Genomic DNA, 144179 nt, shown 5'->3' with positions numbered 1-144179 from the left:
GCAGCAAACAGAAAACTCCTGAGTGAAAGATTAATCAGTCTGCCTGCTACTGAGATACTCTTTTAGCATTGCAAATTGTAAATTAATGATGGTGTACTTATTTTGGACACATTTTTTATGTAGCAGTCAAATAAATATAGCAGTGAAGTTCGATACGACCTTATCATAAGCCTTATACGTCCCCTTTAGGCGCTACGTCAACAAAGGACATTCAAAATTAAAGGTAGTGTGCCACCTTTGAAAGATTTCCCGTTTTATTTTTCCTAGGATAAGAAGCTTCTGTTTTTACCTAATATCGCAAAAAAATCAAAAATGGGCCTGGAATAGTGCCTTTTTCGCCTAAAAGTTTATCGGTTTTTAGATATGTATAACAACTGTAGTGGGCTCACCTGCAAACAGGCGTCGGGCAACAATCGCGAATGCGGCGCACTTGTGACAATAAGCAAAGGTCATTGTAGTGTTACGACCATACGACGTACATGAGTTATCAGCTGTCTAATCGTAGACAACACAATGTCGAGCCTTAAACTGTAAGCCTGTATTGGTATTGTTTCTTAAATTTGGCTGTCGAACATTAATTTGTGGTTTGAAATAAGATTTTATGTAAAATAATTGATATGAAACAGCCGTCTCTTAAGTTATGACCCCATTACACCACACGCAAGTGGCAGAAATGACAATGATCAGCTGACGCATTTTTCTTGGCCGAAGTCAGAGCGCGCGGCCCGACGCACCACGCGTATTTGGAAATTCCGACCTCGACGAGCATCAGAAGCCACCTAACAGGCGTGTTCGAAACCGCAGGAGATGATGATGAACGGGTTTATCGAAACTTGATTGGATGAGCCTATCGGTAATAGCGATTTTAGTGTGTGCATTTATTGTTCATAGTGGTGCGAAATGTGGTTGGGGTACGACCGACAACCCGTCGGGGCGAATTTCGCACTGGGGTACTCAAAATTTGAAGAATTTAAGACGTTTCCATAAGTTTTGAAGGTATGGATAAGTTCTAAAAATCCGGTTCTCCTTATCCGGGTCATTAACTCCATATGGTCCAAGAAAGCTGGCACACTACCTTTAAACGTCCAACGTCGGCGTGCTAAGTGGGATGGCGCTGAAATAACACGACCTGATGGTAGGCGACGACCATATGTGTTTATTTATTTCCTGGCATCGCATGCTACATTCCAACTCATTGTGTGGCGTAACGCTTATAAGTTAATTACTTTCAGCGAATTACATTATTTGCAAAAAGGACGAATAGAGGGTATCCACCGAAAAGTCCAATTAACCCTCGCCCTGGCAGGGGGGGGGGGGGTCGATGCGACCCCCCCTAAGGTTTTTCGAAGATAGCGTAAAAACGGCGGTGCGCAGCGCCGCCAAATTTGGCACAGCCTATGGGGCAACCTTTTTACATATGACCTGAAAATTTCAGGTCCGGGTGACCTTGGGTCAGGTCACCAGGTCAGAAAAACCGGTACAAGGTCATGGTCAAATTTCAATTTTCTTTTTGCACCTGTCCAACTCACAGTTTTGGACTGATTTCCTTCAAACTTTCAGGATGTGCTAAGTTCACCGAGTTGTATAACATATAGTTCGGGTTTTTTAAGGTCACTGACCTGAGGTCAGTTAGAGGTCATTACGTCGTAATGTTAAGCCTATGGGAAAATACTAAATTCGGAAAATACTGGAGATATCCGCTTCGTTCTATCACTTTTGTGCTTTGAAACCACAGTACTTAACAGCAGGTCACTTAGTGCTTCCCTGTTTGGTGTGCTTATCCATGGGTCAGGTCAAGTGAGGTCAACTGAGGTCAAATGACGTTTTTGCCAATAACTTGGCACATAATGACGCTAGAGCTTAAAAAATGGTATCATTGTGTTCCTGGTGATCATCCGAATCGAATGATATGCAATATGATGCAATTTGGTAAATTTGAACTTAATTTATTTATTTAAGTTTACTTAAAATTTAAGAAAAACTTTAAGTACACTTAATCAAGCTAAAAAGTATATCATTCGACGCGCCTTGACGAGCTGAGTTCACTGGTGCTTTTCTTTTTGCTCTATCTTAATTAGATCAAAAGTTATAAGCGAAAAACTTTTGACCTGTTTTTAGCGATTTTTTTTTATTCAGGCCTCCCTCCAACGGGCACCTATGTCCCATTTACAGGAGGGCTCCTGCTCCTCCCGGCCCTTGTTCCCCCACCCCCCAGGCTACGGCTGAAGTGGGAGCCTACCCCACACCTGGTGACACAGCCGGGGACGACGCCCGCGGAACGGGCGGAACCGGGAATCGAACCCGAAACCCGGCACCGCCCGCACCGCGGGTCGACGCCTTAACCGACTGCGCCACCAGGACCGCCTTTTACATTTATACCCCCCAAAACCCCCCTAAATATTGACCTAGAGCAACCAAATTTGCACAGCGGCGAGAACTCCAGGGGGCCCACCTACCTACCAAATTTGGTGTTTCTAGGTGCCATAGGAGCCAATCGCGAGGGGGGGGGTCGCATCGACCCCCCCTCCCTGCCAGGCCGTGTTATAAAAAATGCCCTGCCAGGGCGAGGGTTAAATCGCATATTTAATTAAATAATGAGGCCTTGTTATGACTCGTGGGTTTATATATTAGTACCCGACATGGTAAACTACAATATAATAGGTACATGAATTAGGCAATAAATGAGTAGGTATGAACGTATCTTTCAGTGCTAGCTGGAATTCCAGCTAACTTTGCTCTGCCATTTATACAGTTTTTAAGTACAGTTGTGTAGGCCTTTGTATGATATAATACAGTATAATTACTTATACACATGCCTTCATAAAATGTTAAGTCTTCAGTAAACTGCAAGTCTAGAAACTGTCGATTTGATAAGGAGAGGAGCTACAGTATATCTTCGTATATTGTGCTGGATAAATGCATCAATGCGTGTGAGAAATTTCCTTTAAACTTCTGAATAGCAACAACAATTAAGAAGAAAAGGCTTTCTTTAATAAAGTTCAGGCTTGGTAGTTTCTTGGAAGGTTCTTTATTAAAGTGCACATCTGCCTATAAGTTTAACTGTATGATGAGTCATGTCAATCATGCAGTCATTAATTGACGACTTTTGGCTTTCAGTACCTATCCCAGAAATGTGTCAATATAGGGCGCGTTTTAAGTGCGTCCACCGATAGTGCGTCCACCGATAGTGCCTCCCACCGATAGTGCGTCTCACCGATAGTCTACCCATGCCGCTGTCTGTTCCAATATCTGCTCTAGTGATGTCAATTGCGGAAAATCGGAATACCGATACCAAACCAAATACCAACCAAAAGCCGTGGGAAAATACCGAAACCAAACCAACTTGGGAACATGAGGGAAATACCAACCTTTGACCGATTTCTTAGCCCCTTATACATTAGTGGGGCTCAAGATACAAAAAATGCAAAAAAAAAAAAACATTAGGATTGAAATACCAAATACCAGGTTGGTATCGGTTTGGTATTGGTGTACCAAACTGTTGGTATTCGATTGACATCTCTAGTCTGCTCCCACCTGTTCATTCCCACGAACAGGTGACTGTGCGCCCGCCCCGCGGATCGAGTCCGATTGGACACACTCGCAATAAATACCGGTGTCGTTCCCTTTGACGGCGCGTCGACCAGTGACGGTTTAGGAGCTCCACACGATGGCCAGCCTTGTAAAAACAGCCACTTAAAGGTGACATTGACGGCAAGGACACCGTGACGTATAGGCGGTAAAACCCGCAGTGGCTATCTCCTATTCGTTAGCCAGTCGGGCGGCTCTGGTGAGCAGATCTGCGCTGACGCGCTATAGGACGTTAGCTCAGAAGTACTTTGTGCCAACTTGGCGACGGGACGACCGAGATGCGAGATGGTCCACGTCTGGATAAGTTTGTGGGACGACCTTCGGCGCAGTTAAGAGCGCCGTCGGCCCCAGGTTTCAGCCACGATCGCTAGGTCATTGGCCTCTAGGAGAACTTTGGCCGGTGAAGAGTACGAACGAGATGCAACGGGGGATAAAGATGTTTGCTTGAACCAGAGTGATTAGGATACATCATCTTAATGTTGTTCAAATGACATAAAATCACGTGATATCAAGTTGTATGAGAAAAAAAAAATTAAATGGCCTCTTTACCAAAAAAATACCACATGACTAGAAAATGAACTATATTATTACAACAAGTAATCATGTGATATCATATTCACATGGCATAACGAGTTTGACATAATGAGTGACGGAACGGCATAAGGCCTACATTAAGTGACGTTCATTCGGATAAAGGTTTCTTTTATTTGTCCCTAGCATTTATGGACAAGCAAAACTTCACCTCGATTACTTCTTCCAAACGCCGTTAATACTCTCATGCGCCGCAAAAGTATTATCGTCTCGTCAGTCACATAGACAGTGAACGAGGCCGTTATCACTTCTACAGAATACTGAGCGACTCGTCCCGAGTCTTCATCAATCCAACACCCATCGTCCGAATGACACATCACGTTCGCACGATCCCATGTGACCGACATCAGCACTCCAGCGCCCGGTCATTCCGCTCGAGCCGTGTTCACACCACGTTATGATCAGTCGTGCGTGCAGAAGTCCCGACCAACGCGCGAGCCCTCCCGCCAAAAAAGCGCGCCACCGCGGCGGCCAGGTCACGACCCCCTAGACTGACCCCAAGTGACCAGTCATGCCGCGCTGATGTCTTCATCGTCGGTCTCGATACGCGTGACCGGCACCTGTGAGAAGCGCCGCGCTCGCCGCTGCCGCGTCATCGTCGCCGCGGGAGCGGGATGTCGTCCCTCCGAGCCCTTCCCCCCCCCCCTACTCCAGCAGGGAGATCATTGTTACAGGTCGGCAGGAGCACGGTGATTGGCCAAACTTGTAGACAATTTTTGTGGACGGTTGTCGAGGACTCGTGACTGGTCAAGTAGTGTGAATTGCTCGCGCTCCCTTCAGTGTGAAGAAGAACTAGCTGCTCACTCTTCTTAATACGCTTTACTTGGAGGACTCAATGCTGACAAAGATTAACAAAGAAGTTGTGAGAGGTCATGTCGTCATTTGAAGTCTAGTCTAAGTGTGCCATCTTCTAGGCTCATCGCATCCATTCGTTGTTATGTGCTTATCCCTGATTCCGCTTTCAACGACATTTGCATTATGCATTATGCACTCGATGTCTTTAGAGTGGCACCAAACCTTCCACGTCGCAGAAGCACGTGTTTCTAGCGCCTCAAACGTTCCTGCATGCCCACCCATTGCTAAAAAGTAGTTGTCTGCCAGATATTATGAACACTGAACAATTGCAGAGATGAGGACTGAGCAGTGCCCCGTTTACGTGACTGGACGTTTCGTGGCAGTTCATGCTCCGGGCTGGGCCTCACGATCATAATCCAACAATCCCGCGGCTTACGGAAAACTGATCAGACAACGAGGAGTTGAGATTTAACTCCGGATGTCATAAAAGAACCGTTGGCCAGAGACTGTGCCGGCTGGTCATTTGTAGCTCGTCGGTCAGTTGCGATAGCGAAAGAATGTCGCGATTTCACGCCGCTCTCAATGTGGGCGGAAGGTGTGAGGTTCCTGACGCTACTCCAACTTGGATGGGAATGTTGAATGCAGTGTAGATCATCAGAAGGTCATGTGTCATTGTCGTTCCGTGAAATGAAACTCATGTATGACCTTCAGGCACCGTGAGAACTTGGTGAGAGCAGAGCAATGCATGTGGGTCTTACGATGCATCGATGGTACGTTTACCATGCTGTACCTTTTGTCACAATGCTGCATGTATACATACATAAAAACTACTGTTGATCAACAATATGTTAAAATCCAATCATAGACCTCTATATACGAAGTTTGTAGCGGTATGTAGAGGTCTATGATCCAGTTTTTCCTTTGTCGTCATTGTGTGCAGGATTATATGGTGTAGAAGGCTGCGAAGGTTCAACTTCCCTTCTGTTTTGTATATTTTTTTTTTTTGTTTTATTTTTGTATGTTAACTAATCATGTTTTTGAAAAGTTTTTATGGTCATATGCCTCAATAGCTATCATATACAAATGTAATTTTTTGAAGTCGGAGAATCTAGCGAGCTGATCTTTGAAATAATAAAACGGATATCAACTTTGGTTTAATAAGTTCATTACTGTGGACTGTGGTACACTTAACCCTCGCCGGCCGAGGGGGGGGGGGCGGGTGCCGCCCCCCATAGGGTTTTTTCGCGATAGCTCCGAACACGCTGGCGATAGAGAGCTGAAACTTGGCATACCTGACCTTTGATCCAAGCCGGATCTTTTGACACCAACCGCATTTTCGGGTCAGGTCAGGGCACTCACCTATGACGTCATAAGTGAACCTCTGCACGGTCTTCAGATGTCGCAACTTCGCAACGCCCTCACTGCCAGAGGAGATGTCACAGGGAAATGAAACTTGCAGAATCTAGTATCCATTATGAGTCCCACAACTTGTATATCTCGGATTTTTCCTAAAGGTCATATGAGGTCAGGTCATTTTCGTGACCTCACCATTATAAGTCAATGGGGAAAAATTCAAACTGCTATTCTGGCGCCGGGAACGATCTCCAACTATCACAAGCACACAGAATCGTGATTTGATGCACTCCTTGCAAGGTAAGATGCGTCACTTTTGCAATGTTGACCTTGCGTGACGTCATTTATGACGTCATCAAGGTCATATTAGTTTTTCGTCAATAACTCTTGATCAAATTGAGCTAGCGAGTCGGGAAAGCCACCAATGGACTCAGGAAGACCTGCCGAATCGAATGATATGCGACATGACCTCTTTCGACCAACTTCGTGACCTGGGGTTGCTGACCTGACCTTGACCTGAGGTCAACACCCCAAGTTGACCTGACCCGGACAAAAAGTATATCATTCGACGCGCCTGAGCGAGACGAACACGATGCTGCCAAAATCGGCGCTCTGCGGCCGTTGTTTGCGAAGTTATTCACCAAAAACTGAACCGTACCTTGGGGCACTTGACCTGACCTCAGAGGTCACCGGTTGACCTAGGACCTTAAAATCGGGTACCAATCTCTGCGTCTCGTAACGGCGCACACGCTCGTTTTTTCCGCGACGCGCTAGCTCCACCAGGGGCGAAACGGCGAGGGGGGGGTCGTACCCGCCCCCCCCCCCCTCGGCCGGCGCGTATGTAGAAAACCAATAGGTCCGGCGAGGGTTAAAACGGGATGCAGAGGTAGTCGATGCTCCAATCAATGCATATACTTACATACTCGTCACAATCCCACAATCCACATGTACATACGACAAGATCATGTAAAATGCAGCACCTCAGATTTCTACGCCACATTGCTGCACTTCACGGTTGTGGTTCTCATCCTCATGCAGTGATCAGCCGTGTTTGGCCGAGTCAGTCGCTGACATCCCAACTTTACACCTCATTAGAGGTGGCAGGCGGCTTATCTATGGTAATTCAGCGCGCGTTGAGTCCGGCAGAGACCTGTGTGCAGATGGCAATGAACATCACTGGTGGTCCACTCTTCCTCACACCGAATACACTTCGACGCCGTGTAACGCAACAGTCGGCCGCGGAAATGAGCTCCGATGGCAATTTCACGCAGCCATTGCGCGTCGGACCCATCCGAAAACTTGCCGACGTTATGGCCCAGTTGCGCTCGGCATCGTGACCGCTTCAGCATCTCGTGGCTTGGTAAATGGTCTAGATTTTCGTGCATTACTTAGTCTCAACTGATTACTGATCATTCAACACCTTCAGGCATCTTTTTCAATATTCGAGAACTTGCATCACAACTATTTTTCTTACTTAACTTTCCACACTTGGTTTTATCCCTTGAAGGTGACAAGTTGTAGGTTGGATTTGGAACATTTTTCTTTTGTGAGAATCCTTTCGCAATGGCCACGATATCCCAAGTACTTTAGATACGTCCACAAGTATAGTTAATTGGCTGAAAAAATGTCTGTCAATTGTCACACGCTTTTGCCACTAAATAACGCACTAAGCAAACTATGTCAACAGGCCATTTACACCTTGGGTGCAATTGGCCCGTTACACTCTCATTTTATACAAGTCTTTATATCCGTGTTTGTATACGCTTATATACATATCGTGTTGTTAGCTTATATATGTTTCTTTATACGCACGAGGTCGTTTTGATGCAATTGATTCTGAAACTTTCATAATCAGTTGCATACAAAACACGCTTTCGTGCGTACCTATATATGAGTCAAAAAACATGATATGCAAATTGCAATGGTTATTTACGCCATCATCCAGCACACTTCTTGACGTTGCGCTCGATAGCAACAATTGGAATTGAATTCCCATGTGGAATTGAATGTCCATGTGAATTTGGGCACACAGCCGATGCCAGTCGGTGGCAGTCACTGCACAGTCACCTTAGACCTGTAGAGTCAGACGGGTATGCTATTCTCAGCCTGGTCATGCTCGTGTTCATCACTGCCAGACAGTTGGACGTCTTCCAGGGAGCACTCGCAGGCTCCGGTCCGTCACGGAACCGCCGACAAGTCCCAACGTCCTAATGAAACCAATCTGCCTAATTATATTAGCCCGCTAACTTCACTGTGGCAACTTGGGTAACCTCAGTCGAGTGCATTCATTGGCTAGCCCGGATGTGCATGCTAACGTGATAAATAACCCAGTGCTACTTTTACTGGATGAAATTAGCGAGGCGTTTCAAATTAGTTTGAAATTTATTGGATTAAAACTTGGCTCACGTCGCAGTCCATGTTCTAACTCGGCAATATTCCATCAGCTATGCTTGGTGGCCCGATAAAGGTACTGGGTGGATAAGGGAAACTGTGATAATCCTCCTGGCAATCGAATGCTTTTCTAGATGTCTTGGGACAATGAGTTGTAAGTGAAAAACAAACACAGCTGTTAACATCCGCTAAAGCAGTTCATCCGTGGTGAGGATGTGCAATTGTGCAAGGCATCTGAGTTCATTGTCGTGCTGTGAAGGGTCGGAGCGAGGCAGATGTCCAGAGCGCGGTGACAACCACGGCGGTATATTTGATTCAGCGGCGCGTACACGATCCGGGCGGAGCCGGGAGTAGGGGAGAGTGGGGAAAGATGCCCAGGGTTTTACTATGTCATATATTATTCGAAAATGACGATGGGAAAGCAAAAACTTGGAGTTTCAACAGAAGCCGACATCATTTTTCTCCAAAAATATCACACTTTCGTGCCTGAAATATTATAACTTTTTTTGCTATTAAGCATTTTCCTGAAGAAGTGAAAGGGGGCATCTTACCCCACAGGGTGGGAAAGACGCCCCCTGACGTTGGGAAAGATGCCCCCCGCACTATAAGTGACATAAATGGGCACGTGAATCGCCTGAACGAATCAGTAGTCCCTTCGAGCCTGCAGTAGACACCAAACGTCATCATAAGGGCCCTCAAAAGTAGTCGTGAGGGGCTTCAGAGGTCATCGTTAGGGCCATCATAGTCCAGCACGGCCAAACAAGCCTCCGTGGTGGCGTTCGGAGACCACTGTGGGGCTCTTATAGGTCTTCATGATGCTTGAGGGCCCTCGAGCCCATCGTGGGGACCTCCGATGCCAGCGCGGCCCGTGGGGCCAACGTGGGAGCCCTCAACGGATGTCGTGAGGGGCCCTGGAGCCAATAATGGGGCCCACAGAGGCCGTCGTGAGCGCTCTCAGAGTCAGATGCCGCCCAAAAAGTCGCTATGTGGGCCGAGAGACCGGCATGGGGAGCACCCGACCGTACTGGACTCTCAATAGTCCCAGATCGGCTTTTGTCTACATCACAAGTATGTAATAAATGATTTGACGGGCTGTTTGAAGGACAGCCTACGGATTTAGGGGGGCGCCTTTCCCCATCAGGACAGGGGGCATCTTACCCCAAGGTACCGAAGTAACATTAAATCAGTACAATTTGTTAGCCATAAAACTACACCCTGAAACAAACAGTTTGGGACACAGTACACGCATGCTAATGTATCACGACTATGGCAAGGGACGCAACAATTATTTACCTTCTTTGATATTTACAATGTTCTGACACCAAAATATTTTTTGAAAGCAGCAAATAAAAAACATGCAATCATCAGCCAGCCGTTGCCCAACTGAGCTTCGCAATTTTTTGTGCAGTTAACAAGGCAGGCTTCCGCTTTACGCTAAGAACATTAATTTCCAGGTCCGATTCTTTGTTTCGCCGCTAGAGGGGGTGGGGCGACTTTCCCACCCTGGGCATCTTACCCCACTCTCCCCTACACTGACTACGCGGTCAGGAGTAAAGCCCCGCGAGGCACATGACAGAGCGCTAACAGCTGTACGCCGGCTAACACTACACATTACCGATAATATCACAAACATTATGCTTGAAGCCCTCAAACAAGCTTATAACCCCTGCAATAACTGCATGGCTGCAAAGCTTTCGCATTGCATCCAACTTGTGGGCGGTGTTCCCCAAAGGGCGGTGTTCCCCATCCTCCCCTATCTACATACATACTGGGGGGATATATCAGCGGCAATACTCGTGCATTTCCCATAGCCATTGCACCAATTTCATTTGCATTGTATTTATCTCTCTGCGCAAGCACCTGACCCCTTAAAACGCTAGCCCTACTGCACCTCCACCTGGGTCAAAACAAAGCCAGTGAGGCGGCCGCTGCACTGGCCGGCAGCGCGGTCTTGCTGTAATTTATGTGGCCCAGGGCGGCCGTGACGGGCGCGTCCGGCGGTCAGCTCTGCCCCAGGGCATCAAACTCGGGCGTGCCGAGCGCCCCCGAGGGGTTGTCGCGGCTCACAGTCACAACTAGACCGAGCGCTCCACCGCCGGGGGCGGCGGACAATTACGGAAGGATAGCGCGATCACAGGTCTGCAACAGCCTACCGGGGAACTCGTTTCGCTTCAGAGAGATTAGCAGAAACGTGCATGGGCTCATCTGCGGCGGTCAGAGTTATTGAGTATATGATCATCGATATTGTTATAGTTCTTTTATTTACACTTCTGTAGGCATAGACGACTTGTCAGGAATTATTACTGGACTATTATAATTAATGCATCGCACGGGGTTTTACATGACGTTACATCATCGGTGCTCAAATTTTATTTGGAAAATATTATTAAACTTGTTCGGCTCGTTAATTAGTTAAAAAACAAGATAACTCGGCTTTATCGGACAGTTTCATGGTACCTATTTATTGCCACTGCTTCAGCAAATTGCATAGTCATATTTGCCACATTTTCACAATATTTCAAAATTGGCGATAGGAAGTACACATACGCCATAAAAATGACGCATGTGTACTTCCAATCGCCTATTTCAAAAAAGGGAGGCACCTTTATGCCCCCCCCCCCGCGGCTTGTTGGTTAAATTCCAAATTTTGTTTAAGCACTTCCAAAATAAGTATCCTTCTTGATCTTTATATACCAACATTCTGCATCTGGCTACTAAACTGGACGACTGAAGTCCCCCCTGACGTGAAGTCGATGTCCAAGTCATCTCAGTGGCGCTATTCTTGCCACGTCAAGCAACTTTCCGTAAGAGCTCTCCAGCCTTACCCAAAAATACTCTGACTGACGGAGCTTCACTGTCCGTGAGGCAGCTGCGACTCGGCTAAAACACGCCACATGGCCCGAACTGCATCCATCGGCTGTTGACGGGCCGTGCCGAGTCGCGAGCACCGTTCAAATTACAGCCATCATGCGTGCGTCTGTCGGATATGAAACACTGCCGGCCGGTGGTCGACGATCAGTCGTTCGGTGGGAGGGAACGTATATGCCACTGCTGGCTGTAGCGTGACACTGCCGGAGCGACAGCATTGGCAGAAATGGACGAATGACCCGGCTGGCTTCAAAGGTCACCAATCGCACCCCATGTGGTGTGAGTGGCACCTCACCCGGCACGTGGCCCGTGTCTCGTCAGATGATGAATTCGACATACGCTACCGGAAGCACACCTATTTCTCGTGTCAGTCGTGAAACTAGACAGTAATGTGACATGTGTGTAATATCCATCTACCTCATGCATGCCAAACGGACTAGCGGTGTTATAACTTCAGACACCCTCATCAAGGATGTTCATCAGACGTTCATCAGACCGGGGAAGATATTGATCATGCGGTTATCTGACGTTCGTTGTGAGAAAATAGGAAAATAGGGCGAGACGGTAGGTTGATGGGTGAGGGAGGGGGGGGGGGGGGCTAGTGACCATCCTACCACCACAAACGGGCCAAACTTGTGCCAGTTTAGCTCTGCACATCTCCATAACCACGGCGGCGACGGCGGCGGCCGACGGTCTTCTAGCCAGCAGTCTTTGTGCTGCCGCCATCAACCTAAACCCGGCTCAGCGCCCAGCGGCATATGTGGCGCACTGTCGACACAAGTGGCGCCCCAAAAGTGCCGCCGGTGCCATGAAGACCGCACCCGGGAGCGACGAATCTCGCTCCGTCCGGAGCGCGATGATGACATGAACTCTGAGTTGGGCTGAGTGAAGAGCCGTTCAGGAGGTGCGACCTAAGCGACGGCTATGTAAAGGAGGAAGGCCGGAGCTGTAGGTGAGGGATGGGATGAGCCAGAAACTGAACGAATCCAGGGTTGCCAGAAGTCTTGTCAAATATTGCGGACTTTCATATAAAGAGCACCCAGTGTGTGGTGACTGAATTCTCTCAACGACACAACATTGATTTCCTACGTCCGTTTGAACCAGACATGACGTAGTTGCTTCATATCCGCCTGCTAATATCAAACACGACAGTAACTCGACCACAGCCATGCCGATACTGCTCGGATTCTGAAATCGTTTCAGCCATCCTAACACGAAAGCTCGTCGCACCAGGGAGACGTATGGAATTTCAGTCGAGCTGACTGAGCTGGCAAAGTCAGTCGTCGCATGTGTCGTTCGATTCGCTTTGTAAAGGCTGTCCCTGATTGAATCAGTGTCGCTGGGCGCACACGGCACCGGCCAAGCCGGTCGCCGGCTCATTATATCGACGTTTTGGCAGAAATCAGCCCAGCCAATTCCGACCCAGCGATCGTGGCCATTGTTATCCAGCCTACAGCCGTCTGACAGGGCTTAGACGGCTTCATTCCTTACCATGCATGACTCCACATTAAACGTTCTGAATACCCCACAACTGCATTTGGTGCCCAGCGACCAAGCCCAGGCCCTGTCTGCTGAAATTCCCCGTAGCCGGCAGACGGGAGTCGTCACTGCAGGTCACTGAGCAGCCCCGTATCGAGGTCATGGTGGCTCGGTCACGCTCGAGCGCCCCGGGTGGCAGAAGCCTGTTGACACAGGGCGTAATTTCCGTCTCGTCTTTGATTGGATTGCCATCAGGCCTCTCCCCCGCTGTCGGCTGCCTCTGTCCTCCTTGACGGCGTTATAGAAGCGCCGTCTGCCGCGTCTCTCCGCTTGATCTCCGTGACAATGAGATGCAGATCTGCTGCCAGCCGGAGATGGAAAACGGCATGGAGTGTGGCCTTCTGATGCCGTGCAATGTAATGTTGAGCATTCTGACAAAAAAAAAAAAAAATAACAAAAGCCAATGCGCTTGCCCTGTGAGCAGTCTCCAATGTAAACACCTAAAACATTTCTCGGCATCGATAGTCATTTTTGGCATCGATAGGCCTCATCAAGCTACTGGTTAAAGCTGTCACTTGTTAGCTGGAAAAACAAAGCTTTTGAGCGTGAAGCATGAAAGGTGGAAGTATTTTTTTTTTAAATATAACCACTCACCAGCTATTACATCTCTGATTAAATTAACAGCGCTTATATGTTCTCCATCTATGTATATTGTTACATTTTATATCACCATTCACCCATGACCCTTCACAATGCTGCATTTTTTTCTAACCGTGCATGCATGTGTATTGTGGGCAGGTGTGTGACTGGGTGTTGTTTTTTTCGGCCACCAGTTGCTGGAGGCGATGTGGGCCACCAAATCTGATTACACTGATTGCTCTGCTGATGTCCGTGGCCGACCGAATCAGCAATACAGGCCTGCGGCCGGAGGCGTGGCCAGTGTTGTAAGTGTAATGGGGCGTGAGCGGCATAAAAACGGAGGGATGTGGGGTTCGTCTTGACTTTCTGGGAAAAAAGAAAAACTTGGGAATGGAAACTACCGCATGCATGAAAGATACAGATGCTTTCATCTATTTTGCATTTCGAAGAAAATGTGAACCAGTTGTTTCATATACACAACCCCTGCTCTTCTAGTCTCAGGGGAGCAGTTAATCTTCATCTATTCAAGTTTACTGGCCACCTTTTACAACAGTCAAACCTTTGGAAACAATCACCCTCAAATCATTTCACTGCCGGTGACCTTTCCGTTCGCCGGTTCTTCTGGGCCGGTGGTCGACATCTCCCATTCATTTCGACCCTCCGTCCGAAATACCCTCACGGCGCTGAGCACCACCTCCTTTGTAAAGCGACACTGGGCCGCTCTAATCATTGGCCTTTCGGAGGACAGCTCGCCCCGCGCCGCCGGCCTGCGGGCCATCAGTAGGGTCGTTAGCGGTCGGCTGATTCCGGTCCAGTTTACGAGGCCGGTCTCATTTGGACTGTCTGCTCAGCCTGTTGTGGAGGGGGGAGGTGAGGGTCTGCTGGCCATTGTGAGCCGGCCAGATTTGTACCGTTGAACTCTGTGGTCGGTGACAGGGGTGGAGGACGACACCTTGCTAGCGCTGGACTACAATTGGTTATGATCTGTTGGTAGGGCGGCCAGCTGTGCTGAAAGGACAGAGAGTGAGCGAGGTACTTTTTATACGTATCTGAAAATTCTCCGTCTGATAGACAGCAATTTTATGAAACAATTGTGATGTTCATTCATGATTTTGTGGCAGTTTCCTTGGTTCCGAATTTATTTGACTATAGATTTACCTTGAAATAACTATGTATATACCTGAGATATGATATGATTGCAGCCAACTTCCGTAAAGCATGTTCATATCAATTTAAGCAGGACGAGAAGACTTTCGATTTTTCATAGCGAAACATGTGACAGTTCTATCATTTGAAATTGTGTGGGAAACGAGACGATTGTGTACCATGTCTTGTCAACGAGTATCACTCACTCGCTGATTCTTGGGTGTTATGCAAGATGACGCTCCTGACAGCTTCATTCTCCAAAAATTATTGCAAGAGATGTCTGTGAATATAACCATCCAGCAGAATGGTATAGAACATGCGGTCTTTACGCGAGGTGTACAGCACTCTGCTTTTGGTGCTTTTTAGCGAGACGCATAGAAATTAGATCAGTAAAAGTGAAACCATTAACACGCGGGACTTTTACAGTATAAACGCTTTGAGTTTAGCCGCAAACAGGTATATTACGATTATATGGGTCAAACAAAGACTTTAAACTAAATCTGTGAATGTGACACAAATGATATCACTGACCCAGCAAGCAATCACAAACGACGTCTGATTCCCGTACCTTCCGGAAAGTGGAGACATTCAAGCGAAGCCCACTGAAATACGTGTCAAAGCTGAAAGGAGCAGATAAGCAGGACCGCTCTTTAATCTACTTAATTAAGAGCCGCGGATGGTGTAAACACACAATCAGCGATCATTGGGAGGCGCGCGGCCTGAAATTGGGTTCTCTGTCCTCCAGGCACTGATGATGCTAGGTCAGACGCTTGGTAGGCGGAAGGTGAAAGTCTTGATAGGCGACAAACGGACGAACAGTGGCCGGGGAAAGTTGCATGGTTTCCATTGGCTAACTATTCGATGATGCAAGAGCTCCAATCTCAGACCTAAAAACTTGTTGAAAGCAGTAATACATCATTGAGCTTTCGATAATCGTAATTAGGTATCGTTGTTAGAGCTATGTAGGTGCTAAAGGGCTGGTCAAAACATTGCACCCGTTAGGCAAGACACATGAGAAGCTTAGGTACCTATACCTAAGCCCTGACACGATATGTATGCTAGCGTACCTAATTACACAATTAGACGATTGATCACAACCAAAAGAAGCGACGTACGAGCAACTCGTAAAGGAATGTTTTTTTTTTCTAATTTCATCTTAATCTGTTGGATGGCGGATCGATTAAATGTTCGATTGTGCTCGTCTTTTCTCAGCAAAAGTCCACAACACCAATGTTTCTGATCTATTTTCCACACCATACGATGGTCAGATAGGACAATGTTGGCGCTCTGTCAGAGCAGTCGATAAATGTGATGAATTGGACTCCAGAGACTGATGCTGTTGTGCAGAGACAGTGTGTTCAGGAGAGAACGATGGAAGACTGGGATTAGGGAGGTAAAGGAAAGCATGATTAGTTTAATGGTATGAATATTAGTTCCCGCAAGTCTAAAAAACACTCATATGTATGAAATAGTTAATTGGTGGACAAAAAAAAAATGTTGATCAAGTTACGGTAAAGTAGGCAATAGGCATAAGGTGAAAGTACGACAAACTTTAATATATTTCGACGGATTAAACTTTTTTTTTAACTCAAGCCATGCAACACCACATGCATTTAATTTTGAGTTCCATTCGCGTGTAACGCGATGCAGCCACACCTTGTAGCTCCGAGAGCCTGGACCGGGGTGCCATTATGTGGGCGTGCAATCTCCGGCATGTTCGTCTGGCCGAGTAGAGCTGCCAGATTAACACCATCGGTCAGGCACGGGTCATTGGGCGCTGCCGGTCGGCTGCAGAAATGTACCGACAGCTCTGGTGGTCCGGATCTGTGCGGGCTGCTGTCCGGCTGTCGAGGGTTGCAGAGGGCACAGAACGCTGCTGTGATTGGCTGATAAGCACGGCAGTGGGATCGCGCACTGAAGCGTTATATGAGCTTTATTTAGGAGAAAAAATACATGCTTTTGTGTTATATCTATTGATAAATAAATTATGCTATGTACATTTATTTATAGTATGCAAGCACGCATTCAAAAAGAAAATGTGTAAAAAAAAAGTAATAGAACGCTTTGATGCTGCTGCATGTTGTCTTGCCGCTACATGACTTAACAATAATGAGCCAATTGCAGTGACACCAACGCAAAGGCATCCCGGAAGAACAGAAGCACAACCCTATTTTCATTTGCATAGGCAGCAAATGGTTGACAGTGACACAAATGACGCCTGCAATAGAACTCGGTTTACGATGGCACCGGATCAATGGGCGAATACTAGCGTACGGAATGGATCCTGCGCAGCGTATGACGGTCGCTACAGGGACGGTTATAGCTGCTGCTTCCAGACGTGACTGGCTTGGCCAGATAGTAAATTCACATCCGGACCACTATGTAATCCACTACACATTCCGATCGGAAAGTAACTCTGTTCGCAAATGCAGGCAGCTGGATGCATGCGCTTTGGAATACCTAATGGCGGTCGGAGGATATTTGTAAGCCGATGTCGGTTTATGGTTAGGTACGCTCAACATTTTGAAGTTAACTTCCATGAAAAACTTAAAAAAAAAAAACGCTGAACTTGGCAGTTTTACTGATCATGGTTATTACAGCTAGGTATGCGCCGAAAGTTATCTTGAGTCTCAAAATAGATCGTGAACTATTTTACCGAGCAAGGGAAGTAACTAGTGTGACGTGGTACACTATAGGCAACCTGTAGGGGAAGTTGGGGGAACGCCGAATACTTTTTTTCTGACGTCCGTAGTACGCAAGGTAGACAACATAAGCTATTCTTGTTGGCGTCATTCGAGAGGCCAGTCTTTTGTCTTTCAAACATACCAGGCGCATTTGATGAATTCGCATACCGTTAAGCGCAAAAACTAAAAATATCAAAGAACTGACTTTTTCGGCGTTGCCACGGACTGCGGGGAAAGCCGAAAATGGGATAAATGATCTACGAGGAATGCCGACATTGATGTTTTGCCAATTTATCTCAAACTTTATCCAAAATTCATCAAAGCTGACACGCGTTTTAAGAGCTTGAGGACACTTGGTGCACACTGGAAGTTATAATTGTGTGATATAATAACAAAATGCCAGGTAAATCATTCCATATAGGTAACAGGCCGTTGTGCCGGCTGAAAGTGTGATTTGTTTGACTAAAAATACGTGTTGCTATTCTACAGCAGTAAAGTCCACGTAGCGTGCTTTAACGTGCGTAATTGCACGTTTTCGGCATTACCCCAGCCAGCCATACTTTCATTTGCAGGCCCATAACTTTTAAACGTGCTGTATAAATTTCAAATAGGCAGCACACTTATGCAAAGACATGCTGAAGATTACTTGACCGAATTGGCCAGACAAACGGTAGCATAATGAGTAAGAAATGCAGCTTCAAAGGCGCATGTAGTACAAGGGAAACGTACCTTGAAAACGCTTTTGGCGCCCTCACAGCCGAAGTATTCCAAATGACGACTCGTAACAAACATGCGACAATTGTAGCCACTTAAGCTTCAGAGCATCACTGAGACGTGGCATCCATGTCGTACGGTTTTAGAAATATCTCGAATTTCGGCTTTGCCCCAACTCCGGCATTGCCCCAACTTCCCCTACTATAACAACCTGTACTATACTATACTAAACCAATCGAATTAGCAAGCCAAAATGAAACTTCATTTCGCGAGTCATCTTTTTCATCCAGCACAGCACATAATTACACTTATTACATTACTAACCACTCTCTCGCCCTCTCTGCCACCTCACGACAGCTCTCTCCATCCCCCTCCACTCTTCCATGACCCGACCCTGTGCGGTCTGAAAGCTCTCCTGCGCTGCGGACAGTGCTGCTGTCCGGGGGACACGCTCCGCGCCGACCGGACACGGGTGTCACTCGGGAGACCAGCCAGAGGTCGTTATCCGCGACAGAGACCGGACCCGACCGCGGCCAGTCGCCCGAGGCCAATTAATTGACAGTTCAGGTCGCGGTGGGGGCCGGCGGGCCACTGATCGTCGTGGTCTGAGATTGGCCACTGTCTGCGACTTATCTTACACCGCGGGCTCGGTGTAAGATAAGTCTGAATAAAACGTAAAGAGGAAGTGATTTGATGTAGAGAAGCCAGTGGTTTAGAGTTGGAGGCGTGGGGACCTTTAAAAGGTGGGATTGTGCTTTTGCGAAAAATATTGTATTCGAAGTTGAGAAATTCGAGAAATTCGTGCATCCGGCTCTTATATTCCAAATCCTTACATGATTCTCATCTTAGACGCACCGTGACGTGATTTCATTACACAAAACACAAAAAAAAAAAACGCTGGGCACCTACATGAGAAACAGTCAGATGTCTGACTTTGTGACATATTTGCAGGGTCGATATCTCTCGTATTTCCCTGATTTCGAACAGACAGGACCACACACAGCCTCAAACATTTGGGAATTATGAAATAAGAAACTAATGTAACAGTTGCAAACAACACACGACCACCGCCGCCGCCGTACGATATATCTTCCCAAGCGCGTGCGACCGCCTCTGTCACATCTCTTCCATCACCATGAGCGTGGACAGATGACCGTGGACGATATTGTGGCCAGCTGCGCAGACAATTACCACCCTCCAACGGCCGATGACCGTACGACCCGTGTCCCCCGACGCCGCCAACGACCCGGCGCAGCAGCGAGGGTCACCGCCGCGACAAATCAAAACGGTAGAGAAAATAAGTGTTTAGGCTGTGGCGTTGGACTGCGTACGATATTTTATTTATATGCGTACTAGGTTTAGCATATCAGGAGCATGTTTCTGTTTATTATTGCAGCAGTATCACTCAATTATTCGTGAAAGATTGAAAAATGCACCGCATTTCGTGTCGCTGACAAACAGCAATACAAAACAAGACAGGGCGGCGGAAACAGCTACCACCTACATGAACCCAAAACATGCACAAATTTCTCAACTTAAACCACCTCCATGGCGAAGGGTCACATCCGGCAGCGCGAGCAACTTCTCAACTAATCACCTGCCTCTAAAATAACTCCCCCTTCTCCCACACAACACAGCCACCAACATAAAGTCGTGCTGCTCCAAACTCCCAACCGCCCACGTATATATCGAAACGGGGTGACCGGTGACGCCCGAAAACTTTCCCAGATAAACGCTCACTGAGTGCGGCCGTTCCCAATCTTTAGCGTTTCGAGCCACTCGACCCCCATAGATTTCCCGATGCAAATGCGGCTCGGTTTGGGTGCTTGGAATTACGTGCAAACCGGCCATATTTCCGTGTGGACGCGAGCGCGCGCTCTGGCGCGGCCATTACAGAGATTAAGCCGGCCAGTGGGACTGGTATGGGAACCGAGTGGCCATTTAATTCGAATGGAATCGGTGTTGAGAAGTTTGGCGGCGGCCGTGATACGGCCCGATCGGAAACGGTGGGTCACGTGACTTAATGGGCGAACGACGTCTGCTCCGTGACCTTTAGGGGAGCAAGTGCGACCTCAGTTATAATCGGTAGCAGTAGACGGTAATTAATGTCAAGGAGAGGCCATCATTTTCAATCACTTTTTAATACCTAGACAGCTATACTACTTGTGTCTTTTTTGATTATGTGGCTTGGATAGCTGAAAATCACTTGAAAGAGAAAAATTCTGCTACATGTCTTTCTTTCACTCTGTTTCCATACCTTCCATCGCTTTCCACCAACCGGATACCCCCTCCCACCAGCTACACCCATCCCATCGCTCCCCCGAATCCCCCTCTGGGACTGACCGTCCGTCAGGGGGGGGAAGAGGGCGGTGTAACGGCCGCAAATCTCCCGTCGGCGCGGCATCAATGGCCGTCTGTTCGACGACAGCTGCGACTGATCTCGTCAAAAAGCGTCGACGGCCACCATCACCGCCGTCCGGCCGCCGTCGAATGGCTCTGTCGCCACGTCGACCGATGCTGCGAGCGGCCATCGTCGCCGTCGCTGTCGTCGCCGTCGTCGTCGTGCCGTCGCCCTGCCACCGACCGTCCTAAGGTCCTAAGGCCGACCGTCCCAAGGCGCGAGGTGCGCGGCACGTGAGCGCCGTTTTCTGGGGAGGAGATGTAGTTAGGGTATCTGGCGCATTTGAAGTGGAAAAGGGAAGAAGTGAGAGGGAGGAGGCTTTGTTACGGTGGTCTTATGAGAGTGGAAACACGGTGAAAAGTAAGTGCATGGGAACGAGCAAGGTAGAGCGCAAGCATGACTCACTCATCCTCTAGGTCTGTGTGGCTCACCGCCAGGTGGCAGTGAAACCAGCTGCTCAGCCGCTAGGTCGCAGCACTGAGGCCCGCATCTCGGGATTCTCCCGTGCCGCGTACAGACACAAATCACAACCCGATTGGATGCACCAATCCCTGAGCGCCTGACGCGGTGACCCCCACACCATTCTGATTCGTTCCGGTTCGTTCCTTTTGGGTTCGTCTCTGCCCCACCTCTTACCTGACCGACACTGCGTGGTGTCCGCTCGGGTCGACATTAACTTTTGCATAATTCCTCCGGTCCCCTTCCTCTCTGTTCGGGCCGGCCCTCAGAGGGTCATGTCCTTCTCTCGTTCACTATCCGCAACGAATCAATTGAAATAAATGCATCAACAAAGATAAACGAACTAGCCTATCAGAAATGAGCTATCTGAGCAGCAATTATGCGTGCACAAAACAATTACAATGCCAAAAGTTTGCAACAACATTGCAGCAGCACAGCATCATTGCATCACGTCCCCAGTGATCCCAAAGTCCAAACCGTCTGAGGCGAACGCACCTCTGCAGATGCGGTCGGAAATGGTGAAATAATGATGTCATTGCCGGTCCCGTAGCTCAGTTGGTTAGAGCGTTGGACTCCGCGTGGTGAGAGCACGCGTTCCCGGTTACGACAGTCCGGGTTCGAAGCGCGACGGGCGCTTGACATTTATGGGCCTCCTGACAGGTATGGTTGCGGTTGGTGGCAGGCCGTAGCCAGGCGAAGTCAGCGAGGGGACCGGCCGTGCGCGGCTTTGTGCGCACGTTAAACTTTGGACTCTAAATTCTGCCATAGAATCGGAATTGCGCGATCGGAGGGTAGAGGGCAGGGTCATCGCAACAAGCTTCGCTTAGCGGTGGCTCTGTCCTTGTGAATCCTTCCCATCAAAAGGTTCGGACTAAATTTATAAAAAAAATTGCTGCTCACATGGGCGTAAAACATCGATTTCCTTATGTGAAAGCCATTATTCTGTATGATGGAGTTTTGTGCGTTCGAAGGTGCAAAGGATCTTATGGAGTAGTATACCTAATGAACGGAAGCTCCAATAGCATTAGGGCCAATACCGCGATTACCGTAGGTATAGAATAAAGTAAGTAGATCAAACCAATGCCTGAAATATCACGAGAATGGTTAAACCGGTCTCACACATTCCAATCCAAAAAGTATGCAATGAGCCATTTTCGCCATGACCGTGTTCAATTCAAATCGTACCACTCTCGCAAAGCCACTCCCTTAGAGAGCCAGAGCCGGGAAGAGGGCAGTCAGTGCCAGTGGCGTCAGAAATTAATGTCCGACATCTCCACTGAAGCGGTAATCTGGAAACAAGTGCCGACCGCCGCCGGAGCGATTGTCACAAATTGACTTCCCATGTCGGCCGCGCCCTGGGCTGCAGAGTGATGGTCCCAAGGGAAATGGGTACTGGGCAGCGCACGGGGAGAAAGTATCGGGGGGCACCGGTGCATGCAAGGTGCAGATGAGTTGTGCAATGTGCATCATTGACAACTGGTCTTGAATAACTAGCGGTCCTGATCAACTATAAAGCTGGTATGTAGAGAAAAAAAGGAATGCGGACTGCTGATGGTGCACAAAATCCCGCTCATTGCCAAAAAAGTGCATTGGTAGAATGCTGTGAGATGTTTCAGGAAGGTTATATTAACCCGCGCGGGGCTGGGGGGAGGGGGTAAATTTTGACCCCCCTCGCGATTTTTTGCAATATCTCAAAAACGGCGGCGCACAGCGCAGCCAAACTTTCAGTACCTTTTTTTACATCAATTTGACACGTTCCCTGAAAATTTGAGTGAAATCCGTCGGAAATTTTTTGAGAAATTGACGTTTTAGTGACGTTATGTTCGCCATTTTCGCCTTAAAAACGGCAAAATTTCAAACGCCGCTAACATCTTCATTTTTAATGGAATCAAGACGTAATAAAAAGGTTATACGTAATTCTGCTTTGTCTATCAAATAGCTATCTCGGTTTTGTGAAAATATTGGATTTTGACCCAAATATTAAAAAAACTAACCTTTTTGAAAAATAATTATAAAATCCAAAATTTTGAGTGTATCGAAAAAAAACAGAATATATATATATATATATATATATATATATATATATATATATATATATATATATATATATATATATATATATATATATAAGAGAAGTGGTCTATGTGCACCTACATGCCAATTTTTAGAAGAATCGGTTAAAAAATGTGGGAGTTATTAAAAAATTTATGACGTCGCGACACACAAAAATTTTGAAAAATGATTTTTTGGAAGTTCTAGACCTCGTACGGAAACAGAAATAGCACCATTCGATTTGCCGTGAAAAACTGCATCAGATAGACACCTTTTTAAGCCTTAACAACCAACTTCAAAATTTGACCTCACTTGACCTGACCTTGACCTGACCTCGACCTGAAATTCATCCAGAGGTGGTCCATATCACTTATTGAGTGTGCCTATTGAATTCTATGAGTAAAATGACCCATAAAACATGTGTCGCACATGCCCTTTTCTATATTTTGTTTTTGGTGACCTGATCTGACCTGACCTGACCTTGACCTTGACCTCTGAATGATATTGTATGCAACGAATATTGTCTTGGTAGCCTAAGAACACGTTTTGGGCAATCAGTCTCAGTCCATGACTCCATTCTTCGGCAACTACGGTGCAAGGCCGATACTGTAGAAACTTGCAATTTGTACCCTTGACCTGACCTTGACCTTGACCTCAAACTTTAATAAGTACATGTTTTTAAAGTTATAAAGTACATGTTTTTAGTTGTTCGCGATGAGATCTTTCGATTGGCGTTTGAATTTTCCAAATCGGACCATTAGTTCGGGAGATAACAGGGGGGGGGGGGGTAAAATTTACCCCATCAGCCCCGCGCGTTCGGCTGGAGACCCCAGCCCCGCGCGGGTTAAAAAATCACATGAGACAAACACATACCCATACCCCTTGATCCTATCAATAGCAGTAAGCATTATTCAATTCCAAATTCTAGTCTCCAATGCTATTTTTGTGCCATTCTCAAGCCATTCTAGTTTCAACTCACGAAACGTCGTGCCAACAGGAATAAAGCCACCCCCGCAATGGTTAAACATATCTTTTGAAAAGGTTCCAAGCAAACGGAGCACAATGCATAGGGTGAAAGCACACAATGACGTACGGTGATCAAACAAAGATGACGTAGCGAGGTCAAGTATAGGTGATTCTGTGTGACACTTCGTGAACTGCATGGCTTTGTTGACATGAATTATTTTTACTCCATCTATCACATAAACAGATAGTTCATACTTTCCATTGACTTTTGCGTTTTCGGCTCGCGTTCTTTATTTCGCAAAATAAGGATTATTACAAAAACAGTTAAATGCAGAATAAAGGTTATCATGAGTCATGAGATGGTATAATATATGCTGCAATTCCTTGCTAGCCAGCATGCACATTGCACATATGCCTACGCTTGCAAACACCTACAAACAATACACAGACCCACGAGCCCGCACATCCTATCGCTATTACGCACCAATAGCAGGCACCAACGCCGCACGCGTATAATGCGCTGTTCCTAACTACCCGTTATGAATGACACATGAATAGCGATCCAACACACACCACTAACCCTTACATCCCTCCCCACACCCACCTACATACACCCTGTCCCGGCCAGTAACCTCCCAGTCTCGCAGCCCGAGCCCCCACCCAGGCGTCGTGTTCGATAACAGCTCTTCCTCGGCGGACAAATTGCCGCTCATGAGGCGACTATGTAATAACCGACGCCGGCAGCGGGGCTACACTATATGCAGCCGCTGCTCGGTGGGACAAGCGCCCGGCCGGCTGGCGCGATGGATCGGCGACATTTGTTACACGTGTGCTTCATTGACTTAGGAGCAATGGCGATGAACTGGTGAGGCTTGGTGCTGCAGTGCGTGCAGTGGAATTATGCGGCTCGCTTTACTGAGAATGGGCAGTGGAGACGGAATCGGAACTTTTCGTGAGTGCCAGAAATATGAGCGGTTTTAAACAACGCCGCTTGATGGCCATTATTGGAGCTGGAATTTCCGCTAGGATACTGGTGTTGGTTTTACTTTCAGCACAATTTTGCTTTGCAATTCATCAGTCATTTGGTAGCGGTAGATATTCCAAAGCACACCACGTCATATACATATATTGAAAAATGAGCACCACGTTTATTTAGGTATAACAGTGCCGTTCACCGATAAGATAAATGTTTTTACGGCGGTTTAAAGCTAGCACATCCATGCACATATGTACCTACCAGTATAGCGCCAGTATATAGGGCCTTGATAGCGCCTTTTGGGGCGACTAACGGAGCGAGCGAGAGGGTGAGCCTTGCACGTGCGAAATTTCGAGGGGGTACCTCCAACTGACTTGTGCACGGCACCCTACTAACCGGTCTCTAGCGATGTGCCAAATTTGAGCACAATCGGCCCAGCCGTTCTCGAGATCTGGAAGCGGCACCCTGCACGTGCGCACGTGCAGAATGGGTCCCAACTGACTTGTGCACGGCAGTGGCACCCTACTAACTGGTCCCTAACCGTGTACTAAATTTGAGCGCCATCGGTCCAGCCGTCCTCGAGATCTGGAAACGACCCCTGCACGTGCGCACGTGCAGCAGCACCCCAACTCTGGCACATGGATATGCAGTACCTAGTGGGTGCCTACCTACATGCCAAATTGCAGCGCAATCGGCCAAGTAGTTACCGAGATATTGCAACAATTACAAAACTGACACCTCTTCGTTTTGCGCGTGGCACGTGCATAAGGGGTCACCCACATGCATCGGGAATAGTCCAATACTTTTTAGAAGGAATGAAGCTACCCTACAAAAATTACCCCGTGTAAATCGGTCAAGTGGTTGCTGAGATATAAGCCTCGCAAAAGCGTCCGCACGGCCGGCTGGCCGCTCATACTCAGAAATTTCCGTTAATCTAAGGAAAGACTACGCTCGCTTCGCTCGCTCCGTAAACCAGTATAACGCCTTTTGGGGCGACTAACGGAGCGAGCGAGAGGGTGGGCCTTGCACGTGCGAAATTGCGAGGGGGTACCTCCAACTGACTTGTGCACGGCACCCTACTAACTGGTCTCTAGCGATGTGCCAAATTTGGGCACAATCGGCCCAGCCGTTCTCGAGATCTGGAAGCGGCACCCTGCACGTGCGCACGTGCAAAATGGGTCCCAACTGACTTGTGCACGGCACCCTACTAACCGGTCCCTAACCGTGTACCAAATTTGAGCGCCATCGGTCCAGCCGTTCCCGAGATCTGGAAACGACCCCTGCACGTGCGCACGTGCAGCAGCACCCCAACTCTGGCACATGTATATGCAGTGCCTAGTGGGTGCCTATACCTACATGCCAACTTTCAGCGCAATCGGCCAAGTAGTTACCGAGATATTGCAACAATTACAAAACTGACACCTCTTCGTTTTGCACGTGGCACGTGCATAAGGGGTCACCCACATGCATCGGGAATAGTCCAATACTTGGTAGAAGGAATGAAGCTACCCTACAAAAATTACCGCGTGTAAATCGGTCAAGTGGTTGCTGAGATATAAGCCTCGCAAAAGCGTGACCACGGCCGGCCGGCCGGCCGCTCATACTCAGAAATTTCCGTTAACTAAGGAAAGACTACGCTCGCTTCGCTCGCTCTGTAACAAACATCTCTATTGCTCTTTGATCTCTCTTTCTCTCTCTCTCTCTCTCTCTCTCTCTCTCTCTCTCTCTCTCTCTCTCTCTCTCTCTCTCTCTTTCTCTCTCTCTCTCTCCCTCTCTCTCTCTCTCTCTCTCTATCTCTATCTTTCTCTATTACTCTTTCTCTCTCTCTGATCTCTCGCTTTTTTCTCTCTCTCATACTCTCTATCTCTAGCTCTCTGTGTCTCTCTGTGCTCTCTCTTCCCTCCCCTCCCTCCCTCCCCCCCCCCCCTCTCTCTCTCTCTCTCTCTCTCTCTCTCTCTCTCTCTCTCTCTCTCTCTCTCTCTCTGCGAGGGGCTGGTCGCGGGACAGTCTCCTACACACACAGTACAGACTCGCTATAGATAACGAACATTTGGAGAGTCCGGCTGTCCTGTGGCTCAGCTCGAGCGAGAGTGAGCTATGGTAGCGCCAGTGGCGCGGGAACTTCTTCCAGACTGGGGGGGCTGAACCATCATAGAGATCAAGCTAGGGTACTCCCAAATCTAGTTTTCTCATCGGTTTTAGGCCACTTATTTTTCAGACCTTGGCCTTTTCAACGAAAAAAAAAGAAGAAAATATTTGCAAAAAAAGTGAGGTATTCCGTCTCAGCTGAGTGAAGAAACTACCGTTTTGGCAACCTGGAATAAAGGTTTTAAGCTGTCAAATGAGTTGCCGAGTCAGTAAAATAGGTAGATTTTTCACTCACATGCTTTCTTCCTTTGTGACTCACAACCCCTAATTTGGGGAGGACAAGCTGCCCCAACGGTTCCTGGCCTCATGAAAAGTTGTGAGGCACCGCCCCCACGGCCCCAGAGTTGTGAGGGCAAGCTTCCCTCACTGCCCTCTCCCCCGGTTCCCGCGCCTATGTATGAATCTATGAAATTGTGTTGGTAGATTTCCGATTTCGATTCTTCCAGCTGGGGGGGCTCAAATACATTACGAGCCCCCCCAGCCGAAAAGTTGGAGGGGCTCAGTCCCCCCTAGCCCCCCCGGTTCCCGCGCCACTGGGTAGCGCTCCTGCATGCGGTGAGTCATGTGACGTCACATAATGAGCTAACTGGGTGAGTGAACACACCGGGAGTGAGCGTCTCACAGTGAGACGAGCTCCAGCTGAGCCAAATGGCTGCCACAGCAGACAGTGGGCGAATGCCAGAGACAAGGAGACACAAATGCACTCTGACTCTGACCAAAAATGAATTTCATGCCGTGCGAGCTCTTGAGCTTTACAGCTGGCGCTCTTCCGGCACACTTTATTTATAATATTGTGATTTTTACCCCACTCTAAGGAGCAGTGTCGCCTTACTTTAACCGAAATGAAGGAAAGGTTGGTTGAGTGCCCGACGTTGCTGCTTCACTGCTGAAGCTCACAGGTCAGTTGGAGCCCGACTGCGCCTACCCCTATACCCCTCCCCCATTCCGGTCATTCCAGTGAGCTGTCGGCCAGGAGTGGGTCGCAGGAATGCTGAGCCGACCCGTAACCGATCCAGCCGTGTACCGTGTCGGCGCCACATTTTACTGGCACAGAACGACACAGAATACTGGTGTGTTCGTGTCAGAATCAGATACTTGGCCAAGAGCAACATCAGGCCCGGAGGATTTTGAAACATGCAAGTGTCGACGTTATTAATGGAAGGTGACTGGACTGTAGCTGAGTTACGGGCGCTGCAATAGTCATGCAAGATTTGAGAGCCAGGAACTTTGTACGGAATTAAAGCGTCACAAATGCAGCGCAATACCTTATGAAAGACACCCAAATGTGTAGGAAAAGTCGTTTTGGTGATCGTTGAAATTGTTTAATGTATTTTCTGGATGTATGTTAACTGTTATAACGTGAGCTCTTTATTCACAACCAAAGCCGCATTGCGTTAAACTCCCTAGAGCGCCAAACACCGATCGCTACTACCACAACCGCGCTCCGCGCGGGCCGGCGGCCGACTGCTCACGAACCCCGCGTCTGCGCGCCGGCGCCGCCAATGGCGTCGCCAGGCCCCCGGGCAGGGGGGAGCAACTGGCGTCGCCAGGCCCCGGGGCAGGGGGGGAGCAGCTCGCGACACCACACCCTGCCGCCCTTAAAACGGAACACATTCACTTTAACCTGCCGCCCTTAAAACGGAACACATTTTAAACCGGAACGTGGAAACAAACACATTACGCGTCGGAACGTGGAAACAAACACATTACGCGTCGGAACGTGGAAACAAACACATTACGCGTCGGAACGTGGAAACAAACACATTACGCGTCGGAACGTGGAAACAAACACATTACGCGTCGGAACGTGGAAACAAACACATTTTAAACCTCGGCGATCAGTCGCCTCGGGCACCTCCGGCGTCAAACACATTTTAAACCTCGGCGATCAGTCGCCTCGGGCACCTCCGGCGCCGAGCGGAACGGCGTTGCGAGGGGCCCTCAGTGTCCCCGCCGCCCCTGCCGCCGCCGTCACCGCCACCGCCGGTGTGACTGTAGCCGCTGAGGTCACCGGTATCACCGCCGCCGCCGAGGTCACCGGCACTACCGCCGCTGCTGACGGCATCACCGCCGCCGCTGAGGTCACCGGCACTACCGCCGCCGCCGGGGTCACCAGCACGGCCGTAGCCACCGGGGTCACCGGCATCCCCGCCGCCGCCGAGATCACCGGCACGGCCGAGGCCGACTGCTCCCCGGTCACAGGCCTGACCGGCGACGCCGGCGCGGCTGCCGTCACCGAGGCCATTGGCGCGATCGTCTCCGACAGGGCGCCCGGCGCTGCCGCCGGCGCCACCAGCCCGGTCACCGCCGGTCGTCGCTCTGACGTCACCGCCGGTCGTCGCTCTGACGTCACCGCCGGTCGTCGCTCTGACGTCACCGCCGGTCGTCGCTCTGACGTCACCGCCGGTCGTCGCTCTGACGTCACCACTGGTCGCCGCTCGGACACTACCGCCGGTGGCCGCTCTGACGTCACCGCCGGCGCTGTTCCCTGGGTCCGCCGCCGCCGCCAACAGCTGGTCAACGTGGCGCGACCAGATCACGTGTCCCACGTCCACTTCATACGACACGGGACCGGGGCGGGCGACCACCGTGCCGCGGACCCACTTCTGACGACCGTCATACGAGCGGGCCCACACTGTAGCTCCCACGGCGAATTCCCTGCTCCGTCCGCCGGCCGTCTCACGCTGCCGGTCCCGAGCCGCCTGAAGAGCTGTCTCGGCGCTCGGAACCATGAGGTTCATACGAGTGCGGAGGTTCCGCCCGAACAGCATCTCAGCGGGAGTCCGTGCGGTCGCGGCGTGGGGCGTCACTCTGTACGCCATCAGAACTCGGGCGAGCGCCAGTTCCATGCCTCCGCTGTCGTCTGCTGCCAGAGTCGCCTTCAGTGAGTTTTTTAGCGAGCCGACCGCTCGCTCCGCCATCCCATTAGACGATGGGTGATGGGGCGCCACTCTGACATGTCGGATCCCGTTAGAGCTGGCGAACTGGGCGAATTCCTGGCTCGTGAACTGTGGGCCATTGTCCGTTACCAGCACCAGTGGTAGTCCGAGACGAGCAAAAACCGTCCTCATCACCGCTACGGTCCGCTCGGACGTGGTCGTCTTCATTGGGATCATTTCAGCCCACTTGGAGAAACTATCCACCATCACCAGGAACCAGGTGCCCTTCAGAGGTCCGGCAAAATCGGCATGCACCCGCTGCCACGGGCCGTCCGTCGGCTCCCACGGGTGCCGTGTCGCCTGCGGCGGCTCAGCTCGCTTTGAGACGCACGCCTGACACCCGCGAGCCAGCGCCTCCAGCTCAGCATCGAGTCCCGGCCACCACACAAAGCGCCTCGCCAGCTGCTTCATGCGAGTGCAGCCGAAGTGACCCTCATGCAGCTCCCGCTTGACGGTGTCGCGCAGGCTGCTCGGGATGACGACTCGGCCGCCCCAGAGCAGACAGTCGGCCTCAGTCGTCAGCTCCTCTCGGCGATTCTTGAAGGGAGCCAGGTCCGGGTCCACCACCGCCGGCCAGCCCGATCGCACCGCCGCCAGAGCGCGGGCGAGCGCCGGGTCTCGGCGCGTGGCCACTGCTATCTGCTGCGCGGTCAGACACGGCCCCTGCTCGGCGATGAACATTACGGCGCCTCCGCCGTACGCCGCCTCCTCTTCTGCCGACAGCCGGTTCTCCGCCTCGTCCGGCACCGACAGACGGGACATCGTGTCCGCCAGCCTCATGTCCTCCGTCCGGCGCAGCTCGATCTTGTACTGATACGCCGCGAGCTGCAGCGCATACCTTTGCATGCGAGCCGCCGCCAGAGATGGCAGCTCACGGTCCGGGTTTAGGATCCTGGAGAGCGTCCTGTTGTCGACCACCAGGGTGAACGGCCGACCAAACAGGAACTGGTGGAACCGCCGCACTCCGAACGAGACGGCTGCGGCTTCCCTCTCCACTTGGGCGTACTTCCTCTCCGTCGGAGTGAGCGTTCGGGAGGCGTACTGTACCGGCCTCTCGAGCCCCTCGGGCGTCACTTGCATCAGAGCCGCTCCGACTCCTGTCGCACTGGCGTCCGTGACGAGCCGCAGCGGCAGCACGGGGTCGTACCGCATCAGGACCGGCGCCGTGGACAGCATGTCCTTCACACGGCGCACTGCCGCGGCGCACTCCGCCGTCCATGCCCATTTGACGCCCGTCTTCAGTAGCGCGTAGAGCGGCGCTAGCACGGTAGACAGGTTGGGCAGCAGCCGCTGATAATAGCTGACTGACCCGATCAGAGATCGCAGCTCCTGCACGTTCCGAGGGTCAGGTGCTGCTGTGACGGCCGCCGTCTTCTCTTGCACCGGGCGCAGACCCGCCTCAGACAGTCGCCAACCGAGATACACCACTTCTCGGACTCCGAACTGGCACTTCTCTTTCTTGAGGCGGACGCCGTTGTCCTTCAGCCGCTCCAGCACCCGGTCCAGCCTGTCCATCAGCTCACGGTCACTGTCGGCGCCGATCAGCACGTCGTCCAGGTAACAGACGACTCCTGGAAGACCATCCAGCACCTGGTCCATGATCGCCTGGAACTGCGCTCCACAGGTGCTGATCCCGTACGGGAGACGGTTCATCCGCATCGCACCACGGTGTGTGGTCACGGTGGTCATCTCTCGGCTCTCTTCGTCCAGCTCACACTGGAGATAGGCGTTCCTGCAGTCCAGCTTGCAGAACTTTTTCCCTCGTATGCTGGCGAATAGCTCCTCCGGCGTGCGCATCGGATACTTCAGAGGCTGCAGCTGCGGGTTCACCGTGATCCGATAGTCCGCGCACAGCCGCACGCCGTCCTTCTTGGGGATGGGTACGAGCGGCGTACCCCATCCGGAGAAGTGTCCAGGAGGCACCTTCTCGGCGATCCCTTGATCCAGCCACTTGTCGAGCTCCCGCTCGATATCTTGCTGTAGCGCAAACGGCACCGGTCTGGCGCGTCGATAGACCGGTTTGGCGCCTTCCTTCAGTCTGAGCGCCACCTTCACCGGGATTCTGCCCAGTTCTTCTTTGAACACCTCACGGTGTTTGTCCATCACCTCCTTCAGCGTCGGCTGAGTCGCCACCGGGCACACGTTCAGCGTCTCCAGACCCGACGCCGTCCTCAGCGCCTTGATCCACTCTCGTCCCATGAGAGGTCGGTGAGAGCCCATGTCGGACACGACGAGTCGCAGCCGTGTCGCTCGGCCGTCCGTCTCCACGTTGACGTCGGCCTCGCCTCGCAGACGGATTTGCTGGCCGGTGAATGACGTGAGGTGCAGCTCACTCGGCCGCAGCGTCAGACCGGGGATGTGAGTCTCCGCGCTGATTATAGTCACCGGTGAGCCAGTGTCGATCAGCATGGTGAACTCCTGGCCGTTCACCCTGACCGTCGCCCACTCAGCTGCGGCTGGCTGCACGGCGCTGACTTGCCAGTCAGCCTGGTCGCCGTCCTGAACCAGCTTCACGCCAGTTCGCTGTTTGCCGCAGTCACGCTGCAGATGCCCACGCTCTCCGCACCGATAGCAGCGCGGCGCGCCGGCCCGCCATGGCCGCGCGCCGGCCTGCCGCGGCTGCCCGCTGTCCTGCCGTGGCTGCCCGCTGTCCTGCCGCGGCTGCGCACCGTCCTGCCGCGGCTGCGCACCGTCCTGCCGGGGCCGCGCGCCGGCCTGCCGCGACTGCGCGCTGGGACAGTGGCGCCGCCAGTGGCGTCGCCAGGCCCCCGGCAGGGGGGGGAGCAGCTCGCGACACCACATTAACAAACATGACATTATTGAGCTCTTGGTCCATGACAGAATAATGCCAATATAAAAGTAGCTTTATGTAACTAACCATGCTTGATTATTTATTTATAATTTGTCTTCTAAATAGCGCGATATTTCGGAACACTGAGCAACACTTCCCCAATAACTCATTTGGTGAAATCCTCCGAACTCTCGCCATGTGACGTGACAGCGACTTCGTTCCTTATCGTTGAATAATGAAAGAGTGACACTTGTTGCTCTTGAGCCGTGCATTATCCCATGGGCTGCTGCTATATAGCATGAGCCCTGCAGCCATAAGAGCATATCAGGGATATACCATAAAAAGGCCACTTAAAAACGCCAGTAAACCATTTCACCGCAAGGGAAGTGAACAATGAACATGGTCAATAGTCAGCGACCGCCGACCACTGACTACTGACCAGTGAGCAGTGACCAGTGACTACTGACTACACCGACCACTTTCGGAACCATGGCCTGGTGGGCGAGCCTTGCCGCGGCGCGGTGGCCGGCAGCCGCCCGCTCGACTTGTTACCGGATCTACTACACGGCTCCCTGTGGCACTGTTAGCTGAGCTTTATTGGCGGCCAGCAGTCTCTTCCGGGCCAATTTTCGCAATAACACGTCAGCGCATCATCCGCCGGGTAGTTCCGTGAACGTAATGGTGAACCGGGGAGATAGTTTTCGTCCTGAGACGATCGCTCGTGCCGGTACAACGAACAAACGATACATGGCCAATGGGGAGGTTTATGTAACTATTGTTTCTTACTTTTATGCTTTCCAATCACCCAATAATCTAATTATCTAACCTTAAAAATTGTTTGCGAACATAGTGACGTCATCGATGAAAGTTCAGTGAACAAACGCCGAGCAGTTAAGCCGCATTTTCTTGCCGTTTTTGGGCGCTGCGGGGGGCATTTGCCCTAAATGCCCCCTGGATCCGTCAGTGATTGCACCCCCCAAATCTGTCTCTCTTCCACTGACCATTTGTCGATCAGCGATATCGTGGGATGAACGTTTATGGTAACGGCAACTCTCCCCGACAGAAGCGCCTTCCGTTCCAAGCACATTATTCTCGCGCTTGTCCAGATTGTTTTGTCACCACGTGAACACACAGTCTCACCGCCCAGCCAATCAGTGACTGGACGGGTGGTTGTCGTCCCGTTTTCCCAGCACGGATTGAGACGCCAGGCGTCACCTCTGACCCAGCGGCGACGGCTTCTCAACTCTCCCGCGTCGGGGAACATCTGGCCCTCGAGCGCGAGGGGGCGGGAGGGGAGGGGAGGGGTAGGGGCGGCCAGAGGGGCCGGGGGCTTCAGTTACATGTGATCACTGGGGGAGTGCGGTTGGTACGCGGAGTTGGCAGTGCTGCGAGGGAGGATTGTGTTCCAGTCGCGCTGGCCTCGTGTGGTGCCGACCTGGGTGCCGACTGCGTTCCCAGTGACCGTCGACCTGGCCTGGACTCGGCGGCTGGAGAACGCTACGCTGCAGTCTGCTGAACTGGTGTTGGCGAGGAAAGCCCCTAATCTGGGACCAACAGTGCCTGGTGTCATGCTAGTTGTTCGATGGGGTAGCCGTGCTAAAAGATAAAATCGCACATCGATAGATCATCGGACATCCAAAGCCGGCCATCGTCAACAGGTAAGCATGGCGACCGCTTTTCGGTCGCCAGCTGTCTTCTACCCGCTTACCACCCCCTCCCTAGTCCTCACGCCCTATGCTTTTGTCTTCGGTCGTTTTTGCCTTTTTTTGTATAGTGCATGCCCATTACCTACCTACCCATTACCCTGTACCAGTACCCAAGTCTCTATATCGTTTACCTATCCCCGGCAGCTTAGAGTAGTGCGCAAATCCGCTATTTCCCTCAAAGACGGCGTCATCAAATTAAAAATCACCCCATCTTAGGTTAATTTTGTGTGCGAAGTTATGCGGCGCCGTTGAACATTGCACCCATATCCGTAGAAACATGCTGATGACGATTACACACATCACTTGTCTAGTCAGGCGCGCAAGGCACCTATTATAGGTGCTACGCGGTCACTAGTTTTCAACATTAGACATTTTTGGCCATCAGTCTCTCGCTTTGAGCGCCACGATATTTTCCTAGATAGATATTCCGTGCGTCATTTGTCGAGCAAGGTTCCCCTTTCACTGACGCGCTCTGCATAATGCATACAGCAATATTGTTGGCAGGCGGGCCTGTTTTATAATGCAGTGCCCTCGTAGGAAGGGCGCCTCCTGTCTAGTTAATGCACACGTGCTGTCAGGGGAGCTAGGCCACTTGGGGCGGCGGGGACGCAAGCGTCGCCGATTAGCGACCGTTTTGTGTTATCGGGCCTCGTTTGGAATTGAGACAGACGGTGGCGCAATCTCAGATAACCGCACGATCCCGCTGCGTACTTATCTCGCCAAAAGACACCCCTGGGTGCCGTATACAGATACGCCGAGTTCTATTTTGTTTCTGTTTCCAAGATTATTAGCCGGAGCTCGTGGCCTGAGCCGTGTGAGAACGGTGGTGCGGTGACGTCCGTGGCCACTAATTAGCTGCTGATTGGATTCATTAGGCGGGTCGACGTGCGTCATAGACCTCTGTAGGTAGGTTGGCCTCAAACCGCGGTGTCGTGCAAGTCATATATTTGTTCCAGAAACAGGTTTCCGGTTTTTCTTGTTTTTGAATCAATCTTTGAACAAAACTTGACAGCTTGCGGCCTTGGTAGTTACCGGAATTGATCAAAGTGTGTTCATATCATTTTTGGTATCAAAACTTACTCAAACATTTTTTTTTCTGACTCAATGTTTAATTCCTTACAAATTTCTCATCGATATCAGTCACTCTATTTTTCCCGATTTTCGGAGACAGTTTCCAACTGATGACCTTCATTTTCAGTCGTAGAAAGCCCCACAGTGCAGCCTTCAGTGTGTTTCTCTGTGGTTAAACCCTACGTCAACGGCGGGTGTCCGCGGCCCGCAGTTGACTTCTCCCGCCCCTGTCCCTCGGTGACCGGTGCGTTAGAAGCCCCTCAAGCCCTCCGCCCGGACGTTTGCCGCAGAAGTCTGCGTCGGCTTTTGATGGGCTTCCGATAGGCCCGGCTTTTGGAGCGGCGTCGGCGGTGATACCTCGCTCCCCTCTCTGTCCCCCTCCCTCCCCTCCTCTCCCCGGTGCGCCCCGTCCCTCTCTCGGCCGCCATATGGTCGGCAGAGGGGAGTGGTCGCTTCTCGCCTTACTGACGCGTTCACGTGAGTCGTGAATGCTCTAGTCCCGCGGTCGTCTCGTCGGTGGTCTTCACGCAACTGGCCTAATTGATTCCTCCAACATTATCGGTTTTTGTTTGCTGTTTAAAACACACAAAAATAGGTTTGTTGATTTTTTGTATATGGGCATGATTTTGTTTTTAAACAATCGCGTACCTAGTCATATTTTTTTATTTCAGTTTTCTTTCCATATGCATATTCTTTCTCCGATGCTGCAGCATCCTCAGTCTTATATATGAGCAAACCATCGGTGAGTTTACTTTTCGTTCTTTTCCACCAACCCCAGGCTTCGAGGAGGGTCGATTCCCTTCCCTGGGTGCCTGCCGGCTCCCCTCCCGTTCACTCCTGGCTGTCAGCATCATATGCTGTCAGGGCTGGGGTGGGGTGATCCAGGGTGCTGGGAGGGATCCGCCGCCCCTGGCGAGACACCCTACAGACCTCCCCACAACCGGAAGTGCGCGAACCAGAGTACATGATCCCGCTTCAGAGTGACACGGGATGTTTTCGTTGGGGATGAGGCGGTCTCTGATCGACTTGTGATGGGTTAATGAACGTGAGAAGCTGAAATGCAAATGAATAATGATGTTCCTGCGGGTGTGGGGTTGGACTCGATTTCGGGCACGGATTGACTGGTGTGTTGACTGTTGAGGGTTGATCTTTAGCGTTCCAAAGGGATTGTCTATCTGGGGATCGACATGCATGCTTGTTGCATTGTATTACATCCCTTATAATCCCCCGTTACAAAAGCCTGCCGGGTGTAATTTGATCAATATTTACCCGGCTGATTATGCATGAAGAGCTGCGTCAATTTTAATTGCTAGATTTGGAGGCCGCTTTTATTCCTCCTGCTTTAGGTATGTGTTTTTGTTTCACTGCATAAGGTCATCTTTGAATAATGATCCTTCAAGACTTTATAATACATGGGAATCTATGCGGGTAACTTTTCTGTTGTCGAGTGAACAGCGCTTAGAGATACGAATTCAGCATGGTAACCAACCCTTATACCTGATCCCCTTGAATGGCTGACCTTTACCTTTAAATAGCCGGCGGCTATGCGGGTCGTTGCTATGCCCTAAAGAGTAATTAAACTGCTTATAACCATCTTATGTCCCGCCCACTATCCATCTGCTGATAACGGTGTAACCGAGCCCTAGCCGAGTCCACTATAAAGAGCCGTGTACTAGCCGGCATGAACGCCAGCGACATCCCTTTGCCTCGGACGGCGCCTCTGCCTCCGTTCATGTGCCTCTGTTCTTCCTCCATGTCCATTCCCCTGCCTCCGCCTCCCCATCCCTCCACAATCGCCTTCGTGCTCCCTGCTCCTTCTCCTTTACCATCCGCCTCCGCCTCCGCCTCCGTTTCCTTCGAGCGCATTTTTATACATTTTTTTTTTTGCACTTGCAAACTTTTCTAGGGTATTGAAATATTTCTACCCAAAACTCGTAGCATGTATGTCCAGAACCATTTTGTCTGCCACGCGAGCGAATTAAGCGAGGGGTGCGTGTGTATGGATTACCGCGGTGCAGTGTGGGCCTGCCGTATTTCTTCGCCACACCATTACTGTTGATGTTTATAGTTCATTAGCGGTCTTTATTAGCGTGTTCAGTGTTTGCCTTTTAACTGAAGCTGTGTTTAGTCTCATTGCTCTCCCCGCTCGTCAGGCTGTCTGTTGGACGCTGTTCCCCTCGGTCCCCTGCTGAGGGAAGGGTTCTGGGACCGGCTGCGGCTGCCCTGCGCCGTTCCCCTGCGGTGGTCCTGCGCCCTGTCCAGCTCCGCCCCTCTCGGCGCACCGCAGCCCGTCTCAGCCCCCCTCCCGACACCCCAATGTGTTCTCCATGCGTCGTCGCTTCGTCAGCTGAAGCCCACAATATTTTGCCCGCCTGCCGACCGCACGCGTGCGAAGACGCGTGTAAATATTTACCCCCCAAGAAGGGTTTATTTCGGTCCGTGCGCGGCCGCGCGCGGCGGTGACAATCCAAACCACACTGCGAGTAGTGCCCATGACTTCCGAGTTGGGTTTCCGCGACCCGCGCCTGTGCTTTCACCGGTAATCACTGTGAAGGCGATGCCCCGTGTTCTGAGCGGTTCCAACGTCTGGCTGCGCTGTGTCGGCGCTAAGAGCCGACGCGGCATGTTTTACGAAACACCGCGTTTTTGCTGCCCGTCTCGGTGTTACACCGGCGTTGTTCGTTTAGTTTTTTGCCGTCTGTCGCTAGTTCCACTCGTCGGCCGGGCGACACGTGGTCCACAACACAATTAGAACACCGGAGTTGGGCTGAGGTGAGCAGAGGTGTGCACCGGAGTGACTCATGACAAGGCAGTGGGCGCTCATGGCTTGTATAGGATTTTGCTGAAACAGTGATGAAAGCAGGGTGGTCGGAACTGGCGGAAACGATTTCAATTTTTCCGGCGTTTGTGCTCAGGGTCTGAAATACACCACCCCGGCTCACGATTTGACTCACGGCCCACCTCAGGGCATGGCTCACGATCTTAACTCAGGACGGGTCACGACCCCCGCCGGGGCCGATGCCTCTGCCGCCCCCTGCTGTCGACACCGGCATTATTTCTGTTCGCCGAGATTGACGATCGCCGTCGACCGATAGTCAAGTCGCAGGATTACAGCAGAGTATTAGAGCGCGGCAAAATTGGCCCAAGTTCGACCAACTTCCATTAAAGTTTCGTTGCATATTACCATTGGCGGTGGTAATGAACGCAGTAAAACAGCGTTTCGGCGGCGGGCAGCGGGCGGCGCTTGGACGTGCTGACCTGACCAGGACAGGCCGAGCCGACTTCTTCAGCCAGGTGGAAGATTGACCAAAGTTCCCGGGTGTCCCAGTTCATTGGAGCGGGTGACGTGTGAAAGACCGGCGTGGCCAGGTCAATGAGGTCAGGGTCATGGAGGACAGGTCATTGGCACCTGGCAGAGGCTTAGACGGAAGTTTTTTATGAAGGTGGATTGAGAGGAGATTGTTTGGGTGGAGGGATCACCAGACGCTCAACTGCAGAGGAGATAGGATTTTCACAGGAAAGAATGTGGCTCCGGAGAGGAACTGTGTGGAATGCGATGCCCAGATTGAGACTACACAATCTGTTTTTAGGTGATGCGATGTTATGAATGTGAATGTTTTTCCTAGGAGTGTTATCACAGACACGTTAGCAGAGGAAATGCTACTGCAAATCGGTTGCAACGTGAAGATCAATAGAGATTTGCTGTTCGAATATGCATTTGTTTCCCACTCTGTAGATCTATTGATTGTGTTTTATGCATCCCGTCTGGTAACTTAGCTGGCTTCTCTGCCCCCTCCCCCTGTAAGTGATGAAAGGCTTCACAATAATACGCATGATTATTTGAGAGTATGACTAATGCCATGGTGCGTATTCAATTTTACGGAGTAACTCAAGTGGAAGGGAAGCTATCGTATATAGAAAAATACAGCCGGCACGTCTTCAGACTTCCTGGAGAGTTAAGGATACCATGTCTCGCAAGATTCCTTCAGTACTCAGGTTGGTTCACTAGGGAAATAAAGGCGCCATGGTGACGTCACCAGAGGAAATCCTTCACGTTTCAATGAAGGGGTCATTTAAATTGCTTATTTTGGCTCGATATAGTCCTATTTTTTAGTTCCAGCCCCATTTATCGTAATGAGGCGAACTCATTGTAACATTGGTACAACTTTTGATGACACATAATCCTTGGTTTTTTTCTCCAGCTCGCTCGAAAGATGATGAAATTTACATGCATGCCTAATGCCTATGGTTGAAGGGAGATTCTACTGCCGTGGTGACGTCACGGTAAAGGGATTCTGGAGCTCGTGAACGGGGGCTGACTGTCTCGTATGATATTGGCTGACGGTTTGAAGGACGATGAATGGCTGGTTCTAGCTGAATCTTTCTGATGATAGGGTACGCGTAGCAAATCCGGTGTCTGGTTGTTACCTGTAAGTGATACATTGCGCGCCGACAGAGGCATTACCTGATGTGTAATACCCCCCCCCCCCCCAACAAAAAAAAAACTGTCAGATATTGCAATGTTTCCCACAAATTTGATAAATTGATTCATGGGATATGGTTTTAGTTTACTCTTTGCCTGCAATGCACAATGCACAACATTTAGTAGTATAAACCAGAGCAGTTTGCTCTGTTCTCTATGCATGTGGTGAAAATAAAATTTGAGATGCCAATTAGTTACGACATTATTTACAGCAAAGTATGTGCACCGGTATATTTCATGGTTTTGCCAGAGGGCATGGACTACTGCTTGTAGCCTACGCTGCTTGGCCGCACCCTGTTCCGTCCCCCATTATCCCAGGCCACCATTATCACGCCGGGTTGCTGCTTATCTTGCTCGTCAGTCCATCTGCTGGCCAGCTAATTATTCCCCCGGGGTACGGCGCCATCATTGCCTTTATTTACCTTCAATTACTGACCGGCTCTTCCACGGACAGGGTGATTTAGGTACGGTCAGAGATAGGAGCTGGTCACCGAGACTGATCACGTTCCGCGATAGGTTAGGTCACATGTATAGGGGCAGGTCGCTGTGGCTGATCACGTGCCTCGATAGGATCATAGGTCACATGTAGGAGATGGTGGCGGCGACTGATAATGAGTCTAGTCTGCTTGTGCGCTTTCCAATTCGGACGCCGTTTTTTATCGATATTGCTGAAAGTCTGATCTTGTTGATAGGACTGATATCACTGAAATATTCAAATACAATTGATGCAGTGATGACTTGACAAATCCCATATATGGAAAATCTGACGTTAAAGTTCATAAAACACTTTGCTCCTATAAATGTACGCGAGTAGGTATACAGGGTGTCTAAAAAAAAGTGTCTTGGTTTTGAACATCTCCCATTTCCTAATTACATCACCTACATCGTTCAAATTTTCAAGATTTACTGGCAATATTATGACATTTTGTGTGGCAGAATTTCAAGTTCCTAAGCAAAATGGTTTTCGCACCAGAACAAAAAATAAAAAACTCAATTTTGGGCGCTATAGGAGATGGTAAACGTCACAGTCTGCCGACGATTTCGGTAAGACTCCGGCTTTGCCTTGTTGCATCCAGCAATTTGCTCGTCAGTAATTATCTACAGGGTGTTTCACTAAAAGTGTCAAAAAGTAAATACCTATTAAAGTTATATAGAATATGCAAATCACGTGGTTGCGCACGTGGCTTTGTTGCAAATTTTTGGACATTTATGCTTTGTCCATTTAAGATATATTTTACACTCATACGGAGCGAGGGCAGGAGGTCAAAGTTACTAGTCGTTTTTTTTCCTACACTGAAAACTTTTTTACCATTTCCTGAAGGGTAAATCCGCCATAGCATGGTAGCTTGACACACAGACGTTTTTTACCACCTTCCAGATGGTAAATTTTACTCTTTCATGAAGAGTAAACTCGCCAGGGAGGGGTAACATGACACACAGACGTTTTTTACCATCTTCTGAATGGTAAACTCTTTTGATTTACTCTTGTCTAGAGTGTAACATTTTTTGGGTTACACTCTTTGAAAGGGTAAATCTTAAACGGAACCCTTTTCTAGGGAGTAACGCATCATCTACTCTGTGCTTTACCCTCCTACAGAGAGCATATTCTTCTGGCCTACCCTTTGTCACATGGTAATGTTTACTCTTTCCTTTAGTGTAAACCCCCCAGAGGATGGTAACAGACTCACAGACGCTTGCTTCAGAAGCTTCACGAAGCTTCTGTTAACCGGAGCTCACCAACTAAAAAAACATGCTTTAAGAGCAACAATGTATATTTGGCTTCCGTACAAACAATACGAGGGGCACACCAGCCATGAACATTGTGAGACTCTTCACTTATGCATACGAATTTATACGAAGCGTTCAGCAATGCACAAGCGGTAAATAAACACCACGATACAACTTGAATGCACTTTGAATGTGAATACAAGACATTCAGCGCCCTCATATTGGATAAGGCACAGCGCACAATATTTGAAGAGAGCGACGGCGTTCCTGGGTGGTAGCCCGTCTGCGTGAGATAATGAGACTGGATCACTACAGTGCAAGGCTTTTTCAAAGTCACCAACAAAATGCATAAACTTGTAGCATCACAACAAAATTAATGTACGTACTCACAACCTAGGCCACGTGGCCGTGCACGGGGTCCTGTTAACCAGGTCAAATTAGCACCACTCAACGGCATGCCATGCTCTAGCACATCGGTACTTACAATAAAATGTCCACAGAGGCTCTATAGGCGATGAACAACACGCAAGCACAATCACCAACGGCCACGCCGCGCGGCACCGACACTGCTCACATCCGCTCTCGGAGACCAACGGCCGAAAACTGACAGATGCGCGCGGCCTTCAAACCGCAAACGGCCGATCTCGTTTCTGATTGGCTGAGTGATTCCATTTCAAATATCATCTTCACGAGGGTAAACAAGATCCACGCATGAAACGACTATCTGTACACGAGTCACGATACCCAGAAGGAAAGAGTTTTCGTGATGTTCTGGATCGCGAGAGTAATATTGATATTTGCATGGTAATAATACTCTTCGTTGGCGAATAAGTTCATATTAACCACGTACCGTTACCATGCACATAATGGTAGCAAAGAGTTACCCTTTCAATATACTCTTATCTTGCTGGTTTGATGAAAATGAACCCTCCAGGAGATAGTAAAAAAGTTTTGAGTGTAATGCAGAACAAGAACAGGTTATTTACACCGCAACAGGAGGGGTGAATTACACTTACCTTTGGTGCCATCAGAAACATTGAAACCCTATGCCGACTTTTCAGGAAACGTTTTATTCTCTCACCTCGCTACGTTTCAGATTATAAAAGGTTCAAAGGGCTTCTTGAGAGGTTTAAAAGGGTTCCTTCGATGCCGGTCCCAGTCCAAAAAAGACGGGGTCCCCCACCTCTCGGCGGAAACCGTTGAAAAGGTCAGGGTCTTTTTGAGGGTCTTTGAAGATAACAAGAAGCTAATTTCAACATCAGAAATAGCAAAGGCCTTACAAGTTATCAAAAACAGCCACTATAATGGCTGTAACCACCAGGAACTGGCTGGATTAGAAGTTCCCGGGCCAAATAATCAGCTGCCTCGCCGCCCGCCTCTGGCCAGCGCAAAGCCCCGATCTGTTTCATGTTTGTCACCGCTTTACTTCTGGTTTTGGTCAGTAGCTCTCGCAGAGCTGAGGAAGACTCAAGTCGCTTCACTTCGGGAGCTGAAGAGCACCATTCAAGGCTTTGCCGACAGTCTGGACGCTGAAGATGAAAACGGGCTGTGAGGCACCTCCGGACACGTGCCGAAACGGTGCATCAAAAGAAGGGGCGGATATGTGGAATAGGTTTGAGTGACGGTGCTATCGTTTTTATATATTCAAATGTCCAACAATTGCGGATGAAATGGTATGCAAATTTCCGTAGAAAACATTGTTATTATGTGCATTATGACCTTTTACTTTTTGACACTTTTAGTGAAACACCCTGTACAACTATTAGAGACCAAAAACGTCACGCAAAACAGACAATGGAATTGCAATCACCCATTAGTCTCAGAACAGCGCCGTTGCCATGCCTGACTCTTCCGTCAAAAGCTGCAGTCGCTGACACCGTGCAAAGGACTTGTGACACACTGCCACATTGCGCACATCCAGAAGCTGTGCACGTTTGAGTAGGAATTTCAAAACTGTCCATCAGCTATCGTTTCTTCTCTTTATGTGTTTCGGAACAAAACCGAGTAGTGGATTTTGCCATCAAAGATGAAGCCGTCGACTGTCGAGGCATGGAAACTCGCGTCGTCTGAAAATCAATCAGTGTTGATCATTGCCCATGTTTGTAGCTGTGTTTCAGCTTGCTGCTGTGCTCCAGACGGCAGTTGTACACGGTGTCCTTACTTATATGTAAAGGTTTCAAAAATGTATTGATGAGTTTGTTTCTGGATTTATGATCAGACGAAAGGGGCCCAGACTCTTCAGGATCGACGGCAGGCTGTGACGTATCATCTCCTACAGCACGAAAATTGTTTTTTTTAATTTTCTTGTTCTAGTGTAAAAACTATTCTGCCTAGGAACTTGTAATTTTACCACATAAAATGTCAAAACGTTGCCACTAAATCTAGAAAATTTGAATGATGTAGGCCCTATGGTTACGAAACGGGAGATGTTCAAAACCGTGACACTTTTTTTGAGACACCCTGTACATTTACAATGTGCACATTTTCGGCAATATACCAACAGCTGTCGTTTTTGTTAGTGGTTATCAATATCGGGAATGATGCATGCATGAGGCCTGGGAATTCGCTGGATGTTATCGAGCGCTGATTTCACCATGCACGAGGGGGTCTTCGTATGATTAATGGCTCCTTCAAAATATTGCCCCAAAATTGTCAGTCCATCTATTCAGAGCGCATCAGGTACCGCTGGAAAAACATACAGCTGTCGGTTTGTGCATCCAGCTTCCAGCGAAGTTTCGCAAACTGACCGTGCCATTAATCATTCTGATTCCCCGGAGACACTCAAGTTCAGATCCGTGCGGCTCGCCCTAGTTGTTTCCTGAGACCCCAGTTTCAGACTGTTCCGTCGTGGCTGGACAAAATATAGCCGGCTCACCACCGTCCTTCGTTACCCCCTCCCCGTCAGCTCCGCCCCTCCCCGCCCCTCGGCGTCAGCCATTGATCGGGGGGGGGGGGGGACAGGGCGTCTCGTGATCGGGTCACACGCCCCCCACGGCGCCATAATGATCGGCTATTAGCACCCCGTGGGAAACGCGCCGTGGTCCGCTCATCAAAGCTGTATGCGTCCTTAGCCGGCGCGCGGCCACTGCCCAGCGCATGTCCTTACTCAATGTCTACAGCGCGAGTCATGGCAATGGCCAGTCCGGGGAATGAGCATTGTCAGGGACGGGGCAGTTCTAGCCGGCTCGATAAGCTATAATTCAGCATATTCTGTCTAATTTACTTGCAATTCAGTTCCGCAAAATGCACTTTTTTGCCCTCTAATGCCTAAAAAACTACCAATAGTCTGCCTTTTGCTTCACTCCACTCCATATATCTCCAGAGTCCATACATTAACATATGTAATAAGAGCAGTCATGTGGCGCGATAGAACAGTACAATCCGAATTCCAACGCAGTGAACTATAGATCGCTCCTTTCTCCTATTATCACCAACGCTGCCTTCCTCAGTGGAGTGTCCGGTTTTCTTTCGTTTCTGCGCTGCAAATGCCGACATATCCGGCGTGTTTTTCGCACCATCTGGCCCATCTCTGTCTCCTCTGGGGGGTGCGAGGGGGGGGGGCGATCTCCGTTCCTCCCCAGTGATACATCCATCACCCGCGGACAACAGACCGACGCTATTTATACCCTGTTTACAGGCCGCAATAACTTGCCGGAAATAAGCTTTCCGATCCGTTTAGATAGACCGGCGGTGACATAGCTCGGGGCCGGCCGGTCGGTAGTCGCTGGACAAGGAACGAATAGGGTTGGTGGGGTGGAGGTCTGGGGTGATCAGGGCTGGGTGGCCACACACCGTGTCGAATTGGAAGCGCCCGAGGCGCTGGCCGCGGTCGTTGATCGCTGGACGGAAGGGCAGGGATTAGATGAACGCGGGGCGTCGACGCCGACTGTCATCGATGCCGACGATCTGGCCGAGAGAGGTGACTGGCCGAGGGGTGGGGTGGGGTTAATCAGACCAGGTGACTGGCCGCGTGGTGGGGTAAGTTTGAATATTCGACGATACCGGTGGATGCCCTGCTAATTAAACACAGCGGTGCAGCGAAACACGGGTGCGTCTGAGATTCTATCTAAATTTACCCGTTGAAGTGAAATGATAAAATGAAGCTACAGCCGGTCAGTCGTCCTTTGAACGTCGTACCTTTTTCCTTTCTCACCCTGTCGCCGAGGAATTTTTTGTTCAAACCCCATTTTTTCGCAAGCACTTGATTTAAGTCGTATTTCCTAAATGATGAACACAAAGCACTGCTTGAAACTTAACTCAGAGAACATATAGGTACGTAACAACTAATGAAAGCAAATATAGGTGCAGTTTTTTTTTCAAAACCTAGGTCTTGCGTTCGGAATGGAAGAGATTCAGGTGTCTGAGGGTCAGTCGACATCCCAGCGAGCCTGTTGGCCCTGGACCTGCAGCGTTCTCTGTTCGTGCCGCGTGTGGCCGCGGCCGGTGGCCTGATGTTTTAACAAACACATCAGCTTGACACGGCGGCCCCACGCAGCCGACACGCTCGGCCACAGGAGGCGGCGTGGCGTGCGCGGTCGGGCACGCGGCGCCTCGGCCTCGGCGCCACCCGGGCTGGCTCGCACCCTTCCCCTCTGCCCTGCAGCTCAGCTCCAGCCCCCCACAGCCCCCTCCCAGCCCACGGCCAGTGTTTGGGCCCTCTCTCAGCGCCGGTAAACGGTGACGGAGGACGGGAACCAGCCCGAGCAGCGGCTGAACTCTGCAACTCACGGCGCCCACGGCTGCCCCATTTCGGCGGCTGCACGGCGTCCGTCCAACAACTGAACTGGGGAGGAGAGGGGAGGGGAGTTCAGGGCTGGACGCAACGGAGGCATGTGGGCCATTCACGTTGATGATCCTTGTTGACGACCGGCCTCCTGGCCTTGAAAGGTCAGACGCCAGACTCCTCGCTACCACGCCGGCCGCATTCGTGACCGCGAGGCGTGCAGTGAGTGCACCGCTTCTGATTCCGTGTCTGCTGCAATTGCATGTGCAATCTAGACCATTAGCACAGCACGGTCCTGACAAAGTGCATAACTCCCCGCTCACCGCTAACACTGGTCTGGTCGCGCTCGCGTCGCTGGCACGCCGCGGACAGCTAGCACTACTGTGGTGCTTTCGGACCGTGGGGAGAATGACCTCCGACAGTTGCAGCCCGCCTAGGCCATGGTTTCGGCTCTCCTGAGTTTCTACGTTTTCAGTTCACGTGGTGAGTGGTCCCGTCCCTGTCGAGTCAAACTCCCGCTCGCTCTCAGCTAGCTCCCCTGGGCCAGCCTCGAGCGGCGACGGTGAACGAGGCGCACTTTCGGCGAGGCAGAACTGCATTAATCGCACCGACTAACGAGCGCTAGTAGCGACGGATAATTTATGTCCGCGTTACAACCGCTGCGGCTTCGGCTAACATGGAGACGGTGGTGGCAAGGACTGGCTTCCGCTGTTTAGACACGAAATTACACATGAACACAATAGTTAGAAGCCAAATGCTTTTTGAAGGTGACAGTTCTGTGCAATTTTGCTGGAGGTATTAACCCTCGCATGTGTAGGGGGGGGGGGGGGTCGGATGGACCCCCCCATGGTTTTTCGCGAATAACTCGCGTAAAAAGCGGCCGATCGCGACGAAACTTTCAGTACCCTCACATTGATCAATTTTACACCTACCCTGAAAATTTCATGACCCTGACCCAAATGACCTTTGACCTGTGACCTCTTTTCCGAGACCATGTTTGGCCGGAATCGCGATTCTGCGTATATCGGCTCGCATTAGCCGCGCGTTTGCAAGCTTTTCGTGGTTTCAAACGTTCAAACATGTGATTTGATGTTGCTTCCATGCATTAGGGTGGGTGTCAACGTCACCTGAAGGTCAGGTCAGGTCATTGACCTTTGGTGACCTCGGGTGACCTCGGTTCACTTTTTCGAGCTGTACATGTTTCTAGGCTAGTTTTTGGAGCTGAATTCGAATTTAGCAACCATTTGAACATTTACGAAGTAGTTTTGGTGCCTTCGTAACATGTTACGAAGCTGTCGGAGGCGGTTGACACGTACTACGAATACCCGTCACGACGCCTACTGGTTGACCTGACATGACCTGACCTGACCTGGTCTAAATGCTTAAAGACATCACCTGTGATCAAAACTAACACGATATTCGTGATCAGCACCCCGAAAAACCCCTTAGCAGCCACCCTTTACGACTTTCTAACAGGTCCCGATTTTCCCGACTTTGGGTCATTGACCTGACCTGGAAGGTCAACCAATGACCTAGGACCTTAAAATTGGGTATTATCGGCTTCCTCTCGTCACGGGCAACACGCTCGTTTTTTCCGCGAAGCTCTAGCTCGATCAGGGGCCAAACGGCAAGGGGGGGTCCAACCGACCCCCCCCCCCCTACACATTAGAAGCTGGCAAACGCCGCACACATGCGAGGGTTAAAATAACAGTTTTAACTGTCATCGTATTGATCGTTTCAACACAACAATTTATTGGCCAGCGCTTCTAACTAGTGATGTCAATTACAGAAAATCTGAATACCGATACCAAACCAAATACCAACATAAACCGTGAAGAAATACCGATACCGAACCAACTTCATAACATGAGGGAAATACCGACTTTTAACCAATTTCTCAGCCTCTTATACATAAGTGAGGGTTCATAATACCAACAAAATACCAACCACACAAGGATTGAAATACCAAATACCCAGTTGGTATCGATTTGATATCGATATACCAAAAAGTTGGTATCCGATTGACATGTCTACTTCTAACTCACGGGTGAACCAAAGAGCCACTGAAGTCCAACCACAATAAATCAGCATGAGCGAGCTGTAAATAATCGGCGCGTTACAAACGGCGTGCGAATAGGGGGCGGTTCCAGGGACCTAACCACTGGGTGGAGAGCTCTCCGTCATGTGTCAGGTAGCACCGCCCTCCCATTTTACCGGCAAAACTGGCTGGAGTTCAGTCACAAACTAAAACGGGACTAACCCGGCGAGGACGGCAAGAGCAATTATGAGATTCGATCGAGCGTGATTGGCTGCTGTAAGTAAGAGCCATCCTTCATTGGGAGGAATGAGGAATGAGGTGACGGCATGGGACACCCTGCCAACCCGTTTGGCATGGGCGTGTTGGAATGTGGGGGATGTTGGTTCAATCCTCCTCGGCAAGGGAGCGGTGCAGTCACAGCTGAAATGCTTGGAAGTCTGGTCTGCTCTGGTCTCAATGAAGTCTGGTCTTACAGGCTCACGCGACCCGGAATCGAGTGGAGAAGGATCGACATCGAACTTCGAAAGCTGCGCGAGGCACAGACGCCCAGCCGGCTACCCGGAAGGAAGGGATGAAGACAGACGTCGGTGACGGGGTAATACCGAGTACCCCCGGCGCCGGCGACACGCCCCGCCGCGCCGTTGCCGACGCGTCTGCGGTCCGCGGCGGCGCGTCGACACCGACGATGGATCGGCGGCGGCATCGTCGGCCGAATGCCACCCGGGGGACGAGGCGCGCCGGAACAGCTGTCACCCCCCCCCCCTCCCCCCGATCGGGTGGTCAGCTGATGGCCTGGGGGTGACCGGGAGAGTGGTCACAGACACGGGACACGAATAGTGACACTTGAGAGGGGGCGGACGGACGCGGCCGGACCGCGAACAGCTGACCGGGATGGGGCGGTCTGTCAGCTGGGGTGACTGTCGCAGCTGTTTGTCGCCTCCGCGGTGGTCGGCAGCTGGATTCAGAACCGGTCCTACCCGGCTGTGGTTCGACATGGGATGTAGGAGGCGTTGGACACCGATGGAAATGACTTCGTGCCGGTGCAAATATCTTGCAATTCGAAGTTCCTAGTTTTGATAAAAGATGGGTCAGGTTTGGATCGATCTGAGAGCTGCAATGAGCAATTATAAAATTTATTTGTACATATGACATTTGTTGCATGATGAAGCTTCATAGCGAAACAGCGTCGTAGTTGATGGGTAACTTCCTTCATCTTTCCATTGCCAACCAAGTTCAACATCACTTCATTGCACCAATATTGTGCATGCTTCTGCATTCATACGAGCGCAGACAAGAAATTTTCTTCCACCGATCTTGGTATAAGGCTTGTATTATCATACCCGCACCAATGCACCATGTGAGCAGCCTTTAGCGTCTTCCATTAGGAACAGTCTGGTCTTCAACAGGCTTTACACCTCCATACGCAGCAGTTTAGAGGCAGTTCGTTAGCGTTGGTTTCTTAATTAACTACATATAGGGGATGATGTCCGGTCATTTGGGCTTTCGTCGGTTCCTCTTTGACAAATAAATTTTACTTTATTTAGTTTTCTAATAACAATGTTTTACTTTTCGAATAATAATCTGACGGTAAATGAAATGAAGTGTTTTAAACTTCCACTTTGTTCTTGTCGTGTGTTTTAAATGTTCGAGCTATTTTTGGAACTCGACCTTTTATAATGCTCTGGGAACGATATGGAACTTCATTATTCTCTGACTTCTATTTCTTTTATTATTGGCTTTACATGATTTTAGTATGTCATATTTATCATTTGTTTGTTGATAAAATAGTTAATTTCTATCTATTGAGCTAGCTATTGATTTTAGAGGATTAACTATTACCGATAGCTATTCGATCTGTGTTGCAGGGGTTGGGGAGGGGTATAATCGGAGCATGTCGGAGCTGATCGTTGCTGTAAAAGTCGTCTAACGAAAGGAGCGAGAGACACATATCGCTATCTTTATAGTAGGAACGTGCCACTGCAGACATTGGGGCAACGCCCTACATGAACCCAAATTTCGTTTTTTTATATGCCTGCTTTGGTTACTTAGTCTGGTGCGCTTATGTATACGTTAAAAAAATATTTCAATATCACAAGACACAAGTTTTAATAAAACGCGGCATAATCGTAACGACTTTTATTATAATTTTCTTCTTTACCCTGAAATGTTCGAATCTCGTTTACATCCGTTTGCTGCTGGGGAAAAGTGGTCGGGGGTCATATGTGACCATTACATACACCAATACCGGCGGAAGCGTGCGACACTTGGGCAGTGTATGAAGGTCACTGTATCTCATTTTTGTGTGATATATGCTAAAAGCGACGAATTGGTCAAATTTCACAGCTGTCGTTATCTCCAAAATCAACCTATGGATTTTTGTGTGCTGTTTATTTTCAGGTTTCTCTTTTATTTGAGTTTGACGAGCTTCATGATGGTATATTTGGTGCTTTCCGCCGTCATGCTTATCGAAAAATTCATGTCATGTTTTCCTTTATTCCACATTACGGGGCAGAACGGTGACTAGGCGGGCCAGTGTCGTGGCTGAGCAGTGACGTTTGGACCCGGCACGGCGTCTGCCGTCTGCGGTCACGCGCCAGCCGCGGCACGCGTTTCCGACAGCGGCGGTGTCGGTCGGCTGGCGGTCAGTCGCCGCCCGAGGCATGCATCACCCCCACCCACCCTTAACCCCGCCGTCGGACGACCCACGCCCCCTCCCACCCCCTGTCTAGCCAGTCTTTGACGGGAAGGTTGGTCTCCGGGCGCCGCGGGTTGGTCTCTCCGCCACGCCGCCGCGTCCCGGACCGGCGCAGTGGCGGCGGCGGGGCTATTTCGGGTCGTCAGTCGAGCCATGTGCCGGCGCCGTCGTCGTCGGCGGCAGCGCGCCGGCGCCGACGCGCTCTCAGTCGGTTCTGCCGGGCCACGTGACCGGTCGCGCCGCGCGTGCTGCCGTGACCCGTGCGCGAGTGGGCGGCCCGAGAGAGCACGTGGAGCCACGTGGAGCCGTCGACTGAGGTGAGCGGTGCGAACTCTGATCGCACGTGGCACGGGGTGATGTGGGGCTGTGTAAGCTGTTTACAATTAGGGTGACCATTATGGCGAGAGTGCTTCATTATGTGGCGAGTTGCGGCTCGAGTTGCATCTCATCATGTTGCACGACAAGCTGCAGCGAAATATGATGACACCGCTTTCTGCTTATGGAAACAAACCCTTGTTTTAAAACAACTTTTTAGGCATATTGAACAGTGAACACAATCTAAAGCTGAATATTTGAAGAAGATGATGCAATTCCGCATGGACCTATGGACTTATCCCTTTGTGTGATAACGACAGCCACATGAACTGTTGCATACATGATGTCACCTCTATTGTGTACACTCCATATCTATAAATAATCTCATCTCGGCAAGGAGAAGTTGACCTTCATCAGGGACAATGGCTGTCGCCAGTGATGCAACCTGCCTTATCTCGCTAATGTATGTACCCCAGCTCAGTAGCGCGAATCTGAAGGGTGCGGGGTCTGCTCCCTGTCCCTCGACGTGTTCGTTTTGGACAACAGGCAGCGCTTGCATCTTCAGTCAATTGGCAGCGCTTCTTTGGGCTGTTGAAAAGGTTATTGGCCAGTAATTCTTGGTCAATTGTTATCGCGTTGGCACTGGCTGCCCCTCTGGACTCTGGTCCTATTTGCGTTGATAGGTGGCGGTTAGTCATAGTTCATGGCCTATGGTTACATGCATTCTTGGTTAGTTGAAGCTCAGACCAGCTCTGTTCATTGTTCATGATTGGTTGAACCTGTGCAGTGTTCAATTTTAGTGTTCAGCGACTGACAACCACGAGACTCTGAAATCCACGTCTACAATCACTTTATATGCTCACTGGCCTTCCTTGTAATCGCTGTCCAGTTTGCCAATCTGTCCATGGTTCAATCACAGCCAGTTGCGTAGTTGTCTCTATTGACTGGCCACAGCTACCCAGCGCGCCAGGGTGACCACTGGTCAGGACTATACAGTATACAGTCACCGAGGTGACGCTTGCCGACCACTGACACGTCAAACCAGTGGGCGGGGGAGTTGGGGGCGTTAACATGACGCCAGCAGCGCCGAAAGGAGACACCGGCACGCGAGCGACGGCCGGTCAGCCGCGACCGCCTCCGCTCGTGGGCGCTGCCAACCCAGGACCACCTCACTGACCAGGGGACACGGCGCTTCATACCAGACAAGCTCGTCGAAATCGGGAACGACGGAAGGAAGGTGCGGGTTGCCCTGCCGGTGCTTTGCGCGGGGAGCGTAGCCGTAGTACGGGGAAGCGTCGCGACGGAGTTTGGATGGAGTGTTTCCGGTCCTGGTAGGTCAACAGGATGCAGTGGGCGTGACGACATGGATTCTCCTGTTCGGTTGTGGAAACATATGTCGCTCGTGGAGGCAATAGCCGGGAAGATGTAGATCTGGGTCATAGCTCACCAGAACTATGAAAAAAGCAGGATTATGAAGGATAAGACAAAATGGAATGGAGCTGAGCCCAATGTCTGTGTAGTGGCGGGATACACCTGGGTGCTTGCCAAGTATCGGGCATGCTTTTTGTGTGCACTCTAATGTTTCTTTTTATTCCGTTCACATAGGTACTCATAATCTTTAAACTTCACATCAATCTCATTATCTAATGAAGAGCTTCCTGAAACTCAATAACCATCAAAAACGTTACCTGAAACTTTGACACTGTTCGGTGTTGTTATCATTATCCCATTTCCTTTGCTATTAGGCGACTGGCATCCCGTTTACTGCCGAAGTGGCGACAGCACAGGATCGCTGAGCTCTGACACTCTACAGTCTACATCTCAAAAGTCCGGTGGTGGTGTGTTGGAACAAGCTGTTGGTGACACGGTTGTAAGAAAATATGAAATTATGCCAAGGAGGAGGAAAGTCAAAGACACCAAGACCAAATTTGTACTGATATTCTTACCTCGTTTTTCTTTTGATATTAAAAGTGATATGCTAGACTTCTCTATGGCTAGACCTCAGACTTCTCTATATATTTAGAGAAGTCTATGGCTAGACCGATAATTTTAAGTTTGCACATATTTTTGAGCCCTTAATTTCTTGATAATATGAAAATCGAAAGAATATTGGTCTACAAATTATTTTTTTATTCACAGTCTTGTTTCTTTGTGTGTCTAATATTTTATTTTTATCGATTTTCACTTGTTCACTGTTCAGCCGCACTGCCAATAATTAATTGATTCAAGTGTTATTTATTTCCTCAAGCCTGCAAGCGGTATCGAGTTGGCCGCTTTCCCAAAGCGATCGTGCACATACCACCCGCCTGCTTTATGGGTAGGTGCACTTTGAACGGGTGGTAAGGTATGATTTATGGTCAACTGTGAGGCTATGATCGGGTCGGCTATGGTCAATTCATCGGTCGGATGTGACCCGCCTTTACTTCAGACGGTGCCAGTGTGCCGTTTCGTGGGCGGTACCAGTCATACTGGGGCGATTTTAATTATGACCTTTTCACGGGCAGCGCAAGTGCCCGATAGTTGCATTAGTGAAACTGAAATATGCCCCATGGCCCTACTCTGGGGCTGCACTTTCGACAACATAATGTGTTTCGCTGTGTCTTTACTCACCGTGAATTTAAGAAATTGCATTTTCAGCCTAATGAATTGAAATTGATACCGTTCGGATGACACATATGCCACGCATGAATTATAGCCAGTCATACCTTGCCGCCTCGTGCACGCATGACACACGCCATCTAATTCAACTAGCTCATGAAGCCCATTAGGAAGCCTCGCCGGCACCACCATTACGTGATAATCTATGGATGATGCGGTCGGCTGAAACGGCTGAAGCCACTCCCTCCATACGCTGCCCTTCCTGTAACCCCATGTGGATCAAGCGGCTGGATAATAATTTGATGCCCCAGTTCCCTTTTCCAACCAGTTGCACGCAGTCTTTCCCCACCAGCTGCCGGACCGAACGGCTGCAGTCTGCTTAGGCGTGCAGTTGCGCTACGTCTGATAAGTTTCGTGACCTCACTGCAGCCTCACACTGCACTGTCGTCATGATCGGGTGATGGCAGCGGGACCAAATGCCGTCGATTGAGCCTCGTTTAGCCGTCAGTTAGGTGAACTCTGGCTGCATTCGGCACGGCTGCAGCTTCCAAGATCGCGCCCCCGACTTGCCACCCCTCCCCCGTCGGTGGCGCGGTGGAATCTAGGATAGAGTGGAATGCGGTTGCTGGGTGGATACTGGATACAGTCTTGTTTAGTGAAGGGTGCTAGGTGCGCTGCTTCCTCTGCTTGCACCTGCCGCTGTCTCCACAGTCGGCTTCGTTCCGTGGAGAACAGGAATTCGTTATGTTGAACAAAATGCTAGCGTGAAAATAGATCAAGTCTGGGGTCGATTGGGTAGCAATGATCTAGTAAAATAGTTTTTGCAATAGCGCTATCACTGAGAACTCTAAAAATAGCTTTAGAATGAGCACTGACATCATATGCTTTTATTTTTATGTTTGCCTTGGCTGGAGGTGTATTGTATCACATAGTATCTGCTATCTAAATCAATATATGGGAAATTTCTGCGACTTCATATTGTATCAGCCGGATCGGGCAGCTCGAGGCTTTCATCGCTGCAGGATTTATTAGTGTTTGGGGTGTTAATGTCTTGACGCAGGCAGGGTTACGTGTTGGAGTTGGCGTTTCTCCCTGGCAGCGACCCTGGCGTCTCCTAGGTATCACAGACGCTGTCTCACGTCGGGCTGCATGGTGCGACAGCGCGGTACCTTGTTGCAGTCCGACCGCTAGCATTCGCTTTGTGCACAAGGGTGTGGTGTGATGGTCTGCCGGACTGTAGCTTAGACGCTTGGAGGAAGGAACTTGCGATATTTGATGTTCGATCTTATGACAACTCGCAATGCGTTGGCTCATATTCTTTGCTATGCCACTTGGTGAAAGGGCAAATCGTCTGTGTCGGCAGTCAGTTGAAATGCGAGCAAATGCTCCTGACAAGGGACTACAGCACATTTGCAGTTTTATGAGTAGTTTCTTACTACATACAATTCGTCCAATGGTGACCTTTCCCACCTAAAATACAATGTCGCCTCCCGAGTTTCGACTCCGACTGGTGCAGTCAGCTGGCCGTTCGGCCGGCTCTCTTCGTTTGGATTAACCCGTCCGTTTGGATCAACCCTTTTAGATGGAATGCTGCCCTGGTTGGGGCCAACACAAACCTGCCCACGGTCCGCAGGGGGTCCGCCAGAGACCCTGGCCGGGCGCCCGGCGAATCAGCTGATAGGAGCGGTGACTTCACCTGGGGTAGAGGTGACCTCATCTGACCCGCCCGCCACAGGTCACTGGGTAGCCGCGAGGGCAGAGACTCGAGCGCGGCACACCGCCTGCGCGACAGCCAATAAACGTCCCAGGTAAATGGGGCCGTGTTTCTTTGTCGCGCTGAGAGAGGGAGATTGAATTTCTGTGTTCATGGCAGCGCCTGGCAACGTGGCCGCGCGAGAGTGGTGTCCTTGTTCTCGGAGTGAACAGGGGTATAGGTTAATTGGATCTGCTAGTTCATGGTGCTGGTAGTAACCGGAGATTGTGTTCAGCATGCGATGGCCCGAGTAAGCACGTGCTTACGAGCGGTGGGTAATTAAAATTTGCTAGTGGCTCTGGTAATTGGATAGGCCGTGCATGACGTTATATTACAAGGAGCGCGTTAGTTCGCACATAGTTGCTCAGGGATCCTTCTGTTGTCATCTTCTTGTTAAGACAAAAATATTGCCATTTCATAGGTCTCTCCTAGTTGAGTTTTATGTATGTTTCTATTTGGGAAGCTGACAGCTCAGTCAGCTGGATGGTTCCAACTCTTGGGCCATGTAGTTTCTGCACCCTGAGTTTCAACTGCTCGGGCCAGCTAGCTGGCGTCACTGCTGTCACTTGGCAATAAACCACTGTCTGTCATCGGTGCGCCCTGACACACCTGACATAGGCGCTGGCGATTCCCTCACAGCAGTGACTCAAACCTATTTCAGTAAGTCGCCTGTATCGGCTTTGTTAACAAATTAATGTAAACACACACTAACAGTTTACCTGGCGCGCATCAATTTATCATCTGCATCGCCTGCAACAATTGCCTTGAGCGGGCGTTTTGTCGCGATTCAGAAAACGCCTTTGTGTGCGCCACTCGGCGTGTCCCAAACGTTTAGCACAGCGCTGCAATTCGGTGTTTGATCCATACATCACCTCGAGTGCAGGCATGAATGAGTCACTTCCGGTAGAGTCTGTGAATTCCGTGGCCGGACTCGGCGAGTATTTGTATAACAGTGCCATTCCGGACCGGGCGCCGCAAACCCTTGCTGCTGGGCAAGTTACGTGACATGTCTGACCAGCATTTACGTGACTGCCATGTTCGCGTAAAAATAGCGAGGCGCAACTTGCAGGGTTGATGCATGACGCCTTTCAACTTGCATGGCTGTCGCTCTGAAACCCCTGAAATCGGGTGAGCCGAGCAGACCCAATGTGTTTTACCTCAGCCTCAATGCCAGACACGGTGCTTATTTCCCCGATGTCGGAAGTGCCGCCCGTTAGTCGCCGTCTGCTCTCCATCACCGGCCGGAAGGGCCGCGGCCGTCCGCCGTCACGTGCCGCTCGGTGACGTCACCTGTCGCTCTGTGACGTCACTAGCCTTCTGCGTTATGTCAGGCGCGCTGCGGTGACCTGGCGCATACCTGGGCCGCTAACTGGGCCACGCATAAACACACGGTTCGGAGTGTGGCGAGCCCGATTGAGTGGTGAGAGGCCTCGGTATATTCGCCTAGTAACAGCGCGAACAAACTATGAGCGTAGCACGGATATGCGCGGGATAAACAAAGCCGCCTGAATAGTTCGGATGGAATTTAAATTGCGAAAGTTTCCGGGTTCCGTTCCGGGTACTGATACTTGCAGGCTACCTGGAACATTTTGTAAGCTTGTTTTTACTGTAATTCAAGTACTTTGCCCAAAAAGATAAACGTCATGGTTGCTTTTGTTATGATATTAACCCGCGCCCCACTGGGGTCTGTGTATAACACGCCCTACTGGGGGGGGGGGGGGGCTATTCATAGCCCCCCCTCCTAACTCCGAAACTACTGGGCCGATCGTCAAAATTCAAACGGCGTCTGATAGCCCCGGAAAAACTGTCGAGCGAAACCTAATTTCATTGACCTCGAGGTCACCGGTGACGTCACAGGTCAGGTCAAAGTAAAAATTATTAGCACTTTGGCTTGTTCACATTTTGGGCTCTGGCCGCGGTCTTACAAGTCAGATCAGGCTCATTTTTGGTTTCCACACTCGTGAACAGATGCTCTAGATACTTTGCGGGTACCAAACTTGTACTTTGATTTTCAGGTCAGGGTCAGGTCATCACAGGTCACGAAAATATTATATCATGCGTCGGTCACGTGACACATGTTTTATGGTCCATTTAGGCCATAGATTTCGAATTTGATGTCGTCTATGTCATTCGAGGTCATTTTGAGTCGAATTTAGCTAGGGTCAGGTCACTTTCAGGTCAAAAAAGGTCAAATTTTGAAGTTGAAATTTTTCAACAAAAAAGGTGTCTATTGGATGCAGTTTGAGCTCAGGAACACGATGGTGCCATTTATATTGGTGTACAATGCCAAATACGTACTGAAAAATTGATTTGAAAAATTAATAATTGTGAATTTTTTGCAATAATGCGTATAACTTGGCCATTTTTGAAGATATTTAGCTAAAACTTGCTAGAGTTAGTCATAATCATGCGTTCTGTCACATATATTCCGGTTTTTTCGAAAATTCAAAAACTTTTTGAAAAAAATATAAAAATATAAATTTTGAATATTATTATATAAAATTTTCGAAATTTTCAAAATTTTGAAAATCCGAGATAGCAGTTTGATAGCGCCGTCAATTCTGAGTTCATTCATGCAAAGAAATTGGATCTAGCTTAAAAACTGAGCTCTTGGGAGCGATTGCCGTGGTTCAATGTTTTGCGTCGAAATCGGACGAACATGACGTCACTCTGACGTCATTTCCGGCCGACCTATGGTAGGTACGAAGTTCAAATTTTGACACAAGGTGTCAAATTGATGCAGCCGAAGGTACTGAAAGTTTGGCGTCGATCCGTCAAGCGGTTTGGAAGTTATTGCAGAAAAACGGGAGGGGGGGCTATAAATAGCCCCCCCCCCAGTGGGGCGCGGGTTAATAAAGCAACCGCTTTGTTAGTTATGCAATATGCATGCAGATAGTCCGCTGCAGCAGCGATGTCTGCCAAGACGACTCTGGGCTGGCGAGGCGATCGCGCCTGCCAGGTATACTGTACCGCAGGACTGCCAGGTGCTGCGGTACAGCCTACCTGACTCCGTGCTGCTCCGCTACTCCGCGGCGGTATACGATGGCATGATCTGTGAGGAAGAGCTGAAGGTTCCCATAAAACGGCACAGCCTGGATGTTCGCCGTAGCTCTGGATTGTAAGACTATTGATTTGGTCGATGCGCAACAGTTTTTACATAGATCTCCTTGTGGTATCATTTCGAACTTTTTGAACAAAAGATTCAGTTTATTGCCTGTGACCCATTTTGTGGTGCTGGAGACGCGTTTGTTACGTTTTCACCTTACTGGCGTAACGCTTGAAGTTGGGACGCCGATGATTTGTTGTTTATGTACGCAGTGCGTATTTGAAGCCGGTGTGTGAGTGAGGACTGAGCGCGCATCCCAGAGGCTGGATGAGTGATTTCAAGTGAGACTCCGCCAAAACATATACCGAAGAGTGATTGCGCTGATAGCTCGTCCATCCATCTTCCTAAGTACTTAGCCATTTGCCAATCGGCACAGAATGATGGCAAGTGGGCCTAAAGGCGACTTATTGTCGTTGCAAACAGCTCCAGGAACTCAATTTCTGCCTGGTCCTTGGCTGCTGCGTTGGAATGATTGGACCGATCTGTCAAAGGCGCCGCTGCACGCTTTCCATCTGCGCATTTCCGCTCACTCCATACAGGACGGCGGGGGCTCCAAACCCACCAGGATCATGCCGCCATTCAGTGTCGAGTTTGTCGAATCCGTCGCGGATGACGAATCTGGCGCCGATCCTCATCAGCTCCCACGCCGTCCGCGTCTGCCGCCTCCGGTTCCATAAATCGCGCACCATCGGCTGGGATCCGCTCCAATAGCAACTGCTCGGCTTCGACGGCACAATTTCTCAGCGCCTCGCAATCGACGACAGCGACGAAGGCGACGCAAAACGGAGCCTAATGTGGCGGCGTTTTCAGCACGCGCGCGCCGCGTTACGTCGACGCCACACCTCTAGCTCTGTCTGCTGGAGCGAGCGCCGTGAGGCGCCCGGCGTGACATCCTGCCAGCTCAGCTCTTCACAGCTCCGTCCCCTCCCTTCCACACCCTGTCGATTTCCGTAACGAATCAACCGAGCTCCCACTGCTGAACAGCAAAAATTTCCATCCCTTTGCTGCAAATTCACTCCCCGGAAGGGCGACACCGCCTCGGACGGAGTCGAGTTTTATCATCACTCGACGCCGACACGTCGCGAGTCTTTCGCTGCTCACCGGCTGGTGAGGGCGAGTGCTGAGAGCTGGTGTCAAGAGCTGGGGAAGAGTGGTGAGAGGGTCGGGGGACGGGAGGAGCCCGCATCTCGAGACGCGGAAGCGCCCCAACTGATGGATGAATTGTGTGATTCTACGGCTGACGCTGACTGGCGGTCGCTGCAGGCCTGAATTCGGGGAAACGTGCCGAGTTTCTCTATCGATGGGAATGCTTCCAGGACGTTGGTGAGACTTGTTTTGTGAATAAAAGTGAGATGGATTGCTGCAATGACGGCAGTGTGCCACAGAGACAGCCTCCGGAATGAGTCGGCCAGAGCTACAAGAAACCAAGTTTTCAATTTTCATGCCTTTTATGTTAGATTATAGATATGATAAAATCTCTCTCTCCCTCTCTCTCCCCCTCTCTCTCTTTTCCCTCTCCCTCTACCTCCCCCTTCTCTCTCTCTCTCTCTCTCTCCTCTCTCTCTCTCTCTCTCTCTCTCTCTCTCTCTCTCTCTCTGTCTCTCTCTCTCTCTCTCATTCTCTCACAGTCATTTCGCCCGTTTCTCCCGCTCGGCTCTACGCAGCATCCCCCGCCGAGAGAAGGCCGTCATTAGCTGTAACACTGCCCTGCGAAGACGACCGCCCCAGGCAGCCTGTGTCAACGCATTTGCCTGATGGCGGCCCAGGGATGCCGCTCCGGCCGCTGATGACATACTGACGACACGTCATCAGACGGATGGCGCCGGACATGTTCAAACTTGATACCGACGACGTCGTTTAGAGAAATGTAAGGCTACGATTGCATACGAAAGATTCGAGTACATAAAGATTCGAGTACATGTACGCTTGCGTAGGGATATTGCGTTGTTGGGAACGTCCTGTTGTCATGCGTTTAATTTTGTTTTGCTTTTGTATTAGAAAAAGCACGTAAGAGCATTAATGAAATTCTGGCTGACAAACCTCGCCATTAATTAACCTTCCAGGCGGTGGGGGGGGGCATTTTTTTGCCCCCCTTTAGTTTTTTCGATATATCTCGAGAACCGCTGCACCGATCGTCACCAAACTTTCAGTACCCTCCCGGGAGCAGCTAGCGCACATGGTGACCAAATTTTTTTTCCAAAGGCTACGATAGGTTGGCCGCTAATGACGTCAGAGTGACGTCATTTTTGCCATTTTCGACCCAAAAAAAGGTTTCGCGGGAAGAGCTGTCAGGCCTACAGCTTTAGAGATACAGAAAAATGTTAAAGACATAAAAGGTGTGGAATTAAAAGAGCTACAAAACTGCTATTTCGGTTTTTCGAATTTTTTGGATTTTGACCCCCAAAAATCAAAAAATAGATTTTTTGAATATAATAGCCAAAAAATCCAAAAAGTTTTTTGAATTTCGAATAAAAAAACGAACAAATGTGATAGCCCCTACCGCCTTCTATCTACATGCCAAATTTGAGATCGATACCTCTTTTTTTGGCCAAGTTATAGCGAAAAAACTGTTCAAAATTGATGACGTCAAATTTTTAAACTCAATTTTTAGCAATTCTAGACCTCGTAGCGCAAAACAAAGACCACCATTAGACTCCCCGTGACGAGCTGCATCGAATCGATACCCATTTTATGCAAAAATATCAACTTTGAAATTTGACTTTTTTTGACCTGACCTTGACCTGACCTCCACCAGAAAGTGACCGAAACCGTACCTGATGGTCTTATAACCAACACCATTGAGTTGGAAATGAAAAACTGGCCATAAAACATGCATCGCATAACCTTAGTAAAGTTGGGCTCATGTGGTGACCCTTGGTGACCTTTGGTGACCTGACCTGTGACCTGACCTGGTATGACCAGTGACCTCTAATAGCAACACATGTACTAGACAACTGGCGCCTTATCGCTGATTTTCGACAAAATGCGTTTTACTCGGTGTTATAGCGCTTTCCCTAGAAGCCCCGTGAACGGTGAAACATTTTATCTTTGACCTGACCTGTGACGTCATCGGTGACCCCGAGGTCAATGAAATTTGGTTTCCTTCGACAAATTTGACAGGGCTATCGAACGCCGTTTGAATTTTCCGGATCCGTCCAGTAGTTTCGGAGATACGGGGGGGGGGCAAAAAAGTGCCCCCCCCCCCACCGCGCGGAAGGTGGCTGGTAGGCCCACCGCCTGCCGGGTTAAAACCATGTTAACTTTCGATAAAACATCTTCTTATACTTCAGATAACACCATTTCACGGTTATTTCTGAAGACCGATCGTGTCTGGCACAGGTCAGGAGCGCTGTCTTGTGCCCGCCTCCGTGTTGAGGAATGCTAACGAGCCTGTTCAGCTCCGTCGTCTCCGCGCTGTCACCTGCCGCTCATTGTTTGCCCCCGGGCGGTGACCGTCTGACCCTGGGGCACCCCCTCTGTTGTCAGCTCGGACGGCTGGGCCCCCGTAACCGCTCCCCCCCCCCCCCGCCCGGCGTCGGGGCTGGCGGTCGAACAGAGAACAGAGGTCCGCTGCACTGTTCTGCATCCAGTTTCTTTTTTCTATTCGTGCAGAGAGAAGGTGTGCTTTGCTGACGCACAATGGGAAAACTCTCTCTCTCCCTCTCTCTCTCTCTCTCTCTCTCTCTCTCTCTCTCTCTCTCTCTCTCTCTCTCTCTCTCTCTCTCTCTCTCTCTCTCTCTCTCTCTCTCTCTCTCTCTTGTTTGTTTTTTCTCTCTCTACCTCCATCCCTCCTTCCTTCCGTCTTATTTCTTAGCTGTATTATCCATACCCTTTTTGCCACTTGTCTTTTATGTCATTTCTGTTTTTGTTTGTCTCACCTGCTCTATTTTTGCCGTTGTTGTTGTTTTCGTTGTCACCATTCGCTGCATCCGCCTGGCTTTCTTTGGATTCACGGTAATTTTATGGCGTCTTTGGCTTTTTCCGATTGAGCCCTCGCCATTACTCTTGATTTCTCAGGTTCCAATCCCGCCTGCCTCTTCTCGTGTTTCTCATCAGGTCCACCATTCTTCGTTATCTACCTCGGCTCTCGTTCATTCTTTGCTTTATTTATTTTCTTTATTTTCTGGTCTCCTCGCCAATTCGTTCCTTTGCAGTGAGCAAAACTCAACAAAAATTCTAAATGAAGCAATGTTAAGCCGATCTACCTCCGTTTATCATCATTCGTCATCTTTGAGGCTGCATGCACGGTGACGCGGCAGTATTTCTTCTATCCACCGCCTCCGGGAGGTCTTGCACGTCGTCTCGGAGAGTGACGGGCAGGATGTGCACTGCTTCTGGTGGCACGGCGTGTTGCGCCGACATTAATTGCTCAAGGCCGGCCGACGCTCACTGCAAGAGAGCCAGCTGTCCTGTCACTCACGGCGGAGGCCAAGCGACGCTTCTCACACCTTCTTCTTCTCTGCGCGGTCGCGGACCGCGCCTAGGGCGCGGCCGGCGGGGGCGGGTCGGTGGCGACCTGCACCCGCCCCACTCTTCTCAAGAAGTTGATGACATGTTCGGCCGGCCCCGAGAACACTTCCTCCAGGGTAGGACAGTGCCCCCAGAAGCCGGCCCTCGCCGCCACGTGTGCGGGGCACCCGACCAGGAGGTGCTCCACGTCCTCCTCCTCCTCGCCACAAGCTCGGCAGGTCGAGTCTGCGACCAGACCGAGACGATGGGCTGTGGCTCGCACCAGTGGGCAGTATCCAGTGCGAAGCTGGGACAAGGTGACCTGGCCCCACCTGTCCAGCTCATCGTGGCTCGGAGTAGGGTCTCGGTGAGGGTGTCGCTGCGCTCGTGCGGAGGCCAGCTCCGATGTCCAGCGGCGAATAGCTGTCCGCGCGCTGGGTAGGTCAATCGGGGCCTCCTCTTGAGCGCAGTCGGCGGCGGCTTGGTTAGCGAGGCGGTCAGCTGCCTCGTTGCCGGCGAGGTCGGCGTGGCCCGGGACCCAGTGCAGGGTGATGTCCGTCCCTGCGGCTGTCAGCGCGTCTATTAGGCCCCAGACGCGCTGACCGATGGCCGACTGTTGGTCATCCGGGCCGCGGCTGAGTAGCTGGAGCCCCGACCGGGAGTCTGTGCAGAGCAGCACTCTCTTGATGAGTGCTCTCGAGGGGGCCGGTAGCTCCTGGAGGCGTATCAGGGCCTCCGTCATTGCCACCAATTCCGCCCTCATGCTGCTGCACACTCGACCGGCCGGTGCCACGCACTCGATTGTGCGTCCCTCGCGGTGGAGCTCCAGGATCGCTCCACCGCCGCCTTGGATGGTGCCTTCCTTGGCGGATCCGTCCGACCAGATAGTGCAGTCTGGGTCGGGGACGAGGGCCAGCGCCGCTAGCGCCGCCTCCTTTCTTTTCTCCGGCTGGTCTGTCCTCCTTGTGGGCTGCGGCAGGTCCAGCACGAAACGGACGGCGTCTCCACAGTGGTGCCAGGGTGGTGCGCCCTGGTAGAGTGCCAGGGGCTCCACTGGGAGGTCGCTCAAGCCCGCCCTGTCGCAGGCCCACCTACCGACCCGACGAAAGCATGGCTTGTATGAGAGGGTCGCGTCCTCGTCTGCCGGCGGTGGCGGTGGCAGACCCGCCTCCTCGGCAGACGTCACCGCGCGCCTCCATGCCTCGTGGGCCCGGTAGCGGAGTCTCGGTGGTGGTGTCTTGTCCAGTAGGTTGCGAGCGGGGTCTCCCGGAGGTAGACGGACTATGCGCGCGTACTCGCCGGCTGCCAGCTCCTTGGCACGGAGTGATAGCGGAGGTAGGCCTGCCTCCGCCACCAGGGTCTCCTTATCCGTGAGCTTGATGCAGCCGGTAATCAGGCGCGCACATTTCCGCTGTTCTACCTCCAGGCGCTCGCGAACAGCCGGTGCCGCATGGGTGAAGTAGATGGCCACCCCGTAGTCGAAGAGGGAGCGCACGTAGCTCTTGTAGGCGATGCGGAGTGTGCTACGGTGGCTTCCGTAGCTCCTTCCGGCGATCGCTGACAGGCAAGCACGGCGCTTTGCCATCTTCTCTCTGAGGGCGGCGATGTGGGCGGCAAAGGTCAGCTGACAGTCCAGCTTCAGGCCGAGGAAGGTGGGCGTCTCCTCGTAGCCTAGCGGATGGTCGCAGAAGCTGAGCTGGGGCTTGACCTTGCCGCCGCACTCCTTGGGGTCCAGCGTGAAGGTGGTCATCACGCACTTGGATGGACTAGGTTGGACCTTCCAAGTCTTCACCCAGCGGCTGACCTCGTCCAGGGCCGGTTGGAGCCTGTCCGCACACTCCTGCAGAGAGCGGCCCGTCGCGAGAAGGGCCACGTCATCCGCGAAGAGGGAGACTGTTGGGCTCGAGTCTCCGGCCCGGAGTTGGTCGTCGATGTCGTTACAGTAGAGGAGCCAGAGGAGAGGGGCGAGCACGCTACCCTGCGGCAGGCCCTCCTGGAAGACCCGCCACCGGGAGGTTGACGTGCCCCATCTCACTCTAGCGCGCCGGTCGCTGAGTAGGGCCCTGATCCAGCGTGTGGCACAGCCCGGTACACCGGTACACCCAGCTTCTGGTTACACCTCAAGACATCTCTTTCCCTCTCTTCGTTGCTCTGCTTTCCACGGCACCACATAGTTAAAGAACCCGAATCAACAAAATTACTGTCCTTTCAAGCATCGATAGGATAACATTTGGTTTACTATAAAAGTTGCGCGCTGCTGTCCTTGATTTTATATGGTGTGCTAACTGCTATGATCATTTATAATTAAGACGTATTCCGTACTTCTGTTTGAAAAATGTGGTTCTCACCAACCTTACTGTTTATGCGGTTCTTTCCTCCTTGTGTTTAGCTTTATTCATCTCTTGTTGTCTCTACAACAGACCACCTTTCTCACAACTCCTACCCTATCTCTTCGAACCTCCACTGTCACGACCTTCAACCTCCACTCTCCTGCAGATTCTTCCGTCTTTCTCCTTTTTCTTTTCTCTTCTCATTCATCTCTACCCTCTCTCTCTCTCTCTCTCTCTCTCTCTCTCTCTCTCTCTCTCTCTCTCTCTCTCTCTCTCTCTCTCTCTCTCTCTCTCTCTCTCTCTCTCTCTCTCTCTCGTAGCTGCTGCAGCCTTCCCTGCATGCTGCTGCAGCTCGCCGGCAGCTGTAGCGCCTCGGGGCTCCTGTCGAACCGACCTCGTCGCGCGCACGTCGGCCTCATTCGGCCCCTAGCCTGTCTGTGGCGTCACCCACGTGACTCAGTGCTGAGTGGATGGCGTCAGACACGTGACACGGGCCACCCATCACGCTGAGACGGAGCACCGGTCTCCGCTGCCAGGGAGGGCTACGGTGCGGAGCGGTCCGGCCCGGTCCGACAGCGGCGCGGCGGTAGACGGCGCGGCGGTAGACAGCGGTAGACTTCTAGACGGGAGACGGAAGGGAGCGGATGGCACAGCGGTTGTAGAACGGTGCTGAATGGCGGACACGGTCCAGACCGTTTGATCACCACTCTCGCTGTGTTTAGCGACTGTGACTCGAAACATGCGGACATGCCGTTTGAAGTGGAGCGGCTCACACCTGTTGTAAGAATCACCAAGAATTGCCACTCGATAAAGGTGGTTTCATTTGCTGACAGGAGAGTCGTTTATTTCAACGTTTTAAGTATTTGCTGGCTAACGAACTTGATATTGAAAATTGCCATGCTATTTGCCATTCTATTTCAGCGAATGTTATTTAGTGGCGCAAAACATGTATTTACTAAATTTGTCATCACTCCTGTCATGAACGTCTTTTCGAGGAAAATATCTCTCCAAAGTAAGCCATTATTAAGAATGCATTAGGGTGTTTGCGCGTAACTTTTTCTAATGGCGTAGTTAATAAATGACATCGATTTGTAGGCCATTTGTCTGCCGGCAGTCGCCATACATTTTACCCAGCCATCCAGCCAGCACTGCGCGGCTCCTCGCGGTTGATTGAGGTTCGTTTTATTCGGGTGACGACAAATAGCTACACGGCTGCTGCCAACAGGTACAAAATCACAAAGAGCGCCCATCCATCATGGCTGTTGTGGCTCGGTAGCACCGGTGGACAGATTCCGTCGAAAAACACCGCTGGCGGGACTCTTGAGGTCACGTCACCATGTTTTCACTATGTTGTCATCGTGATTAGAGCCAACTACGTCGCTGCCACCGTAGGAGAGCAGACGAAATATCGGGAATCATTTTTGCAAAGTGAGTTTGTGTAAAACAAAATGATATATAAATTGATATTACGCACCGCTTACAGTCTTTTGCTCGCTTTCTCCACCCTGTCAGTGACATACTTTGCCTGCCATCTGATGCTCAAGATATTTCTGGAGTGCCCTGCTCCTTTTCCGGTATGTCCTTCCTGCCTTTCAGAATTCAGAGTGGCCTACACGCCGCCAGAAATGCCCCGTCCGCCGCCCGGTGTGCCTTGTGCAGGCTGCAACCGCCGTGCCTCACCCTCACCGAGCTGCACCGTCCCGTCGACGGCCGCTGTTTGGCGTGGCTCGCTCCGTGACCGGGCTGTTTGATCTGCCGACGATGGTGTGTTTTCCCGGACAGCACTGGCGTCCCCGGGCGGTGCTATTACTCCCTCCGAGTGATGATCTCCACTCAGCCAGAGGTCTCTCCGGCCACGCGCCGGAGACAAAGGAGGGGCGACGGAAAATAAGAGGAAATTCCTTGTACATGATGAAGTGATATTACGACACGCGCTGTCTTGTCGTTGAATATTTTCGTGTAAGTTGGCTTCTTCATGTGGATTTCGTTACGTTGAATCACGAGATGTTTCTCGATCTGTATGTTGTTTCTATGAATGATCATTTTGTCTTGCAAAGGGAATGAGAAAAGTTTCTGAATGATTTGAAACTATTCCCGCCCATTCATTTCCTTTAACCCGCGCCCCGCTGGGCTATTCAGCCATACGCGCCCTGCTGGGGGGGGGGGGCAGATTCTGCCCCCCCCCCTGTCTAACTTCCGAACCGATGGTCGTAGAAAGACGGGGGAAAACGGCAATCGAAAGTTCTCAACAAGGCGGATCTTAAGAGCCCAAATTTTTTTGCTGAAGTAGGTCAGAGGTCAGGTCAAGGTCAGGTCAAGGGTACAAAATGCAAGTTTCTACAGTATCGGCCTTGCACCGTAGTTGCCGAAGAATGGACTGAGACTGATTGCCCAAAACGTGTTCTTAGACTACCAAGACAATATTCGTTGCATACAATGTCATTCAAAGGTCAAGGTCAAGGTCAGGTCAGGTCACCAAAAACAAAATATAGTAAAGGGCATGTGCGACACATGTTTTATGGGTCATTTTACTCATAGAATTCAATAGGCACACTCAATAAGTGATATGGACCACCTCTGGATGAATTTCAGGTCGAGGTCAGGTCAAGGTCAGGTCAAGTGAGGTCAAATTTTGAAGTTGGTTTTTAAGGCCTAAAAAGGTGTCTATCTGATGCAGTTTTTCACGGCGAATCGAATGGTACTATTTTTGTTTCCGTACGAGATCTAAAACTTCCAAAAAAATCATTTTTCAAAATTTTTGTATGTCGTGACGTCATAAAATTTTGAATAACTCCCACATTTTTGAACCGATTCTTCTAAAAATTGGTATGTAGGTGCACATAGACCACTTCTCTGACATATATTCCGGTTTTTTTCGATACACTCAAAATTTTGGATTTTATAATTATTTTCCCAAAAAAGTCAGTTTTTTGAAAAAAATTGGGCCAAAATCCAAAGTTTTCAAAAAACCGAGATAGCCATTTGATAGACAAAGCGGAATCACGCATAACCTTTTTTGTAACGTCTTAATTCCTTTAAAAATGAAGATGTTAGCGGTGTTTGAAATTTTGCCGTTTTTGAGGCGAAAATTGCGAACATGACGTCACTAAAACGTCAATTTCTCAAAAAATTTCCGACGGATTTCGCTCAAATTTTCAGGGAACGTGTTAAATTGATGTATGATAAGGTACCGAAAGTTTGACGTCGCTGTCGGAACGCGTTTAGAAGTTATTGGCGAAAAACGGGAGGGGGGCAGATTCTGCCCCCCCCCAGCGGGGCGCGGGTTATTAATCCAAGTGTGTTGTTATGCCTAATCAAGCCCGGCCAATCACTCAGGTCAGTACTTCTCCTTGTCGTCGGTTATGCAGCACGACTCTTGGAACGGTTCAAAGAGAGTTGCGGCTCGGGACAGCAGACATGCCTCTTCCCAATCAATGTCCAAAGTGAGCCTGTTGCTTGCTTTGCCCATTTGGCGTGACATCCAGACGATAAATGTCGCTTTCGAAATATCGCGACGTCCCGCCATCGATCTACCGAAGCTTCTCTGCAATTGAACAGCGAACACCTCCATCTTTCGGCTGTCAGACCGGTCGCCGTGCATTGCTGCGAGTCTGTGTACCGGATGTCTCCATCAGGGCGTGTTTTGGGAGGGAGAGGACCTCCCCCTCTCGTAGGACCACACAGACGGACTGTCAGCCCCCTTCGTCTGGTCAGAACGCCTAACACAAGGCTGGATTGTATGGCAGGACCCTTGTCAAACGGCTCCGTACACCTGCCAGTCACAGCCCCAACCCAGACCTTCCCCTTACGTAAACAAGCTGGGATCGTGGCCACGCCACCCTCCGACTTCTGTGGCTGGCCTTGTTGCTACCCCGTTCACTGCCTCTCGTCAAAGAGTCTCTGCATTCGTGGGTTCCCTACGCACTACGCAGTGTTCTGATGTGTCATCATCTGTTATCTTGAAGTCCCTACATTTGCGCCATACGCTTGGTAGACTGGCGTGTCATCTCAATGGGGATTTATTACGTATTCAGCCATTTCATCATGTCTGGCTGTCTGACATCGTTGCACTACCGACTGTGTTCCGCCGCCAGACTGACTCGAGTTCATTGCGGGAACGGGGAAGGGTCGCACGCCGCGCAACGTCTGAATGTGTCTGACTGGGAACTGGTGGGCGGGCTGAAGCTGCAACGCTCCACGTGCAAAGTGCAACAGAGTCTGAGAATGACGGATTCGTCAGGAGTCTGGTTGGGCGAACTCAACTGAGTACTGAAGGTTGGACTAAGTAGGTAATACCTAGGGCAGGTGGGTAGATCGTAGACTCGAACGTTGGAGTAATGCGCCAGGAGTAAAAATTAAGCTGCTTCCAAGTCCATTTACTTTTATGGAACTCTCATCGTTTCAAATAAACAACATTGTTCCTTTTTTGTTGTTGCACATCAAACAGGGTAATCATAGCCAAAGTCCCCCGAAAACGTCGTTTACGCTTGGAATGCTGAATATGTTGCCGGAAGAAGACACACCCGCTGTGAACAGGCGTTGACTTCCGTCAGCCTCACCTCCCTGCCGTGACGCCCCGGTAGTTCAGCCTCCGCGGCGCGACTGTCCCTCCTGCGGCGCAACTGTCACAGCGCTCGGCACGTCGCTTTGGTCGCGCGCGCGTCGCCATTGCCACCACCGCGCCGTCATGCTGCCAGCAGGCGTGGAAGCGGTCCAGAAACCGTTCTCCTGTGTCAACAGCGCAGCACCGCGGTCGCAACTGGATACAGCGCGTAAACATGTGCTCAGGAGTCGTGTCTGCGAACGGCGGAGACGCCGCGGGGGTCGAACAAGCTCCGACAAGCGGCAACTGTGTGGGGGATCGACGGGAAAATGTGACCGGGGAGATGTGGTGTCCCATGTCTGAAATCTGTGTCAGGAAGATCACTTGCGTGGTTCGTTAAAACAGCCCGATAGTGAGCAAAGGAACGGATCAGAAAACTCAAAGATGGCTATACCTCCACTCCGCTTGCTTGTCTGACTTACGTTATCTTCTTCCAGGTGCTGGTCTGGCATTCTTTTGTCTTCTGATCTGACTTGCAACAGATTTTGCCTCCTACCGGCACTTCAGATTGAAGGTATGTGCGACTGGATGAAACCAGAACCACCCGGGCTCTTCACGACGATAATTTGATGTCTGACACGTCTATATGGCCTCGGAGGGGCAATGTTGCAAAGGTCACGACCTTATCGTTTACGTAGAAAGGTGCTGATATGTCACGGCCGCTCATATCCGGAGGGCATTTTACCGAGCCCGCACATGCCCCCGTGACCTTCCTGTGTCCAGGCAATATACCCGTGCCGCTGCACATCGCTAGTCGCCGGGTAAAGGCCTGATAGATTTAGAAGGTCTCTGTCTGCTTCTGCCGAATTTTCTACCAAAATCGGATGTAATTTAAACATTTTTAAATGGATATAACATTTTCGGCAGGCCAACCAAATAAACCAGCGAAGAATTGCACATCTAACGTGACCGTCTTCACATTTCATCCCACGCCGCTCCCTGTCATTACCCATTAGCACAGTTCAGTTGCAAGTCCCACACGTCACCACACGTCATACGTGTCACACCCCGGGCCAGGGGGAGCGTCTGCTCTCCGCCGATGAACCGATGACCTAAGGCGGTGGCGCCAAGTCAATCAAGCTGATAGATGAGTCACGCCGAGGTCAACTCGTGCCCCAGCGCCTCAGGGACCGAGCTGTGCATTTACAGGCCGGCCGGGTCAGTTGGGAACTCATGAGAAGGGGCACGCGCCTGGATGCAGTGCTCTGATTGATTCGATAGGTAGGGTTTTTGATTGAGATGAAATAACGATTTTTTGTCGGAATAATGATTATGATGTTAATTTCATGTGATGCTGCATTCAGTTTTACTCGGGTACTTACCCGATGCGTTTCAGTCATGGAACCTTATCAAATTAAGCTAGGCTTAGTAATGTTTGCAGAACAAAGACGCTTCCTTTTCATCAGATACAGACCCCCAGATGAATATCGTGCCGTATTTGCCTCATGAATTCGTCACCATCGGACGCGGTAGTTTGAGCGCATAATGACCCCCAGTGGCCGTGGCCTTATCTCGAACTATACTGACTTTAAATGTTATTCAGAACAGCTGTAAAAAACTATTTCGCTTACGACGCAAATTCCTGTGCTATCTAGCAGTCGCATTATGCTAAATGTGGACAGGCGATTTAGAAAGACTGGAGATGCTGATAGACACAACAGAGAGGTATATGGGGAGATGCATCAGGATATACTGGGAAGTTTTTGCTATAGTTCGAAGCGTCAAACCAAAAGACATAGTGACGATCCCGACAGATTTTACAGGTCGACATCGTCGCAAACAACGAACTCAAAATCTGACGAGCTGACAGATCTTAATATTTCTATTATCGGAAAATTCCATCCGACAAGCTAACTTTCTGATAGCCTGACGGACCGAATAGACAGGCCGACAAACCAGTAGACTGACTGACAGACCGACAGACCGACATACAGACGGAAGCCTCAGCTGGCAGTACCAGCCGAGAACTGACTCAGATCATTGGATGCTATCGACGCATCAGGCAGGCCGCCCGATCAGGCCATTCGGTAGCCCGTGAATACGGAACTGATTGAATCTCCTCAATGGCCATTCTTAGTGGCGATCGGCGACCGGTCGGCCTTTTAAGTCAGTCTTCAGTTCCCAGGAATCCGGGAGATTTATGTTGGGATGAGAAAACAACCTGGTAATGAGCTGAGGTCTCAATCGACTGGTGCTGCTATTTCGTTAGCAATTTATTTCATGCGTCGTGGAATCTATTAAGAATTCATGCACCAACGAGAGCCGTTCATCGTGGAGCATTTATTATATTCAATATACGTATATCCATGTAGGGGTAAGGGAACGTTATAGGTGTAACTGTTGCCTGTACATATTTTACCAACGATGCTTTTTATCAGGAACGCTATTTTCACGCCTTCCTTTTTGTTCGCTTATTCATTCAACGCCAATGCCCGCAGAACGGTTTCCTGAAGTCATACTACAGGTTCTTTGTGCTTAAAAGTAACTCGACATCTATTTTCATCATTTAATATCCAAGTCGTTCAAAGACACCACTCGTTCTGCCTGATTCTCGTGTCGAGAGGTGCTCCCATTTTTCATTTTACGGCAGTGGCTCTGTCAGAAGGCCCTGGCCAGAACAGTGATAACGCGCGGCGCGGTGCTTTGAAGTTGCGCTAAAAGCGGAGTCATTTCAATGACTCAGCTGGAGCGGGGAGTCGTGGCAGTGACTCATCTCCTGGGCAGCGGATGTGTGAACGAGGGCGCCACCACCACCCAGCGTTTACCTATCACACCCCGGGTGCCCGGCTATTTATAGGGGAGTGTGATTTGTCGCTAGCTTACTCAGGGCACGGCTTAATCAGTGAGTTTAGCGTCAGTGGAGATAAAACTGGTAATGCTATTTTTGAGCGAAAATAAGAGCCTTTTCATGACTAGGTATACCATCAACAAAACTCGACGCTGAAAATCATGCTTACATGGTGCTGCTCCTGTCATATTAACCCGCGCGGGGCTGGGGGGGGGTAAATTTTACCCCCCTCGCGAATTTTTGCAATAACTCAAAAACGGCGGCGCCCAGCGCCGCCAAACTTTCAGTACCTTTTCTTACATCAATTTGACACGTTCCCTGAAAATTTGAGCGAAATCCTTCGTTTTTTTTTTTAAAGAAAATGACGTTTTAGTGACGTCATGTTCGCCATTTTCGCCTTAAAAAACGGCAAAATTTCAAACGCCGCTAACATCTTCATTTTTAAAGGAATCAAGACGTAACAAAAAGGTTATACGTAATTCTACTTTGTCTATCAAATGGCAATCTCGGTTTTTTGAAAATCCTGGATTTCGGCCCAATTTTTTTCTTCAAAAAACTGACTTTTTTGGGAAAATAATTATAAATTCCAAACTTTTGATTGTATCGAAAAAACCGGAATATATGTCAGAGAAGTGGTCTATGTGCACCTACATACCAATGTTTAGAAGAATCGGTTAAAAAATGTGGGAGTTATGAAAAAATTTATGACGTCACGACACACAAAAATTTGGAAAATGATTTGTTTTGGAAGTTCTAGATATCGTACGGAAACAAAAATATCACCATTCGATTCGCCGTGAAAAACTGCATCAGATAGACACCTTTATAGGCCTTAACCCACGAGCCGCTGGGGGGGGGGGCATAAAGTTGCCCCCCCCCCTTTACGTTTTGTGAAATATCTCCGAAACCTGATGAGCTACGAACGTGAAACTTGGCATAGCTTCAAATGAATACCTAGGCAATGTTTGAAGAAAGTTTAGTGGTTGTAGTACCTAAGATGACGTCACAGTGACGTCATAAAGTTTTGTCGTTTTCCGATATGGACCGTTTCTGATGACGCTGAGCATGAAACTCGACTGTAAATGAACTAGACAGCACCTGCTCTCATCCTAAAACATCTTACTACACTTCCATCTAGTTTCTGACCAATAATCGGCCCTTTATATTCGGTCCCATATATGTGCTGTATCGTGAGGAATATGAGAGTCGCAAATCTATAATTTCACTTATGACGTCACTGTGACGTCATTTCAAATGGGATCGACACCAAATTTGGACACAACCTCGGCTAGGTATTCAGGAAGATGTGTGCAAAGTTTCGCTTCTCTATCTCTTCGCGTTGCGACGATATCGTCGCAGAAGTAAAGGGAGGGCAACTTTATGCCCCCCCCCCCCCCCCCAGCGGCCGGCGGGTAGGCGCGGAGGCCCAGCGGCCGCCGGGTTAACAACCAACTTCAAAATTTGACCTCACTTGACCTGACCTTGACCTGACCTCGACCTGAAATCCATCCAGATGTGGTCCATATCACCTATTGAGTGTGCCTATTGAATTCTATGAATAAAATGACCCATAAAACATGTGTCGCACATGCCCTTTTCTATATTTTGTTTTTGGTGACCTGACCTGACCTGACCTGACCTTGACCTTGACCTCTGAATGATATTGTATGCAGCGAATATTGTCTTGGTAGCCTAAGAACACGTTTTGGGCAATCCGTCTCAGTCCATTCTTCGGCAACTACGGTGCAAGGCCGATACTGTAGAAATTTGCAATTTGTACCCTTGACCTGACCTTGACCTTGACCTCAAGGCTCAAACTTTAAATAAAGTACATGTTTTTAGTTGTTCGTGATAAGATCTTTCGATTGGCGTTTGAATTTTCCAAATCGGACCATTAGTTCGGGAGATAACAGGGGGGGGGGGTAAAATTTACCTACCCCCAGCCCCGCGCGTTCGGCTGGAGACCCCAGCCCCGCGCGGGTTAAGTTTAGACCATGGACATTGGACATGCCTCGTCTCTTGCACACAACAGAAGGGATCTGTCGGGCAGCCACCGATGCCTCTGACCAGGTCCTCAGCCGCTCTACGTACCGGAACTGAGACAGACACAGTACTGAGATGGATGGACCGGGGACGGAGGGATGGTTGGTGGGACGAGCACCGCTCTCCGATGTCGGAATGTGGGCTCAGCTGTCCGGAAGTGAGTCACGCCGTGGTTCGCATGTGGTTCCTTCTTCCTTGGGTCGGAAGTTGCCAGATCTTACCGACGAGGTGCTTTCACTTTTCCCTATGCGTATTTTCAGTTGAAATCACATTATATTTTTTTTCATGCATCGCTGGATAGATTTCTGTTCTTCATTACTACTGTTTGCTTAATCAGGATGTTGTGACGTTTGGACGTCACATTCCCTCTTTCGCTTCTGGTGGTTATCACTTGTGCTGGCCAATTTATTTATTTTTCGTTTCCAGTTATGTCTATATGCTTTTCTTAGCTGGATTATAGGTTGATTTCTTTTCCGGCATCTACAAAATCACATGCCTCAAATTAAAACAACTACCTCCCTGCCGATTTTAATTGCACTTTGAGCACGTCTGAAACTGAAGTCAGCAGAAACACACGTCAGAAGTTGTAGCATCAACCCATCAAACCAACATCAATAGGTCCAAGGACCGATGCTTGAAACACAAGTGCCGCTCGCTGCGGCTTTGAGCTCGCGATAAAAGGATATTCCATATTTCTTTTTCTCACTTTCCGTTCCGTGCAGGATTTTATTTGAAATGTAAAATTATAGTATTTTATTTTTTAACCGATTTTGAAAATGTTTGTATAGCTGCTCACCTAAATAAGGCTTTAATCATATATATTTAGTGACAGCTATTGGTGATACGACTGTTGGAACCCTTTCTCCCTCGTGATGGAGATAAGAATTTAGATGCCTTGAGTGAGCGAGCTTAGGCTAGCTTCCAGCCACTCGCTATTTTCGGCCCATGTGATCAATAACGTTTGCCAAGTTGCCCATTTTAGGGCAGTGCATGGCAACTAAGCAGCAAGGTAGCACATTTTTCAGTGTCCACACTGTCCACCCACTTTGCCAAGGAATATGGAAACTATCCATGTTACCGTGACAAACCGAACTGCTTCCGAGCACTACCATCGTTTCCTATGGTTGTTGAGGGGTGTTACTCCTTCCTTTCATTGCTTAAGCCGATCTCTTGGCCGACTTTAGTTTGTAGGTCAGCGTTCCTTAGTGACTAGTAGCAATGACCACTACACCATAATCTAAAATAGCGTATCGAGCAAGTCCTGGATGGCTGCTTGCTGTGTCAACGAATGTTTCATTGGCATCCGTTGCAGTGCTCATTGTACTGCCACCTTAGGCGAGAACTACACTACCTGCTGTGTTTGGGTTATCGATTACGTCAGTTACCGTAGTCCTGCCTTGTCATTTATGTTCATTTGCACCGGCTGGATACTTGGAACGGCTCGCATTTATTCATGTGCAATGCCGTGGTGGATGGTAAGTATACGCATTACGCAGACTCACGAGGAAATGTTTGTTTTATGCCTTATTGACCCCCCTTACTCTACAAATTAGTTGTTATATCTTCATATTCATTGGCTGTTGTCAGCAAGTGGAGCATGTTTCACAGTTCTTTGTCACGAAAGGCTACTTTTTGTTGTACGTGTCACCTCGTCAGCTGCGTACAGAAGAACCAGGCCCATGTCACTCCACTTTTGATGACATCATAAGGGGGCCTCAGGACAATTCATGGCGCGGTGCGCCACAAACGCTCCCAAGCTACTTGCCATAAGCTGCTATTTTTGAAAATATTATTTTGAAATAAAGTTTCAAATAATAAAAATATTGTAATAAAGTAGTAACTTAAATCTATACCATATCTAAAAACTTACTGAAAAATGATTTATTCATAGTAAAAATATAAGATGTGAACTATGGAATGTTGATACCAATCAGAGATCTCTTCGTGAAATGCATGTAGCGTATCATCGGTGTATTAAAAAGCTTATGAATTTGCCACTTGGAACCAGAAATCATGAACTGTGTCATCGAGTCAAATTACTTACTTGTCCTATGCTTCTGGCTAAAAGACAGCTCATGTTTCACCGTCGCATCAATCAAAGCAGTAATGGTATTGTCCAGTGTATTAGAAATAGTGTAATAGGCCGTAATGGATTATCTGCGAAAGCTAGCCTCGCAATACGGAGACGCTACGACCTACTAGGTTTGGATTTCAGTGTCATAACTCCATTTGACTTACAAAACATATTTATGTCGAACATTGAGCGTATAGTCAATGAACGCATGATGAGGCGGGACCAAGGCGGGACCACCTAGATGTAATGACCTAGTTGCCTGACTGGGCAAAACGTAGCTGTGCTATGTCTGCATGTTCGTGTGTTGTGTTGGTGTGTATTGTTATGTGTTGAATATGTACCGTGAAATATCGGTGCGAAATAAATGGATTATTAAATGGATTATTATAAGCTCGATGCGTTTTTACGTTGCTTTCCTGCTGCTGCAGAGGGTTTTAAAATCGTCTATATCTTCAAAACCGGCCATTTCTTAGCATATTGCTGCTCTTTTTGTCGCTGGAAAATTAGTTGTGCTTTCCATTGACATCAACGGTTGAGCGGTTTGTGTAGAGTGCCATCAATAATCTTCAAATGAAGTTAGTCATTTTTACGTTGCAAAGGAATGGAGTACCCCTTGCGAGCATCATGGGTGACGTCACTCAGGATCTGTCTCTGATTGGTCGGCGGGGGAGTGACTGTACCTTCTATTAGATGGCCTTGAGAAGAACGCAACTGGTCATTTCTAAAGAGTGGCGCCTTCCAAAATGACACAATGCACAGGATATTGCCTCATGATCTCGAAAAGCGCAAGCCGAACGAACATCCCGATACGCTGTACTACACTTAACTCTGCTGCTGTCTAGCTCGTGAAGTCGTACAGCACTGCCGTACTATCTCGCCGGATTGTCGGCACTCCTGGAAGCCGTCGGGCGCTCATGGCACCCTGGAGGGCTCCAGGTGACCCTGGTGTGTCGTTCAGACCGCTCAGTGTCGTTGAAGGCGTCACGCTGATGCGATTTATCGTGCTCTGGTGTTTCCTCAGACACCACCTGTCCGGAGAGGTCCCTGCGGGGCCGTGTTGGTGCAGGCTACCGTGGCGCGCTACACTGCAGGGCACCAGAGCTGTGCATAATCGTTAGGTTCAATAATTATTTACATACAAGATGACAGGGACGAATAGTGGCAGAGTTTCATATTTGTTCTAAGGCTTTCTGATTGTTTAAGTTTAGCAGTATAACTTCATACCTTTTGTCTACTGGATGTGGTATGGGAGTGGCGTGTCCGTTAAAAGTTTCGTGTGTAGACCGAGGCATAGCTCCAGCCATAGTCCTCGCTGTTGTGTATATGGGGTATGTCCGGATTCGGTCAGTTCCCGCGAAGTCCCCGCCTTCTCCAGTTTGCCGTCGTTCGCTGATGTTGTAACTATGTGAGCTGTCGTGAACGACGACCCCGTGGGTCGCCGACGCCCACCGTCACTCAGCTACCGTCCAGCGTCACGCTGTCCCGCCGTTACGACACGGCGTTACGGCTCGGTATCGCGCTGTTACTGCAGTCCAGTCTGTTGTTACACTCCTGATCTTGGAGGGAGCATTGACCTCCCGTAGAATATAATACGACAAGAAGCCATATATGACATCGTCTGGATGTCGTCTTGCATATGATCGTCAGTCTAGACCCGGTACTAGCTTGTAATAATGTAATAATCGTAACCATTATTTAATTTTCCATCCGGAATCCGGCTGTGCCTGAATGGCGACCGTCCCGTGCGCGACACGGCTGATAGTAAGTGATGTTTCCTCGGGGAGGCATCGGAACCCCCTAATCTCTCGATTCACGACACTCGGAGCGAACATTTCACCGCCATCGGCGTGTCCAGATAAAGACGTATCATGACCGAATGACTCCGGCCGCAGCGCCGAACGAATCACAAGAGGTAGTGGCGCACGGGAGCGCCTTGTTCCGTGTTCTCTCTAGGGGAGCATGAGTCATTGTCGGAGGATTTGGCAGGAGGTGGCGCAGTAGCGTCCACACGTGGGGACCGCCCGGGAAGGGGATGTCTCGTCAGGGCGGGGCGGGGCGGTTCCCAACGCCGCGCCGCCGCGGGTGTTCCCGACCTCCGCCGCCGGAAGTATGTCTGTGTGCAGCTGATGTATGATGCTCTGAAGCTGCAGACAGACGCCCCAGACGGCTACCCTCCCCTCTCTCTCCTGCGCTGTCACCCTCCCTCTCTCCCGCGTTGATCATCCGACCGCAGACAGCAGCAAGTGCAACAAAGCATGACCCGTTTGCAACAAGCGGACCTACCGACCTTTTGCCTGCATTTTCACGCCAGACCCAGCTCAGTTAATCACAGTTCGTTTGTCGTCTTTCACCTACGCTGCAGACAGCATCGCGCAAGATTTGACACTTATATTTGGCACGTAACGCGAGTTGCCTGTCCGATTCTGACTGTGTGTAAATCAGATGACGTGCTACAGTATTCATGCGTCATTGCGATATTTAATTCCCATTGTCATGAACAGTTCTTGATATATTTTGCCAGCCCACGCGAGTAGCAAGCACAGCATGAACTGTGGAGATGCCTAGGAATGAAGGCATATTGGTAAGTGTGGGACCAAATTTAAGACTAAGTTCAAATATGTATGACAGAGACAGAGACGGATGCAAAGAAATACTGAAGTAAAGACGAAAGAGGAAGTTAATTTAATATTTGTGTTTGTGTTTGTATTTATATACACTAAAACGGATGCATTCTCAGACGAGAGCCTGCCTCTGCAGGCGCAGCAGCTGCGGCGGTGGTGCAGCAATGCGACCACTCCCGTTGGGTACACGGTCGTCTCCTAGCCGACTGACTGCTCTGGCAGCTGCGACACCGACCGACGCTCATCAGGCTGAGTGGCGTGCAGGTCGTGTAGGACATACCCGGAGGCGCCGCGTGCCGACCCCCGCCGGCGCACCCCGGCGGGGGCAAATCTGCATGGCGACGCGGTGAACTGAGCAGTTAAATTTGCTGAGACGTCGCCGGTGACACGGGGGGGGGGGGGGAGTGTACGGTGTCGTTCTTTTAGTAAGTTTGCCACTACAGGCTTAAAATATATGAAATTATGCAGCACTGAATACAAACTGGAAAGGGATTTGCTTCATCCCTTTCCTACAAACTCAGTTTAATATGAAGTTTTTCTTTAGGCCCATACTGCACCGTCTATAACATGTGATGTTTGATTCTGCTGCCACTATTTCTCGGTCAGGCGTGTATTCTTCCATTCGACTAGCGTGTGAGTAATGGGTGCTGTGTCGTGGCTGTGACCTGTCGTTAGCCCAGGTGCAGATCCATACAGTAATTGTCCGGGAGAATAGCCGAGCGCTAGCGGATCTTTCAGTACGGTCTGAATGCCGGCCGCGTGAAAGGCGAAATACCGGGGCGATGTTTTCATTGCCGCACTAATCAATCAAGTGGGTTTGTTATGACTGCACCAAGAGTGGGTGGGTGCCTGCATTCAGGTGCAATTTATATTCCGTTTAAGCGTCCTTTCGGATCGCTTCATTTGTCACGCTAGGCCAGCGATGCTTGATGAAGCTAGGCGCTTTTTTTCGCTCGTGCACCCGGTAGCATGGTCAATGGAATTGTCTCTAAATTCGCAGGCGATGGTAACGACGTTGATGGTCGTTTCTAGGTGGAATGATAGTTTCACATGTTATATGGAAACAGCCCGTGTTTTTCCCGTGGAAACAGCCGGGCTGTTTTTCAACAGCCCTTGTTTTCATGTGATTTCCGATATCCAAATAATCGCATCATACCCTCCCGGCCCCCCCAAAAAGACACATCTTTTCCCCCAAGTAAGCACAAGTTCTCGTCCGTTTCCGCTCCATTTCTCCACAAGTCTTCCTATTTATACAGCCGAACACTTGACTGCGATGCTCGATGGTCAGATGACCTTGCGACTGCCGACTTTCTGAGGTACATATTAGAGTTGCAAAGTTTTCCTCAAAGGCTGCTACCGGCACCGCCCCGCCCCACAAAAATTTTCTGGGATACCGGCAAGCTACCACGCCCCAAGCAAAAAAACCGCCAAATTACCGGCATACTAAAAAACCTGCATTCTTGATTCTAGCTTACCCCTGCAAGAGATGCCACATTTTGGCAGTTCCAGTACCCCTTCCACCCAACAGCCATCCATTGTCCAACCACAAATACCAGCAGGCTGATTTTGGCTGAGTTGGCCCCACAAATACCCACAATTTTGAAACTCAATTCCAGTCTATAACTGTTAAAATATCACCTGTAATCAAAGAAGTATTTATTGCCCACAAAAAACTTACATTCATCAAAAAGGTGAGGACAAAAAGGACTTGAATAACTCAAATGTGTTTTGAAGACTGGACAGTGAGCAGTATAATCACATTTACATTTCACAGGTGTTCTACTTTTCCATATTCTCCTAAAATGTTGCAGGCACCAGCCAAATGTTTAAAATCTAGATGGTCAAAACATAGGTAAACAAGTACAGATTCGGCCATGTTCCTAACTGAGGAAGCGAGATCAACATCTACTTTCTCCTATCCACTATGGCTTGCTGGTTCGTGAATAAGATACGAATCATGTAAAAAATGTGTTAATAACTCACTGGTCCTGAGAATAGTCACCAAATAATATGTATAAAAACGATATCTTCCATCCTCTCTAACCTCAAGCGGGAACAAACACAAGGTTATCGATTTCGAAACAGATGCGCCATAACAGAGGCTTTTAACCAGCTGATTAAAACGCTGCAAAAAAAAAAAAAATGTTGAACGACTGCAAGCCACTGCCTCGTGAATGATTATATTGATAAAGATTATCCAACACAATATTAAAGTATAATGAAATCAAAATTGTAGTGTAATTCACTACAAAGAAATTCATTTCTCTTCAGTTATTCAACCAAAAGGGTATATGAATAAATATTACGTCATCAGATTACATCCATTCATTAGGGGAGAGAGAATCTTAAAAGTAAATCCTTGGTTGTCTAATTATTTGTGCGCCACTTTGTGTCAAGTTTGCCTGCATGATGTGTTTGCTTGTAAAGATAAGACAAAATGCCAGTTCAAATCCATTTTCATTTAATTATGGGACCTAAGTCAGGCTCAGGGCTACCTAACACCTGCCTTTTCAGCTGGATTTTCAGTTTCAAATTTTTTTGTAGAGTTTCTCAGACCACATCTCATGATCTCAGGACTCAAGGCCAGTTTCCAAACATTGTGTTTTTTGGTGTTTTGATTCTGCCTTTTCCCCTAGGGAATGTTGTCATGAACATTTATTTATTTTATTGTGCTATACGTATTACCTACCATTAGACTTACTAGTTTATCGTGCTTTTGCAACATGGATGAGTATTCTTCGTTTTATAGACCACAGTAGATTCTTGAAATTCTAATAAGCTGAAGCCTGTGAATTGTGTGAAATGCTGAGGTCCATGTGTTACCCCTACACTTAGCAATGGAACTCCTACCACAAAATGTATCTTATAGTGGCTAATATTGCTGTTACTACAATTTGAGAGCCTCTTAGTGTCCAAAGTTTGAATCATTTGCTGATAATTTTTTTTTGCACAAAATCAAAAATACCGGCATGCTACCGGCAAGACATGCCAGATACCACGAATAAACCTGCGGTAGTGAAAAATTACCGGCATGCCGGTAGTGCGGTAGGGAAATTTTGCAACTCTAGTACATATGCAGCAAAGCCTCAGCCGCCCCCGCCCCCGCCCCGCCTCCATCCCCGCCCGGCGGGCGCCTGCACCACTCACTTCCGCCGCCCGTCAAAGACCGGACATGGGCGGGGGCGGGGGCGGACCCCGTGATGGAGATCTGATGGGTCGGAAAGGATCAAACCGTACGGGCATACCTTAGGCAACGATAGTTCTGTTCTTTGGAAACTGACCTTTTAGCAGTCTATTTTTATTTAGTCCTATCCTCAGTCAGTGATATGCTTATTTGAAGACTGTTCGAATTGATGCAGCATGCTCGCTGCAAAGTTCAATGTTTCGTTTTGGCTAGTTTTATATTTAACTACGTTTGTAAAATATCAGACGTGTTTAAACTCTCAGCATTTCCTGCTAAATAGACTGGAATCGATCCATCGTGTCTAATGCCCTCTGCTGCTCCGCTCGCCGGCATTGTAATACCCCAGAGGCGATGGGAGATTGTGATGTCGAAACACACCCTGCCGTCTGCTCCGGTTGACTGGCGTCGATGACACTATGTTTACTGACGGTCTGCTTTATCACGTGGCACGGATGACACTCTGTAGTCTCCTGTCATCATGTGAGAAGTGTGGTGACAAAATCTGTCATCAGGAGAGTGTGTGAGGCAGTGCACAATGTGAATTCTCTTGATGCGTCAACTTAATTTGATTATTAGGTAGCCATTTATGTGCTATTTGTATTCATCGTAAAGCATAACACTTCGCTTCAAATTCCATTACACTTGATGCTTGCAATATTTACTGATATTATTTCATCACCACAGCCCTGCATACTGTGCATTTATTTAATCATTTCAGTTTTCATATCGTCTGTCGAGTCCCCGTCGGACTGGTCAGACCAACGTCACTTCTTGATGTAGGTAAATGTCATGCCCTGGAGCAGTTCGACTCCGGGGCGGCTTATCAAGCGCCAGGCACTGCTGCAATTACAATTTCCAAGGAGTCTCCGACATGACCGACAGGCAGTCCAGTAACCAAGAAATGAAGTGGTACAGAACCAGGGTTGATTGATGTGGTCCGTCAAATTCCGTGCACCAATATTGTGGCTTGGCCGTAGTGATTTCTCTTTTGTCCGGTTCTTCATTTAGCCTATTGTGACCTTGGTTAGCCGTGTTGTAATGTTATGGTTCATGTTAACAGGAATCATTAAATAAACAAACTCAAATAGCCCATCTGAACAAGCTTCATTTGCTTTGCCAGCTTCATTTGATGTAAAATTCATGTGCCTGCTGCTTTGAATTTCCTCTCCCCATTCTCATAGCATCTGTACACTAAAATACTACAAGTCGCAGTTCCGCGCGCGATGCGATGCGATTTCGCTCACCGAAAACGCCGTGATTACTGTAATCCCGAGCTAACTGCGCTCTTGATCAGGGATGTTCCAAAATTGCATGTCATCTGGAAAGCCGAGAGTGGCCCATGAAAGTATCATTTCAGAGCCGGCGTATGACGCCCGAACTAGCCCATCTGGCTGTCACCATCTCATAGTGAACATGTTGCCGGCTGGCGGCTCTCAGCTGCTCTGGCCAGCCGCCGCCGACTTGCCTCGCTAAAAATTCATGGACGTGCCGGGATGTTCAGACGCCGTTTCGGCGTAACCGTGCGACACGCTTCCACTGAAGACCGTATACTGCTTAGGGAAGAGGATTGGAGCGAGGGAGAGAGAGGGGTCGAGGGAGATAGAGAGAGAGTGTGAGAGAGAGAGAGAGAGGGAGGGGGGGAGAGAGCGAGAGAGAGAGAGAGAGAGAGAGAGAGAGAGAGAGAGAGAGAGAGAGAGAGAGAGAGAGAGAGAGAGAGAGAGAGAGAGAGAGAGAGAGAGAGAGAGAGAGAGAGCGAGAGAGAGAGAGAGGGGACATAGACAGAGGCGACCTGAGTTCCTCCCAAAGTGGATCTCCCCGCCCCTACACATGTCAAACGGGCCCGTCGAAAACGACGATTGATCCGTGGGCGCCAGCGAAGGGCGCCGCTCATGGCTGCCGCTCTCGACGACCCGGCTGCGGGCCTCGCGGCGTTTTTCATGCACTGCTGGGCTGAGCTGGGTAGAGTGGGTGAACCGCTGCTTCCGGGTTACGGAATCCCGTAGAGCTGTGACTTCTGGGCACTGTCGGGAGCGGCTGGAGCATCGAACGGTTGTCAATCGTTAGGAAGGCTACTTGCTGTTGATTGGTTCTGCATCTGATGCAAGATATGAACTGGTAAATGTAGTGCCGTTTTATTTCAGTTGGTCTTACATCGTTTATGTAGTTTCGTCTGAGGGCAGAGACGGCTTTAAATCATCCGTGCCGGCGTGGAAGCCTGCTCTCCGCTGGGGCCGGCGCGCGGTGGCGCTGTGAAACGCACTGGGACGGGTAATCTCGTCACTGCGCCGCTGCAGATTGCGTTCTCCGTGTTGACCCAATTTCAGCCCGTCTATTGTGTGTGTACAGAAGCACCAAACTCGGTTTGGTGACGACCCGCACCGCTTCCGAATGTAGGCGGTCAGGCAGCGGAGCGAAAACTAGCGACATTGATTTAAGCGCGGTGTGCTTGCGCGACTGTTATCGGAGCATTTCGTGGTTATGTTTATTTATGTTCAAGTTTAGCACAGACTGAGCACAAAGGTTGCATCGCATCATTTACATAGGTCATGCAGATGCGTTCGGATCCCGAATGTCAGGTGGGCAATATAATTTAGTCTGAAAACATTTATTTCGTTTTGCTGGCGCGACTGCGTCTGGTAGGCCAATATTTTCTCCATTGTCTATACTGTTGACCCCGGGATCGTTAAAAGTCTGGTTGCCAGGGTTGCGTCAGTTGCCAGGCCAGACTGGGCGTTTGTTGTATAAACGTTAGCTCCTGTCAGGAGACTTTTCGCGATGAAACCGCTGGTGTTTGGAGCCGAACCTGTCAGTTTTCAACCGTAAAATATCGTCTCACGTACTGAAATCTGACGTTAAATATATCCAGCTCGTGTCTTCTCGAGAGCAACTGATGTGATCGAATTACTCTGACCTTATGTCGATGCGGCTATCGCAATGACTGAAATGTTCCTTGCATTTGGATTTGGTCACTTGTTGTGCTATGTATTTGCATTACCCTGTCGACAGCCGTATCATATATTCTAGAGCGGCGTGGTGCCATTGACTTGCGCTCGCATAAGTTATTGCATTTGCTTAAGGCTTGCACTAGTTCTGGCATTTCTTACATCATTCTTTTCTTATACCTTGAACCAACTTTTCGTTAGCTGACATTATTTTTTTTAACGCTGCTTTAGTTCTCAGTCACACCGACTTTTCCACACACTAGTTCACAGTTGACCGTATATCCCATGCGACTCCTCAGTGTTGTCAGTTCCTCTGGCCTAAATCTTCACCTCGAGCACCGCTCGTGCACGTGCCAGCTTGGTCACGGGTGCCGCCTACTCCAGACGGCCGTGCCGAGCCGACCGCACGTGTGGCGCCCAGCTGCTGAAGGCGGTACGCATCCCTGAGGCGTCCTCACTCGTCACACGGGCCGTTACGGTTCGCTTGGAGACAGACCTCCAGACAGAGCGAGGGTTTGTTCCCTTGTGTCTCTGTTCCGCGCGCGCGTGCAGTCAGAGCCCTTCAACTGACCGAGTCAAAGACTAAGAAACTCGGTAATGGAATTTAGACGACATATCTCTATACAGAACTCTGCACTCTGCAGTTTTTCCCGAGTATTTTCCCTATCCATTTTTCATGTTCCCTAAATTTGCCTCCCTTCTATTACACTTCCAAGTCGATTATTACCTCACTCCCCTCCTCCGTAACGCAGTCTCGCGCCGTGAGCAAAAACCGCCCTCGGCGTCGGCAGCAGCCGACATCTGTTACCTTTATGACCGCACTACGGCCATTCATCTCAGCGCCGTGGCTAGCGCCGAGTTGTCGGGCATTATTCCTGCTGAGAATGAATGGTAAGGCGCCCAGCGCTTCATCTTCCAGACACCATGAAATCAAGCACGCCTGCTCATAGCGCTGGAAACACTCAGCCGTTGGCAGCATACAGTAGCGCGGCATTGGCTGGTCGGCGCGGCTAGACATGCGGCAATCGAGAACGATTCCCAGGGGCTCTGTGTGCTGTGTTTGTTAATATCAGCGTGCATTTGTATGGTTGGCGTGTCTCATTTATTTCGTGCTGTCTATTAGTATGTCTGCCAGAGTGATCGATAGTAAGACGATGGGTATCGGGCGAGGGGATCACAAAGGGAGGCGAGAGAAGATTTAGACGATGTTTTTGATGCGTGTGCAGCAATAATTTCGTGGCGTACATACCTGCGCAGTGCCCACTGTTTTTCGGATATCCTTGCACACGACGGCTGATGTTTTTTTATGAATTTGGGGAAGGCATTGTGGGCGAAAATGAGTATGTGCTCAGTGCGTACGGCCACCACTTACCTACCGGTCGTTTTGATTAATATCTCTCTGCCGGCGGGTGGCCCCCGGCTGATGTCCTGCTGTCAGTCTGGTCTCATTTGTCAGCGACTATGGGCTGAAATGGCGCGACTGTGTCGCTCGTTGTCGCTCGTGTTTCGCCGGTAGCCCCGCTCAGCACCCCTAATTACGGCTAATTGGCCCATTCGGGCTGGGAGAAGAGCAGACTCTGTCCGGATATTACCTGAATAATTCACACAAATACCAGCGATAGAGGCCGCCGGCCCGGGGCTATATCATTTGACGGTGTCGGACCGTCTGCACTGAAGATGTGCTTCAGACTCCATAAAGGAGCCTTGTTTATCTAAGAATGAATGGGAAATTAGTTACATGAAGAAATTTGAGCTAGTGATACGGATATATCCTGTTATATCTTCCACTGGAAGCACAATCGCCACGCTTCACGTATAGAAGCTGAAGGTATTGGCCACATTTCCACCATTACTCTCCCAAAATGCCTTCTTACGTCTTCTTACTTTTCAAAACAAACACTCATTTGTCATTTTTAAACAATCTCAGCGCGATTTTATGGCTCTCCTCAATGTTTATGCGTGCGGTTTCGGCACGTGACGCCGTCGTGTGCGGTCCTGACAGCTCGTTTGTGCATCATTCTGCCCTGACCCCATTCGCTGAGCGCCGAACCCGCGTGTGCGGTCACCGAGCGACCCTGCGGTCACCCCTGGGGTGCCCCCTGTGAGGTCACGTGGCGGAACCGCTCCGCTATTTGCGTCATCGTGCTGTGTGTCGTCGGGCGCTGTTTGACACACGTCCGCGGCACTGCTAGCGAGTGGCAGGTGCGCCGGTGACAGCGTCCCAAACACCCCGCGGGGCAGGGACGGGGGCCGTCGGCCCAAGGGCGCCACAGCTCAGGGCCGATAGAAAGGAGCTGTGAAGGAAGGAATAGGGTTAGCATTGGATGGTAAATAAGCAGACGTTATTCAGACATTGTTTTGATTTTCAGCAATAATTGACCTTGAATTCAGTATCCAGCATACAAACTGATAAGGTTTTCTTTACAATTTTCTTGAAAACCCAATTCGAGTTAATTACATGTATGTACATTGTACAATGTACATGTTGTGTCACAACAGCATGTGCGTCTCGTTCTTCGAGGAGTTACATAAAATGCGGTATTGTATTTGGACCTTAGGTGTTTGCTCATTATTGGAATGTTTGTAGAGAAGCTATAGCCCTGCACTTACAGGTGTACTGAGCAAACGCAAATGCGAGTTGTCCGACACACGATTTTTTCCACGAACTCCATATGTATTATGCACTAGGGCACTATCTGTGCACTATCTAGGGCATGTCTTCAGCGTTTGTTGCATAATCTTCTCTTTTGATGAATGCATTGGAGCAGCAGGGCTAGATTTTTCACTGCGACATCGTTCTTGTTTTGCAGCCCTCACCAGGTGAGCATTTGCTCCCATTTTAAATCACTTTGGTCGGGGAGTTGTGCGCGTGGCGGCGGGCTATGAAGCTTTAGCACGACACAGTGCCCTGGGTAGCGATTACCAGGCTATCAGGGCTGCCGCCACGGGCGCCCCGCTACCGCCGTAACAAAATCGGGGGGTGTGACCTGCCGCAGTTAACGCCCCCTCGCCCCCTCCCCCTCCCCTCCCCGGCAACGGCCCCCACCAGAGCAGTGCAGAGGCCGGTGGGCGACGGACGTACTAGGGCGGGCGAGCTGCCGTGTTCCTTCCTGGTTCTGTGTGACGGGGACACCGCCGTGACGCCTCAATGGCTCGGTGACAGTCGTGGCGCGCCTGTGACGGAGGTGACGCACCGGTGACGAACACGCCGCGCCTGACAGATGGTCTGACAGGACGGGGAGTGATCCCCAGGGCCCGCTTGGACAGGTTGGTGGAGTGGTGACCTTTTGGCCCCGAGCCGCTCCGTCAGTGTTCCGTCGTCAGTGGTGCTCACTCAGAGCACAGTGGTGACTGGTGACGCTGGTGAAGGCACGAGCCGCGCTGGTGAAGGCACACGTGCCGGTGAAGTGGTAGTGCTAGATGGTGGGTTTTAGTGGTGTTGCGAGGTATGTGACGATCGATATGATTGGTGATGGTTGCCAGTGAGCTGAGCTGCCAGTGTGGGTAATAGACGTCTCTTGATTCCGGAGATTCACAACTGCTTACAACTCAACGTTATAAACATAAAACACTGGTGAGTTGGGGTGATTACCCGCTTGAAGATCTTTTTCATTTTAATCTCTTCATTTTCTTCATAGTTTAAATGTGTAGCGTCATTTTCCAACGGTCGGTTTTCTAAAGGATTGTTGATTTTTACTTAGGAGAAAAAGGGACCGGCAAGTTTGATATAGCCATAAGACCAATTAGAAAATTATTCATTCATTGTAACCCCAGAGTCAACATGCGCTTTTTCACGTTATCTGCTACTCTTTGTCACACTTTTCACGAAGGGTGACGATATGTGAATTAGGCGAACAATGCATCATCTATGAATGTCTCTGCCACGAAACCCTTTTAACCATCATTGATGACGTAACCCATAGACCTCTACATACCTCTATGCCTATATGTCTATGCGTAACCAATTTTGACAACCAACAACGGCGAAGCTGTTGTGCCCTGGGTCCTGCAGGGCGAGAGGCCCACGCAGCCCCACAGCCCCACGCTGAGAAGAACACGCCATGTTGGAGGCGGAGCGGAACACGTGTGACGTAACACGTGGGAGGGAACACGTGTTGTGGCGAACACGTGGAGGCCACAAACGAGACAAGACGGAACACGCCTCGGAATACGGAACGCTCTAACGAGACGGGTCGGTCAATTCCCGCACTGGCACGGCTCGAATGCAAATGGAATGGCAGGGCGGCGCGTCAGGCACAGTCTGGCGCATTTCTGAACTGCATCGTGGCTATCCCGAGGCTGTTGTTCTGTCAGCAAAGTCATTTCAAGTTGACGAAGTGGGAGAGGGCTTGACGGTCATGTTCTATTTTCGCCTTCAGTAACTATGGATGTGACGTGAACATATGTGTTCAGCAGACTCTGATGTCTGGTTCAACGAAATCCCTCATTTATCCTCGATAACTTTCAATTCACTTCCTTTTATGCTATTCGATTCACTTCTACATTTTCCTTCATTCACTTGGAACGACTGAACGGAACGGGGAATTTTCCTCCAATAAGTCGACCGTTTCCCAAAACGGGACGATTTCTTATTGAATCATACGACGGTGGCAGCAGAGACGTCCTCAAAAACCTCCCGTGTTTTCATAGCTGACTTCGAATAGAGTTTAAGCCGTCTTTCAGTTTGTCTTCCGAAACTTGGCGGAGAGCATCGCGTCTCGAAGACCACGCTATCCCGCCGAGAGGCCGAGTTCTGTCCAAGAGGCGTCATTTTGTTTCTGGCCGCGTCCAATGTGTCGCAGCAGCTTGAGCTGACTGTGACTGATGAGTGTCGGACGGGTGATATTGAATCCGGCCCGACCCGGCTCGCTATAAACGCTCCGACACGGTCGACAAACGCCGACCGGCGAGACTCACCCCCAAAATAAACAGAGCCCGGCTATCCACACTGGCGCCATTGTATGGCTGGCTACAGCCACGGACGGGGCGAGGATAAACACCGCTCAGTGTAGGCTCACTTCACCGCTACGATCTGGGGCGTGTCGTGGAGAACGATCAGCACACGCCGCCGCCTCCCGAGTCACCCCGGCAAGGCTAATGCATCCGAGCGCGCCAGCATCTGGTCTGGCCCGTCCTGTGGCAAAAAGTGGGCACTTGTCCGCGGCTGGCGGCAGCTGGCCGACGGTAGGGGAGACGGGCAGCGACCCGAACAGACACGTGGAAGGCCGTTCTGCCCCGGCACGGCGTAGGTAGTGCGCCATGCCGCGCCGAGCCGTTCACACGAGTGAGGTTGCACTGCACCGCTAGCACCCAAGGCATCTAGACACTCTTCTAGTTTTTAGAGGACCCGGCGCTTCAGTGGCAGAGTTCGATGTCTCTGAAAGTCAGCCGCTAAGTGATGCACCGTCTGTTTAGCGCTTACCCATGCAGATGCGAGCCTCGCCGAAGCGTTTTTCTTGTCGCCATTTTCTCCTCATCACCGAGAAGTGGTCCGTAAGTGGAGAGTCGTTTGCGGCAATGTTCTGAAGTGGCAGCCCGTCAATTCTGCGTGCATACTTGTGTTCGGGATGAAACGGGAATGTGCGCACACAGTGCGAGTGAAAGTTGAAAGGTAGATATCAAATGAAAATGCATGCTTTTTATGACCGGAAGCCTTGACGACGGGGTGACTTTTCACCACTATAGTTCTTGTCTGCTATTCGTTATCTGACGCCATCGGATTCGGCTGCTGAACGATAATGTTGAGTGATTACATGTCACACAGAACCATCTGCTAACGACAGCGAATAACTCAGGACATGTCAGCTGACACTTGACAGATCTGTCAACAAGTGCCTTATGACAGCCATGTCTGATGAATAGTGTGTCCATTCTTACTGTGACACACTAGCTTTCAGCTCTCCACGTCATCTTGGAAATGACCAACTTAGCCAGAACTCAGAAATACCTCTCCTCTCTTCTCAAATACCACATTCAGCACAGCCTTCATTTCGCCATTTCCAGATCTGCAACTCACCCTTTCTCATCACCAGTGGTCACACCGAATCAGCCCATAGCTATACCTAAACCAGCCTTCCACCTATTTCCTCGGACATCAACCCGTTCAGTGCCCCGTCCGCCGTCATTTCGTGCGCCACCGCTCCCAACTGCGGGCTGCCGCCGCGGCGCCCGCTCCGCCGTCAGATTGGCCGTTAGCGACTGATAGCCAAATGATGGTCATTTGTTGCGCGTCGCTCTGTCGGTGCCATCGCCGTCCGTTGCCCGTCGGTTCCGGCGGCTCCGGCTCACACACTGAAAACAATTTAACCCAAGGCCCGCGAGTAAACCGGTGTTTTGCGGGTACCCCTATCCGCAACCATTTTTAACCACCCTCCCAGGAGTACAGTAAGGTCCCATTGCAGTGTAGTCGTCCCTGCTCTCAGCGGACTTGTTCGCTGACAGCGGTTATATCCGCTCAGAGCAAGTACGACTACACCGCAATGGGACCTAGCACTACTCCTGGGAGGGTGGTTAAAAATGGTTGCGGATAGGGGTACCCGTAAAACACCGGTTTACTCGCCAGCCTTGGGTTAAATTGTTTTCAGTGCACTGAGGCTATTCTTTGGTGACACTGACTGCGCCGACGCGGCCAAATTTTCCGCTGCTAAGTTTCACGATTCCTCTATTTCATTTTTTTTTGCAATAATTATGACGAGCAGCTGATGCCTGAATGTTATATAATGTTGGCAGTATGTCTGCTAATCTGAATTATGGTAGAATGGTAAGACCGACTCAAAGGTAGAATGGTAGAACCTGATTACCTGCCTGAAGCAGGTCTATCAATGCCTTCGATTCCCGACTGGGTGAGCCGGATGTCGTCACGGAGCGCGCCGGACGTCGTCACGGAGCGCGCCAGACGCCATCCGTCACGGTCGACACGGCCGGCGGCCACGTCATGATGACGTCATCAGACTAGTTCGACGGCGCGGACCAGAATGGACCAGTTGATTTCAGGGCTCATTTGAGTTCGGCCGCCGTCCCTGGCCCCCGAGCGATAAGATGAACTCGGTTCACTGGCCGGCGGACAGGGGCTGGGTCTCGACCGCCCCCGCTCCCTGACCCTTACACAGTGTCGTATTTCCTCTCTGACTCGAGGAATTTTCCCTTTGCGGGAGAGCTGATTGCCTGGGTAGAAGTGCGGTGAATCAACTGAGGAAGGTATGCAAGGGACCTTGAAATGGGAGCCTCATGAGAGGAGAGAGACGGTGCTCTCACAAATTGCTCTGAGTGCGGCAAGAAAGTAAGCGCAGCTCAAAAGTGTGACTCATTATTGTAAATCCGCCTATTCAGTTATAAGAAAACTTGTCTACCTTCGCTGCTTTGGGAAAAGGCGTTGGATTACCAGCTTCGGAATAATTAATACTGTAGAACGCCTTTATATGCAGTAAGCACCGCCATCAATAAAACTTGTCATGCATCTGGGTCGCCGTCATTTTTCCATGAACATTTTGTCCTGGCTGTTTCAGAGTCAATGAATTAATAGGGATGAGGCAAATTTGCTTTCGAAGTTTTAAAGTTAGGCATTGGGCTAAAAGTAAATAAAGTGATTTAAACATCCCAAAGTTATGCCGACCAGCACCACATTTTTATCTCCTTCCCATCTACCTCCCTTCCTCCATCCCTCCCCATCTCTCTTTCTCTCTGACACTCTCTCTCTCTCTCTCTGCCATCACGCCCTCTTTCGCTGCGCTATACGAGGGCCGTCACCATTGATCCTGATCAGGCATTGGTCCTCCCCCCAGATTTTCGCCAAGAGCGATGAGAAATCCATACGGACAGTATGTTTTTCTGCGGAACGGTGTTCGGTCACTGTCTCCTCGACCACACGCGGCAGGATAGACCATTTTCGGCAACCTCGACACTCTCCCCTCTTCTAACCACTCGCGGACTCGCGCACAAAGCACTCATGGTGGGGTTTCTGACCTTCTGATCCCCCCCCCCGCCCCTTCGCCATCCGAGCCGCTCGGTGACTCGGCAACAACACAGCTCTCTTGGAACACGCCCATCTCTGGTTTCACAAAATTCCTGCAGTCTCCACGTTGAGCTGTCTTCTGCTGCTTTTGTGGTATTTTCTGGGCGGCACTTCTTATACGGAAAAGCTGCGCCCGATCGACTCACGACAAGCTGCGTCGAACGGTCGTAAATAAGTCTTTTTTATCTCCGCCGGGAGGAGAAATATTTACCCGGCTTAGTGGCCGGCTTATTTGCCGTGACAGCGCCGTAAAAACCGCACCGCACCGCGCCACTGCCGCGGACGGCGGTGCCGGAAGAGCGCTAGTCTCCGTAGTATAACGCCGCCGGCGCGGTGTCCGCTTGGTCGTGGTCTGCGTCTGGCTGGTTTTTGACATCCGTCTGGTCTACCCTCGGCATGGCGGCGCGTGACCCGACACGGTTGTTCCCGCCAGCCCCGTCGCTGCCCGTCACAGCTCTCAGACTCTCTTTGTCGGCGGCTGGCCCTGATGGACGTGTGCTGGCGAGGAGTGACCAGCTCTGAAGAGCGGCGTCTGCCTGTAATGAGCCAGAGGGGCGCCGCTCCGCCGCAGAGGGGTGGCCGCCGCAGGGCTCTGGTAAATGTTTGTGTGTATGTGAGGCGACGCGTCACTTTTTACAGGCTGTGACGATGCGTGCGCCGTGCTCAGTGGAAGGGGTCGTCATTACGCTCAGAATAATATTTAGGTGTCTGTGGGTGTGTAACTAAAGCGGTGCATGGGGCAGAATAGAGACATAAATAAAATGTGATATGTTATGGTCGGCTTTACTGGCCGTCTGCCAGGGATGAGTCCTCTGTTATCCTCGGCAGCAGCCCGGAGATGTTGCCACGAGCTGCGGCGCTGGCAACAGAGGCGCAGTTCGCCCGGCCGCCGTATTCGGCCGCCGTCATGAATACCGTGCGGATGACGCAGCCGGCCTTGTGGGAGGATTCGAGCCGAGACTAAAACAACTGTGACAGGATGAAATAAGTCATTCTCGTCGCGCTGAAAGGGGCTGTGTTCTCCATAATGTCTCTGGGTTCACACCACTGAGTGCAGTGTGGGAGCCTACGGCGATGACCTATGGCGTTGTCTCTATCACAGTACCAATCCTTCGTCCCTGTTCCTATCTCTTTACCCTAGTATTCGTCTACGATCCTATCCATGTCCTTTTTTCCCATTGATCGTCTTCCTTCCCCTGACCCCTCCTTCGTCCCCTTGGCCTGCTCATTATCCTCCGTCTCTGCCCTTTCCTCGTCCCCCGTTCCCTTCCCCGTCCTCCCCCGCTCCAACATCACCTTATCCCCATCCCTGTCCAATGTCCATACACCTTCCCCGCCCGCTCCGGTCTCCTCCCCTGCGTCCGGAGACCCTGTGTTTACACCACGACTCGTCCGACGACCGTGCGTGGCTCCTCGCCGTCCTGTAATTAGCCGCGTCGGAACAAAGGTGCGAAGATGAATGAAGCGATCACCGGATGGCTTAGTCGTGACAGCTAATTCCGGCGCGGGCACAACAGAAGCGGTATGCATTTTTGGGCGGCAGTCTCGGTTATTAAGCCGTCGATCGAGGTGTTAGGAACTATCGACGAGTCGGGCTTCGGGGTTGTTTAGGGGTTCCTCCTTGGATTTCGATATGATTAGCTGTCGTGTGGTGGAGACAGACACGAAAACAACGCCTTTGTAGGACCACTGAGTCGAGACCCCTGTCAATGCGAACAGCGTGACGAGAAATTGGGTCAGAAAACAAGCCAACAAGTTATCGATCATTTGGGCGTAGTCACAGGGTCGTCGTATGATTTGTTTGAGACTATGGCACGATAGTGAAACATAGAACGTGATGCCACGTAGCATGCATTGATGATGTGTGGATGTTGCTCATTTTCTTCATTCCTAGAAATGCGCTATCATATGACGGCCTTAAAGTTTAGGATATACGTGGTGGATAAATTGAATATCGGTTATTACTTTTTTGCATACCAACGAGCTCCATTGAAGTCTGAACTATAGAAATAACGCAATAGAAATATTATGCAAGTCGACTCGATACTTAATTCAATATACCCGGAGTCGATACTGCTGGAACCACACTGGGTTGCACTGTACAAAAGTTACTGGTTTGAAAACTATTGTAGGTGTCTCATTTCAAAGAAAAGAATTAATTGAACTAATATGAGCTGATTATAAATATAACCTAAAGTGCGTTTCGCTTGTGCAGTTTGCATTGTAGCGTAAAGATGCATGAATGTTGTTCAAAGATATTAAACAGCGCGACTTACTTTATATTTGGGACACTGAAGTGCCCTTGACATATCCTATTAACTTTTATTACGATGTCTAGCTGAGGCGCGCTCGACCCAAACCTGTTTTAATTACGCTGCAGTTAAGTATTTTGAAGGGAACGAGTGTTCATTAGAAGACGTTTCTTTCATCCTGCCTTATGAAACGCATCCGAGCTGCTTTTCAGTATCTCGGGTCTTTTAAGTTGTTTGAATGCTCGCTGGTTGTCTTTCTTGATGTCTTTTGCTTTTTACGGCAAACAATTTTTCCTGAGAATCTTCGATATTGCAATGTTCAAAGCTATATATGTCTTTTAATGGCATTTGTTGTTATCGAAATACATATGGCAATATGTAAATCAATTTCTTTTTTTTCTTGCAATGCTTAACAATATATGTCTAGATTTATTCAAACAGAAAACATGAATCATATGTGTGTATTTACACCTTCAGCGCTTCGGCACACCCCCATGATTGTCCGAAAATCGTAATTTTAAGCATTAAAAACCACGTGCACCTTTTCTCGTTCTGTGTTTTGCATTTTGTGCTTATATTAAAGGGTATGAGGCGTCCCTACAAACAATCTTAGTTATATATGCTGCATTTCTGATATGCCGGCATGCTGTTGTGTGTTTCAGATGGAGGGCCGGTGGCTGGCGATCGTCAGCTGGCTGTCACTGATTGTGGCGATGACATCAGCAGTACAAACGTTCTCCACAGAGCCGGAGGACCAGAGTGTTGAAACGGGACAGACCGTGGTGCTGCCATGCAAGGTATGTGTGCAACTGAACAGTACTGCTGCGCGAAACATGTGTCGCACCGTTATGCATTTAATGCATTGCGGGAAACGAATAATGACCTTTTAATATGGTTTCAAAATGTTCCACAAGGAGCAAAATCAATCGATTCTGATCAGTCTATATCTGAAAGTGTTTGATTCGCTCCCGATTCGATATTGATTTCGATTTCGATTCGTTCGCGCGCTGTCCGCGGGCCGACCCCTGGCGGCCGAACGACATGCTGTGCCGCCGTACACGGGGGCGCTGCGGCACAGCCTACCTCCACAGGATAAATCTGACGTCGGCCCTCCGCGCGGGTTCTGCTCGGCTCCCTCAGGTCGACGGAGCTGCGGGAGCGGTCCAGTGGACTCGGGACGAGTTCGGGCTCGGGGTCGACCGAGATCTACCCTCTTGGCCGCGCTACAAGATGATCGGCACCGACCGAGACGGTGTCTACTCGCTGGAAGTGCAGAGGGTGGCGCTCGAGGATGACGCGGTGTTTCAGTGCCAAGTGGGCGCCGCCGCCGGATCGCCCGGTATCAGGTAAGGGACGGTGTTTTTCTGGAAAACAATAGCGATGATATAATTTCATTCAAAAAAGTATTGCAGCAGCAGAGGGAAACAGAAAATGATTGCATCTGTTCTCACATTCGCATGGGGCACTCTTGCAAACTTGCTTTTACATATGCATCCATTACCTGTATCCAGTCTCTGTGTTAAAACTTGGATAACTCATTCAACACAATGATGATGTTCAATCATGCGAACATTGCGTGCATAAAACTTATTGGAAATACATGACTTCCAGTCGACTGGAGCTCTGAGAGTCCCTTGAACCCGGAGGCGGCACCGGTGTCATGTTATCTCAGCACACACGCTGCCGCCGACGGCTCACCAGTCAGTCACGCGCCCGAGTATCGTTCATGGCCAGCAAAATTCCTGCAACGACAGACGGGCAAATCATTGTGGCTGCAATCGTGCCGGTACCATGATCCCAGTTACGACGCACCCTCTCAGCCGGATGTCATCCATCGTTCTGCTGCTCCTGAAAGCGTGCCTTTGGTAGCGACAGCCTTCCAGTCGGCGCGGCAGTGAATTGATTCTGCAGAGTGAAGGGCTGAGAAGTTTCGGCCGGGAGAATGGCCCAAGTTGGGGGGGGGGGGGGGTAAAGGGTTGTAAGGCTCACACCCAGAGAGTGCGGCCACATTGTGGCGCCAGTGAAAGGAACTTGTTGAGAGCGGAGCTAAATGTCTCACGAATGGCTTCCTATTGAGGTGTCGCATTGTTATGGTGGAAGGTGGTGGTGACTGGTGGTTTACAAGGTCAACCTTGAAAATTCGAATGTTGATGCCGGTCGATATTATGAGAGTAATCAGACGTTTGCCGTATTCGACAATGATAATTTGGTCGTGATTGTCAATACTTATTAGATCATTATGGCTTATTTGCATAAGCTTGAGGTATTTATTGGCAATATTCTTGTCTCCACATTGCTTTTATGACATAAAAAATAGGATGTTACTTCCAGCTTTCTTTGGCGAAATCGGTATAATTAAATATCGATAAACTTTTTCACTGGAAGAAGGCATGAGACCTTTCTTCTGACATTGAAGGACAGGTGAATTTGTATATGAGATGAGCTGTCATTTATAAGTAGTATTATAATTGCTGTTAAAATTGTCGTCACTCAGTAAATTGATACAGGCTACTGTAACATTTTGTTCAGTGTTCTATGCAGTATTCACCATTGCTCTCCTCCTATTCCTCGATCCACTCTGTCCTGTTTTCCCCACGCCACCACACTGCGTAGTTACCCGGCGAGACGGGCGTCGTGTCGGACCGGGACGACTGTCTGTTTCCTCTGGCACTTCTCTCCGCGCGCCCGGCGGCCCGCTCCCAGGAGGATACCTGACCCGGCCGGTACGCCCAGGTCGCTCGGCCTGCGCCGCCCAGCCACACACAAGGTTTGTTTCCCATTACTCGGCGATCGTAAAATCCCCAGTTCAAATAGTGGGCTCACAGTCGCTGATGGGATGCGGCGCTGCTGGCTGTAAGCTAGAACGGCCAGTGCAGATCGGGAAATTGGCTCAGTTACGAGTCTTACCCAGCAAGAGTGGAGCAAACGTGATTGAAAAGGAAGTGTGCTGGCCAACAGGCTGATGACATTTTAGAAGGCAGCCAACTGCCCAGTCGTGGTCTCATGTAACGAAAAAACGCTAATAACGAAAAACGATGCTTGAAAATATCCTCGATATTCTGAAGGGAACTTGTATTGCAACTTTGTTTTTTTCGCGTTGCCACCAAAATCTTTCAGCGCTCGTATCACGAGATCTCTTCACCAAATCCCTGGCACCCATCTGCCTCGAACCGGCCCCGTTTCGGCACACAGAGCTGCAGAAATGACGCCATCATTTAGGGCGTTCCGCGCGACTCGCCAGGAGCGCTGTGCCATGGCCGCGCGGCCGCCGCGATATTCGAGCGAGTCTCCTCAGTAGGGGGCCTCATTTCTCGCGGTCGGCCATGGCCAGCTAGCCGTGTTATTGGCGCCGCTCCGGGCCCAGAGAGTGGCCGAGCTCGGTCGGCCGTTACGCGGACCAGCGGACGGCACAAGTTGCTCAATTTCGGCCCGCATATGTAAATTCGTGTCCGTGGCGGCCAACTTGACTGTGTGACCGTGAGACCAGCGACGCCGGTGCGGCCGACAGAGATGCCAAACAGACTAACATTTGTATGTGGCCAAGTGGGTACACTCGGACACCCGTGTTAATCGTTTATCCGTATCTGTCTTTCATCGAAAGAATCGTCACAATTATTGCTGAGGTTGTTTTCGCATTTGTAATTCACAACCGTGTACCGATAGACTCAGTATGGTATTCACTCAATCTGATTCCAACTAAGCTGATTGATGTGTGCTTTCTGTTCCATTCCCTCTCATTATGTGTCGAAGCTCCGAGAGACTGTTGAAGACCGCCAAGCGCCGCCTGCGCCCGCGGGCAATCTTGTTACGCTGATTGCGTCGATCCACAACCGCCGGCGGATGCCGTTTGACCCGCGACGCGTCGATAATTTATGTATGTGTCGACAGCGGCGCTCGCCGGTCTGCCGACGAGCCTGATGATCCGTCGCTAGAGTCCTGAGAGGCCGGTTCATCAGCCGGGCGGCTCTGTCTGTCGGTTTCCCAACGTAGCCCGGCTCCACCGGAGAGTCTAAGCCTCATTCCCCTGTTGACTGTCTCACTCTAGTCTCATGCTTTCAACTGCCAGGCTTGTCAGTCCTGGTAGTTCTTTCTTTTATCTCTGCACCCAGTGCAGCTGGCTCATAGATATGAAAACATCTTTGCTTTTGTTTTTTGTTAATGACCGTTGCAGGGCTGCGGAGTCGATGGATTTTCGGCGACTCCGACTCCGACTCCGACTCCGGCTTTCAAAAACCAGCTCCGACGCCGACTCCGACTCCGGGCAGAATTGTCGACTCCGACCGACTCCAACTCCCGACTCCGACTCCGCAGACCTAGCAGGGCTGCGGAGTCGACAGAGTTTCGGTGACTCCGACTCCGACTCCGGCTCGGGTTTCTAAAATCGACTCCGACTCCGACTCCGACTCCGGTCACAACTGTCGACTCCGACCGACTCCGACTCCGACTCCGACTCCGACTCCGCAGCCCTGGACCGTTGATTCAGTGAGTTAGCTGTCTCTCAACTCTACCTACTCCACTCTCTACTCTCTTTACCTACCTGACTACCCTCTCGCTCGTCTACCTGCCTCCGCACCAAGCTCGCCGGCCTGACTGACAATGAACTATTTCCCCACCCTTCTGACTGGCCGCATCTCTGTCCCCAGGTCCCGTAACGCCCGTCTCAATGTGCTGGTGCCGCCGAGTGCCCCGCGCATAGTCCAGGGAGAGGACCTCTCGACCACCGCTGGGGTGGTCATCAAGCTGCAGTGTGAGAGCCGAGGAGGAAAACCGCCGCCAAAGGTATGTCAGAAAGTCCAAGTGACAGGCCGGTGAGGGAACAGGATGGAGAGAGGGAGCTAAGCTTTATGTTTCTACAGATGTTCATTCAGTTAAATTGAAAATAGTTTCAGAGGTCCGTTTTGCTACGTCGCCTGTGTAGCCACGCATTGGTCGTTTCGTGAAGTTATTTCAACCTTCACTATCTGCTACCGCCTCTCACTGTACGCGAACCGAGACAGCGAGCAGCGAGCAGTTGCGGCAATGCTCCCAGGAATTGCTCTGTTTGCTAGCAGTAGATCGCCGCCTACCGCCGCCGTTCGCATTATGCGGCCGTCGGCTGCACGACTTGTTGCCGCTAGTGGCGTCGGACCGGCCATCTGTCTGTCTTTGTGTGTCCGTATGTCTGTCTGGCGCGCGCCGGAATGCGAGCGCGTCCGGCGGCGATGTCTTGGCGTGTTTTATCGTGCCGCCCTTCCGGCCGGCGCATCGCCTCCTCCGCTGCCGGTGCTGCCATCTGTTGACGCTTCTGTGAACCACCGGCAGCTGGAGTGGTTCGACAGCGACGGCACACAGCTGGAGAATAACATTACCAGCGAGGATCGCCACATGTCCGACGGCAAACGCTACGTCGTCGAGTCCACGATCCTGCTGGAACCGGAGGCGCGCCACGACGGCGCCAACATCACCTGTAAGGCCAAGAACGAGGCGCTGGACGAGCCGCAGTCGGTGGCGCTCACGCTTCACGTCAAGTACCCGCCAGAGGTGGCCGTGGAGATAGACTCGACGCAGGTCAACGAGTATGATGACGTCACATTCAAGTGCTCGGCCACGGCCAATCCGGATGATGACGTGAGTTGTGTGGGTTGCGGGCTGGCTGTTGGATATTTTGCGCTCGTGTTTTTCAGTGTTGATCCAGCATAGACGTTTTGTCTCACTCCTGAAAATAATGGGAAACGATATTATCTTGAAGAGTGCGTTTACTCCCGTGCTGTTGTCCCATGCACTGAAAACTTTTTTACCATTTCCTGAAGGGTAAATCCGCCATAGCATGGTAGCTTGACACACAGACGTTTTTTACCACCTTCCAGATGGTAAATTTTACTCTTTCATGAAGAGTAAACTCGCCAGGGAGGGGTAACATGACACACAGACGTTTTTTACCATCTTCTGAATGGTAAACTCTTTTGATTTACTCTTGTCTAGAGTGTAACATTTTTTGGGTTACACTCTTTGAAAGGGTAAATCTTAAACGGAACCCTTTTCTAGGGAGTAACGCATCATCTACTCTGTGCTCTACCCTCCTACAGAGAGCATATTCTTCTGGCCTACCCTTTGTCACATGGTAATGTTTACTCTTTTCTTTAGTGTAAACCCCCCAGAGGATGGTAAGAGACTCACAGACGCTTGCTTCAGAAGCTTCACGAAGCTTCTGTTAACCGGAGCTCACCAACTAAAAAAACATGCTTCAAGAGCAACAATGTATATTTGGCTTCCGTACAAACAATACGAGGGGCACACCAGCCATGAACATTGTGAGACTCTTCACTTATGCATACGAATTTATACGAAGCGTTCAGCAATGCACAAGCGGTAAATAAACACCACGATACAACTTGAATGCACTTTGAATGTGAATACAAGACATTCAGCGCCCTCATATTGGATAAGGCACAGCGCACAATATTTGAAGAGAGCGACGGCGTTCCTGGGTGGTAGCCCGTCTGCGTGAGATAATGAGACTGGATCACTACAGTGCAAGGCTTTTTCAAAGTCACCAACAAAATGCATAAACTTGTAGCATCACAACAAAATTAATGTACGTACTCACAACCTAGGCCACGTGGCCGTGCACGGGGTCCTGTTAACCAGGTCAAATTAGCACCACTCAACGGCATGCAATGCTCTAGCACATCGGTACTTACAATAAAATGTCCACAGAGGCTCTATAGGCGATGAACAACACGCAAGCACAATCACCAACGGCCACGCCGCGCGGCACCGACACTGCTCACATCCGCTCTCGGAGACCAACGGCCGAAAACTGACAGATGCGCGCGGCCTTCAAACCGCAAACGGCCGATCTCGTTTCTGATTGGCTGAGTGATTCCATTTCAAATATCATCTTCACGAGGGTAAACAAGATCCACGCATGAAACGACTATCTGTACACGAGTCACGATACCCAGAAGGAAAGAGTTTTCGTGATGTTCTGGATCGCGAGGGTAATATTGATATTTGCATGGTAATAATACTCTTCGCTGGCGAATAAGTTCATATTAACCACGTACCGTTACCATGCACATAATGGTAGCAAAGAGTTACCCTTTCAATATACTCTTATCTTGCTGGTTTGATGAAAATGAACCCTCCAGGAGGTAGTAAAAAAGTTTTGAGTGCACGCCATTCATGCTCGTTCGGTGCTGCCCACGGTTCCTCTCACGTGTTCACGCAGTGGCGCAGCCAGGGGGGGGTCAGAGGGTCAGCTGACCCCCCCGAAATTTCTGTCAGGGGCCCGCTCGAGAGAGAGAGAGGGAGAGGGAGAGAGAGAGAGAGAGAGAGAGAGAGAGAGAGAGAGAGAGAGAGAGAGAGAGAGAGAGAGAGAGAGAGAGAGGGAGGGAGGAGAGAGGCCCTAATCTAATCGGACGAGCCCGCTTCGAGAAATGCCTACTGGGACACCACGGGTGAGGGGTCGGCCTGGGGCCCCAGGTGGACGGGGCCCGGGCCCCCGGGAGAACGGGCCCGGCCCCTGGGAGAACGGGCCCGGGCCTCCTGGGTGGATGGGGCCCGGCCCCCCCCCCCCCCGTTGATGGGTCCGGGCCCCGGGAGATTGGAGAACGGACCCGGGCCTCCCGGAGAACGGGGGCCCGGCCCCCGGGAGAATTGACCCGGGCCCCCGGGAGAATTGACCCGGGCCCCTGGGAGAACGGGCCCGGGCCTCCTGGGTGGATGCCCCCCCCCCGTTGATGGGTCCGGGCCCCCGGGAGAACGGGCCCCGGGCCCCGGGAGATTGGAGAACGGACCCGGGCCTCCTGGGTGGATGGGGCCCGGGCCCCCGGGAGAATGGGCCCGGGGCCCCGGGAGATTGGAGAACGGACCCGGGCCTCCCGGAGAACGGGCCCGGGCCCCCGGGAGAATTGACCCGGGCCCCTGGGTTAACGGGCCCGGGCCTCCTGGGTGGATGGGGCCCGGGCCCCCCGTTGATGGGTCCGGGCCCCCGGGAGAACTGGCCCCGGGCCCCGGGAGATTGGAGAACGGACCCGGGCCTCCCGGAGAACGGGCCCGGGCCCCCGGGAGAATTGACCCGGGCCCCTGGGAGAATGGGCCCGGGCCCCCTGGGTGGATGGGGCCCGGGACCCCCGTGGATAGGTCCGGGCCCCCGGTAGAACGGGCCCCGGGCCCCGGGTGGACGCCGGACCCCCGGGTGAATGGGGCCCGGCCCCCGGGAGAACGGGGCCCGGCCCCCCGATGGATGGGGCCCGGGCCCCCTGGTGGACGGGCCCCGGAGCCCCGGGTGGACGTGGCCCGGGCCCCCGTGTGGATAGGGCCCGGGCCCCTGGTTGAATGGGGCCCGCTAGGGTGACCCGCTTGCTCCGCAAAGCGAATAAGGGGTATTTTCGATCGGTGGGCGTTTGGTTGGTCTTGTGTCCGTGGGTGATGTATCCATTTCGGTTGATTGCTTTTTGACGGCTAAGCATTTTGGATTGGGAAAAAATATCAATTGCATCGAGGTGCTCGTGTCTGATAAGCATGCGTTCTACTATAGAACATGTCATGTGTAGTTTATAACAACGGTTGACGTAGGTTATTTAAAAAATGACAGCCATCGATGAATTACTATGTAGAGGTTGCCAACATTTATATTTTTAAGAATTACTGTTGCTCGTCATGCAAAAGCGATGATTGGATTTTGGACAAAATTGAATGCTCTTTCCAACTATGCCATTTTCAACTGTCAAACGTACCAGGTTATGCAGTAAAACCCGTGTAATTAAGTAAGTCATTAACAAATACCATTCTCTCCAGCGATTTGTTCCACCTTGTTTTTGATCAATTAGCTTTTCACAATTTTTCCATGAGAGGCGGTACATTTCTTTTGCCAACAGGCGTTGTTAGAACCCGCTCCGTCAAACAGTCACCCGAAAATAGCATTAAGTCCCAAATCTGTCCGAAACGTATATTTCCCAGCATAAGTGCCCTCACGGGTGCACGTGGCGCGTGCCATCCCTGCACCGCACACCATTCGATAGCCCTTTCGATTCTCTACACGATACCCCGTGGCGATTGGGCCCACGGTTACCGAGATACTGCACGGGGACCGGACCAGTGTCTGGCAAATTTAGTCATTTTCGCCCGATTTTGCAAGCCGATATATACATACATGTAAAGTCCATAACGCGAATTTGCACTTTTTGAGCACGCGTCATGTGCTCGCTATCAATCCGATCGAGCTGAGACCCTCAAAGGCACGTTGCCCAAAGGCACGTATAAGTTGCGCAAATTTCAGCGCACTTGGCGCAACGGTCGGGCCCGTACCCCGCGCTAAGTAACACCATGCCGGGACCTTGATAGCAGACAGAATCTACGTCACCACATCACCACGCCACAACAAACCCGGCCCATGGCAATACATGTCCCATATGAGCGCGTTAACCCTCGCCGGCACAGGCCATTCCGGCCATTTTGCGTCCTTCGACGGCACAAGAGGGGGGGGGGGATGGTACGACCCCTTCGTGTTTGGCCCATGATCGAGCTAGAGCTTCGCGGGAAATACGAGCGTGTTCCCCGTGACGAGAGGAAGCCGACGATACCCAATTTTAAGGTTCTTGGTCATTGGTTGACCTTCCAGGTCAGGTCAATGACTGAAAAATCGGGAAAATCGGGACCTGTTAGAACGTCGTTAATTGTGGCTGCTATAGGGTTTTTCGGGGTACTGATCATGAATAGTTATCATGTTAGTTTTGATCACAGATGATGTCTTTATGCATTTAAGCCAGGTCGGGTCAGGTCAGGTCAGGTCAACCAGTAGGGGTCCTGCCGGGTATTCGTAGTACCTACGTGCCAGCCGCCTCTGGCAGCTTCGTAACATGTTACGAAGGCACCAAAACTACTTCGTAAATGTTCAAATGGTTACTTAATTCGGATTCAGCTCCAAAAACTAGCCTGGAAACATGTATAATTCGAAAAAGTACCGGGTCATCATAGGTCAATGACCTGACCTGACCTTCAGGTGACCTTGACATCCACCCTAATGCATGGGAGCAGCATCAAATCACATGTTTGAATGCTTGAAACCACGAAAAGACTGCAAACGCGCGGCTAATGCGAGCCGGCATACGCCGAATCGCGATTCTGGCCAAACATGGTCTCGGAAAGTAGGTCACAGGTCAAAGGCCATTTGGGTCAGGGTCATAAAATTTCTAGGGTAGGTGTAAAACTGATCAACGCGAGGGTACTGAAAGTTTGGTCGCGATCGGCCGATTTTTACCCGAGTTATTCGCGAAAAACCTTAGGGGGGAGGAGGTTGCATCATCCCCTCCCCCTGTGCCGGCGAGGGTTAAAACTGCTTGTGAGCGAATTCACGTAATGAAGAAAAATAAAGCACAATCTACTACAGCAGCCAATATATGACTGAGTTAGGACAGGCACATGAGACTGCTTAAATCTTGTCCGACAGAAGCAGACAACAGTTCCGTTCGCATATATGCTATGCATATTGCGGAAGGGGCACATTTCGGCCTCGAAAGATACGAATTCATACGTCATAGTAACATATTTCTGTCATGGTCAATTCACGTGGAAATTGAACACCGGGTGATTACCGAGCTATTGTTCTATCAAAATTTTCCGATTCAAACTCGCTCAGGGTTATCATGCAGGTAAAGGGGGCCCGCTCAGCAGAATGCGTATGAAATATGGAAAGATTCTGAAAAATGGGTGGGGGGCCCGCACACTAGGGGGCCCGCTTTGGAGGCGATGACCCCCCCGAAACGAAATCCTGGCTGCGCCACTGTGTTCACGTGACCTTCCGCTGCTGCCCACAGCTCATCTTCAAGTGGTTTATCCGAGACGAGGTGGTGGTAGGTGACCACGGCAGGGAACTCAAACTCAGCTCCATCGGACGAGAACTCAACTCAGCCGCCGTCAAGTGTGACGTAACGAATGAGATCGGCACGGGCAGCCACTCGGTCGACTTAGACATTCGCTGTGAGTTTGGGCGCAAGTTATGTCATGAGTTAGATACAAGTTGTTCTGGAGTTGGTCCCTGTTGCATGAGTTCTGGACAACTTTTCCCTTCAGTTGGACAACTTGCTTTGCTAGATGAAGTCAACGCTTTATTTGCAACTTATGTTCAGATATCTTCCCCCAAACGCGACGTAAACATATACCATCAGAATATCTAATACACAAACTCGATACTTATCTAAACTACATAACCCATAATAATTTGGTATGTAACACGCTCTATTCACTGGGGCCCATACTTAAACCAAATACCTATACTTGCGAACCTGTATGAATATTCAGCAGCCGTGTTCATTGCAGCAGTGGTGAATTGTATAATGGTTTGCGATCACCGTAATGTTCCAACACTAATGGGTGTGTTGAGAGGCAGAGGAGGTGGCATCCATTTATAGCGGACGACCCGTTAGAAGGTGGGGCGGACTGGTGCTGGTCAGGTCGCCAGGTTAACTCATGATGATACGGAAGCTTGGGTATGGTGGTGAATTCTCAGTGGTCACTATAAGAGTGGGTCGCACATTCGCCTAAATGTCAACAGCGGACAGTGGATGAGTTTTCTCGACGAGATAATTCCTCGCTAATGTCAATCATCGGGTCTGTGAGATGAAGAACGCTCTAGCTGTTAAACCTATGGTATATTGGCCTTCCATTTCGAAAATGTATCGAAATTCTCAAGTTTGATTGCCATCTTACACCAAATTTTCAGCATACTTGTTTTTATCATGCTATAGTGTTTTTATCATACGTATGTTAATGGCACCGCGATTTTCATCATCATAGGCAATGGCCTGTTTACGCTGCCAACCTTTGAAGGCACGCGAACGCATACAGGTTTCCCGGACAACAGCGCCCGGTCCCGAGGCGGCGGTTGTCTGGCGTTTGATGTGTCCTTCCCAGCATCGACGTCTGGCCGACGCTCCTTATGAGTGGTCGGGCCGCTGCGAAATGACTGCTCGGATGACATAAACGCGACACGCCCGCCTGGCCATGACCAATATTTCAACAATTATTGCAAGGCGGCGGCGTTTAATGAAATTAACCAACACCAGGAGCTGTTAGTGCGCCGGAAATTAAAGTCTTGCCGGGCGCCCGGAGACCCGTTTGGTGGACCGGCGTAGCGGCTCCGCCGGTGCCATGTGTGCACTAGACTGACAGCAAACGGACGGACGGGCTGACCTGGCAGTCGGTAGCAGTGGTCATATTGACTTCAGCTTAAAGTTTTAACATAACATAACATAACATAACATGTATTCCATGTAACAGCAGGCCACTTGGGCCCAACGGTTGTAGGTTGCTTCCGAACATCATTTAAACTCCTATAATTATTATATTGTACGTATCATTCATGCATTTTGAGTAAACAATGTTTGTTGTAATTTTCCGAGAGTGATCATTTCAAAGATAAACCGTGTACCGTGCATATATACCCACTCCGAGTAGCTGTTTGTAATTAGCTCCAGCCTGTCTCCACTCCACCTATCCCTTCCTCCAGCAGAACTCCGTCCCCCGGGACCGGAGGCCCTCAGTCTGGCAGCGCCCTGCTCGCCGGTGGAATTTGGCGGCGTAATTTCTGGATTTGTCCCAGATTTGTACTGGAGCGAGACGGCTGCGGCGGCGGAGAGGCACCCAGTGTGGTTCCCGAGTCATCTACTGGCAGTAGCGCGGGGGCTCACTGTATGGCCTGATGGCCCCGTGCTATGCGACCAGCGCCGTGACGCGGACGCGTAACAAAGTCTGGGGTTTTAATTATGCGAGCATGACTGTGCCCGATGGTTTTATGAGTGTCATCAACTCCCGTGCCAAGGAATTGCTTGACTGGCCTTGCCCCAGCTCAATACATCTTTCTTAGGTGTTGTTTTTATCCGCTGGGACTGAGAGCGTGAGATGATGTTTTTCGTACTCCAGCGTAGATGGGTAGCCATACGACTTCCACGGTTGACAGTAATGACATCAGTCATCTTTTGCAAGCTCGTTAAAGATTTGGGCTGTACGAGGATCCGAGCCCCGGGCCTTTGGATTAGCGCTCCAATGCTCTACCTCTGAGCTATACAGACCAAGTACTTTAACGAGCTTTCTGCCAAGTTTTATGCGGATCATTCTTAGGTGTTGTTTTTATCCGCTGGGACTGAGAGCGTGAGATGATGTTTTTCGTACTCCAGCGTAGATGGGTAGCCATACGACTTCCACGGTTCCACGACTTCCAAAGGCCCGGGGTTCGAATCCTCGTACAGCCCAAATCTTTAACGAGCTTGCAAAAGATGACTGATGTCATTACTGTCAACCGTGGAAGTCGTATGGCTACCCATCTACGCTGGAGTACGAAAAACATCATCTCACTCAATACATCTTACATGTAATGGGTAACAGCCACACCTTATCTATCATCATCGGCCAACCAAGCGGTTTTACCATCCATGATGCGAACTGTCCTCCGTTTTCCACATGACTGAATTTCTGACAGTCGTAATGATGCCGATACCTACTACATATTGCTTATTTTATCTTCTGGAACCCGCAGCACGTTTATTTCTTAGTTCTACACTGTTCTCCGCTTTCCGCAAACGGAAGTGTGCTCCGCCCACCATGACTCCAGGTATCTTCTCCATGCTCTCAAGAAACCTCGCCTCCTCCCAGACCTCTGACGGACCCCTCCCCGTGCTGCACAGACGGCCCGCGGTTCCGGGAGGAGCCCAAAGATGCGTCCGCGGAGGTCGGTGAAAAGGTCACGGTCAAATGCGACGTCGACGCCAACCCCAGCCCGGAAATCGTCTGGTTCAAACGCGACTGCGAGGGGTGTCAAAAGGTGAGGTCAGCTTGGAATCGCATTTGATCGCCTGGATTAAAATTTTATTGGAAACGATTTGGTGACGGTTTTACTTAATCTTACTAACCCATTTCTGCAGTTGTATTTTGGTAGTAAATGAATATTGTATTTTTACTGTCTAGTTTGGTGGTGCGATTGGAATTATAATTTAAATGAATGGTTACCTAAAAATTAAGTGCCTTCCTAAGGTGATATACGAACGACATTGTGGTTTATTTGTGTGGGCCAGGACGTCATGGTCGGTTCATGCGAATATTTTAGACGTTCCAGCATACGTGTGCACGGTCGTCGCTAGCCAGATATCCTTAATTAATTGATTAGCGAGTGGTATCACTCGGAACATGTAATTAAGACGCAAGTAGCGAGTCGTGTATCATTATACGATGCTGACCTTCTAGGTCATCAGTACCCATCGCAGAGTGGCGAGCTTAATTTTAATTCCCATATGAATCCATATGATACAATATTACTTTGGATGGTGTACGAGTACTTTACCTATTGTTTTTTCTGTCACATGACTTTTAATTTGAGCGATTTTTGTAAATTTCGTCGCCATCTGGCTCGTGGTCCCGATAAATTGTTTCTAGACGGATCATGGTGTTTCCCCCATCGCTCACAACAAAGCCAGACAAGTTGGCCCCTCCATCAAGCGAAATGAGTTTGAAAACTTAGAGAGCATGATTACTGCTAACCACTCATGCGTCGACAGGCCTGGTCCAGCTAGAAAGGAACGTAGTTTACCTTCACCATGCCATCAACATGACAAATGCGGTTAAACCGGGTACAGCCATCACGTGTATGTCAGGGCCTCGGCTAAGGAATTTTGACTGGTGGGCCACTTGGGCAGCGACATGGACTGACCTTCGTAGCCATAGCCCCCCCCCCCCCAACTTTCGATTTCTCCCCAGATTTCGGCCACTTTATTCTGCAAAAAACGTCAGGATGGCATTCAAAAAATGTATAAAAAACGGGGCTCAACCCCCCCCCCCCCCCGACTCTTCAGAGAGAGAGAGAGAGAGAGAGAGAGGAGAGAGTAGGGACCCGCAACCCTCTCAGTGGTGATACTCCCGCGGTGCACATAAAATCGCACAAGCACGGAATATATAGTCTACGACATATCGTAGTACATATCGACATATCAACATGTCGTAGACTATATATTCCGTGGCACAAGTATGCACACAATATTGACGCAGATTATAAAACGTTGGACGATAACTTACGGCCGTGAGTGGATCGCTCGCCGACTAGTCGGAGATTCAGAAGCGGTTGGACGGGATCGGGCGTTGTTGGGTGGATCGGGAGGAATTGTGAACAGCACGAGTGCAACTTTATATATAAAGTGGGTTGTAGCAGGAACCCCAAAAGGGGGTTGTAGCAGCAACCCCAACATCTCTGAAAATGATCATTAAGCCTATTGGTGTCGCATGGAAAATAATTGACTCAAAAGCCCAAGCGCACTGCGCAACCCTGATATTTTCTTAAAAAAAAAAAACTAAGTTATGTACACGTTCACTTCTGGTGAACAGTGTCAAAAACTTCAGATTTCTCTTGGGTGTCTGAGTGGAAAATTCGAGCCGCCAAAATGTGAGAGTGGAAAACTATCCATTCTTATTCTTGAGTGTCATCTTCAGCCCAAATGAGAAATTTTTGGAACGCTGACTGTGAACGGTTCGAAATTCGTCCAACTGGTCAGATGTGTGACTGCAAGCATCATACCGGTCGTAAAGACGCATAATATCGCTTGCAGACTTCAATCGGCTGGAAGTCGCCGACACTACCTCTAGTTTGACTCTGGCTTATATCGTGTCTATCGGCGAGCCGTCTGAGATCGCTCGCAGGCTTATCCCCGACCGTCTGAACTGGTCGGTTCTTTATTCGTAGTTTTTCTTGTAACCGATTGGTCTGCGGCAGATGCCTATGTGACTGCAACCACTCGATCGATCGGAAAGCTTGCAAAAACTCTCGCAGACCTCGATCGGCTGGAAGCCGCCGACACTATCTGTAATTGACAGAGGCAGACGTCTTTCGCGATTATTGCATAAAATTTAAAGCCTCGGTCACACTTCACCGGATTGGACCAACGGACGAGAAACGGACGAGAACTGTCAGCGTCCGGTGATGTCCGTTTGTTTCCGTTGGACGTCCGTTTGTCATCCGTTAATATCCGTTCCATGTCCGATGGTGTCCGGTTGAGCACACCGGACACCACCGGACATGGAACGGATATGAACGGATGAGAAACGGACGTCCAACGGAAACGAACGGACATCCCCCGGACATCACCGGACGCCGTCCGTTTCTCGTCCATTGGTCCAATCCGGTGAAGTGTGACCGAGGCTTAGTCCACTTAGTCCACTATAGTTCACTTTTTACCCCAAGAGGATATTGCAAACAATAGGTTGAATTTTTTCACAAGAATATGTTTCACCGATGGGTACTTTACAGCCTGAAAGTGTACGATAAGATCTGCTAATTCAATTTGAAATGTGAAAAATGTGGAAACTTTGATTTTTCGGAAAATTACTGGTGGGCCAAATCTTTGAGGCTGGTGGGCCATTTCGGGTCACTGGTGGGCCACTTGGCCCACCAGTTAACATGTTAGCCGAGGCCCTGGTGTATGTCACTCATCTCACCAAAACGTTATTTCATTTCTGAGTCATACTTACTGCTCTAACCATTTTAGTCTAAGGACAGATCTCCTCATTGACTGGTTATATAACCATATTTTATAAAGCAATCAAATACGCATTGTTCGTACTGCATGTGCGGGTCGCCGTATCCATGCGGAACAGCACTGCGATGTTACTTGCTACCAACGCAAATTAATGGGCTGTGTCAGCAGTGCACTTGCATTGCTTCGTGCATGAGGGTAAGAATGAATGCAGGCGCATATCGCGGGATTCATACGAGTAACGTTACCCATAAGTGGGGGAGCGCAGTTTCGTGCCATGCGGAACAGCATAGCTGCAGGCGCCCGACATTAGCGACATCTATGAGCGGGAGTGGAGACATAAGAGGTGCCATGCGGAACAGCATAGCTGCAGGTACCCGATACTAGCGACATCTATGAGGGAATGGTGACACGGTTCTGAGTCTTTCGGAACAGTGGGGCTGTGTGTGCAGTGTTCGACACTGACCGACAAGTTCTTATGGGAATATGGATGCGTCATAGAAGCGGTTATTCCTTTCCCACACCTTCACCAACCCCGTCTAAGCATTAAGCCGTCTTTCGGTGTAGTTAGCAGGATCTGCCGGCTGCCGCTGTCTCATTGGCCTAGAAGCTTGATGGATGGCCTTGGCTAGCGCTGAGCACTTTGCTGGCTACAAACCAACTTAATTCGCCATCATTTTGGTACAGCACCACCGGCTGCCAGAGACGACCGAAACTGATGTGACGGATATGAGGTGATGAGACGTATGAGGTGATGCTATGAGTGCCCTATAATGGACGCCTGTCTACGATATTTTGGCTGCTGGTGTTCTTTAGTGATTCATTGCGAAGCGCCTGTAGGTGGTTCAGAATAACTGTTAGAGTTTTCAGCTTTCGTTCCGCTGGAGCTGCGTTTACAGCAAATTGAAAATTTTGTCCGGCGAGCAGCCGTCTGCAGTAACGACCACAACTGAACTCGGTAACTTCATTCGTTACCATTAGCTGCGTCGGCCGACTGTTGCGTTCGTGAGTGGCCGCGCAGAGACGGCTCTTGTTTTCCTCGGCTCGGCATTTCTGCGAGCCTTTCGACCGTTCGACATTGACCACCTCGCTGGGGCTAGGTACGGGAGCCCATTTAAAGTTGGTATCGCCCGCTGGCCCGGCGTCCGCCGCCCACCAAGCACCACCGGTGAAAAAACCCACGCCACAACCTCCAATTACACAGCCGGAAGCTAACTTGGCCGTCAAGGGGATGGCGCGTTTTTGTGGGGCAGAGAAGAAAGAAGCGAGATCAACAGCGCGTGCTGGGGAAGCCGAAAATGATACCGAGAGGCGTGATTGCATTGACAGATAAAAACAACAGTAGATTTGGCAGGGTGGATTTGTCTGATGGGCCGATAGAACGACTATTTTGGAATATTTCTCAGGGCTTGTGTTGGGGTTTTTATAACCAAGCTCGATTACGAAAGTTTATTGTGTGATTGCTAGTATCTTTCCTATACAAAATTCAAAACAGAACAGCTGATTATGCGTCTTGCAATCAGGATCGACGATTTGGAGGTCAGAGACATCATCGTCGCTACCAGAATTACGACGTACGCCCGCCACCGTGGCGAGGCTATAAGGTAACATTGTCAAACTTGATTTCTGCACTTCATTGGACCGAGATCTTGCGACCTCTCTGGGCTTTACAGAATGTGCTTTGGTGCCGATTATTTGATAACGCACGTATTCAAACTTTATGCTGATGTGATAAGTCTGTTTTCAAACGGAACCACCGGTTACATGTGCTGCTTCAGTAAGGGCTGCTCCCAATTTAAGCTTTGTTGCGTCCAGTTTTGGCTTTGTTGCGTCCAGTTTTGGCTTTGAAATGCCACGCACTTTCACCAACACTACTGTGTGTTATGTTTGCTTCAAGCAACACCTTACATTGTCTTGCACCGAGGCTGCAATCCTCAGCGCAAATCACTGCATTCACACTTTTGATTATTTCTTTCCCGGGAAGTGGCATTATAAATATCACGCTCACTTAGGGTGATCGCGTGACCTTCTAAGCGCCGGCCAATCCCAGTCGCCTGCCCTTCCGGTCAGCCTATGTGTCGATGGGTCAGTGGTGTCGGTCAGACCTTTCCTTCTACCGCCCTCGCCGCCGACACGGCTGAGTAATAGGGAGAAATACGAGCGGCCCGACAGGCGATGTAGACAGTGTCGATATCCGGCGAATGCTCTCTTGACTCCCCTGGCGCGGTGTTGCTGTTGTTTGTGCGGGCGGTGGCGGTGGTGGTGGTGGTGGTGGTGGTGATGATCGTAGAGTGATAGTTGTGACGCTGTTTTTGGTGCTATTGTTAGTGTTAGTTACCGCATTAGTTAGTTAGTTACCGCATTTGATGGCGAGTGCATGGCGTTAGAAAGTATGGTATTGATAGCTGTGGCGCTTCAATAATGATAACCTTTTGGACAAGGAGAAGTAAAACAGAGCAAAAACCTTGGGAGGCATTTTGAACAGTCTCTTGCTTACGATAGGTATATTCCTTTGTGACACATCAACAACTTCTCAGTTGCTGACACTTGACAATGAAACGTGCTGGACGGCTCAGTGTATGTACAGTGTACACACTCAGCATCAAAGCGAAGCCGGTGTTGACGAAACTACCCTGCAGCTTGCATCCTTTGAAGAAAAGCTACAAGTTCGCCGAAATGATGCGATGGAGCTAAACGAAAAGCGGTTCTTTTGATCCTGGCTTGCACTAGTGTTTGTGCTGCCAATTGGTTTCAAAACATTGCACTGCCGCCGGCACAGGTCCCCCCCCCTCTCTCTCTCTCTCTCTCTCTCTCTCTCTCTCTCTCTCTCTCTCTCTCTCTCTCTCATTTCTAATGCCACCTTTACAGAGCTGCCGCGGCGGTATATTGCTGTTCATTTGGGTCTCCTCGTATGAAGGCGACGACTATGGTACTTTACCGGTACATTACAGCACTGTACATATGTGATTACAGCTGTACAGATGTAAAGCTTCTCCAATCAATTTTCAGCCCTGGAAATTCCCTATCGGACACCAGTATGTACGGGGACCCGCAGTTGCTACTGTGCACGAACCCCAAGTCTAACCGTCTGTCCTGTCCAGTAACAACCGATAACATTGATATCGACTGCTGGTCCCTGTACAAGAGCAGCTGAGGTTTCCTGTGAGTACCCTCTGACAGCTTATCGTTGTTCCCTGTGAGGGTGCTGGGACAATTTACTCAGGGTCGCTGTACAGTAGCAACTGCGGGTCCCTGTACCACTCAAAACTAAAAGGCACTGTAGTTGGAATCTTGTCCGCAGTGATTTGTAGTTATTTCAGATAGCATTTTAAGAATATCTTTGCTCTCGATCATTTTGTTCTGAGGGGATCAAACCGCAATGCACTTTGTCATGCCACAAGACCAACGCCCTCGCCTGACGAAGAAACAACTCAGCTTAACCCACGTGGACTGTGACCTTTTCATGTTGTGGCATTCTGTACTGACCCAGCTCTCTTCCGCAGGTGGTCGGTCTAGGCTCGGAGCTGGAAATCACTGTGACGCTGAACTCCGTTGGGCGATATGAGTGCCGCGCGGCCACCACCGGCTTCCCCGAGATCTCTCGCCAGCTGATGGTGTTTGCTCGGGGTCGACCGGAGGTCAGCGCCCGGTCACCGCAGCGCGGCGTCGCCGGAGGCACGGTGACGGTCGAGTGTGTGGTTACCAGCGTCCCGGCGCCCTCTGCCACCGTCTGGTATCTCTACGGACGGCCCATCCGCACAGGTGAGATTCAGCACCTCACGCAGGAATGTGTATGTGCACTGTTCATGTGCACAATGTGTGCAGTTCATAGGGCGATCATAACACGCGAGTTCACGGTTTGACCTAAAAAGGCGAGCGCTGCAGGCAGTGTATCGTGTAGCGGCTCACTTGAAACTGCGCTTAGTGTGGCCAGCCAGAAGCGTATTCAGTTACAAATATGAAACGGAAGAACATATTCACTTTCAGAATGTGAAATGGAAACCCGTAGCTATTTGCACCGAACACCGACTAGTGCAGGGCTTTGGGATGTGTGCTATGTTCCACAAAACCTACATCCCTACATTTTCGCTAAGCCTGACTGAACTTCAGAGCTTTGACGGTATTGGTATCAATCAGACCTACATGCATGAGAACTTACGATGGCTAGGGCCCGAGTTTTCTTTTGTTATTATTAATTTCACCTTAGCACATTGCGCTATTGAAACTGGTGCATAATTTTGTACAGATATGCGCTATGCTAACGCCATCGATCTCCATTTTTTTTTTCTTATACAAACATGGAGCCCCACATCTGTAAAAACCGGCAACCCTCTTCTACCGTGGGTCCGCGTTTCAGTCCTCATTCCCTGCCCCGGTCGCGTCTCGGCTTGGTGGCCAGCCTGGTCTCCCACTGCATGGGCGCGAAGCATGATCAATCTTGCGGCGGGGATTTGCCGGCGGCAATGTCGGTGATTGGAGCACAGCACACAATGCAGGCAGCGGGCGGCGCGCTGCGAGCTTAGCGTTGAAATTCGGCCAGCCACGCCGGCGAGATCGAGAGGGGTTAGCTGGGTAGGGGGGGGGGAGAAGTGAAAGAGAGCGGTTTGGAACGAGAGGAGCAGTGTTCATAAAGACGTCAGATGACCGGCGGGAGAGAGACGTGTGTGAGCTGAACAAAGCGAGCTGGTTCGAACAGGGCTGATTCCATACGCGTCGGCGGGCGGCCGCGTGGGCACCATTAGTGGATTGGTTGGCTCGACGGAACGGACGGGCGGTCGACCGCGGCGGGCAGGAGAGTGAAGGGTGGCCGGCCGGTGGCGTAGGCAGGAGCCGGGTCAGAAATGGCACCGGGATCAGGGATCGCCGAGAGGGAATAAGTGTCACGGATTGCAGTAAGGGGATAAGGGCCATAGGTCATAGTCTGTGAGCCGTGACACGATGAAAGGGCGCGGTTGAAAGTCATGAGAACTTTGAGATGGAGTGATGTTTGACCTGACTTAACTCCTTCGTTGACCATTTATTTATTTCAGTAGCAAAATTATTGATTTGCGATTATGCTACGAGCACAGATGGTATAATCATACAAGTTGTCAACTTGATTTTTAAAGACATGTGGGCATTTTTTAGTTGTATTACATGTCAACGCTCCTTTATTGTACTTTCCATGACGGAATGTCATGGCAATTTAAGCTAGGTTATGGAAATTAGCCATTTCGAAAAAGGGCAATGTTAGCGAACATTTTCCTTAACCCGCGCCCTGGTGGGGGGGGGGCTATTTTTTGCCCCCCCCCCCCTCCAGACTTTTCAATATATCTCCAGAACCGCTGCGCCGATCGTCACCAAACTTTCAGTACCCTCCCGGACATCAATTTTACACATTGTGACCAAAAATTTTTCCAAAAGCTATGATAGGTTGGCCGAAAATGACGTCAGAGTGACGTCATGTTCTGCCGTTTTCGACCCAAAAAAGGGTTTCGCGGGAAGAGCTGTCAGGCCTATAGCTTTGCAAATACAGAAAAATGTTTAGGACATAAAAGCTGTAGAATTGACAGGGCTACAAAACTGCTATCTCGGATTTTTGAATTTTTTTGATTTTGACCCCCAAAAATCAAAAAATAGATTTTTGGGATATAATAGTCAAAAAATCCAAAAAGTTTTTTGAATTTCGCAAAAACCGGAATATATGTGATAGTCCTTACCGCCTTTCATCCACATACCAAATTTTAGATTGATACCTCTTTTTTTGGCGAAGTTATAGCGAAAAAACTGTTCAAAATTGATGACGTCAAATTTTCAAACTCAATTTTTAGCAATTCTAGACCTCGTAGTGCAAAACAAAGACCACCATTAGACTCCCCGTGACGAGCTGCATCGAATCGATACCCATTTTATGCAAAAATATCAACTTTGAAATTTGACCTTTTTTGACCTGACCTTGACCTGACCTCCACCAGAAAGTGACCTAAACCGTACCTGATGGTCTTATAACCAACACCATTGGGTTGGAAATGAAAAACTGGCCATAAAACATGCATCGCACAACCTTAGTAAAGTTGGGTTCATGTGGTGACCCTTGGTGACCTTTGGTGACCTGACCTGTGACCTGACCTGGTATGACCAGTGACCTCTAATAGCAACATATGTACTAGACAACTGACGTCTTATCGCTGATTTTCGACAAAATGCGTTTTACTCGGTGTTATAGCGCTTTCCCTAGAAGCCCCGTGAACGGTGAAACATTTTATCTTTGACCTGACCTGTGACGTCATCGGTGACCCCGAGGTCCATAAAATTTGGTTTCCTTCGACAAATTTGACAGGGCTATCGAACGCCGTTTGAATTTTGCGGATCCGTCCAGTAGTTTCGGAGATATGAGGGGGGGGGGGCAAAAAATAGCCCCCCCCCCCACCAGGTCGCGTTATAAACAGACCCCACCAGGGCGCGGGTTAATTTGGCCTGTAGCGACTAGCGTTGCAAACAATTCAGTTTCACAATCTGCGCCGTCGGCTGTAATTGATCCCAGCTTAGCGACAGGCCGCTACATATTGTAGGCCTAATAACCGAGTGGCTGCCAGCCCAGCTGGCTGGCTCTGACATTGCGCCCTCTTTGAAAGGCCGGACAGTCGGCGGCCCGGTCCGTTTTACTGGGAATCTGGCCTGAGTGAGCGCATGGTGCATTTGATGTTGAGTTGGTGATGAACGGTCAGTAGTGACGTGTCGACGGAGCCCGCCGCTACAGACGGACTCAACGGCAGACGGCTCATTCCGTGCCCAGTATGAACCGGACCTAATGCAGCGCTGAGGCGTGTGCTGTCGCCCAGAGATTCATATGAAGGCCGCTTTAGGAAAAAGGTGGCTGTGACGAGATGGAATCTGGGCTTTAAATGGTCACACTGGATTTAAATGGTCCATTTAAAGCCCAGATGGAATCTGGGCTTTAAATGGTCACACTGGACTTTTTGCTTTATTGACATTTGCCGTTATTAGCTACGCACATTGACTATTACAATCTACCCACAAGCTGCTGCATCTAAAAACTTTCTAAACTTTCGTGTTCTTTTAACACTTGTGACGAGCACGCTTATTTCAGATAGCCCTTCGCTTCAGTCATGAACTGTGAAAGCTTGTGTCAAGCAAAGCTGCTGTATTTTTTTCATTTAAAATGGTTCGCCAAAGATACAGCGTAGTAAAGGTCAGTTAATTTTCAGTGACTTTAGTTGTCAGTCCACCGCAGCAAGAACTCTGTGGCATGCAGCATGTCTGTCCTGTGCACGTGCTGTGTGGATATTTGACTCATTCCCCCTTATTTCTCTCGTAAAGGCTGCATAGTGCATAACACAGCCTACAAAATATATTTGCCCTTATCTATCCCTGCTCTCTTCCACTGCTCGCTTCTCTAGATTGTGCTGTGTGAATATGTGGCACATCTGTCCTTTAACCTTCTCGAAATCCATAGCACAGCCTATAAAACGATTTTTTTTTTTGTTATTTACCCTGCTCTTTTTTCCACAGACTCGGACCGCTACAAGACGGTGGACGAGCCGATAGAGGGTGGCGTGCGCAGTCTCCTGGTCATCTCCGGAGCCAGCGAGTCCGACTTTGGCCTCTACAACTGCACCTTCCACAATGAGTACGGTGCAGACTCTGCCACCGTGCTGCTGCAGAAACAAGGTCTGTGTGTGAGATGGGAGACTGGGTGGCTGGGTGGGGGTGTTGGAGAGTACTGTTTCTTATACTGGAATCAATTATCTAAATCGGAGCTCGGTATCGATGACGGAGACTGGTGTTCCTCTGTGATGCTGAAGAAGTGATATGATCCAATGGTTCTGGTTTGATGGTTTATTTAGGAATATGCTAATTATTTTTACATCTGTAATTTGGTTGCCAAAAAGGTGCATTCATGTTCATTTAGAAGTTGAGGAAGTTGAGAAGGGTGCACCGATCACGGCGTATTTGCTTTTTCTTGATCAGAGGACAGAAACTGCATTGTGCCTTTTCTGTTGCGCACACTGAGAGGGATAAATCTTCCTCAATCCCGACCGAACCGGCACGGTGGAAACCAATCGCAATTAGCAGCCGACAGTGCAGCGCACACTGCGCTATGTTCATTAGCAAATGTGGCCACCGTCCGTCCGCGTGTCGGGCCGTGTCCGTACAGATGCGGTGCGTTCGCTAACCATCCCGAACCGTCTCACCATCCGGCCATCATTCAGGTCACACGTCTGGAGAAATGATCGCACTGCCGCTCGCTGCGGTGGATTTATGACCAATGGTGGCTCTCCGCCGTGCGACAGGCCTCCCTTCTATTGAGGTGGCTGCGAGTCGTTGCGACAAATTACCGCTCAGTCATTCCAGCGGCGAACAGGCATCGGGGCAGCACGCGTCCGACCGCACACTTTACTTCCATTTGATCTCACTTGATTGTCCCATGGGAGTGCCACTACCGCCATCACCGCCGCCGCCGCCGCTGCGAAACCAATACAGGAACAGAGAAAGGGACACAGCCGCGACGCGTTTTCGCATTCCGCTCATTGAAAGCTCTGTGGATGGCGGGTGTCTGGCGGCGGCCTACTACCTCTGTCAGCTTTATTGCGCCGGAAAGCCCCTCAGTATGCGATGGGAGTTGTCGGCCGGCGTTACGACGCAGTTGCGGTCCGACACTGAGTCGTATTAGGGCCCGATCCAGATTACCGACATTTGTTATCACATACAGAGAAAGCCGGGTGTGTCGCAGACCGGGCTGGGTTTTAATTTTCGCCGACATGACCGACGAAGGAGACATTTGTGGTCGTTTAATTGGTCTGGACGAAGACGTTACGGCAAAGGCTGGACTCTCGGAAAACGGGCTGGCTTGCTGAGGACATGAAGGAGAGGTTTCGCGACTGATGACTGTCGATGTCTAAGAAAAAAGAAAATTGTTTGAGCGAGGATATAGAAAGTAGAAACACGGGAAAAGCATTCGGCACAATGTAGAGGTGGATATTTTCTTCATTGGGCTGCCATTTCAGTGGAATGCACTTACGAGATATGATATATTTATGAAGCTTCTTACACCGAATTGAAGTGGCTTGTAAATATAACAGACAATCGTTGGATGAATATAACTACATTACAGGGTTCAGTTATAATGTGGGTAACTTTGCATTTTGAGGGCTGTGAAGGTACTGAACTCTGCAAGCCAGGTGAAGCATAAACAAACTAATATAAACAAATGATATACATAACAAATTCCATAAACAAACTAAAGAAAATATTGTTTTACATGTTGCCTCCAACCATGAACTACACTGCTAACGTTGCCATCTCCTTCCTTCTGCAGAGAGCGTCCCGCTGCTGATCGTGCTGTCCGGAGTGGTGGGCGGCATCATTGTCATCATCTCGGCTATACTGCTGCTGGTCATGTGCCGCCGTCACCGCCAGCCCGGCGGCAGGGCGCCAGGTGAGCTTACGGCAGGTGAGGTTAGGTCAGGTGAGGTCAGAGCGTCAGGTCAGGTGAGGTTGGGTCAGCCGGGCTTAGGTGCCAAGTGAGGTCATCCAGGCCTGATACCTAGGCCAGGTTACTATGTCAGGTCAGGTCAGCTGGCGCGAACCAGTGGGCTACTTAAGTTCAAGCACGCTTATTTTTCTAAAAGCTTCCTTTCCTGCGTTAATAATTCTGGCTGACTTATTAACTCTGAAGACATCTGAACCATTCATGACTTAATTTGCTATTATCTTCCATCATCCAACACCCAACGACTTATCTGAACAAGAATAGTATTCAGCTGTGAGCGAAATGACAATAGCCAGCACAGCGCCCTGCCCATACCCACCCATTTACGTAGCACGTTCACGTTCGCGGTTCGTGACCTCTCTGGCGTGACGTCTGCCCTGACACCTAGCTGGCCAGCCCCAGAATCGGCCTGTCACAAGTTGTACCGCAACTCGTGTCTCGGCTCGTCCAGCATGCATACTGCAGCAGACCGCTCTGAATTACGACGGGACAAATTTGGCGCGGGGGTGCTGCTCACGAGGCCAGTGTGGCGCAGCAAGTCAGGTCCGAGGCAGACGTGACGCGCGCGCGGCTAGTCTGACGCGGTCAGCTTGACGCGGGCCAGCTGGGAATCGTGAGGAGTAAAGGGCAACACCGTGTGGCGTGTTTTAACTATTCATGCCATGGGCTCCTTCCGCGAAACGGAAGGCGATAACTTGGTGAGATGAGCGGCATTTATCAACTAAGTGAGAGCAATGGGGAATGTAGGTGGCAGTATTGCTGAAAGCAATGTGCAGGGCTATTCAAAATCAAATTAGGGCAGGTCAAGTTTCTGTTAGTTTGCTATTTAATATTTTCACCGAACCTCGCAATCTTTTGAGAGACGCGGTATTTGGCTGTGCCAGTTAGTTTTGCTGTCGGGGAACCCATCGGCTATCACCTCAGCGGGCGGAACGGAGATCTAGCCACGTCTTTTGTCTAACCCATGACCTCTGGTAACTCCAGCGAACGGTGTTGTGACCTTACTATGTCTCACCTATGACCTCTGTGACCTGATACAGCCACACTCTCTAACCCGTGACCTCTGTGTGACACAGCGGACGGCAGTGAGAAGACCTCCGGCCGGCCGTCGGACCAGAGCTCTGCCGACACAGACCTGAAGATGGAGCTGCGCAGCACCTCATCCCTCTCGGGTCAGACTGCGTCCGAGCGCTGGGATGATGAGCTCTCCTCGTACCGCTACCCGGACGATATGACGGACGCGTCGTTCCCACCGGTACGGCAGGTGAGAGGGGGGCACAGAGAGTGAGAGAGAGAGAGAGAGAGAGAGAGAGAGAGAGAGAGAGAGAGAGAGAGAGAGAGAGAGAGAGAGAGAGAGAGAGAGAGAGAGAGAGAGAGAGAGAGAGGCACGGGGCGAGAGGGTGGTACGGAGCGAGAAGGAGAATGGAGTGTGAGTGAGGCACGGAGTGTGAGGGATATGAAAACACGGAGTGGGAGGGAGGTACAGAGAGATACACGGGTGAAAGAAAAATATGGAGGCAGGGAGACATACAGTGAGAGTGAGCTACAAATGCGGCGTAAAAACTTACATGAATGGAACGGGCAGTACCGGAACGAGTACTATGAATGCGAACTATATTCGAATGACGGGGCGGTCAGCACTGCCTCAGCAGGTTAGGATTATGTGCAAGTATATAACTGCAAAATCTGCTGGTTAACTTACTGTGCATTGCATTATATCTATCTTGAAATTCTCAACCGTAAAACCTTCGCAATCGTACAAGCTGGCGAAGCGCAATAGCAAGCAATGCGGTGCAGCATGACTTCAGGCGTTACAACTAGTGCCACCTATCGGCGGGGCTATAAGCTCCCGCTAAAGCATTGCGGTACAGCATAACTTCAGGCGTTACAGCTGGTGCCACCTACCGGCGGGACTATAAGCTTGCGCTAAAGCATTGCGGTACAGCGGAACTTCAGGCGCTACAACTAGTACCACCTATCGGCGGGACTATAAGCTTGTGCGAAAGCATTGCGACTCAGCATAATTTCAGGGCGTTATTATACCTTCTATGTTTAGGCAGCGAATCGCTGGCGTTGAAAAGCATGTTTTAGTGCTGCTCGGTGCAGCATTTTTATTCTAGAGCTTCACCGCACCTGCAATTTCGCGATTGGATGCAATAAAAGCTCGTGCCGCGCTGGCAGCGGTAAAAAAGGAGCCGCTGCGGCGATCGGTGGCCGCCGCCGCGTTTCTCTGTGCCGCTGACGATGCCCTGGTCCCGCGGGCATTCCCGTTGTTTTGGTTCGACCGTCAACACACTTATTGGCTTTTATAGTGACAGCGCCACTCATCGCCAGCGCGGCCAAAGTGGCGCAGCAGAGGCGAGCTCGGCGCGGCGCCGATCGGCCAAGAGCTGCCGTCAAATTCTGGGCACGTGGCGATTTCATTATTGCCGGAGGCGGCAGCGGCGCTCTGTTGCCGAATGGCGCAGAAGCGACAACTCCGACGCGGCCGACTGGCAAATTAGGCAAACAGTGGCGACAAACCGCCAGTTTGGATGGAAATGGGACGGCGGCCGGCACCGATTGATGAAGACGGACGGCCGCCTTCGCCGGAGCGGCGGACGCCCGATTTGGCCAAATATCCGAACGCAGCCAGAGTGTTCAAGTTTTCCCTCTCAGTCACGAGCGGAACTTATAACTCGCTTCTTTTGTGAAGCGCTCTCCAGTTCAGTTTTTGTCAACTTCAGTGTCCGTTCTTTGTTTCGGATGCTTCGAAAGTTATGAAATAAAGCGCAGCACACTTCTGGTAGAAATGGAGTCCAGCTGTCACGTTATAGTGTCAGTTGCATCGAGTCATTAGTTGTCTAATCTAGTAAGTCAGTACAAGACGTAAGACAAGAAAAAGTCAGTTTGTTGTACCTACCTCATTCTGGCACCTTTAGACCGGTGTCACAAGTCGCTCTCATGTCTCTATGGTCTGGTGAAGGCCATGCAGTCCAAGATGACTACTACTAATGCAGTCGCTCGTTTGTTGGCGGGTGCGGCGTACGTTGTAGGGCCGGGCTAAAGCTCGGATGCATATCAAATTCATTGGGCAGTATTACAGCCGTCTGTTAATTGACATGAGATTAAAACGCTCGTCACTTAACAATTCACATATCATCATGCATTTTGTGCGTAGATAGTGGCTAGTGCGTCTTTACCTTGGCACGCACAGACGGACCCAAGTCCTGTTATAAGCCTGTTGTTTTTATCTGACTCTTCGTTTTTCTTTCCATCGGCAGGCACAAAATAACGCTGGCTATATCTCGTACCCAAATTACGAGCGCGACTACGCGCCGTCGCCCGTACCGGCTTCGTACGCCGACCCTCGTCTGTCGGCTCGCTACGGAAACCCGTACCTACGGGCCAACAGTCTGACGAATCTGCCACCCCCGGCCGGGTACGGAGCGCGCCGCGCCGCCGCTACCACCGCTACCCAGCATATCACCGCCGCTGGCCAGCCTCCGCCGGGTCGTCTGGCTACACACGTCTGACTAGCACGGGATGACGTGTGATGAGCCGTGACGTGACACTGGTACGTGACGTGACGCTGGCTTGTGATGTGATGATGAGGGTCGTGACAATTTGTGAGGCGAGGAAACAGGAGTGAAGAGTGAGGGAGCGCTGTCAGGTGACAGTGTAAGACAGCTGACAGATGCGCCGGACAGTGGCAGCTGATGGTGACGCCTGGCAGTCAGTGTGACAGATGCCGGGCTGTCCGCTGGCAGCAAGACAGCTCGAGTTATTTATTAGCTGTTTGGATGCCCGCGTTCTGTCAGACAAGTGGTCTGATATCCTAGTTTGGGCTACTGCGTGTTTAGAGCCAAGACACTCGATTGAAAACGCATGAAAATGTCTTCCCATGTGTCATTCATCATTCATGACTATTGAAGTGCGTACATAAGTAGTGCTTAGGGAGTACGTATTTGAACGTATGTACATACTCACACTTTGCCGTTATTGTCAGTTGCCACGTGATTTCTGGCAAACGCCAAGCTGCCAAATACCCACGTGACTTTGTTGGCAAGTGCCGACGGATTTTTAGCATGTTTTCTTAACTTTGTCATCTAGTCACGAGCCATCTCAATTTCAAGTGCCTTGGATCCCGCTTGCCGTTTCGCTGCCTCCCCGACTGTGCGACCGACGGGTGTTGCCGCCAGCAGAGCCGTTTTAGTTGTGTTTTCGCTGTGATGTCGGAGCGTCGCTTTATTTCACCTGCCTATTGAGAAGAGAGCATTTATTTGTACATTTCCAGGTCAGTAGTAGCATAAGCCCCGCCAAAGAGGTCTCGTGTGCGTGCGCTGTTGTATGGCTGAGAGTGTGCTGAGGGCGTTACGAGAATATGTTTGTGATGCCCCTTAACGCCCGTTTTATATGCGTCGAATAAAGACTTTACACCATTATTCCTTTATCGATTCAACAATGTGTTATCTTCGATGTCCTGAAAAACCTCGACCAGAGGCCAGTTTTACCAACAGAAAGATAGCCGCCTGCCGGCATTTTTTGCCTTAAGACCGCTTCACATACGGTAACAGTAAAGGTAAACAGTAAAAGGTAAAGCCCTATCCGCTTACGTGCCCAGCGCGTTTACGCTCCGTATGTGAAGCGGTCTTTAGGCAAAAAATTCCGACAGGCGGCTATTTTTCTGTTGGTAAAACTGGCCTCAGTATCGACAAATGTGCTAAATCACATGGACCTACTCAATGCGAACCAGTGGTCACTGAAGAGTGAATGTGCAAGGAAATGCAGTTACTGATATCTTACCACTCAGTATCGAGCGGACGTAAAAGCAAATATTTGCTGTGTGCGACACGTCCGAATCTTTTTGATTCCTGAAACATCGAAGTTCCTGGCTCAAAAGAGACTGAAGTCAGACCTCAGTGCCTTTGCCAAATGATATGCAGGTGTCGTATCAAGGCTCAAACTATGCACAAAAGTATACGTAGTTCCACTCAATGTGTATTTCATAACAAAACAGTGTGAGCAGATCCCCTGAGCTACCTACCGTTTTCGGTGATTTTCGGCAAACTGTCGGTACACCAGGTCATAGTCCGTGACCCGGGGCTGCACTGTGCGCAGCGCCACCTGGAAGTCTTCCAGCTCCACGGTGTCGGCCTCTACGTCCCTCTCGAGCGCCAGCAGCGCCGCCTCGTGACAGACAGCGGAAACCTCGGCGCCCGAGTAGCCTTCCGTCCTCTCCGACAGCCACTGGGGTGTCACGGCGGCCGCCACTGGCATCCCGGCCAGACGAATGCGGCCGATCTCGGCACGTGTCTCGGCGTCCGGCAGCGGCACGTGGACCACGTGATCGAGCCGGCCGGGCCGCAGCAGCGCCGGGTCGATCAGATCGGGCCGGTTAGTGGCCGCCACGACGGTGACGTCACGCAGCGCGCTGACGCCGTCAATCTCAGTCAGCAGCTGCGCCAGCACGCGCTCAGCCACACTGCTGGCGCCCGAGTCACCGCGCCGCACCGCCAGAGCGTCCAGCTCGTCAAAGAAGACGACGGCGGGCGCCGACTGACGCGCGCGGCGGAACACCTCCCGCACGGCGCGCTCCGACTCCCCCACCCACTTGCTGAAGAGCTCCGGGCCCTTGATGGAGATGAAGTTGAGACCGCTCTCGGTGGCGAGCGCCTTGGCGATCATGGTTTTGGAGCAGCCCGGCGGCCCGTACATGAGCACGCCTTTCGGCGGTGTGACGCCCATCCGTTTGAACGCCTCTGGGTGGTTGATGGGCCAATCAACAGCCTGTTTCAGTCTCAGTTTGAGCGCCTCCTGGCCTCCAATATCCTTCCACCTAACGTCAGCCACCTCCACGAGCACCTCTCGCATGGCGCTGGGTTTGACACGGCGCAGAGCTGCCATCAGATCGGCCAGCGTCGGCTCGTGTTCGCTCCTCTCCGTGGCTAGAAGGCGGGCCTCACTGACCACCGCACGCAGATCGGCGCCTACATAACCGTGCGCGGCGGCGGCGACGGCGGCCAGCTGGTCGGCCGGCCGGCCGGGCAGCAGGGCGGTGAGGATCTCTGTCCTGTCCGCCGGTCGGGGCACCGTCAGCTCCAGCTCACGGTCCAGGCGGCCGGCGCGGCGCACGGCCGGGTCCAGAGAGCCCGGCGCGGCGGTGGCGGCCACCACGGCCAGCCCGGCGGCATCGTCCAGTAGCGAGAGGAGACAAGTGAGCAGCCGGCGCTGACGCTCCGAGCCGGTGTCCGACCGACCCGCCACCGCCTCCACATTGTCAATGAACAGCACGGCCGGGCGGAGGCGGCGCGCCGCCTCGAAACTGTTCCTCAGGTTCTCCTCGGTACCGCCCTGGTACTTGCTCGCCAGCTGGGCGCCGCGGATCAGATGGAACCTGGAGCCATACTCCGCCGCCAGTACCGTCGCCAGAGCGCTCTTCCCCGTGCCAGACGGCCCCCAGAGAAGAACACCACGAGGCAGCTCGAGCGCCGGCCGAGCGTCGTCGGGCCGCCACTCCTTCAGCACCTGATCGATCATTGAGCGCAGGTATTTGAGCGTGTCCGTCAACCCTCCCAGTCGCGGTGGCGGGGGTGGCGGCGGGGCCGGCTCCGAGGAGAGAGATACGACTAGCTCAGTCTCCTCCGCCACCTCTACCAGTCGGTCGTCAAGGTTCGCACGTCTCTCGGAGTTCCGAGGTGATTGAACCACAGCCGGTGCGTCCCCACCGCCAGCTGGGAGCTCCGAGCCGGACACGGCCAACCGCGCCAGTCGGCACGCCAGTTCGTCTTCCGCTCCGGCCTCGGTTACCTCGGTGACTGTGAGTGTCAGGGGCGTGCCCATGAAGGAGGTGACGTAGCGGTCGCCGACGCCGAACACCAGGCCACGCGTCTCGGCCGCCAACTGCTCCCGGAAGCGGTCGGTGCCGGCGAACGGCAGCGCCCGGTCGGGGGCGAGTTGGAGTCGAGCGGCCGGCAGCAGCGCTCCGGTCACCGGGCGCAGCGCGGGCGGCTCGTCCAGCGGTGTCAGCCGGGCGGCCGTCGGCTCCGGCACTGCCACAGCCGCCGGCGGGCTGTCGGTGCCGGCCGGCAGCGGCCACAGGCGGCAGACGGCGCGGCGCCGGCCGCACACTACCTGAACCCGGTCCCCAGCGCGCAGGCCCAGCGCGCTCGCCGCTGGCGCCGGTACCAGACAGAGCGCGCGCGCCCAGCCGGGCGGCCAGGCCTGCTGTGGCGCTGGCTGCAGCCAGCCACTAGCCAACAGCCGTCCGGCGCGCACGCAGCCGCGCGGAGGAGGCGACAGGCAGCACTGACCGTCGGACGCCGGTTCTGGCAGCCAGGTGTCACACTGGCCGCAGTGGTGCCACTGAGCAGACGACGGGCGGACAGACTTCTGCGGCGTGCTGCCGCCGCGAGACAAGCGAGCAGGTTTCTTCTTACTGGACATGGCCTGCAAGGGAGGAGTCAGTCAACACGAGGCAAGGACAGCGCGATATCGGAGGGGCCACAGAGGGTTGACGTCAACGGCTGGTCATATAACCGAAACAATGGTTTATTGTCATTGTCCTGCTCTGGGCTATAGTACGGCCAGATCGTTTAAACACCCAGCAAGAAGGCAGCTAACAGAACGAATCTTTGATCTGTTGTGACTCATTCAAAATACAAGCTCCGCAAGGTCAGCTCATTGTGTGCTTGGTAACAGCGCAAGGCGTGTACAAATTACAACAGTGTAAGTAAGAGTCTTTCAATAGTCTTTTTTCCTACACTCCAGTGAAAGTGGTCAGCAGGACTGGTAAGCGTGTCGAGTTAAATGGGCTAATGTGCTGGTTACCACCCAAAAGATAATGATGCATTGGTTTTAGGGGCCCCGCAAAGCACTGGCCATCGAACGAGACCAGGAAGGCCAGGAACGAGACCAAACGGAAAAAGTTAATGCGTTTGGCACTAACTATTTACGGATGACGAAGGACCAAAACGATGTGCCTAAAATTAAATCAGTGCAGTTAGAGAGACGCTAACTCTCAAACAATTCAATGCCCCGACCGTTGAGTAATTATATTGCAAGCATTTAAAAACATCGACAGCAGAGCGCGTGGCAATGGTAGCCTTAGACAAGTACAGCAAACAAAAGAAGCATCTAACCAGAAAAGGCTCGAAACGGGACACAGCGATCGGTCCCAAAACTGCTTGACCAGCATCTCAACACCAGCTACAAGCACAGTGATGTGGCGAACGGCGTAGCAAAGCCCACGGCATGCGTTTCTAACATGTTCATGGTGGTAGTTTCCAAGAACAAAATATGCCACATTGCGCTAACCACTCAGAGACCAGGATATCGGTCATTGCACCTTGTTAGGTCGCGTTCCAGTTGACAGTCTTCACATGAACTTTCGATCATTAAACACTGTCACATGGCGTAACGAGCGGAGTATCGTTTGGAAAGCTAAAGAGCGATAGTGTATTCTAGCGCAGCAAAGGGCCTTGAACAGCATTCACGAGTAATCTCTTTCCGTTCAATCGACGCTTCTGTGACTAGGGATCCAACAGAAGCCACATCAAATCTTGACTGTCTTGTCCAAAGATCAATGAAATCCAGGTTTGTGAGCATCGAAGTCAGGGTAAAAATGCATTTGCGTTCGGAATGGGCTCCAAAGTACTGAACAGGCACAGACAATTGAGCCGGTACCACCATCATCACGGTTCCTGTCCGATTCACAACGGCTTGGCCGAGTTCCGACATCATACTGCGGGACTTCCTGGTCACATCTGTAACTCCGACAAAGTGAATGGTGGGAGCCCACTTAAAGCTGTGCCTGATCTTGACAGCAGTGGTGTCGTTCATTAGCGGCTGATCGGACCAGTCGAGTCGATAGTCGCGCCATACCAGTCGAAACCAGGATGTCAGTTTGCACACCGCATCACCATCATCTAGATCAAAATCTAGAAACACGTCTGATATGCTGACCGTCACGTTCACCACGTCATCCGGCATCCGCGCCGGTCGGCTAGCGCTCCAATTATTGGCGATGAACTTCCGCACCCGGTCCTCACTCTCGTCGCCTGGCGTTGGTTTGGCCCAGCCGAGGCGAGCCGTGGCCAGGCAGCAGTAGACCAGCAGACAGACCGGCAGCATGACGGTGATCCGGCGGCAGTGGAGGCCCACGTGGCGGCGGCAGCGAGGGAATAGTGAGTCCCCCGGCGGCGTCCGACGTATAACACTGACTCACACCGGCCGGAGCGGACTTTATATGGCAGACAGGAGGGGCGGTCCTGCAGCACGCCTGGGGCAGCGGGTAGCGACGAATACAAACGACCAGAGCAGCACGGACGGAAACAAACACTCAGGGTGTTTATTTCCACTTGCTCATCCAACAAGTCCAACCAATGGCCGTTTGTCTAAAGCGAAACTGGGGAATCCCCTGAGGTTCATGCAAATAAACAGTCGTTGGGGGAGGGTGCGGTTAGCTGATTTTGGTAGCGCTCAATCGCTTGGAGGATTGTTTATCGTGAAGTCAGGCCACCACCCATGACGTCATAATAAGTGAAGTACTGCCTAAGGTGATTCGGACATATAAACGACAAATGCCAGTAGATAACGCTTCTTCAGAACACAAAATGCATGTGCATCAAGAAATGTTCAGGGATAGTTACTTTACACTAAAATACTAAATAAAAGTTTTGTCACAAACATAGAAAACACGCTTTTAAGTAGTCACTTAAAGGGACCCTCCCAACTTAACATTAGTTTTGAGTTGAGATAGCCAAGTTTGCGGCCAGGCTCAGAAACCACCATTTATCCTGGTCGCAACCCCCGCAGCTTTATGGTGTTCAAGAAATTTCTTCCCTTTACTTGCAGGGTGGGACCAGCGTGGTCCCTATCTCTTAACCATTACGGGAATCTGATGACGTCATCAGGCTTTCGAACGTCCGTTAAACCTCGCACCGACGGGGGGGGCGGATATCCACCCCCCCTGAGGTTTTTCGCGAATAGCGGGAAAACCGCGGCGCGTAGCGCCGCGAAATTTGGTATGACTATAACCTCATCAATTTTACACAAGGTGTGCAAGTTTGAACCTCCTACCTTTTAAGGTCAGGTCACCAGGTCACTTTGAATGACCCAACCTCAAGTCACTTTTTTGCAACTTTGTCACCGTGCCAGAGCTACAGTAGATGTCGGAGGACTTTGAAAGTCGCAGGATATTATTAGGTCATTAGTAGCTACAATTTGTATATCTCGGAATTTTTATATCGGTGACCTAAGGTCAGGTCAATTTCGCGACCTCCCCATTATAAGTCAATGGGGGAAAAATCAACTCCCTGTTTTTACCACTAAAACGGGTCGGATTGGCCCCATATACCATACATGACTTCATATACGATCAACCTTCACTACCTTGAGGTCGGTTTTGCTGTTGGGCAGCTGTGAGGTCATGTGACGTCATCAAAGGTCACCAAAGGTTTTTGGCCAATAACTCCGTACAGGAACAAGATACAGACGCGTGGATGATCTCATTGTGTTCAGCTCGTCAAGACGCATCGAATGATATACATGATGACCTCGAGGTCACGTGACCTTAGGTCAACCTTTGACCTTGACCTTTCGAGGTCAACATATATATATCATTCGATGCGGATTGACGAGAGGATCACGATGGTGCCCTTAGTTTGTTCCTATCTTGACTAATTCGAAAGTTATTCGAGAAAAACTCTCCATATCTAGCGCCGCCATTTTGACTTTTTCGACCCCTGTGACGTCATCTTTGACCTGACCTGAAAATGACCTTAGTAAAAATTATAGATCTTGGCCGTGCGTATCCGATGCCGTTTACCGCTTGTCGCTATCTTGCTTCGTTCTCGAGATCTCAGGGGGGGCGGTCATCCGCCCCCCCCCCGTCGGTGCGAAGTTGGCGCAGTCCCCCGTCGGTGCGCGGGTTAAATGTTTGACTAAAGGCGGCCGCACACTAGGCCATTCGGCGGGCGACATTCCGCAAAAACGCAATTCCGTGGCGACATTACGCTTTCGTGGACGCCGAATCAGCTGCCGAAACGACAAAATTATCAGCCGACCGCTGCCAGCTAGCTGTCCGCGGGTAGAGTGCGCATGCGCGCGAACAGCCGCGGAGTTGCGGAAAAAGCTGGACCGGTTCAGCTTTTTCCGCGGCGACGCCGCGGACACCCGAAATTGTGGAACTTGAAACTCACCAACTATTGATGGAGTAGCCGAGAAATAGACTTCACTTGATAAAAAATCGTAGCGGCACTTCTTTCCCCATATTAAATGGCTTTTATACACTTCATTGGTTATTCCAATAATGGGTTACTATGTGCCTCTCCACAATTGTCTTTAGGATTCTTGCATTTGTCGACAAACACGGTTGTTTACATTATTCACGAGCTTTATTTTTTTGCAACTTCCTCCAGAAATTATGTCAAATTAATAGATATTCAAAACTGTATTGTACAGAAATATAGCATAATCGCATTAAATAAGCAAATATTGTATTTGCTTAAATGTATTTAGTTTGCATTCGTTTATATTTATCATACAATGTTTCACATAAAGTTCCTGAAAATACTAAGTAGAAAATCGCACCGCCGAATGGTCCTGTAAACTGCTGAAAACAAGCGGAAAGCCGCTGTAGGAATGTCGCCCGCGACATTCCGCTTTTGCGGAATCTCGCCCGCCGAATGGCCCAGTGTGCGGCCGCCTTAACCCGCGCCCCGTAGGGGGGGGGCCGAAACGCCCCCCCCCCTGTCCTTTTCGGTCGATATCTCCTAAACGGCTGGAGATATCGCCACCAAACTTTCAGGACCCCTCCGGGCATCAATTTTACACATTGTGACCAAAAATTTTTCCAGAGGCTGTGATAGGTTGGCCACAAATGACGTCAGAGTGACGTCATGTTCTGTCATTTTCGACCGAAAAAAGACTTTCGCGAGAAGACCTGTCAGGCCTACAGCTTTGAAGATACAGAAAAATGATCAAGACATAAAAGGTGTAGAATTGACAGGGCTACAGAACTGCTATCTCGGATTTTTGAAATTTTTGAGTTTTGATCCCCAAAAATCAAAAAAGCATATTTTTGGATATATTAGCCAAAAAATCCAAAAAGTTTTTTGAGTTTCGAAAAAACCGGAATATATGTGATAGTGCTTCCCGTCTTCTACCTACATACCAAATTTCAGATCGATATCTCGTTTTTTGGCCAAGTTATAGCGAAAAAAACTGTTCAAAAATGATGACGTCAAATTTTCAAATTCAATTTTTGGCAATTCTAGAACTGGTAGAGCAAAACGAAGACCACCATTAGACTCCCCGTGACGAGCTGCATCGAATGGATACCCATTTTATGCAAAAATATCAACTTTGAAATTTGACCTAATTTGACCTGACCTTGACCTGACCTTCACCAAAACGTGACCTAGGCTGGCCCCAAAGGCTGCCTAACCCACATAATCGCATTTGTCATGTAAAATGGACCATAAAACATGTATCACACGACACATTCATATTGTGACCCCCGGTGACCTGACCTCGCTGTGACCTGACCTGGTATCAGTGACCTCAGATAGCAAAGTATTTGTTTGACGAACAATATACCATCGATGGTTTTCAATAAATTACCAATTTACTCGATTTCACTGCACATTTCTTGAATTGCCTGTGAACGGTGAAAATCTGACCTTTGACCTGACCTGTGACGTCATCGGTTTGACCTAGGTCAATGAAATTTGGTCACAAGGTAGTTCCCGGGTAGGGCTATCAAACGCCGTTTGAATTTTGAAAATCGGCCGGTAACTTTCCGAGATCTTAGGGGGGGCCGAAACGGCCCCCCCTCTACGGGTGGTAGGGTCCGCCGGTAGCCCTACGGGGCGCGGGTTAAAACGTTTTGTAGCACGCGGTGGTAGGTATATGCTGCTTTGCGCGCAACAAATGCCGCACTTTCAAATAAAGTCGCTAGGAACAGCGGAGATCCCAAAAAGTAAACAAAAGTAAAAGTCTAATATCTTGAAAACCGGTGAATATTTTTCGATGATATTTGGTAGATATTCGTTTTTGCTCTTTCTGAACCGAGCGACATCACTTTCATGCCAATTCATTAACTTCTTTGAAGGTGGGAGGGTCCCTTTAACCCGCGCCCTGGTGGGGTCTTTTTATAACGCGACCTGGGGGGGGGGGCTATTTTTTGCCCCCCCCCCCCATATCTCCGAAACTGCTAGACGGATCCGCAAAATTCAAACGGCGTTCGAAAGGCCTGTCAAATTTGTCATGGAAACCAAATTTCATTTACCTCGGGGTCACCGATGACGTCACAGGTCAGGTCAAAGATGAAATGTTTCACCGTTCACGGGTCTTCTAGGGAGTGCGCTATAACACCGAGGAAAACGCATTTTGTCGAGAATCAGCGATAGGACGTCAGTTGCCTAGCACATATGTTGCTATTAAAGGTCACTGAAAATACCAGGTCAGGTCACAGGTCAGGTCACCAAGGGTCAGCACATGAACCCAACTTTACTAAGGTTGTGCGATGCATGTTTTATGGCCAATTTTTCATTTCCAACTCAATGGTATTGGTTATAAGACCATCAGGTACGGCTTAGGTCACTTTCTGGTGAAGGTCAGGTCAAAAAAGGTCAAAAAAGGTCAAATTTTAAAGTTGATAGTTTTGCATAAAATGGGTATTGATTCGATGCAGCTCGCCACGGGGAATCTAATGGTGGTCTTTGTATTGCGCTACGGGGTCTAGAATTGCTAGCCATTGAGTTTGAAAATTTGACGTAATCAATTTTGAACAGTTTTTTCGCTATAACTTGGCCAAAAAGAGGTATTGATCTCAAATTTGGTATGTGGATAGAACGCGCTAAGGCCTATCACAGATATTCCTTTTTTTTTAAATTAAAAAACTTTTTTGGATTTTTCGGCTATTTATTTAAAAAATATACTTTTTGATTTTGGGGGTCAAAATCCAAAAAATTCAAAAATCCGAGATAGCAGTTTTGTAGCGCTGTCAATTCTACAGCTTTTATGTCTTGTACATTTTTCTGTATTTGCAAAGCTATAGGCCTGACAGCTCTTCCCGCGAAACCCTTTTTTGGGTCAAAAACGGCAGAACATGACGTAACTCTGACGTCATTTCTGGCCAACCTATCATAGCCTTTGGAAAAAATTTTTGGTCACAATGTGTAAAATTGATGTCCGGGAGGGTACTGAAAGTTTGGTGATGATCGGCGCAGCGGTCCTGGAGATATATCGAAAAGTCTGGAGGGGGAGGGGGCAAAAAATAGCCCCCCCACCCCACCAGGGCGCGGGTTGATAAACTGATGACATGACAATGTCAGGTTTTTACCTCGAGGCAAGCTCCGCCATATTCAATGATATGGACACAGACGATGTTTCACTTTTGGTAATAATCAAAACAATGTAGATCCTCAAAATATGACACTGATAATAGCAATCAACGCCTACGCCACAATGCACTGGCAAGAAACACAACACAGACATTCAAATAGGCCATCCCAGCCCGGTCACCTCCTCCTCGGTCACTCACCCTGAGTGTATCCGATCACACCTGGCCGCCCTTCTTGTCGCGCTGTCCTCGCTTGGCGCGGATCCTCTTCACGAACCGGACCTCGGCCCGGTTACCTATACCAAGCTTCTCCAGTCGGGCGTTATCGTCCTTCAGCCGCCGGCCGCCGAACGAGAGCCAGTTGGCGCGCCACACGTACCGCCAGCTGATGGCCCGCCGCCGGCCGCCGCGGCGCGCCAGCTCGAGCTCGACGGCGCTGCGCAGCGCCATCTTCAGGTCGCGCACGGTGGCGGTGCGCTGCACGATGACCCGCGTCAGCCGCTGGCCGCGGTTCACCAGCACCCCCATGGCCGTGCCGCGCTCCAGAGCGGTCAGTGAGCGCAGCTCGGCGGGCGTCAGTACGGCCGGCAGGTCGTTCAGCAACGGGTCCTCGGCCAGTAGCCCGGTCAGCGTGTCCCGGAACACGGTGCCCAGCTCCACGTGCGTCAGCTGGTCCTCCGATTCCGGGTCGGGCGCTCCGCCGCCGCCGTCCGGTGATCGCTCCGATTTGACGGTGACACCAGCCGGTAGCTCCGGAGACTGTTCTGGCGGCGCGTCCGTTCGCTCCTCTGCTACCGCACTGTGCTGTGGCGGCAGCAGACGAGACTCAGTCACTGACACATGGTCCGAGTCACTGGCTGGGACCAATGAGTGGAGCTGGACGGCCGCAGTCGCTTCCCGGTCAGTTCTCTGCCCATCCGCCGCGCGGGATCCGTCAGCCACTGATTGAGCGGTGTCATCGGGCGGCACTGTGCCTCCCGACACATCACACTTAGCACGTCTTCCCGCCTCTTCACCACATGCTTCCATGACAGCTCCCCTTACTGGCTTTCAGCAGAACACTCAGGATCTTCTGTAGCTGAGTGGACCGAGGCAGAATGTGGTCTGCTACTCCCAGGTCACATAACAATGCCTGTCAATCCTCGGTTGCAGGAGTGGTCTTGAGCTGCACTGCTGCTCTCTCATGCAGTGCAAGCTGATGCCCTCTGCTGCATGGAAGGAGATGATGGGCAACAATCAGAGACGGAGAGGAGTACTCTTTGTTTTCATGAAGCAGCTTACTGGTTCAGACATTCCAGTCATCATGGAGTAATTGTCTTGTAGAATATCTATGAGCTTCACAATAAGGTGTTGTGGAAATGCATGACATGAAGTGAAAATAATGGTACATATAATGTTAAGAGGATCACTTTCAGAATTCATAGGGTAACACGGGACAAGACGCCCAGTCGGGTAAGACGCCCACCACCCTTTATTTGAGAAAATACCAAAACAATCCATAGTTCGTCGTTCCTTTGGAGCCTAAGTGCTGTGGGGCATGAAGCAAAATTTGAGGTGTGTCAGGCTTCTCTGGGAGAAGTGGCTGACAGAAGTAGCCTTTCCTTTCCTTATTTTGATTGCTGTAGTTTGATGAGTGAATAATTTGTAGAAAGCAACAACCACACATTTTAAATCGAGAATTTTAAAACATTCAGCTATTAGTAATTCAAGTACCTGCGTCATAATTGCTAGTTGCTACTCACATTTTTTATATTCCTCATCTTTCCAACATGTGTGTCAGGGTAAAACGCCCACCAGTTGCAAGGGGTTAGATGCCCTATCTCTCTTACATGCCATCTTTTGTGTAAGTGCAGTTTCTGTATTAGGAGATTCTAAACATGTGTAAGGCCTGCCTGAAGGACTTATCTTTGAGAAAAAGTTACAAGTTGGTGCTAAAACCTGTTATTTTGAGCATCAACGTTTGCATTTTGTAACAGGATATCCTCATTGGGCTTAACATAGGGCATATTACACCAGCAGCTTGGGCCTCTTACCCTGTAGGCCAGCCATATACCAGGTAAGATGACTTTTTGCAGCCCCTTTTTAAATTGCAAAAACCAACTTATCCTCATCAAGAACACTGAGTGAGTTATTGCATACATTCAAGATTTTTTTTTATTTTTTTATAAATTTAGTCCGAACCTTTTGATGGGAAGGATTCACAAGGACAGAGCCACCACTAAGCGAAGCTTGTTGCGATGACCCTGCCCTCTACCCTCCGATCGCGCAATTCCGATTCTATGGCAGAATTTAGAGTCCAAAGTTTAACGTGCGCACAAAGCCGCGCACGGCCGGTCCCCTCGCTGACTTCACCTGGCTGCGGCCTGCCACCAACCGCAGCCATACCTGTCAGGAGGCCCATAAATGTCGAGCGCCCGTCGCGCTTCGAACCCGGACTGTCATAACCGGGAACGCGTGCTCCCACCACGCGGAGTCCAACGCTCTAACCAACTGAGCTACGGGACCGGCTTTGGTTGGAAAGTAAGATAAAGGATCAGTTAATTGAATAGCATGATAAATTCATTTATATTAAAAAAACTAATGAGAAACATGCATTTTCCCTTAAGGTGGCTGCCTTGCCCCATATTACCTACTGTGTCCCTATGAATCTTTAAAACATAATGCATCATGAAAAAGATAACACCTTTGGTTGGAAAGTATTTCTAAACCTTGGGTAAATGGTACTGTCATATACATTTAATAGATTGCCCTCACTCTCTCCCAAATACCCACACAATCATGGAATGAATAAGGGGCCTATTCCTTTAGGAATACCTACCTAGGAACTTAATCCATGGATGAAGTATTCCTGGATAGGATACTTTCTATTCCCCAACACTAGCGTCAGTGACCAAGCGGCCGCCCTGGTGGCGGAGCACTGAAACATCGGTGGCGAGTGCACTGGCGGCCGCCACATTGGCGTGCGTGCAAAAAACGTGGTAATGGAGAGTGAAATTCGCGAGCTTTAGCTCATAAGACATGATTTCGGATTCAGACACTTCAAACATATTTTCAGTCCTTTTTTAATAATTATGGCTCCATTCAGTCACTATCACATACAGAACCATTACCTTATGCCCATAAACTGAGGCGATATTCTTGACTTGCCGATGCAAATTATCACGAAATATGATCGTTCCTCGGCCGTTTAACAAGTCTCTATTGATAACTTAATATAACTTACTTTCATGTTATCCCATAAAACATCACCTTATATTCTAACATTGGCTCTTTGGCTGTAATCACCAACGTTCACTTGTGAGCGAAATTTAAGCAACTTCTTAAATTAATACTGAGAAGATAATACTTTCAAGACATTCCTCAATTCCTGTTCTACCATGTTCACAAAACTTTTCATCAAATTCTTACAGGTAGGTAAGCAATAAACGATAAAAGTATACAAAAAGATGCGCTCCGCCCATAGCACACAATGCTAAAATGGAGCAAACGCCCTCGCCGTCAGAAAATCCGCCGCCGCTGTCAGGTGGTCGAAAATCAGCGGAGTGTCCTATCCAGGAATACCTAATCCATGCCTAATCCATGATCATTCTACACACCAAGGCCCAATCCTACCATTCACCAAATGCTGTAAATGTGCATTCACAGCATTTGATACCTAACATTTCTAACTATTTGGTACCAATTTATTCATTCGTTCATGGCAGGCAGCATTCACAATCATTAGGGCTATCAAATCCATTGGATAATAAAATTAGCAAGATGTAAATAAAAAGGATATTTTTGATCAGTGCCGTCAACTCTCAGTGCTACTAAATACTTTAACGAACGGTACCTATCAAGGCCATATATAGACCTATATAGGTAAAATAGGTAACGTATATATAGGTAACGAACGGTAACTATATAGAGAACTCTTTCACGGCAATGGTAAGATTGGGCCAATGGGCCCTGGACGGCCTTGCCCTGGACGTGCCCTGGACTGAGACAAGCTGAAGCCCGTATTGCATATAACACCCAGATAACTTACTCAATCTAAGGATTATGCCTTCGACATCATCTTTCAGCCAACTTTCAGCACACACGTGGTAACGGAAAATAATAATTATCTCGAGCAAATCCTCGAGTGAAGGGCAATCAATGATCAATCAATACCACTTAGCAAATCTCCTTTATCATTCTATGACGTTATTCATAAAAATTGCAAACTTGATCCTCCAGCGAAAACATAAATCTTTGTATTTGTTTTTAGCTTACTTTGAATGAACTATTTTGACACAAAATAACCCTATTTTGCATTTCATTGCATTCTCCAACCTTTGTTTCAGGTCACTTTGCTTAATTTCTTCTCAACTTTTTCAAAACTAATGACGTCATATATCATCAAAAGGCAAATGAGAAAATAACAATCGCGTCAGTATTGACAATCTTGCGCCATTTATGACTACAAAGTGAATTGAACGGAAAAGGAACATACAGTTACCGATAGATGGCAGCAATAAATTCCGATAGGTGGCAGCAGTTTGTCCTTTGTCGCATATGTGGCCGTACTACGATTGCCTCCTCAATGAGCTCAGGTTGAGGTCGAGGGTGCACGAGGGAGGGGGAGGGACGTGTGCCCGGTGCCTGGGCCTTCCCACACGAACCGTGCTTCTCAGGGCATACCTTGGCTTCTATGGGCCTTCGCGACGGCCTCTGAGTAGTGAGGGCCCTCAGAGAACCCTACGCAGACCTTTGAGGCCTCAGCCCTCAGGCCAGCAATGCAACAAGCTCCTGGGGTTCATCGCCGTGTCTTGAGCCTTACGCCGGCTCCTCGATACGCCATGTCTGCACCTGGACCTCTCACCGGCCTCTAAGGGCCTCCCTCAAGTTGACCTCATGTGGGCCCCCGAGGCGATTTTTGATGCCTTACCTACATATTGACCTCTGACAGGGGTGGACAAACGTGCCGAGTTGGGGTAGCAAGAGTCTTCCCAATTCCACGCCGGCTGCGCCGGCTTGGCTTTGGAGCCGCACCATGACCAGACAGCGGAGGTCAAGGTCACCGCCAGGGCGGCGGCGGATTTGCTGCGCCCGTGCAACCCCAACTCGGCATATTTCTCCACCCCTGACCTCTGATGATCACGACGGCCTCTGAGTAGGCAGTCTTGCGACTCTGAGGCACCTATAGGTAGGTATGTATGAAGGCCATGCCTCGCCCCATGGTCTTTGGGCCTGTACACAGGGGCGCAGCCAAAGGGGGGGGGGCACACTGGGCTTTAGCCCCTCCTAAATCTAGCAGGCGCCCTCATCTAGGGCGCCGAATGCGCCCTGGATGGCGCCTTCCACGATCATTTCGGGGCCGGGGCGCCTTTCTAATGTCCAGCACTCTAGGCGCCCTCGACGGCAAGCCATTGCGGTACACCATGCGGGCGGCACTGGCTCAAAATCGGGTACTAGTCACTGCGTCTCGTAACGGCGCACACGCTCGTTTTTTTTTCAGAGACGCTTTAGTTCCATCAGGGGTGAAACGGCGAGGGAGTCGTAAGTACCCTTCTCCTCCCCCCCCCCCCCCGCCCTCGGTCGGCACATATCTAGAAAACCAATACCTAGGTCCGGCGAGGGTTAACCCAGTCTCAGGTTGCTGACTCCATTGATTGTCGCCCCTTCATCGTTCGCCTGCTTCAATCAGTCGTACTGCGTATTGGTGACTATGTGAGGAATGGCTCGACAACGCAAGTGTGTCCGTTAATCATGACAGATGTCAGCTCCGCCCCAGGGCATATTTTAAGACACTTACTGCGTCCCATTTTGGGACGCAGCCCCCTCGCCTTGAGACGTAGCCCCTGCTGATTTGAACCACTGCGTCCCTGCCCTGTCCGGTTCCCTGACCTGTGCCCTGCCGTCTGCCCTGACCTGTACCCGGCCTTCCCTCAAAATGTCCTGTGCCATGTCTTGCAACCTGCCGTGCCCTACTTTCTGCCCTCCTCAGTGCCCTACTATGTTCCTTGCCCTGTGCCCTTAGTCGTAGCACGTGCCCTCTGCTCAACTTTGGGACGCAGTAGAAATTTGTTAAAATATGCCCTGCTCCGCCCTCGAGTCGGGTGAGCACACTTGTACTTACCAATTCCCGTATAATGTACAGGTCTCGCTGGTTTTAGCGGTAGGTTTTGCACCTAGAAAAATTAGTGTACTTCAGGCTATGTCTTCGTCGTCTTAGCCCGCGCCCTGCTGGGGGTCCTGGATTTCCACGCCCTGCTGGGGGGGGGGGTGTTTGAACACCCCCCCCTTGTAACTCGGCTCCTGGGCCACGTAGCGATACGCGGAAGGCGGCGTTCGAAAGAGCGTAAAAAATAATGACGAAATAACTTCGGTCAATTTTTTGGTCAGGCCAAAGGTCAGGTCACCAGAGGTCATTAACCCTCGCCCTGGCAGGGGGGGGGTCGATGCGACCCCCCCCCTAAGGTTTTTCAAAGATAGCGTAAAAACGGCGGCGCGCAGCGCCGCCAAATTTGGCACAGCCTATGGGGCAACCTTTTTACATGTGACCTGTAAATTTCAGGTCCGGGTGACCTTGGGTCAGGTCACCAGGTCAGAAAAACCGGTACAAGGTCATGGTCAAATTTCAATTTTCTTTTCGCACCTGTCCTGCTCACAGTTTTGAACTGATTTCCTTCAAACTTTCAGGGTGTGCTAAGTTCACCGAGTTGTATAACATATAGTTCGGGTTTTTTGAGGTCACTGACCTGAGGTCAGTTAGAGGTCATTACGTCGTAATGTTAAGCCTATGGGAAAATACAAAATTAGGAAAATACTGGAGATATCCGCTTCGTTCTATCACTTTTGTGCTTTGAAACCACAGTACTTAACAGCAGGTCACTTGGTGCTTCTTTGTTTGGTGTACTTATCCATGGGTCAGGTCAAATGAGGTCAACTGAGGTCAAATGACGTTTTTGCCAATAACTTGGCACATAATGACGTTAGAGCTTAAAAAATAGTGTCATTGTGTTCCTGGTGATCAGCCGAATCGAATGATATGCAATATGATGCAATTTGGTTAACTTGAACTTAATTGATTAATTAAAGTTTACTTAAAAATTAAGAAAAACTTTAAGTACACGTAAGAAAGCTAAAAAGTATATCATTCGACGCGCCTTGACGTGCTGAGTTCACTGGTGCTTTTCTTTCTGCTCTATCTTAATTAGATCAAAAGTTATAAGCGAAAAACTTTTGACCTGTTTTTAGCGAAATTTTTACATTTATACCCCCCAAAACCCCCCTAAATATTGACCTAGAGCAACCAAATTTGCACAGGGGCGAGAACTCCGGGGGGCCCACCTACCTACTAAATTTGGTGTTTCTAGGTGCCATAGGGGCCAATCGCGAGGGGGGGGG

The 144179-nt window shown here is 50.2% G+C and overlaps 5 protein-coding genes across 15 annotated transcripts; 1 reads left to right on the top strand and 4 right to left on the bottom strand.

Annotated features, from left to right (window-relative positions):
- Positions 1-27868: 27868 nt before the first annotated feature.
- On the bottom strand, positions 27869-32598 carry LOC122387083 (uncharacterized protein K02A2.6-like). Its single transcript, XM_043376917.1, has 2 exons — positions 30377-32598; positions 27869-27902 (listed from the first exon to the last, which is right to left on the bottom strand). Exons 1-2 carry the CDS (start codon positions 32596-32598, stop codon positions 27869-27871), a joined length of 2256 nt encoding a protein of 751 aa, XP_043232852.1.
- A 1559-nt stretch (positions 32599-34157) lies between these two features.
- Positions 34158-126906, top strand: LOC122387098 (irregular chiasm C-roughest protein-like). Of its 10 annotated transcripts, none has more exons than XM_043376938.1 (14): positions 34320-34638; positions 71016-71092; positions 97156-97290; positions 97634-97839; positions 101137-101272; positions 101795-102100; positions 107293-107455; positions 110158-110294; positions 114513-114593; positions 116493-116751; positions 120502-120660; positions 122309-122428; positions 123559-123746; positions 125746-126906. In XM_043376938.1, the coding sequence occupies exons 3-14, from the start codon at positions 97156-97158 to the stop codon at positions 125995-125997; spliced, it is 2142 nt and encodes a 713-aa protein (XP_043232873.1). In that variant the 5' UTR covers positions 34320-34638; positions 71016-71092; the 3' UTR covers positions 125998-126906. The 10 variants fall into 10 exon arrangements, with proteins under 10 accessions (XP_043232880.1, XP_043232876.1, XP_043232873.1 ...); XM_043376937.1 differs by lacking the exon at positions 34320-34638 and adding an exon at positions 51571-51741; XM_043376939.1 differs by lacking the exon at positions 34320-34638 and adding an exon at positions 51594-51741 and having other exon boundaries at positions 123559-123737.
- LOC122387082 lies at positions 63677-66477 on the bottom strand. The gene is made up of 2 exons (XM_043376916.1): positions 66427-66477; positions 63677-65638 (listed from the first exon to the last, which is right to left on the bottom strand). Exons 1-2 carry the CDS (start codon positions 66475-66477, stop codon positions 63677-63679), a joined length of 2013 nt encoding a protein of 670 aa, XP_043232851.1.
- Positions 126907-127446: 540 nt separating the features above from the next.
- Positions 127447-140965, bottom strand: LOC122387096 (ATPase family protein 2 homolog). Of its 2 annotated transcripts, none has more exons than XM_043376934.1 (2): positions 140836-140965; positions 127447-129910 (listed from the first exon to the last, which is right to left on the bottom strand). In XM_043376934.1, the coding sequence occupies exon 2, from the start codon at positions 129905-129907 to the stop codon at positions 127505-127507; it is 2403 nt and encodes an 800-aa protein (XP_043232869.1). In that variant the 5' UTR covers positions 129908-129910; positions 140836-140965; the 3' UTR covers positions 127447-127504. The 2 variants fall into 2 exon arrangements, with proteins under 2 accessions (XP_043232869.1, XP_043232867.1); XM_043376932.1 differs by lacking the exon at positions 140836-140965 and adding an exon at positions 137010-137289.
- Positions 137025-138129, bottom strand: LOC122387097. The gene has a single exon (XM_043376935.1). It carries the CDS (start codon positions 137835-137837, stop codon positions 137025-137027), a length of 813 nt encoding a protein of 270 aa, XP_043232870.1. The 5' UTR covers positions 137838-138129.
- Positions 140966-144179: the final 3214 nt, after the last annotated feature.

The sequence above is a fragment of the Amphibalanus amphitrite genome, unplaced genomic scaffold, assembly GCF_019059575.1.
Source record: "Amphibalanus amphitrite isolate SeventyFive unplaced genomic scaffold, NRLGWU_Aamphi_draft 000273F_arrow, whole genome shotgun sequence".
Taxonomy (NCBI): domain Eukaryota; kingdom Metazoa; phylum Arthropoda; class Thecostraca; order Balanomorpha; family Balanidae; genus Amphibalanus; species Amphibalanus amphitrite.
Note: the sequence above shows the minus strand (reverse complement) of the source record. Positions and strands in the feature narration are given on the sequence as shown.

Coding starts and splice junctions, on each gene's coding strand:
- LOC122387098 (XM_043376938.1), top strand. CDS start 97,156: ATGGAGGGCCGGTGGCTGGCGATCGTCAGCTGGCTGTCACTGATTGTG. Junction 101,273..101,794: donor GAGGAAAACCGCCGCCAAAG/GTATGTCAGAAA, acceptor AACCACCGGCAG/CTGGAGTGGTTCGACAGCGA. Junction 116,752..120,501: donor CGGACGGCCCATCCGCACAG/GTGAGATTCAGC, acceptor TTTTTTCCACAG/ACTCGGACCGCTACAAGACG.
- LOC122387096 (XM_043376934.1), bottom strand. CDS start 129,907: ATGTCCAGTAAGAAGAAACCTGCTCGCTTGTCTCGCGGCGGCAGCACG.
- LOC122387097 (XM_043376935.1), bottom strand. CDS start 137,837: ATGGAAGCATGTGGTGAAGAGGCGGGAAGACGTGCTAAGTGTGATGTG.
- LOC122387082 (XM_043376916.1), bottom strand. CDS start 66,477: ATGGGTGGCCCGTGTCACGTGTCTGACGCCATCCACTCAGCACTGAGT. Junction 65,639..66,426: donor TCCACTCAGCACTGAGTCAC/GTGGGTGACGCC, acceptor CGGGTCTTCCAG/GAGGGCCTGCCGCAGGGTAG.
- LOC122387083 (XM_043376917.1), bottom strand. CDS start 32,598: ATGCTGATCGACACTGGCTCACCGGTGACTATAATCAGCGCGGAGACT. Junction 27,903..30,376: donor ATGGTGGATAGTTTCTCCAA/GTGGGCTGAAAT, acceptor CTGCTGTGGCAG/CCATTTGGCTCAGCTGGAGC.